At 39.4% G+C, this 144,179-nt stretch overlaps 2 protein-coding genes across 10 annotated transcripts; both read right to left on the bottom strand.

Moving 5' to 3' along the window:
- Nucleotides 1-14,578: 14,578 nt before the first annotated feature.
- On the bottom strand, nucleotides 14,579-30,802 carry LOC127661956 (uncharacterized). Of its 2 annotated transcripts, none has more exons than XM_052152948.1 (3): nucleotides 30,676-30,802; nucleotides 16,356-17,462; nucleotides 14,579-14,703 (listed from the first exon to the last, which is right to left on the bottom strand). In XM_052152948.1, exon 2 carries the CDS (start codon nucleotides 17,273-17,275, stop codon nucleotides 16,445-16,447), a length of 831 nt encoding a protein of 276 aa, XP_052008908.1. In that variant the 5' UTR covers nucleotides 17,276-17,462; nucleotides 30,676-30,802; the 3' UTR covers nucleotides 14,579-14,703; nucleotides 16,356-16,444. The 2 variants fall into 2 exon arrangements, with proteins under 2 accessions (XP_052008908.1, XP_052008907.1); XM_052152947.1 differs by lacking the exon at nucleotides 30,676-30,802 and adding an exon at nucleotides 20,538-20,626.
- A 20,414-nt stretch (nucleotides 30,803-51,216) lies between these two features.
- On the bottom strand, nucleotides 51,217-120,071 carry sema3e (sema domain, immunoglobulin domain (Ig), short basic domain, secreted, (semaphorin) 3E). 8 transcript variants are annotated; one of them, XM_052152929.1, is made up of 18 exons: nucleotides 119,969-120,071; nucleotides 119,654-119,840; nucleotides 92,152-92,312; nucleotides 90,528-90,587; nucleotides 90,282-90,410; nucleotides 78,297-78,393; nucleotides 74,223-74,339; nucleotides 70,937-71,079; nucleotides 70,372-70,486; nucleotides 68,669-68,738; nucleotides 68,390-68,534; nucleotides 64,022-64,244; nucleotides 63,828-63,919; nucleotides 63,683-63,724; nucleotides 61,702-61,868; nucleotides 57,671-57,738; nucleotides 57,395-57,522; nucleotides 51,218-54,674 (listed from the first exon to the last, which is right to left on the bottom strand). In XM_052152929.1, the coding sequence occupies exons 2-18, from the start codon at nucleotides 119,784-119,786 to the stop codon at nucleotides 54,243-54,245; spliced, it is 2,322 nt and encodes a 773-aa protein (XP_052008889.1). In that variant the 5' UTR covers nucleotides 119,787-119,840; nucleotides 119,969-120,071; the 3' UTR covers nucleotides 51,218-54,242. The 8 variants fall into 8 exon arrangements, with proteins under 8 accessions (XP_052008894.1, XP_052008892.1, XP_052008891.1 ...); XM_052152928.1 differs by having other exon boundaries at nucleotides 119,964-120,045; XM_052152934.1 differs by having other exon boundaries at nucleotides 51,217-54,674; nucleotides 78,297-78,390; nucleotides 90,291-90,410; nucleotides 119,654-120,033.
- Between the last annotated feature and the right edge of the window lie 24,108 nt (nucleotides 120,072-144,179).

Here is a 144,179-nt window from a genome sequence, read left to right on the forward strand (position 1 = left end):
AAAAATCATAGTACAAGGGAATCAAAAAAACTGTTTTGTGTGAACTGCATTTTTAAAATGTTTTTCAATAACTTAATTGATCCAGATTAAAAAAAGAAAATTATTAATTGCATCACATAATTGAACCATGCATACAAATACATTTTTAACATTGCAAACTGCATATCTTAACATTAGTGCATTATAAACTAACATAAACTAACAATGAACCAAAGTTTATTAACAAATTAACATTTACCAAGATTAATAAATTCTGTAAAGAAATATTGTTATTGTCGGTGAATGACACCTACTGCATTTATGAATGTTAACAACCTTGAATACAACTGTGAAGAGTTTATTTTTAATACACATAACATGTCTGTATTTACAAATGAAACTTTTTAAGATATGTCAATTACGGCATTTGTCTCACCTCATCTTGGTGTGGCATTGGATTGAAACCACACAAGTTACATACAGTATTTCTGCATTCAGTGCAGATGTTGCATTGATCTTTCTTCAGATCCACCTTGCAGAGTGGGCAGACTTTAAGAAGAGGCTCAGACGAGTGATTTGGTCTCTCTGATTTACCCTCTGTCACATTTGATGACTCCTTAGTCTGCTGAATGAATGGCTTCTCTTCTTGTTTCTGTCCAGCTGATGGTTTAGTATCTTTAACAGGTTGAGTTTTAAGAGAACCATGTGTGGCCTCAGAACCCTTTTGAGAAATAAGTGGTGTTGTGTTGCTTTTGAACGACGACTGTGACACTGCAGAGCCTTTACGGGAGCCAGGGGGAGGTGTGCTTTCTGAAACCGATGAACCCTTCCGGGAGGTTGGTGGAGTTTTAGAAGATTCATCCTGAACAGCTGAGGACATTAGATTAGAGGCTGTATTGAGGAAGGAGGAACCAAAGCCAAAGACTTTTCCAGACACAGCAGTTACCGCAGGCTGAGGTGAAGGGGACCTGGATCGAGCCCCACCAAAGCCAAAACCAAAGAACCCAGAGTCCTCATGATGAGGTTCAGCTTTTGGTGGTGGTTCAGATTGTTTTTCTTGAGGCTTGTCTGGTTTTATCTGTGGAGAGTATCTAGGTTGACTGGGCTTTTGTGTTGAAACATCAATGGGCTCCTTTCTCCCAACTACAGCAGTCTTCTGACCAGTGTTGGTGGTTTCCTCCGGTCGTTGCTTCTTCTGGAGAGACTCTGGAGCATCTGGCTTCGGATTGGGCACTGGTGCAACTTTCTTCGCTTGTTCTTGAGGATCTGCATGGGAAGGCATTGATGCTTGTTGCATCTGACAGGTCAAGCAAAGCCATTTCTTCACCTGAAAAAAACGAGAGAGTTGGAGAAACCCTACACCCAATGGTTTCTGTAATGGTTTCTATTAAAATGAGTAATAAAGATTAATAGGTTTTGCATTAAAAGAATGCCATGAAAAGAAAAATGCCAGTGTATGGAAACCCCCATCAGCACATCGCAGCAAATCGCATATTTGTAGGTGAATAGCCTAATAAAAAAAAGGCTTGTTTATAGGGAAAATTCCCACATCCTGCAATGAATCTTCATTTTGTTCTGGTTATTATTGGGATTTTTGTTGCAGAGTAAACTGCATCTATGCCTGTGCCCATCACAGTAAATTAAGAATAAGCCTTTTTCTTTTTATTAACACATTCAATTTCAGTTCAAATCAATTCAAAATAGATTTTAATAGGTTAGTTAATCAGTTTTCAGCCTTTTCTACCACCTTAGTTTTTGTTATCTGCAAAATTCAATATCGGTCGACCTCTAGTAGTCCTAACCAGATTCACTGCCATCTATCTAAGAGATACCTGATCTATTCCATGTTAATGAGAGTTTTGGTTCTAACTAGCCACGATCGCAACGTGTACCAGGACATTCTGTTGATTACTTTGTTTCTGTGATGTTGCACCATGTAGCCCCGCCCACTGTGAACTCACATTGGTCCAAAATCTAGCTTCTCATAACTGTAAATTATTTTTTTATCCACTTTTCTACCATTTTGGAATGCCCAATTCCCACTACTTAGGTAACGCAGTTACTCGCCTCAATCCAGGTGGTGGAGGACAAGTCTCAGTTGCCTCCACTTCAATCCGCGCATCTTATCACATGACTCCTTGTGCATGACACCACAGAGACTCACAGCATGTGGAGGCTCATGCTCCTCTCCGTGATCCACACACAACTCACCACACGCCCCATTAAGAGCGAGAACCCCTAATCAAGACCACAAGGATGTTACCCTATGTGACTCAACCCTCCCTAGCAACCAGGGCAATTTGGTTGCTTAGGAGACCTGGCTGGAGTCACTCAGCCCGCCCTGGATTCAAACTCGTGACTCCAGGGGTGATAGTCAGCGTCAAAACTCGCTGAGATACCCAGACCCCTCATAACTGTACATTAAACATCAAATATACAATCGCACACTGTATCAATGCAATCTATCTCGTTAGGGTTACCCTAACCATCTGGTTAGACAGGGTGATAGAGTAGATAATACAATGGTTAACGTGACTAGTATGTTGCTGAACTAACCAAGTATTTTCCTTTAAAAGTAACTACAGTAGTGTAAATGGCTCAAAATAGTGAAAATACTAAAGTGAATTCCCTTACCTCTGTTTGATGAGGCGTGGGATTGAATCCACAGCGGTTACACACAATACTCTTGCATTCAGTGCAGGTGTTGAAGTTTGGAGGATCTTTTTTGAGCTCGACTTTGCAAAGTGGGCATTCCTTGGGTAGAGATTGAGAGAACTTCTCAACTCCTCGAGCTTGTGATGGTGGTGAATCCATCTTTGCTTTGACAGGCTGAGGTTGTAGGGACTTCTTGTCTCCCATTTGTTTTTGAGCCTGCGGTATTGTCGTCGTGTTCGACAACACTGTAGACACCTTCGTGGCTGGCCCTGCTACAGCAGATGTGGTTTTGAGAGATGTCTGTGAAACCGATGAATCCTTACGAGAGGAGGGAGGAGTTGTAGACTTCACAGAGGTCTGGGAAACTGTTGAAGCTTTACGAGGGGTTGTTGGGGTTGTGGAGGATTCATCCTGAACCACTGATGATATGAGATTGGATGCTGAGCTGAGGAAGGAGGAACTAAAGCCTAGAACCTTCTCAGAGACAGCAGGTTGAGGAGAAGGAGATCGTGATCGAGCACCACCAAAACCGAAGCTAAAGAAACCTATCTGCTCTTTCGAGGGATCGGATTTTGATGCTTTTTCAGATTTGGCTGAATCTCCGGCATCTTTTGGCAATTGCTGTTGGGGCTGTACAGTTTCTCGCTGTGAAGGGGGTTTGTGTACTGTTGGAGTAGCAGTGAGCTTTCCCAGGTCCTCAGTTCTACCTAGAACATTTTTGTCTTGTCGTGAGCCAGTATTAGCCTGTATCTGGGAATTTACACTTGGATGTTCTGGTGCTCTCTTTACCTGGCAACTCAAACAGAGCCATTCCTTCACCTGCTTGAACAAAACCAAAAATGCAACAACACATTAGCATAAATGCCCTTAACAGAAAAGATCACCCCAAAATGAAAATTCTGTTTAATTTTTTTGCCCACTTGTTGCTCCAACCCAGTATAAGTTTGGCCACATTCACACTAATACGTTTTCATTTGAAAATGCATTGATTCTACTATGTTTACACCACCATACTGGAATGCCGTTTTCCTCCATCAATAAAGGAACATTTCATAAACACTCACCATTGCCATATGTGACAGGGCGGAGGGCGGGGCCGGGTCATGATTATACACACCCGGTCCCTTATCAGGCTAATTAAGCCTCCAAGAGGGATAAAGGCTGACTGCGGAAGGTGGTGCGATGAGAGAGAGATCGTTTATGGGCAGCTGACCATCATGTGTGTGTTTGTGTCTTTTAAGTTTTTCATTAAACTATTATTTATATTGTCAAGCCGGTTCTCGCCTCCTCCTTGCCTGACTAAATCCCTTTACACTGGTGCCAAAACCCAGGAAGGAGGAGGGATACGCTGTAGTAGAGTTCTCGCCACTACCATCCACCCCAACTGTGCAGCTGCGGCCGCCTGCTGGGGGATGGAGGAGCCCGGCCGCCTGGAAGCGGAGGAATGTCCACCAACCGTGAGGGGAGAAGTGGCTCCTAACCAACCGCCTGGAGCATTCATGTCCACTGCCAGGGGCGGAGGAGTCCTCTACCAGCTGCTGAAACGAGGAGCGGGGATGGGTTCGCTGCTGACCGCCTGGAGCGGGAGAACCCCTTCTGTTCCCTGAGAATGCAGCGGTGCAATCTGTCCACCAGGGGCTGGAGGACTGCCTCCGCCCAGGGAGGCGTGGCGGTCGTCCATTAGAGGGTGGAAGAGCTACGGCGTATTGGAGAAGTGTTTTTTTTTTTCATCTCTCTCTCCTCTTCTCTCTGTTTTAAATTTTACAGTGTTTTTTTTTTTTTGGGTACTACACTGTTACATGAAGTACCCCACCTCTATTTGAACCCCACCTCTATTTGGCCGGGTCGAGATTATATATTATATCCCTTGTCAGGCTAATTAAGCCTCCGAGAGGGATAAAGGCCAACTGCAGAAGGTGCTGCGACGAGAGAGAGATTGTTTGCGGTCAGCTGACCGCCATGTGTGTGTTTGTGTCTTTTCTTTAAGTTTTTCATTAAACTATTATTTATATTGTCAAGCCAGATCTTGCCTCCTCCTTGCCCGTCTAAATCCCTTTACACCATATTATTTGGAAAACAATGAAATTGGGAAACTGAAAACAGAGTTCTCACTTGAAAATGGATTAGTAATGATGTAGCTTTCTTATGAGGAACACACTGTCTTCAGTGCCTTGCTTAAAAGCTTAAAAAGGACCCAAACATCTTATAAATGTAGTCCATGATAATTGTGCATGATATTTCAAGACTTCTGAAGGCATTTGATAGATTTTGTAAAAACAATACAAAATGTAAGTCAGCTCAGTTAAAATCTTGACACCGTTGTGCATTCAAGAACGCTATAAGAGCATTCATGATACTTCTAGGTCCTTTATTAAGATTAATAATGAAGACATACCGGAATATTGTGCAACAGTCTGGTTCTATACGTAAAAAAACCTTAATTTTCTCATAACTTATAAACCTTTAAAGACAGACCTACAATAAGCTCATAGGTTGTTAATCAATAGTTATATGAGGCTGTTGAAGCAATTAATGCACGTAGTTTCAACTTAATTAAAAACAAATCATGTTTAATAGCAGAAATATTTGTGTATAACTACACTGCCTATGATCCTGAAGGGAAACGATCCACCGATTAGAGAATCGCAGTGAACAAAGCACGGCAAAAGTGCCCAGCAGCATCCAGTCACTCCCATGATGCACTGTGAATGACGCTCATCCTATCTCAATCTACTTATATATTTGCATATTTTGAATATATGGCAAAAAAAACTTTAAATACATTGTTTACATGGTTATAATAAATCACTTTAAATCAAAAGTCTTTTATTTTCCCATAATTTTTATTCCATTACATAATTTGCAATGTTTCATGGATACGTTTTGAATAAGTGTGCAGGCACATGTTGCACACTATATTTATTAAAACATCTCCTGTTTTGCTCTGCATAAGATAAAGAGTTTGGAATGAGAGAATGTTTCATTTTTGTGTCATTTATTCCTTTAACTAAAACAAATGTCCTGTAAATAGTAAAGGAATCAATGCATACATCTCTTGAATTCACATCTCTTACCTCTTTTTGATGAGGCAAGGGGTTGAATCCACAAAGGTTACACACTGTGTTTTTGCAATCGGTGCAGGTGCTAAAGTTGGGAGGATCGCTGGTAATATCCACCTTGCAAAGCGGACAGATTTTGGGGAGAGTCACGGGAGTTTTGTCCACTTTCGCAGACGGTAATGTTTGGTCTGTTTTTGCTTTAACAGACACGGCACTGGCTAGCGGAGGCAAATCAGATTTGTTTTTCTCTTGTGCAGTAGGTTGTTTTGGGTCTTCGGAGGTAGACGAAGCCTTGCGAGGACTGTCTGCTGCGTTTCCGGTCTGAGGAACAGAAGAGCCCTTCTGGGAGCTCTGGGAAACGGTTGAAGATTTGCGGGATGTTGGTGGTGTTGTAGATGTTTCATCCTGCAAGGCTGATGATATTAAATTAGATGTTGAACTCAGAAACGAGGATCCAAAACCTAGAACTTTCCCAGAAACGGCAGACACAGCAGGCTGAGGAGATGGAGACCTCGACCGAGCACCACCGAAACCGAAGAATCCAGACTCTTCCTTGGGTGTCTTGGCAGGGGCTTCAGATTTGGCTTCGGTTTCCTGCCGTTGAGATTTTTGCACTGGCAATAAACCATTTGGTGCCTTGGTTTGTTGGTCTTGTAATTTCTGAAGAGGGACAATGTTCTTGCCTGTCTTGTCTAATTGAGAAGGATCTTTCTTTTGGATTGAAGGTGAAGTCGGTGGTTGAGCGACATGGATTTTGTTGGGCTTCACTGAGGTCTCCAGTTTTGGAGGTCCTGGTGGCTCCATTCCTCTGAGAGCTCTTTGAGTCTGACAGTTCAGACAAAGCCACTCTTTTGACTTAACAAAAAGACAAAATGGTGATCAGAAGATGCAGCTTGTATTAAAACAATTGATCGCTCACTTATGTTCAAAACAAGGTCAGAGAACCTACGAATGCTAAACTTTTCTGGAATAGTAAATGGGTTATTCTATGTCAAATCAGCTGAAAACAATGATGCTTAAAAAAAAATTATAATAAAAAATTTCAGTCAGGGAAGTTTTTGAAACTTGCTTGATTTTACCTAGAATAACCCAAAATCAATCATTCCCTTGAACAGCGTTTATTTGATTAATTTAACATAATTTTTACCTCAGTTTGATGGGGTGTTGGGTTGAATCCACACATGTTGCACACAGTCTTCATGCACTCAGTACAGGTGTTGTAGTTGACAGGGTGCTTTTTGATTTCTACCTTGCAGAGAGGGCATGATGTTGGCAGCGGCCGATCACCTTTATCTGCTTTTGGCATCTGTGAGGAAGGTTCAACTTTTTTAACTTGAGATAATGTTGCTTTATTCTTCAGATCGGCAGGTGGCTCTGTCTTTTTCTCCTCTTTCTGACCAGTTGACTGATTAACCGTTCCTTCAGGTGCCATCGTGGAAGCACCTTGAGATGTTATGGACACTTTATGAAGTGCTGTTGGAGCGGTGGTGCTCTTGAGGCCAGTTTGAGAGACTGAAGGTCCTGGTTGAAAAGATGATGGTGTTGTAGATTCGTCTTGAACAGCTGAGGAGATCAGATTAGATGCTGAGCTAAGGAAGGACGAACCGAATCCTTGAACCTTTCCAGAGACAGCAGAAACGGCAGGCTGAGGAGAAGTCGATCGTGATCGAGCGCCACCAAAGCCGAAGCTGAAAAATCCTGACTGCTCTTGCTGAGGCTCGGCCTTTGGTGGTGGTTCGGACGCTGGACGAGAGGGGTTCGCTTTAGTCGTCTGTGATTGAGAAGGTTTAGGTGAGGGAGGTTGTTTTGCTCCTGCTGAACTTGTCTGCAGTTTGTGCGTGTCTTTATTCAGAGTAGCTGGCTGGTTGGCATGACTAGTCTTAGTTGGCAGAGCCGTGGGCTGTTTTTCTCCATCCACTTTTTGAGAATCGCTGGGTTGTGTTTGGGACTTCGTAATGGGCTGCCCAGGAGACTCGAGTCCTTTCAGTGCTCTCTGCGTCTGGCAGTTTAAGCATAGCCACTCGTTCGCCTGTAAAAACATCACAACTATTGAGTCATTAAAAATACATTTTCAAAGCAAACTGCATAACTTCAGACAGAATAACTTCTCGTTCTATTGTTTGAGGCCAAACAGCCATTATGGCAAAACGGAGAAATCCATTTCACATTCATGCCTCAACCCTCAGAGACCCAAGCATTGATATTGATATTTCATTGAGCCTCAATGTAACACCAGAAAATATGCACGTTTAGAAGCATACAGTATAAAGGTTCTGACCTTTATAAAGAGCCTTTCCATTAAGACAGATGTCTGAAATTTCAGTATGTTCCTCCCAGAGCAGCCCACATACCCCCTAATGATTCATTAGGCAACATCATTTGACATATGTATCTATGATTTACTAAATGGGCTTGTGCGAATTACATGTTGTGTGTTCACCACTGAGGACCAGTCTTGCATTAGTGCAATCAAAATTGTGTCGTTTTTAAGCACGTTTATATTTTCTGGGATGTTTCCATTATCTAAAAATGTTGAGAAGAAACAACATTCATTGATTAGAAACAAATGACAGGAACATTACTTGGAAGATTGCCAAATTTGACCCAAAACAGTCAGTAAAGTTGTCATTAAATGTGACCCTACTGTGTAACTTTATCTATTGGACATTTCAAATGGTTTATATTCCTGCCGAAATGGTTGTGATACATTTCAAAGTGTGAGCTGCTGTTGTATGTAGTTTTAACTCATTATTAATTGCTTTATACGGTTTCTGCAACAGTGGATCTCTATAGGTCAAATGTATTCCTCACAATCTCTGTGTTATTAATGTTTGTGAACATATTAAGTTCAGCCAAAGAGATATTTTTTTATTGGAGTGCACTAGGGGCCTGTCCGATAATTGGATCCGAAATTCATAATTTTCATAATTATCGGAATCGTTATTTTGTCTGATCTGATTGCTGATACATTTTCAAATGCGCTCTGTTGGGGACCTGGGTATCTCAGCGAGTATTGACACTGACTACCACCTCTGGTGTCACGAGTTCGAATCCAGAGTGTGCTGAGTGACTCCAGCCAGGTCTCCTAAGCAACCAAATTGACCCGGTTGCAAGGGAAGGTAGAGTCACATGGGGTAACCTCCTCGTGGTCGCTATAATGTGGTTCGCTCTCAATGGGGCACGTGGTGAGTTGTACGTGAATGCCTTGGAAAGTGGCGTGAGCCTCCACACACGCTATGTCTCCGCGGTAACGTGCTCAACAAGCCACGTGATAAGATGGGCAGAGTGACGGTCTCAAACGCGGAGGCAACTGAGACTTGTCCTCCACCACCCGTATTGAGGTGTGCCACCACAAGGACCTAGAGCTCGCTTGGAATTGGGCTTTAAAAATTGGAGTGAAAAAAGAGAACAAAAAAGATGCACTCCATTGGCTCTGATGAAACCGCACCTCTCTGAAAGGTTACTGCTTGTAGTCTGGCTCAATGTTCCACCCACAGTATTATCAGATTAGCTATATGTCACGAGTAAATGGCCAATCAACACTGTACTCTGTATTCGTGGGGGAGAGGCCCCATCTCACCATTTCTACACTTTAGGTTAGTGGCATGCTAAGACAACAGAGCAGTGTACACCAAAAGCGCTCCAAGGGCGTAGGTAGCACTCATTTACCCATTCACACACAGATTCATACACCAAAGGCATCAGAGCTGCATGCAAGGCACTAGCCTGCCATTGGGAGCAACTTGGGGTTCAGTGTCTTGCCCAAGGACACTTCGGCATATAGGAGTCATGTGGGCCGGGATTCGGACCACCAACCCTGCGAATAGTGGCCGACCTCTGAGCCACAATAATTGTACATATTTGGCCTCCTTGCTTACTAATAATTGTTTATTGTATTGGCCCTGAAAAAACACAGTTGTGGCCATGGAAGAAGGTGACCTTCATATCAGAGACATATTTTTCCACTATTATCCCATTTCAACATCCTGCGCTTGACGCTAACCACAAGCAAGTAGCAGATGTCACTGTAATCTACAGCACGTCTCTGTGCTTTTAAACTTTCTTGGAAGAGTCTTCGATGTTATCTCCGAGGGCTACCCACTGATCTTCCTCCTGCCAGGGTTTCGTCAAACAGCCGGCCCATGTGACCCTTGGCGTCTTCTTGCCAGGATCCATGTAAACCGTGAACGTTTAATTGCAGAGTCAAGTGTCATGACCTTTGTACTCAACACATCTTAAAAGATGAAATGAGCATGTAGGGATCAGATTGGTGCACTGAGGCTTTCCAGATGGTGACAGGAGAGAAGGTAAGGGCTCCCTAGAGGCTACTCATCATTACAGCAAATTCACTATGAAGATTAAGCACACGATATGACACCTCCCCGGCTCAGGCGGTCCCATTCCATTCATCTAGAAACTGAAGACCAATGTATAAAATTCACACAAAATAGCCAATGTTTTGAGAAATTTGAGCTTAACTTGTATTGAACCCAGAACATTCCTTTGAGGATATTAAAGAAGAAACACCTGAGACAAAATTGATATTTAAAAATGACACCAGTGTTATCATTTCAAAACGTTTTCCCACTCCCTCTCTCCATATGCCATTGTTCAGCAAAACAAACAGCCCAGCTTAAAAACCACACCATTGGTTGAGTCAATGTTGCTGTGTCGGGTTGGATGAGCCGCTCAAACTGAGCAATGTTTTGGTAGCACCACACTGTTACACTTTTCAGGGAAATCAGCCTACCAATGACTTAAATTATGTCTTCATAGTAAACTGGGATGCATTACAAGATAAATCAATAACATAAAAAATGTCTCTGGGTCGCCTATGATACCATAATAAAATGTATTGATATATGCAACATTTTTGAATATAATATATGAGTATTTTGTGTCTTGTATGATTTTTTTTTTTCCATTGTGAAAGGAAAGCCATATATCCTCTAAGGCCAGCGACAGACAACACTAAAGCCCACATGATGACATCACAAGCCTCCCTCCCAATTGAGTCTTGCTCTAGCTCTGCTGGGTCTGGAAAGTGGCTTAGAGCAACACACTGAGTGTAAAGTTGGCATGCACAATAGACAAGACTCTCACTGCAATATCTGACCCACATGGACCATTATATATCACACCACATGGCACCAAGCACTGGATAAACACAAAGGCTTAAAAGAGGTAGTACACCCAAAAATAAAAATGATGTCATGATTTATTCACCCTCGTGTCATTCCAAACCTGCATGACTTTCTAATACGGAACACAATTGGAATAAAACAATCATATATTGGTCTGTCTTTTCAATATTTGGCAGTAAAAAGCAGCCAAACAAACAAGTCCTTGTGGATCATATGTCATATTCCAAGTCTTCTGAAGGCATACAAGAGATCTTTGGGGAGAAACAATCCCAAAATGTAAGTCATTTTTCAGTGAAAGATCCCTTGCGCATTATTGAGTATGCGGAAATAGTAGTTTCTCCCCAAAACCAATAAAAAAAAAAATACATTTATATACAATATGACATTGTTTTTTATGTAAATAAATACAAATGACATGCTGTGTTTCAACATTATTTGTACTTCAGATCTTTGTTTTGTTCGACAAGAAAAACTAGCTTCATACCACTTAGGGCTGAAACGATTAGTCGACATTATCGACAACATCGACAATAAAAACATTGACAAAAATGTTCATTGTCGAATAGTCGTTTGATGTCATTTAACGTAACATGAGATCACATTAAACTGTAATGATGACGTACGAGAGCAGCACTGCAGATCACGACTGACAGAGGAGAGGAAGAATTACACAGATCACAGATGCACTCGAAACTTTCCAAACAGCTTCAGCTGATGTAGATCGCAAAGTACGAGGGAATTATAATGCAAAAATACAAAATAAGTAAATACAGAAGCACTCTCGTTGTGGAATAAGTGGAGCTGGAGCTCTTTAAAGGAAACACTCTGGCGTTACATCTTTAATGCAGTTATATTTAATGCGTTATAGCTTTATTAAAGTTCAAATAATATGGAAGCAGATCATGTAAATAACTACAAACACCGAAACTGGCATTTCTCCATTGTGTAAATGTCCCGATCTAAGGGGGAGAGATTAAAACTACACCTGGCGGATGCGCACTCTGTCACAGGACGCTCGTCCCTTGAGCGCACACGCTTAATGCAGCTGGATTATAACGTGATTGCTCGTGACTTATTGAATCATAATATATGTGTCACTGTGCGTTTTTTATCATGAAGAACATTAGCAATACTCAGCTTTATTTATAAGAGCGAGTTTGTTTTTTAGTGAGTTAAAGATGGACTGAAGTGGTGAGAGAGGAAGTCTTCACCCCCATTATACATGGCAACAAAATACGTTTTTGATTTGTTTTGGTTTTGGCTTGTTTTCCAATATAAATATCTAAAACTCCTTTAAAACAACTTACATTTACTTTATCAGCTACTGCAGAAGAAACAATTGTTATCTGAGAATGCTGAATATAATATAAAAATACAAATATTTAAAAATATCTAAAAAATCCTTTAAATAACAGATGCATTCCCCGGAGAAGCAGCATATGAGATTCCCCGGAGAAGCAGCATATTGCTTTTAGAGAATAGATCTTGAATATACGTATATTTTGCCGCACTCGCAGAAGTATAACCAAGTAAAAAATACACTTCTATACAAGATACACTTACTGTATATTTAAGATATATTCTCTTAAAGCAAGTCTAAATATCTCATATGTTGCTTCTCAATTAAATGTTTCTTGTTTTAAGGATTTTTAGACATTTTTAAATGGAAAACAAGACAAAAACACTTGATAACAAGAGGATTTTTGTGCAGTGAATTTCTTTACTGAATTAAACTTAATAAAAAGTATTTTTTCCTTTTAATTCAGTGAATCTCTTTTAAATTTATTTTTAAAAGAAGATTTTTCGCTCTTTATTGTTAGTAAGCAAGTTTAATACAACCTATAAGTTGGGACACAAGCTGAATAATCGGTTTAGCGCTAATGATTAATCGTTGCAATAATCGCCGAATAATCGTTCTAATAATCGTTAGATGAATTGATATCAAAATAATCGTTAGTTGCAGCCTTAATACCACGTGATCCACATGTGGTTGCTGACCATTGAAAATGGGTAATTTATACATTTTCAAATGGAGCCATATTGAGAGCCCCATATCTCTGGGATTTACCCATATAGGACCTTAAAAATGAAGATAATAAATGGAAAGTTTATTCTGAACTAGAATTTAAAAGTACATTAATATATCTTTAATACTTCTGGAGTTATAGACACTCCAACTTTGGAAAAACAGCAGAAAAACGTCTTTTTTTCTCATTTTGGGCTCTCACCATTGGCATATAATGCAACAAGATGTGCTGAAGTCAACTGATTTTAGTAATAGATCTACCAATCTCTGTGTAAACATAAAATAATGATGCTGACACCTTTATAAGGTAATTTTTTTGACCTGTAGTTTTGCTCCAAAATCATAGGTGAAATTATCATTTTAACTTAAATTCCCAGCAAAACCTACAGTATCATATGTCTTGAGAAGACATAAAATATGATGCACATGTCACAAGGACTACTTTTAAGATAGTTGTTGGTGCTTTTTAAATCGTTAATATGCCAAATATTGGGAAAAAAGGACTGAAATATTCATCAAAATGTTTCCTATTGTCATAAAGATTAGGAACAACATAAATGTGAATAAATGATGACAGCATTTTGGTTTGATTATTCCTTTTATAGGCCACCATCTCTGCTGAAAGAAGAAAGAGTTTAAATATGGACCTTGATCATTTTCTGCTGTGTGCCTAAAAGAGTCAAGCACTTCATTTTATAAGTTAAAAGAAGGGAGTAGTCTGAGGTAATTGAGAAGCAAGGCACATTTTGTCTTTCTTACAACCATTTTCGGTGTGCCTTCCAAAGCAATGCCTCCACGCAGTAAACTTTTAAAGCAGAATCACGAGAGCATGTCCTCTGAAATAACTCTCGACACTTTCTTCATTGCACAAACCATAATATGAAGCTACTGTGAGAAAACACATTCATTTGTTTCTTACCTCGGTTTGATGAGGCACAGGATTAAATCCACATTGATTACACACAGTGCTTTTGCATTCAGTGCAGGTCCTGTAGTTGGGAGGATCACTTTTCAGGTTCACCTTGCAGAGTGGACAGGCTTCAGGATGAAGTTTAGGGCTTTGATCAACTTGAGTAGCCTGAGCAGATTCCTTCTTTGTCGGGATCGTTGATGGTTTAGCTGACTGAGCGTCTCGGGGTTTGTTTTGTTGTTGCTTTTTATCTTCCTCTGTATGTGGTCTAGGAAGATTCGGTGAGTCCTTAGAGGCCTCCGAGTCTTTTCTGGAGGCAGGGGGTGTGGTGGTCCTGCCAGAGCTTTGGGAAACCGAAGAACCTTTTCGAGAAGTTGGAGGTGTTGTGTTGGGCTCATCCTGAACAGCTGAAATTAAATTGGATGCTGAGCTAAGGAACGAAGAACCAAAGCCTAGAACCTTACCAGAAACTGAAGAGGAGCCACCAGGTTGTGGAGAAGGAGACCGGGATCGAGCGCCACCAAAACCAAAACTGAAGAAACTTGACTCTTCTTTATGAGGCTCGTTGTTTGATGGTGGTTCACCTTTGGCTGAAGGAGCAGCAATAGCTTTTGCGGTCTGCTGCAGAGGTTTATTTTGTGGTGTTTGCTGTGACGGATGAGCGGCACTATTAGCTTTTGCTGCATTTGGGATAGGCTGGCCTGACACTATCTGCCCCTCTGTTGGTTTGGTTGGCTGGTTTGCAGACAGAGGCATCTGCTTACTTTGCGGGCCGTTGCTCTTTGCAGGGGAGGCATTGTGCATTCCAGGGTTATGGGATGGTGCGGAGCTCATGGGCTGTTGTTGGGCTTTTAGTGCAGGAGGTGCACTACTTTCTGTCCCTCCCAGAGCTCTCTGCATCTGGCAATTGAGGCAAAGCCACTCCTTATCCTGTATACAGGGAAGATCAAACATTTCAATTAAACAACTGTTAGTTTTTATCTCATTTTAATAAAAAAACATTAACACAGAATCAATTGTTTTCAAACATTAAAAACAGACAATGGATGTTTTCTTCAACTTCGGTCCCAATGGATGATTTTGATTAAAACTAACAGATTTCAACAATTAAGGTCATATTAAAACTGAACTGGAAACATTTTTAAAAGGCCATTATCATTTATGTTTGGTACTTTTCAAATGTAAAACATCAAACTGATCAAATAGTCATGTGTCATATGTTGTTGGAAAGCTCTCAAAGAGTAGAACACATTTGCCGCATTTTCGCTTATAACTTCACAAGAAATAAGTGCAACATAACATATCATTACTGAGAGGAGGTGATTATCTTTCAATCGAGTCCACACACAAGATAATCAGATGTATAGATCATTAGATAATCCACATGAAGCACAATGTTACATATGACCACCAGAAGATGGCGCCAAACACATGACACAGACTCAATGATGACTCAAATGACACAGAATGAAACTCATTCTGTGAAATCTCATGACTAAAATCATGTCTGCATGCTGTGCAAACCTTTAGTCATTGTTGTGTTTGCATGTGTAATTAGTTCTTATGTACAATTATTATCTTTTATTTGTTTGGAGATGTTTTTGGACACTATGATAAATTATTTTAGTAATGCTATAACTTTTGATCGCTTTTTTCATATCAACACAATTTTTCTCAGATACAGTTCTGCCTAAGAAAGAAAGTCATATGCATCTGGGATGGCTGATATAGTATGAGGGTAAATGATGAGAACATTTTCATTTTGGGGTGAACTACCCCTTTAAGCATTTACCCTTTTAATATCCCATAGGTGAAACACTCCCTTGACCATTAAATGGTGATTAATAGTGATGGTGATAAATTAGTTATTGTATTAAAAGGGGGGGGGGAGGACGAGAGTAAACAAGGGCTTAAAAGGAGTTATGCATAGTGAATGTCACTGCTTTATGCATCATGCTAAGTACTCAATTTGTACATCTCATCTCGCTCCCTAGATCCCCATGCTAATAATCAGTATATCGTGAACATTCATTCGGGTACTGGCGAGGGTGTTGATCCAACATCACTGTATTAATGGTAAATGGTCTGCACTTATATAGCACCTTGTTGGTACCTTAGAGGTTACCAAAGCGCTGTACACTGTGTCCTAATCACCCATCCACACTCACACTCATACACCAATGACAGCAGAGTTGCCATGCAAGGCGCTAGCCTGCCGTTGGGAGCAACTTGGGGTTCAATGTCTTGCCCAAGGACACTTTGGCATGTCATGTGGGCCGGGAATCGAACCGCCAACCCTGCGATTGGCAGCCGACCGCTCTACCACCTGAGTAATTTAATAGTTTAATAGTTCCCTTTCTTGCACATTATGAATAAAAATAAAGATAATTACAAACAAACTTTAAAAAAAGACAGAAAATAACGGTTTGACATCATAAATTTACATTTGTGCTCCAACGTCTCGAGGAGGGAACGTTTCAGTGCACTAGAAATCTCCCTGGCCAGTGCCCTTACTAGTCAACTAGGGAGCTGATTGAGATGCATCCAATGTAAACTGAAATGTGTTAAGAATTGTTACTCACAGTTGAGTTTGGAGGACTAAATCCACACTGACTACAGACGACTGATTTACACTGTGTGCAGGTGTTATGGTTGGGCGAGTTCTTGGACTTCAGATTGAGTTCTGTGCTTTTACAGACTGGACAGAGGGATTTTTGTTCTGTTGAAGAAGGCCCTGACCCAGCTGCCCCTGCTGGATGATCCCCAAGTCCTCTTGGGCCTTGTTGCTGAAGTCCACCTCTGACCACACCCTGCTTAGGAGATCCACTTCTGCCCGTTCCGCCCCTGCCAACTCCCTGCAGTGGAAGTCCTCCTCTATCAGCCCCCGGCTGTACAGGTCCACCCCGTCCAGCAACTTGTGGAGAAGATCCACCCCGTCCAGCACCTTGTGGAGAAGATGCACCCCGTCCAGCACCTTGTGGAGAAGATCCACCCCGTCCAGCACCTTGTGGAGAAGAACCACCCCGTCCAGCACCTTGTGGAAAAGATCCACCCCGTCCAGCCGCTTGTGGAGAAGATCCACCCCGTCCAGCACCTTGTGGAGAAGATGCACCCCGTCCAGCACCTTGTGGAGAAGATCCACCCCGTCCAGCACCTTGTGGAGAAGAACCACCCCGTCCAGCACCTTGTGGAAAAGATCCACCCCGTCCAGCTCCTTGTGGAGAAGATTCACCCCGTCCAGCACCTTGTGGAGAAGATCCACCCCGTCCAGCCGCTTGTGGAGAAGAACCACCCCGTCCAGCAACTTGTGGAGAAGATCCACCCCGTCCAGCACCTTGTGGAGAAGATCCACCCCGTCCAGCCGCTTGTGGAGAAGAACCACCCCGTCCAGCTCCTTGGCCGCCTCTACCCACACCCTGTGAGGCTGGTTGGCCATTCCTCTGCTGTTGAGAATCCTTCTGTTGTGAAGGTCCTGGAGGCTGCTGTTGTTGCTTTTCCTCATCCCCAAAATGACTGAACTTGTTAACAGCAGAGGACATCGCACTGAGAGGATTCCCCCCACTCAGAAAGTTAGAGGAGAACATGTTGGCTGTGAAGACTGATGTAGGAGAGGGTTGGGGTTGGGGAGAGCCCAATGGAGGGTTTCTCACACCAGCTGCAGTAATCGCTCACATCTACCTCCAGTGTTGCTGAAGAAACACAAAAACAAAATGGACAGAGAGGGGATCCAGATGTTAATGTTTGAGTGGATACTTTTTCAATCCAATAACAATTGAAATTCCACAGGATGTTCTCACACAACAGGTGAAAGCTAGTAATTCTGTATGCATGACTTTACAGAGGATTCTTTACATTTTATTGGGCAAAAAGGAAGGGAATGGAATTGGAACCATAAACAATTACTTTAAACCATGTTTCGTTTTTAGAAAGCACATCTGTGAAACACATTTACTTTTACATTTATAGCCTAAGGCAGAATTCACAAGGGTTAAATGGGAAGGACAACGTCAATATTTCCATTACTTTCAGGAAATTCTTAGCATCTACTTTATATCAAATCATGCAAAAACCTTTTTTTCAACAACAATTTGATTAAAATAAAAACACAAGTAATGGGTAGTTGACATGACATGTCAAACAGCAACAGCAGTGTGTTGCAGTGACATGCAATAAGGGAGACCGGGGCTAGTCGGCACACTTTGTACTCAATTTCTCAGGGTAGGTTTAGGACAAGAATTTGGGTATATATTTGTGTATAGCCACAAACAAATGTTCACTATTTTATAGTTATTGCTCAGGACAGAAGGATACAGTTCAGTGAACATGTGTTGAGCATTTGTGATAACTTGCCCCAATAGCAGGGCATGTCATCATACTATTTGGGGAAAGCTGGCACAAGATGAGGGTGACGGGGGAACGTACATGTATCCCCAACATCACAGCCTTTACACATGTATTAAACGTCTTATAATGAGGTACAAAACAATTCATGAAACAACTGTTTTGGCCAACAAGTATCATATAATTGATCAATTGTGTAAACGTATGACATTTAAAACACACGTGACAGCATGCCCCGACCTGGAAAAAAACTGAAACAACACTTGTCCAAAGAACACATTAAAAGGACAGTTCACCCAAAAATGAAAATTCTCTCATCATTTTTTTTAAGGAATATATCAGCTCTTTGGGTAGTTTCAATGCAAGTGATTTTTGAACAGACCATAAGATTCCCGTTGTTAAATCCAGAAGGGATATGATAGGCAGGGGGAGGCTGAGTGTACCACCTTGAGCCGCTGGCGTCCCCCTTTACATGGCGGCCCTATGCATCGCATACCTTGCATATATGGTATTTGCGCCTCTGATGATAAGTGTAGACGAGAAACAAATCAATATTGAAGTCCTTTTTACTTTAAATTCCCACTTCCACATTCTGAAAGTGAAAGTTAAAGTGGAGATTTACAGTAATAAATTATAACTGAAATGTGGATCCATTTCTTACCCAAAGCGATTCAATCGCTCAGAAAATATGGATTTAACCACTGGAGTCATATAGATTACTTTTATGCTGCCTTTTTTGGGCTTTTTGTTCAAGATTGACTTGCATTGAAAGGAAGAGCTGAGATATTCTTTTAAAAATCTTTGTTTGTGTTCAGCGGAAGAAAGTAAGTCATACACATCTTGGGTGAACTATCCCTTTGAACCATTTTGTAATAATCTGCATTCATAATAGTTGACCTTTGGCTTAATGTATGCCAGTGTGGTTGAATTATGTTCGCTTTGCAGTTGTGAAAATCTAATTTGAAGGTTGAAAACCTAATATAACAGGGATTTTGTACTAGGTGTTTGAAACCAACATACAAAACCTCTGCTGGATAAAACACACACGCCATTTTTTATGACCTTATATTAATTGCATATAATATTTGTACTTTTATAACATTCCCACTGCATGACTATTTCATGAAATGTCATCTATTTACATTGAAACATTTTAAACTAAAATATCTATAAAAATAAAAAGCGAATCTCAACTTCCCTAAGGCACTTTTGCAAATGCAACGACACTTCTAGAACACCTGTTGTCCATCTGCATGTGTAATAAAGCTGCGATTAGATGTAACAGATGCAACAAACTCCACACTATGTTTTCTCTAGAAGCTGTTTGTTCGTGTAAAGCATGACTGCGCTCCTTGTAATTGACAGTGTTTGGACGGTCCGTTTCAGCACCACGGACAGCTCACTCTCTCCATGTGCGCGCGCGGCTCGTGCATCGCGTTTCCTCATGTCTCTCTTTCAGCGTGAACGCCATTCACAGCCGCAACTCTATGCGGAGACATTTATGATGCGAAACTCCAAAGGCCAGCGAGTTTTCTGTGTGCATTGATTCGTTAATATACCTCCTTTTTGTTTTCTCAGATGAGCGCGCGCCCTCAAAATTACAAACGCACTCGAGCTCATGATCATATAATCACGCGGTGCACCTGATATGTGCTCTATGGTGTTAAATATCATCAATAAGGTTCTCCAACAGCATTACAAATAAAAAGTGTATTAAGATATTATTATTTTCGGCAGTATCCACTCAAGTCTGGAAAGCTGAATGCTGCAACGCTGATGAAAAATGATGAAAATATGACCATCAAATATCGCGAAATAATAACAAATAGTGCTAATAGTAATGCAAAATACAATTCAGCAAAATAAAACCTAAAATGAACGTTAGGACCATACACTAACGTTAATGCAACGTTCTGTGTTTGATAGGAGAAACCCGCTCGTCGGCATATGTGTAAAACCCAAATTGTCTGATCATCAACTTAATGCCTATAAAAGCAGGAAAGAATTGACAGTCACACCATTTAAACGCTGGCATGCATCTTAATGTTTATATTCAATGCATCGTAGTAATATATAGGTTGGTTATTCGATAGAAGTATGTCTAACCTCTCGGTTGTAGATGATCAATCTCAGACAGTCACGATCTGCAGTGATCATTGTAGACGGATCACTCCACTCAACATCCATTCAAACGAGAAATGAAAGGGCAAATGTGATAAATGAATGCACAAATCAATCGGAGAGGATGGAGGTTGCCTTACTGCCCTTGATTAAACACTGTCGGAGTATTTCTCCGTCCTGATCACAACAGCCGCATCCTAACATACAGACCAGAAGCATGTCGCTATACTATCACAGAGCCTCAAACATGCCACTATAATAACACTGAATGTCCAGAACATCTGATGGAAACCGCAGCCTACCTCACAGCACACGAGCATCCCCGTTTATTTGCCCATTTTCTCTCGGCGGATGGAGGTGACGAGGATCTGAGGACATCCCCGCGTTCACAATTCTCCCCACTGCGCATGCGTCGCATATGACACGCGATCAGCATACATCACCTCCAGAAAATTGAATTTAAAGCGACACAATCATTCGTACACGACAAACAGATTGCTGTAGCGTCCGTGTGCTCGGTCATCCGGATGAGCTTCAGTACTGGCAGGGCAAAACTACTGTCTCACGTGCACAGATGTTGACTAAATTGTATTTTTCTCATCTGTTTTGTTATTGGTTAATTTTATATGCTAGAAAATATGGCCTGAAAATATTTCAAGCAATAAACATTAAATGACCACAGTATGTACAGTACACCGATTAGCCACAACATTAAAACCACCTGCCTATTACTGTGTAGGTCCCCCTCGTGCCACCAAAACAGCGCCACCATCCACAGAACTGCCGCTCACTGGATGTTTTTAGTTTTTGGCACCATTCGGAGTAAATTCTAGAGACTGTTGTGAGTGAAAATCCCAGAAATACTCAAATCAGCCCGTCTAGCACCAACAATCATGCCATGCTCCAAATCACTGAGATCACATGTTTCCCCATTCTGATGGTTGATGTGGACATTAATATTATAATTATACACTGTATATATATATATATATATGCATGCATACACACACTGTATATGTACTGTAAGTAGATCAGTTCCACTCGTTGTAGTATTACGTGTTCATCTAACATACATGTATGAAATAGTTTTCACAACAACAAAAATATTTATTTTGATTTTAAAGCCTAAATTTGGCTACAGTAACATTTACATTTACATTTATGCATTTGGCAGATGCTTTTATCCAAATCGACTTACAGTGCACTTATTACAGGGACAATCCCCCCGGAGCAACCTGGAGTTAAGTGGCTTACTCAAGGACACAATGGTGGTGACTGTGGGGATCGAACCAGCAACCTTCTGATTACCAGTATGTGCTTTAGCCCACTACGCCACCACCACTCATTAGGTGCTAGTTAGTTTGGGACCAGATGTAGGTTTATAATTAATCCACCTTTCATGCTTTTTAATGGTAACCAATCGAAATACTTTAAAAATAGCCATCGGGCTATTAGTGAGCTTAGTGAGCCACATTCATGGAATGTGCCATACATGCATTTTCCTGGATGGACGCTGCTACAAGGTCACGTTAATACATTTAAGGTCAACTGCAGCCATTATAAAGAAACTCAGTGGCAATGCATCAGTTCTCCTTCAGATTCACCGAAAATATGGACAGTTCATGACAATTCTCGCTTGATCTCTCTCTCGCTCTCTGTGTCTGCTTGTCATGTTCTGTGTTTACTCGCCTAACTTACATGCTTCATTTGATTCTCAGGCAGAGAGAGAGAGAGAGAGAGAGAGAGAGAGAGAGAGACATATTTTCTCTGGCTGTATTATAGGTTCAGATATGGTCCTGGGAGGATCTAATGTGCTCCACTGCTAATGGTCAATCCATAAACGAGCATCAGTGCCGCCATGCCCACAATTACCTGAGTTTTGCTGGCCATCTGTAACTAGCACGTATCTCCTATTTCTTGCCTGCCCTCTAAAAACAAAAAGGTGTTTTGCTTTACCAAACAACACGCAACGATGACGTATGCAATTGTTTGGATGGTAAAATATGCTCATTGTTCTGTTTGTTTGAGCATCCTGACACAGCAAGACTGCCTGCGTGTGAAAGCCAAGGCAGCTGCCCAGTCGGTCAGCTGATCTTTAGTGACTACATAAGCTTTCCTACAGATGCACATTACTTTAAGCATTAAAGTCCACATTGTCAAGGACCCGACGTTCCTTATAAGTGCTAATCTTTTTTCTTCTTCAGGGTTCAACCTGAGGTAAACTTGTACCTGTTAAATAATGATCAAATCATTTTATGGACTCATTCTCTCTGTCTTTCAATTTTCCTTTAGATTGTCTAGTAGTTGCATGTGGCCGTCTACTCAGTCACAAGCTAGACTGATAGTTGGATCGAGTGCATATAAATCAGCAGTGCTTGGCCTGCAGCCCAGGTGAGTTTTCAACAAGAAAGGTTTGATTCAATACATTAGACCGGAGCCTGTCACCCTGCAATGCACTGAACAAGAGCCTTCCCAACAATCAGCAAACTAGCTCCAGCATAGATTGTACGAGCCGCACCTCTCAAAGGAGAAAGGCCAAAACCGTAAATGCCATTTACTCCTTTCCAATGCAACTTAAATCTCATCAGTTAAGAAGAAGTCTGCCATTATTCTGAGCTATGGTCCAGCAATGTTTTTTGGAAAATTCATATATCACCCCTCTGTGCAGAGTCAGATGTCATTGGGAGAAATGTCTCTTGCGGCAACGTCAGCAAGATTGTAGATACAACATTTAAGGACTAATTCACCCACACATGAACATTTTGTCAACATTTACTCATGTCCAAACCTGTGTGATTTTATCTCTCCCGTGCAACACAAAAGATGACATCAAATATTTTCATCAAAAATCAATCAGTGTCTGTCACTTACTTCACATTTACTCCTTTTGTTTTCCACAAAAGAATGTAAAACCCTTGGAGCAGCAATTTAATAGTAAAGATGACAGATATTTTTACTATTTTTCTAATTATTCCTTAAAACCAATGTATAGGCCTTACACTGGCTTTGAGGTTGTTGGTTTGTGTTCGGTTAATAATCCAGGTTCAATATAACTAAAAAAAAAAAAAAAAAGTCATTTTTTTAAGCCCATATTTATAATGTGTTATAAAGGCATTATTATGCATTAGTAACATATAAAACACCTTATAATACGTTATAACTGCTCATAATATTTATAACTACAGTTATAAGTAGATTATAAGACCCCTTTTCATAGTTATACTTTAGTGTATAATGTGTTATAACACAACATTATAACAGTTATTACACATCAGAAGTTAATAAAGTTAATGTTATAAATGCTTTATAGTGTAAACAGTTAAAAGACTTTATGATCATATTATAAGTGTTCTTTATCTGCTTTAAATTACAAAATCAATATCGTCTTATAAACAGTTATAACATAAACTTATAACATACAAAACATTACAAGTCAAACTTATATCATGTTATTTATAGATAAGATGCACAAACATTAAAGTTTATTGAATAGAGTTCAGTATAGAGTCAGTTTGATTATTATTGGCTACATGTGATCAACAGACATATTTAGAGTTTCTGATGTATTTTAACTTCGTAGCTTTACACGTGTTTTACATAATATCTCAAAATATACATTAAATGTGTGTTATTTTATATTTTGTGCATGTGTAATGTTTATAACATCCAGCATGACTTATAATGTCTTATAACCACTTAAACATATCTTATAGATGTTTATAAGAAGACATTACTTTTGTCACTTTACGTAAAGATTACCTTATATAGACATATTACACATATATATTTAACACATTATAACATGTGCAGATAAAACTGGATGTTGCTTGTGTTATGATGCATTATACTCTAAAGTATAACTATGAATAGATAAGTATTATAATGTATTATAATTGTGGTTACAATTATTAATGAGAAGTTATAACGGATTATGAGGTGTTTTATGAGACATTAATAATGCATAATAAATATGGGCTTCATTGAAAGTGTTACCGCAAAAAATACTCACTGTTCCAGAAGTATAGCCACAAGACGTAAACAATATGCATGTTCACATGATTTTAGTGCCATAAAATTAGGGATTTACCAGCATTGGGTCTTTACCAGATTACTATACGTTTGAAACAGTGAGTATTTTAACATTTACTGATTGACCCCCATTGAAAGTGTCTCACATTTGTGCTTTTTTTTTTTTTAAGAGAAGGAGGGACGAGTCGAAATACTTTTTTTGTGGTAATCAATAAATGTTCTTAATTGAGCGTTACTTGTATTGAACGTGGAACATTCCGTTAATGCATTTCATTTCTACACCAACACGCTTAAAAATGTGTTTTAATGTGGTGCATGTGAGAGCTAAGATACAGTAAAATAGTAACTAATCATCTGGAAATGGCAATAATGCGATAATGTCACCATTAAGATGGAATTCTATTCCGTAAATGTGGAATTCTGCCACTCAGCAGAGAGAATTCCACCCTTCAAACACACCGAGAGAGTCACATTACCTCAGAGCCCATGAGAGAGCAGTGTGTGTGTGTGTGTCATGAGTGAGCGAGTCGTGCAGGGCTTCAATCCCACACGCTTCACTCTCCCACTCGGCCGGTGCATCATGTGATGGGGGAGGGCTGCATGCGTGTGTGTGTGTGTGTGTGTGTGTGTGTGTGGTGCTGATTATGTGTTGCGTCATATGTGGGAAAGTGTAAACACTAGGAGGCTGGAATCATTCTACCTCTCCCACCATTTGTCTGTGTGTGTGTGTTTGTGTGTGTTTGTGTGAGTACACACAGCCAGATTGGATTGAATATTTCTCTTGTCATTGTTAGAGTACCATTCTCAGCAGCAACTGGAACATATTATGCTCTGATGTTGCTCTTTCATAGCTCAGGAGACGTACTGCTGAAGTGTGTATTTTTCTCTCCTATCTCAGTTTAATATTTAGAGACAACTATAAATAATCCATTCATTGTTTGATTTCAACACTGTGGCACTCAAAACAGTGCTCTGTTTGTTTGAGCATTCTTTGCATCGAAAGTGAATCGATTAATGATTTATAGATTTTCGATTCTATTCAAAACGTTTGTGTGTGCGTGTGTGTGTGTGTGTGTTTGTGTTTGTGTGTGTGTTAATTCAGAACGATTCGATACACATATATTTTTTATGCATTTATAGGATTCTTTAAATACTTCCCCTAATGTGTCTTCTACCAAAAAGTACCTTGAAAGAACAGTCTATATAGAAAACAACAAAAAAGCAATGTGCTTATATAATATTTTAGAGCTGAGCATAACTTTGACACAGGGCTGGACTGTAATCTGGCATCCGGGCATTTTCCCGGTGGGCCGACGCACTTTGGGGCCGAACAGGTGCGGACTGGCCATCAGGAGTACCGAGAGTGCCGGTGTGTTGGCCACGAAAGGGGCCGAATGGGTCGCGATAAGCTAAATTGAGCCGCCACGTTCTGCAGAAAGGACAGTGAACCGCCCCCGCTCAAGTTTGCTGATATTTCCAGGTTTTACATGAACGTGAGGACCCTAAACGAATCCAAATATTACAACATTAAAGTAACATCATCTGAATAAATAAAGTTTTGCACGCCTTTGCATTTGCAGATATAGAAAAGAGACAAGCAATATCAACGAGTTGACCTCAACTTAAATGTTTTGTGCACCCCAACTAAACAATGAAAGCGTTTTATTTCAGCTGTATCGATGGATCGAGCGTGTTTGACTCGAGACAAGAGTGCTGCAAGCTGACGTTTGCTCATGTGATTTGTGATTCTCAGTGGCCGTCCTGAGGAAAGATCACGTATGAGTTACGGACAGAACGAAGAGCGGGCGCGATCCCGTCAAGGGCGACGGAAGAGTGCAGCGGGCGACTGTGAAGGGAAAGTTGTGAGGAGTGTTCGAGAACCATACCGCACATGTAACTCATTTTATATTTGTACATTTTTAAATATTGCACACTGTTTTGGTGAGTCACGCTTTATCTTATACTATTTACGGTCCAAAAATAACAATTCTCAATTCAAAAATCATATGTTAAGATCGATGCATTTGAATCGGCAGAATTAGCAATCAATGCATCGAGAAAACAAGTAAACCGTTACATTCCTACGGCCTGCCCAACACAGCAACACTGGTTCAACCAATGGCGTCAGTTTTGGGCGGGACAATCCGTTTCTCTGACAACAGAGTGCAACAGTCCGGTTCCGGAAGTAAAAATCCCATTTATTTATCCCATAGACGAATTGATTTTCAATGATAACTTATAAACCTTTAAAGACAGACCTAGCGTGAGCTAAGAGGTTGTTCATCGATGGTACATGCTTCCATTGAAGACATCCGTCTGTTTTATCTCAACTTTATTGTTTATGTATCGTGTTTGATAGCAGGATTCATGGTAAACAACTACATTACCCATGGTACATCAGAGAAAGATCCACCAATCAGAGAACCGCAGCCAACTAAGCCTCCAAAATGTGCCTCGGAGCAACCGCCCATTACCATGATGCATTGCATTTACATTTACGCATTTGGCAGACGCTTTTATCCAAAGCGACTTACAGTGCAATTATTACAGGGACAATCCCCCCGGAACAACCTGGAGTTAAGTGCCTTGCTCAAGGGCACAATGGTGGTGGCCATGGGGTTCAAACCAACGACCTTATGATTAACAGCCCTGTGCTTTAGCCACTACGCCACCACCACTCCCATTGCGAATGACGTAATTGAGTTGGTCTCCCTGCACCCTTAAACTACTTATATATTTCTACATATCAGAATATTGCATTGCTTCTATATCATTGGCAATGCTTCATGGGATTGTAGTTTGTGCCCTCATGAAACACGGTAAGTACACTGTGTTGCACCTTTGTCTTTATGTTCAATTTTCAAATACTTTTTTTGCCTCAAAAGAAAATTTGCGATGTTGCCATTCTATTTGGTAATTCTAATGGTGCAAACTGCACACGTCACCTTTAATGGGTTTCTCAATTATGTTTCATTCAGGTATCAACTTTCAACCAAGAAATAAAAAGAGACTCAAATGACACAATCGTTGACAGTCTGAGACACGGATGAGATCTCTTCTAAAACTCTAGCAGAAATATTTGCAAGATTTATTGCAAGCTTAATTTAAACATGGAGTGGTCGTGGCGTAGTGGGCTAAAGCACATAACTGGTAATCAGAAGGTTGCTGGTTCAATCCCCACAGCCACAACCATTGTGTCCTTGAGCAAGGCACTTAGATACATGACACAAGAACGGATGTGTAGGAGTTTTACAACAGAATGCAGCGATTGAACAATCAGTATCAAGTCTAGTCAATGTATGTAGATTTATTGAGTTTATTTCAGGTGTAGCTTCTGTATTTGTTTGAGTGATGTGGAAAGGTTTCTTTTCTTCTCCTGTCAGCTCTACTGCTCCGCTGACCCTCACATGTTGTTTCATCAAGCATGCAGAAATCTTTTGACATTTGTCATGTCCTGAAAAAAGACTATTTGCACCCAGGTCTAAACTCAAAGATCAAACCGTATTGTACGTGTTGTTTTTGTTGCATGGGGCGTAACATCAGCGAGACTGTGCCTTTTCGACCAGGGTTCGTTTGTCACATTATTTTTCCCATTGTGTCTCTCTTAATATTTTCTTTAATACTTCTTATAATAATAATTACAAATATAAATGTAAGGTAGAAGGTATTACTGTTTCACTACAGCAATATTGTAGTAACCATAATTTTTTGTAGGAAAATTTAATGCAATTAACAATGGTGTTACTTAGTAATATGGTGTTTATATAGTAACTATGTATTGATGTCCAAAGGGGGGCGCTATATCGCAAAAAAGATTGCGATTAAGTATCCGTATACATAAGTCAGGCATATGAGGTGTCATTTGAAAGATTAGAATCTGAACTGTTCAGAGATATTCATCACTTCTGCATTTATGTTACTTAAAATATCAAAATAAGGCATCAAAACATTTGTGATGAAAAATAGCGCCCCCCAGAGGTAATAGGGTCAAAATATAAAATATAAGTCATTCACATATCACCTAAATGGACATGTCATATATCAAATAAAAGCTCTCACTCTCAGGAATATGACTTTATAGGTTATTTGGTTGCCTTAACACCACAGTTCAAAAGATTTTCAAAAGTGAAATGTGAATTCTGAAAGACATCAAATACAAACATCTCAATTATGCTCTGATAACTGCTATAGTAAGCCACAAATAGCCAAAAACTTTATATCTGCTTTTACCTTCAGCAGTTGTCTAAAACATGAGCCATTATTTTCCATGTCTGTGAGCATGCTTGGCTGTATGATTCAAAGTTATATCTTAGATGACAAAATATGTCATCCAGCAGGAATAGCATGCTAATCAAATCATCAGAAAATATGTTCATGACTAGTGTTTATAAAATATCTTAAAAAATGTAATGATTTCAGCTTTCTAATGACATCTAGATTGAGCTTGTAGTCCACTCAGAGGCTGAGATGTTCAATGAAATAATGAGGGTGTTGCTTCAACTGAACATTAGACTGAATGTCTATGGACGAGCACATCTGTGAGGGGTAAAATGCGTTAGAGCCTACAGTTCACATCTGTTTATTGTGAAGGAACGTGATTGAGGAAAACATTCTTTTCCAACAATCACTGCTTGAACAAAGTTGAGCGTGGGTCCTTTTCTGCATATCGCGCCACTGTTTTGTGGTCCGTTCTGCATAACGCGACGGCTCATTTTTGCTTGTCGCGGCCCATTCGTTTCCAGGCACACCCACTGGCCTGCTCGGTTCTCCCGATGGCCAGTCCGCGAAAATGTCCGGTATGCCAGATTACCAGTCCAGCCCTGGGTGCAAATAATATATGCCAGTATTTACACAAGGGCGCAAATAGCATCTGCCAACAAATATTCTCTCTATTTGGATGATTCGGTGTCTCAGCCTCACACATGCACAAACAAATGAAGTTATACTGTAGAAATGGGTGCAGGTGTACCAGAAATACACATATACCAAACAAGGTCATAATCAGATGGACAGAAACACAACTACATAACCTGCGCCAACAGACACAAGGCTTTCCATCAACAGAATTTATAACTTTGCTTAATATATTAAGGTAACGTATATAGTTTCAGCACCACCAAGCTTCACCAAATTAAACTGACCCTTCGCCAAGACCTGCCTTTAGTGTTGTCCAATCCTAGCAACTTTTGCCAATTTTATCTGGCATGCGTGTCAAGAATGTTTAAGTGGTTTCAAGCCGAATTCACAATAGCACAATAAAATCACAATGGTATGCCATTTTAACATGGTATCAAATAAAAAAAATATAACGTAAAATAAAAATGCTTTGCAATGTCACTCTTCATTCCCGCTCACGTAAAAATATCCATTCAGTTTATTAAAACAGCATTTCACGGCAGTCTCACATTCATTCCTATTGGAAGTTCTGCAAAGATTGTTTGAGCGAATAGCGGTAAAGGAAGGGGGCGGAGCTTAGCAAAGGATCAATGCAAAAACTATTGTTTTCAAACAGGTTTTCATCAGACCGTCCTCTTCTTCCATTGGTTGATCAAACAGATAACCCCGCCCCAAACTTACGCCATTGGTTGAGCTTAGATTGTCATGTCTGCTTGGATGGTTAAATAAACAGCCAAACACAGTGTTTACAGTTTTCATGAACATCAATCAATGCATGAGTCATGACTAACTCATAGTTGTCACTGCATATTAAACTGGATAGAATCAAGTATATGAGCTGATCTGAATAATTTATGTGCCACAAAATGCAGTATTTCATAACCAAATTCAGTTGCACTTAAATGCATTTTGTGGACAAATCCCTGTGCATTTTCTGACATGCAAAGGTCTTCAATTCGTGCACTAAATTAAAAGCTGACTTTGCAATATTGTTAACAAAATGCAACTGGTGTTTGTCTTTCTATGCATAAAATGTGTTAAAGTGTAATTTAATTATGTCTAATTCATTCAGTCCACAAAATTAGGCATTGTGCACTTCATGCCCCATACAAATGCTGATATTAGTTGTTGAATGCTTTAATCTGTCTTCTTTCTGTCCTGCTGTGTCACATGTGTGTACACACATACAAACAGGCAAACATGCACACAAACGACTCTGCATGTGGAGCACAGCATACGGTCAGGGTGTAATCCACACTGCAACTTGATCACACACTGTTTGCCAGTTTCATTAAATTTAAATATCTTCCCTGGAGAGGAAAAAGACGGACCGTTGTGTCCAGCCACCTGCCATCAATGCACAAAATACATTTGTGCAAACCAAGCTTGATGCAAATGTAATCTTGCATTTCTATAATGTTACATTCTTGAATGCATTATTTAAACTGAATATGTATTCTATCAAAATACACTCATTTAAGATTGAAAAAATGACACACAATTGCAATCACTTACCTAATCAAGGTTATTCCCAACAAATAAAGGTTGAACACATGCACTCAAGGCAAGTCCATGTGTTTATTGGTGTTCCTCTGTGTCTGTGAATTCCCTTATAAAACTGTTAAATCCCAAATACATCAACATTCCTCCTCGTCATCCATGTTCAAAGACTGGCACTGCACTGGCGCCACTAACTCTGATTTTCCCCACCACTGACCATCACCAACTCTCAGCCTAAAAATACTCTTAAAGAGACATCATCACTCACTCTCTCTCTCTCTCTCTCTCTCTCTCTCTCTCTCTCTCTCTCTCTCGACCAGGGACTGCCCCTAATCTCCTCCGGCTCACACGGACCAGTCAGAAGCAGGCAGGAAATCAGTAGTTGTGTGTAGTGAGAGAAGAGAGAGACAGCTGTGGATAGCAGATAGACAAGAATCAGTAGGAGATTATGTGGTTAAGGGATGGTGTCCTGTATTTGATGGCTTTTAGGAAAAATATCATGACCAGTCCTGCTTATGTTACACAATATACTGCAACAACGCTTTGGCAACATTGCATTAAATTTTGCGGTGTTTTAAGGTTGTGTCATTTTTTTTAAAGGTCTCTTTGATATTCTGGTTCTGTCTGAAATTGGATGCGATTTTTGCAGACACAAATCATGATCACTGAAATGCAACAGTAGTAGTCTGTTGCACAATCAAATGTGGCACGAGTTAAGCCGCTGTCGCGCTACACTTTCACTTCTAATTAAATGGAAAAAATAAAATGTAATGAAATGTGATGGTCTCGCAGGGACTTCTTGGAAAGCCGATTATAGTTTTTTTTTTACTGTAACTTTAATTATAGTTTATCATAAACGTACATATATTCTCTTGTTGAAGGATTAGTTCACCCAAAAATGTAAATTCAGTCATTGTTTATTCACCCTTGTGTTGTTATAACTGTATATGACTTTCTTTCTTTTTTGAACACAAAAGGAGAAATTGTGAATAAATGTTGTGCTCAGTGATGTCATACAATGGCAGTTTATGGTGACACCTCTTCAAGCTTCAAAAGAACACAAAAGTATCATTCAGAAGTCTAATTAATTATTCATGAGACTCATGATTGTTATGAAAGTATACGATAAGATTTGATGAGAAACAAACTGAAATCTAATGCAGTATTTAGTAACAGCAACAGTTCATGAATCCCCCTCATGTCATTGGGGCGTTCAAGTGAAAACTCGTTTTGTTTATGTAAAAACAGGTCCTCTACAGTGATTGTGACAACAGAACACAACACAGCTGCACACAAAACAGAGAACAGAACTCACTAAACATGTCTGAAGAGTTTGTAGTCCAAGAATCGATGCATTTCTATGCCCAGCCTTATTTTCTGGAAAGTTTTTGGACCGGTTAGGACAAAAACTCTGATTAATATACAAAATATTCCTTTTATCACGTGTCGTTTACCATCAGGTTAGGACACAGTGTGACTGTGGCTGCCGGGAGCCTCTATGTTTCTGATTGATTTCTGAATGCTCTGTTAAATAATAATAAGGCTGGGCATAGAAATGCATCAATTCTTCAACTACAAACTCTTCAGACATGTTTAATGAGTTCTGTTCTCCGTTTTGTGTGCCGTTGTGTTGTGTTCTGTTGTCACTAGTGCTGTGAAGGACCTGTTTTTAGATAAACAAACGAGTTTTCACTTGAACGCCCCAATGTCATGGGGTGGCTACATTAACTGTTGCTCTCATGCACTATCAGGAGATCAACGGACAGTGAACATTTTCACTAAATAACACATCAGATTTCAGTTTGTTTCTCATCAAATATTATCGTAAAATGGCGTACCATAAACTGCCATTGTATGACATCACTGAGCACAACATTTATTCACAATTTCTCCCTTTGTGTTCAGAACAAGAAAGAAATGTATATACAGTTATAACAACACAGGGGTGAGTAAACAATGACTGAATTTTCAATTTTGGGTGAAAAAATAATCCTTTAAACGTATTGTACATTTTTCTTGTTAATTATACAATAAAACCATACTTTTTACATCTAAAAAAACACTATATTTTACTACAATAAATGACATGTATTTTCTTGTTAAATATCATATAATTTTAATATATCTGTCTTGTTTATTCTGTTGGTTCCTGTTTTCCGTGTCCTTTTATTTCTGTAACATAGCTGTCTGGCAATGACTCAGGAGCAGATGACGAAGTGTAGAAACCCAGGTGCAGTTTATTTACATTTGTAAAATCCAATGTGAAGTGGAACAAAAACCAAAACATGGACTTGACTGTTCCTGACTTGACATAAACATGGACTTGACTTGACATAGCATGATAACGTTACACTAAACAATACTTGACAAAGGAAAATGTATTTAACCTATTGGCAAATATGCATAAACGTTACTACATTTTGTTCGATTTCTCTGAACACAAGACAAAAAACCTGATGTCATTTTGCTTCTAAATTAAACGTCTCTTTAGGTATTTGTATTGAAAAACAAGACACAAATACTTACTGTTACAGTTTCACCGCATCATGTGATTTCATATCTCTATCAAGAACATGACGCTCACATTCTTTCATTACTAACATCATTTGATTTCATGTTCATGTCTTATGTGGTGATTGAAGTAAATACTTTAAGGATACATCGACTATTACAGGGGTTTCAAATGTTTCGACAGATCCACGCACCAGGGACATCCTCTCTTTGAATAAATGGATGAGGTGGATTCCAGAGAGTGACAGACGGTAGATGTTTCATCCGTGAAGGCCAGAGTCGACCGACATGGTTTGTTGATGAGTTTTAAGGTGAGGCGTGTACCCAAGCGGCATCCTCCTGCCACGAGCTGTCCTTGAAGGAGTAACACAATCGTGAGGTCTAGACACAGAGCACTCTATAATTGACAAGTGTAAAACAAGATGGGCATAACTCGTACCTAAGAAGTCATGCCCTCGACTCTCAATGTTGTTTTAATGAGTCACACTCTCTCTAGACCTCAGGCATATCATTTTGTAAATATTTGCTTTGGGGGATCGTGCTGTGAACGGACCCAAACATGCTTTCAAATTGAACGCAAACATTCAGTGACCATCCGTTACCTTGAGCGTAGGGTTGCACGATTATGACCACAATCCAAACTGTCCATTATTTCCCTTGATATTGTAATGGCCATTCATTTAAATGTTTTGTGTGGGGCGTATGCATGCCATATTTATTTTGTGTCTGAGAAATGTGTTTCTCGATTACTTTACAATGCATAAACAGTGAACTGCCCCTCTTAGCAGCAGCAAACTCTTCTTATACAACTTTTGAATAAATTATTCCAGGGCGTAGCAACCTCTAGAAATTCAATCATAGTTGATCTTGTAAATCATCTGTGAATGGCTACAATGCTTAACTGCTTACTGCATTTATATATGAAGGAATGAATGAATGAATGCTACATTTATATAGCACATTTCTAACATTACTCTCAAAGCGCTTTACACAGTGAACAGGGGACTCTCCTCAACCTCCACTAGTGTGCAGCGTCCACCTGGATGATGTGACGGCAGCCATAGTGCACCAGTACACTCACCACACACCAGCTATTGGTGGAGGAGAGTAGAGTGATGTAGCCAATTCAGGGATGGAGATTATTAGGAGGCCATGATAGATAAGAGCCAATGGGTGGAATTTGGCCAGGACACCAGGGTACCCATCACTATACTGGGGCATTAGGACCCACACAGACTACAGGGTGAGCACCCCCTACTGGCCTGCCTAATACCTATTACCGATCTCTGCAAAACGCTTGCTAAACATGTTTTATTATCATTTAATGTAAGAACTTTGACTCGTCAATGGATATAATTTAATAAAAGTGAATTTCTGTCACCGACTGTAGATCTCCCTGCCCTGGGCACCGACATGTTTGTGTGGAGTAACACACACCCGCATCTCGACAAAATGGGAGTTGAAGATTGCCTCAAGTGTTTCCAAGTTAGAGGTCTGACATAATGTGTCATTCCGTTGCAGTTTCCCCATTTGAAAGGTGGACATGCAGACTCAACGAGTTGAATGGAACGCTTCATGAATCATCACAGCAACAACATTACGGATCATCGCAGCTTTCCCCACGGGAGCGAACACTTGGGACACACACACACCAGGCATCTGGTAGTGGACTTAACCAGGGCTGGATTAGTAATCTGGCAATCCGGGCATTTTCCCTTTGGGCCGACGCACTTTGGGGCCGATCAGGGGCGAACTGGCCATCAGGAGAAGCAGGTGAGCCGGGCGCGAAATGGGCCACGATAAGCCGAAATGAGCCGCCACATTATGCAGAATGGGCCACATAAAGGCGCCGCGATATGCCTTTCGGTTTGCAGAACACCCCTTCCCCCCAGCTCAACAACTTTTGTGCCAGTTTCTATGTAAAATCCCTGGACAGAGCGCAGCTAAATGTAACAGAATGCAGCGTCTTCAAAACTGAACTTCAACTTAACATCTACCGCACGTTAAAAAAGCAATGGTTATGGTGTCTCCTGTTAAGCCAAATGAAATTTGAAAATCGATGGTTCAGACAGTCACTAATAAACTGGTGCACACTCACTAATATTACAACGGTAACCTGAAGGAAGAACAGACAGACGCGCGATGTGCCCATTCTTTCATTGAGTTGGGCAGCGGATCTTCACATAATGACATACTATGACGCATTATATATTGATTATACAATCTTTTGTACATTTTGTAACAGATTAATTTATAACAGCCTATAATAGTGAATAGACAATCCACTGGAACAACAAGACACACTGCAGCAGCCAAAGACGTTTGTCAGACATGTTGTTATATATACAGTTATACTCGATGAATACTCACGCAATTAATCGCGCGAGTACTCGGCAGACAAAATGACCAAAATGCCCATCCCTAATATAAATGATATATATTATGTATAATGATTTAAATATACCCATTTATAATTATTTAATCATTACATATTGCATTATTCTTATATGAGGGGCTTTCTCAGCAAATATTTATGTAGGCGATTAATCGCGATTAATTGTAATCGATTGATAGCCCTAATATATATATAATTATTACAATTAATCACAATTAATCGCCTACATAAATAGTTGCTGAGAAAGCCCCTCATATAAGAATAATGCAATATTCATATATATAAGCATTTAAAGTTGCAAAATTTGGCAAGATTTGTCTGAAAACTGGACAAAATTGTCCTTAAATGATTTAAAATACTTGTTCTCTGACCTTAAGAATTAAACAGCCTGTTCTTTTGCTACCATGCTTTTAAGACATGGTAGTGGTGGAGTAGTGGTCTAAGCACATAACTGGTAATCTGGTGATCAGAAGGTTGCTGGTTTGATCCCCACAGCCACCACCATTGTGTCCTTGAGTAAGACACTTAACTCCAGGTTGCTCCGGGGGGATTGTCCCTGTAATAAGTGCACTGTAAGTCGCTTTGGATAAAAGTGTCTGCCAAATGCATAAATGTAAATGTAAGACATTTATGTAAATGCAGTTTAAACATTCTTTGCATGTGAAATTAGTAGAAATATACATTTGTTGTTTACTCACAGGTTGCAGGTTTGCCATTGGGTCCAATATATTGTTGATGCATCTCCATCCAGCAATAACAGCATCCTTGCAAAACCTGAATTAAATTGCAAAACATTCTGCAGTGAAATTTGACACAAAGTGTAAAAGGTATAGTCCAATCAAATATTAAAATCAAGAGTAAAACGGCATATTATCAGAATATAAACACTTTCATTTCACCCTGTTCTTGACATAATGTTATCTTATGACATCTAAACACTTTTACTATAGCGTGGGACTCATTTTAGCAGCTCAACTCATATAGCGTTGCACTTGTGATCTAAAGGAGAGGGGTACGAGTCCTGAAGAGCACATGAGTCCACCTGCAAGAAAGATGTCAGAGATCACAATTAGGCAATTTTGCTTTTAAGCTGGGAACATACAGCATGTGCTGCAAAACGCTTTTATGTAACATGACTGACAACTGCAGCCATCACAGTACTAAACCTGGATTCAGAGTTACCATTTCAACATCAGAGCGATCGGAAACAAATATATAGCATGTGTGGCACATGGCAAAACATGAGAACACCACATTTTGAAGATAGAAGTGGTTGTTTTGTACTGTAAAGGTCCAAAAATGACACACAAAGTCGAATATTAGTACTTTTAGAGAGAGTAAATGATGAAATAACTGTAATACTCGCTTAGCTACGCAGGCCCCCGCGAATAATGCATCTTAACAATGACATCTGTAACTGAGAACTGCTGTTTTTGCTTGATACTGCATTTACCTGCATACCTTTGTGTAATATCCATTCCACTAATGTTTTGGCACAGAGAGATCTTTCCGTTATACAGTAATGAGAGTCCTTGTCCTTCTCATCACATCTCAAAGCAACTTAACTTGATGACCTTGAGTTTCATGTGCCAGTTGTGTGTGAAAGGAAACACGGAATAAAATCGCATCACTTTCAGGTGTAACTTTCATGACCAGGGGAGAAGTTATACTAAAATTTCACCTTCTCTGCATCTGCATGCCCACAGGTGAGTAAAGTGAGGGAGGTTACTGTACTGACAGATCGAGTCTCTGCTCAAATATTTATGGGCCGTCATTGCCACACAGCTGTTGCCACTGCTACGGCCCAAACGCACGCTAGCTGGCCCAACAAGAGCTTGAAAACCTCTGTCAATCACCACACCGATGTTATCACCTCAGTGAGATCATAACATAAGGTACGGTCATCTTCAATGGGGCATGAACTTGAAATGAACTTATAGGGAGTTCACACAATTTAAATGGTCATCATTATTCACCCTCATGTTGGTGGAACACAAAAGAGGATACAATACTCTATACAATATGTTTAGGATACATTTTTAACAGGGCAGCCAATTGCTAAATAATTTGCGAATTAAATTGTGTTTGTATTTATCTCATATATTTAAATATTTGCTGAAAAGTCCCCTGTGACAGGGCGGAGGGCGGGCCGGGTCATCTCCGAGAGGGATAAAGGACCGCCGACTGCGAGCGGTGAGGGGCTCCCGGCCAACCGCCTGGAGTGGGAGAACTGCTGTCAGGGGCGAGGGAGACCCCTTCTGTTCCCCGAGAATGTGGCGGGGCGTTCCATCAGCCAGGGGCCGGAGGACTGCCTCGGATCTGCCTGGGGAGACATGGCTGTCATCCGTTAGAGGGTGGAGGAGTGGCCAGATTCTACGGTGTATCGGAGAACCGGTGAGTAAGTGTATTTTTTCTCTCTCTCTCTCTCTCTCTCTCTCTCTCTCTCTCTCTCCCCACTGCCACTCTGCATTGGCCTTTTCCCTCTCTTAAAAATTTTACAGTGTTTTTTTGTTGTTGTTGGGGGTACTACACTGTTACAGGAAGTACCCTCTATTTTAATCAGTATTGTTTCCCTTCCCCTGTCCCCTCCCAGATTCAGGAAGGCGGGGATGACCTGCCGGAAGATGGGGCGTAAGGCACGCCATTCCCCAGGGAAAGGGGGGGGGGGGTTGTAGGTCATGTCGGGGGCTCCCCAGCCTGAGAGAACGAGGGAGGAATGTGACATGGCGGAGGGCGGGGCCGGGTCGTGATCATACACACCCGGTCCCTAAACAAGCTCATCAAGCGTCCGAGAGGGATAAAGACTGACTGCGGATGGTGGTGCGTCAGAGAGATTTACGGACAGCTGTCCGACACCTTTGTGTGTTTGTCTTTTTGTTTTAGTTCTTAATTAAAATATTATTAATACTGTCGAGCTGGTTCTCGCCGCCTCCTTTACAGCCCCCTAATAAACTACATTTTATATATTGTTAAAAAAAATAGGGCTGTCAATTTAACATGTTAATTCAGTGTGATTAATCATCTAAAAACATAATTATAATTAAATAAAAAAATAATGTATTATTTTTAATATATATATAAAATTATAATAATTATTGGTCATCATTATTCACCCTCATATATAACTATTATATAGTTATATTTAAATAATTATATAAATATAATTATTAACTTATATTTCTATTTTACATATATATATATATATATAAGTAATCATAATATATTTAATTGTTATTTGAGGGGCTTTCTCAGCAATTATTTATGTATGCGATTAATTCGATTAAATTTAAGTGATTGACAGCCCTAAAGTTTAATATATATAATCAGATCATTCAAAGCCATTACATTGTGGCAGGACAGTAAAGCACTGATTACAAAACATGGCTTTAGAAGTCAATATATTGTTTGGTTTATTTCCATATCATTGAATTGGACAGGGTAAAGATATAGATTTTCTGATGTGATCTTCATTTGAACGATCTCAATATCAATTCTTAAATCCCAAGATCGATCTTTTACTCCGCGTGAAACTCTTTACAATGCAAGTTTCGCAGTATGCGACTATAAGTGCTTGTGATTGGCCACTGGATGGTAAATGTTGAGATTTCTCAGCAATGATAAAGTCGTACAGTGCTGAAGAATTACAGCAGACGGATTCTTTCACTGTGTGTTGAGAGTAAAAGTTTGGTTTGATCTGTATAATGTTTCCAAACAACTGATTTATCATTGAATATGAATGTCTCATATTGAATGTCTCTTTTAATGTCCTTTCTGTACTTTAAAATGTCAATTGATCGAAAACAAACATTTAATTATAATCCTGAATAGCAGGGATGAGTAAAGAAGCCATTTGAGTCCCATCTCATAAATATGCACTCATTTGCATAGACGCAGTACAGAACTGCCTGTTTTCTTAAAGAGACAGTACCGATTTTATTATTTATTAAATTATTCAAATGCAAGTTTCAATGTCATTCTTGATCTTTTGAATTACACTTAAAATCTTAATTTTATGGATTTTTAAGCCAAAATAAGTTCAAGGAATATAAATATTTAAGTTGATTTCGAAAACAGGGCATTTCAAGTAGTGTTCGGTGATGACAACATTAGATCAAAATGAGCTTTATGCTCACACACACACACACACACAGAATATGTCTTGGTGACAGAAGCTTCCAGTGCAAGTGCAACCGTACTGTATATACACTGTAAAAAAATGTCAGTAATTTTAACAGTAAAAATGTAAAAATGCTACAGAAATAAAATGTTAATTGATTAACAAATATTAACTGTAAAATACACAGTAAAATATTTTAACAATACAGTAGTTTTTACAATAAAACTATGTAAAATTACATTTAAATGTAAAAAGATTTTCCTGTATAATTAATGGTAAAAAGAACGAGAGTACATGTACTTTTTACAGTAAATTATTGTTAAAATTACAGTAAAAAACAGGGGCATTCCCACAATTCCCTGCGTGACACATTACATTTAATTATATTTTGTGGGAATAGTTTCATAATTTTTTTAATATCAGTTATGTACACTGGGGTGTTCAGAGTTATATTTGATGTAATTTTGTTCATGTTTATTGCATTATTTAAATCTCACATGTGTTACCATGACGATGTTTAGTGTTTGTGATACAGAGTGCTGTCTATATATGTTTATTGGTCATTTCTCCTGGAAATACTACATAATATATATATATATATATATATACACACAAGAGCAATAATGTTGTTTGAATACTTTACATACGCCGGTGATGTAATGTTTTGGTAATAGCACACCAAAACAGGAGCTGAGATGAACCCAGATGCAGGAGTTTATTGCACAGGACACAAAAGAAACAGTTGAGTGGTGGTGGTGTAAAAGCACATAGTGGTCTGATTAAAGCACAGAACTGTTAATCAGAAGGTCGCTGGTTCGATCCCCACAGCCAACACCATTGTGTCCTTGAGTAAGGCACTTAACTCCAGGTTGCTCCGGGGGGATTGTCCCTGTAATAAGTGCACTGTAAGTCACTTTGGATAAAAGCGTATGCAATTTAAATGTATGTAAGTAGCATGAGGCGAGTATTCAGGCAGGTGGGAAGTCTTTAGAACGCAGTCTTAGGTCAAAACAGGAAACACAAACTTCAAACAGGGCTTACGCTACGTCTAACGCCAGAACTTGAGTCTTGTGAACACACAGACGGCTGTTACTGGAAGCCAGTGATTATAGTTTATAAAGTTATAAATTTGGACTTTTTCCTTTCAAAAACACATCACTTCAGAAGGCCTTTATTAACCCCCTGGTGCCTTACATTTCTTTTTGATGGATTTTTTTTACGTCAATTTGACACGTGCCACCTACCTAAACATTGTTGCAGACCAGGTACACCCCTTAATGTCAACGGTATTCCCAGATGGCAGTGGCCTCTTTCAGCAGGATAATGGACCTGCCACACTGCACACATTGTTCGGGAATAGTTTGAGGAACGTGATAAAGACATCAAGGTGTTGCCCTGGCCTCCAAATTCCCCAGATCTCAATCCGATTGAGCATCTATGGGATGTGCTGTACCAACAAGTCCGATCCACAGCGACTCCACATCACAACTTACAGGACTTGAAGGATCTGCTGCTAATGCCTTGATGCCAGATACCACAGGACACCTTCATGGGTCTTTTAGAGTCCATGCCTTGGTGGGTCGGTGCTGTTTTGGCGGTACGTAGAGGACCAATAGCCTATTAGGCATGTGGTCATAATGTTTTGGCTCATCTGTGTATATTGGCTATAAAAATCTTCATTTGGTAAATATATAAAAACAAATAGAGCATTGTAACGGAGCCAAGTCTCCATCATTTCAAAATAAAAGTCCCCAGTGTGTATTTCAGGCTTGTTTAGTGTTAAAAGTCCCATGTTATGTACCCAATCTTCTTTTTTTCTGATTATTATTGGTTGAAAAATAAACTACATCTGGGATTTTATTCATTTTGTACTCTGGCCTCTATGTATGTGCCGACTAAGAAAATGTTATTGGCCTTTTCCACCACCTAAGTTATCATTATCGGCAAAATCCACTATCGGTCGACCTCTATTCGCAATGGTATGTTGATAAGTAATTTTTCTATTTTCATTTGAATAAAGTTTGGATTGATTAGACACAAATGATTTTTTTTTATAATGAAATTGAATTAAAACTTTAATACATGGAATTCAATAAAGCAGAACAACATACCCCTCATGTTAGATGACTCTGTCCCTGCACAAACTCGTTTTTTCTCGGCCAAATGCATTTCATCACTTTATATCTGACACCCACTGATTAAAGCTTTCATTTTGAGCTGACCAACCGGAGGGCTTCAAAGAAACATAATGTCTTTGTGACATTTTCAACTCTAATTGTAATATTTTAATATTGCTTGATTATGAAACGTTGTGTACAAACCACACAGGTCAGCGGTCACGTACAAGTCAATGACACCTATTAAAAATATATGATTTCCTGCCATGTGTGTGTGTGTGTGTGTAGTTTGCATGCGTGTTTGCTGCCTCTGGAACAGATGTTATGTACAGTGCAAAGGTCGCGGTTATGTAATGTGTGTACACGAGTCCGAGAGATTACAGAGCGGAACTGAAGACTGCCAGATTAGACATAATTTCACTCTGATAGGGGTTGGGTTAAGCTTTTTTAATGTACGATCTAGTGTAACATAACAGGGGTCGTGTATGCACGGCAGGCACAGGATTTGGGATATTCCAGAAAATGCCATGTAGATCAATGTCAAAAGTGTTTGACCTTTAATTGTTTATGACCCATCAGATTTTAAGATCTACATTTTAGGATCCACTTTTCATCAGTACTTCATAATTTCGTGACCCGGAGTGGAGTGAGGTTGGGGGGGTGACTATAATGGAAGCCTGGTAGGTAGCTGTGCAGTGTGTAAACCTCACTCCCTTGGCCTCAAGAGGCACACTAGCGACCTCAAGAGGATGTAGCCTTTAGCCTCCTTGTTAGCGCACCCACCTCCCAGACTGGAGATTCCAGTACGAATCCCGTTCTGAGCAGGTCGAGCTGGACTGATTTACAGTGGTGCCGTGACCCGGATTGGAGTGAGGTTTGAGGGGGTGACTGTAATGGTAGCCTGGTAGGTAGCTGTGCAGTGTGTAAACCTCTCTCCTCTGGCCTCAAGAGGCGCACTAGCGACTGACACTAGAGGATGTAGCCTTTAGCTACACTGCAACCATTAATTGCATTAGGTGTCCAGCATTTCACACATCGTTTTTTCAATTAAAGTACATCATTCGAGTACTTGTAGTACTGTAGTCTTGTGTAAATTTTTCAGTGTAAATGTGACGCTCCTGTTCTACCCGCTCCGTACGGGACTCGACCTGGCATCTCCGGCATGGGAGGCAGGTGCGCTAACAAGGAGGCTAAAGGATACAGCCTCTAGCATCAGTTGCTAGTGCACCTCTTGAGGTCAGGACAGTGAGGTTTACACACATTGCACGACTATCCATCAGATGGCCATCGTTACATAAACACATTTCTTATACAACATATGCATTATATATTCTAAGCATTACATATTACTTATACTATTAAATGCCGTAGAACAGTGCAGTAAGGTATGCTAATTGGTATGCGGGTCAAATATTTTCACTCTTCAATATGGCTGCCTTACTTCTTCCCCTACTCTGTAGGAAGGAGAGGAAAGTGCTCCCCCTTGAGGCTGCACAGTTATGACACAACCATAAAGTAACCTAAATTTGTGACAAGTAGCTTTCCCAACACAGCAGCAACCTAAGTTGTCTACAAAGTTAGTATGCTACTTGGTAAATAATATGCAATGGTAACTGGTGTAATGCAACTGAACTAGCATGTTTTTCGCAACTTTGGATTGCGTCTTACTTCTTGAACTATGTCCTTAGTAAATGTTCATGTTTATTTATATACCCTCCTTTCTCTACATTCTTTAAATATTCTCCCGGCTTTCTTTTCTCCTCCCATCACTGCTCTTTCTCTTTTCTGTCCCAGTATCTCTCCTGTCTATCTCTCTCATCTGTGCCTCGCTCTTTCTCTGAGTCAGTGTCTGTGCACTCACGCTGAGTTGTAAAGGGACCGAGTGGGTGATGTGTCACACCGGCTGATGAATTGTGGGTATTAACTCCACTCCCTCGCTGTCGTCCTCCATAACCATGCTGGAGGCAGTATGAGTAAAGCAAAGCCTTGAGTGTGTGATGTGTAATATTGTGATCTGCAGAGGAGGAATGATGCCTTTGTGTCCTTTGTGACCTCTGATTGCTTTCCTGTGAAACAGCAATCAGAAAATTATGGAGATGACCAATGACATCCAATAATAAAAAGAAATAAATAAATAAAATATATATATATATACACACACACACACACACACACACATATATATATATATATATATATATATATATATATATATATATATATATATATACACACACACACACACACACACACATATATATATATATATACACACACACACACACACACATATATATATATATATATATATATATATATATATATATATATATATATATATATATATATATATATACACACACACACACACACACACACACACACATACATATATATATATATATACACACACACACACACACACACACACACACACACACACACACACACACACATATATATATATACATACACACACACACACATATATATATATATATACACACACACATATATATATATATATATATATATATATATACACACACACACACACACATATATATATATATATATATATACACACACACACACACACATATATATATATATATATATATATATATATATATATATATATATATATACACACACACACACACACACACACACATATATATATATATACACACACACACACACATATATATATATATATATATATATATATATATATATATATATATATATATATATATATATATACACACACACACACACACACACACACACACATATATATATATACACACACACACACACACATATATATATATATATATATATATATATATATATATATATATATATATATATATATATATATATATACACACACACACACACACACACACACACATATATATATACACTCACCTAAAGGATTATTAGGAACACATACTAATACTGTGTTTGACCCCTTTCACCTTCAGAACTGCCTTAATTCTATGTGGCATTGATTCAACAAGGTGCTGAAAGCATTCTTTAGAAATGTTGGCCCATATTGATAGGATAGCATCTTGCAGTTGATGGAGATTTGTGGGATGCACATCCAGGGCACGAAGCTCCTGCTCCACCACATCCCAAAGATGCTCTATTGGGTTGAGATCTGGTGACTGTGGGGGCCATTTTAGTACAGTGAACTCATTGTCATGTTCAAGAAACCAATTTGAAATGATTCGAGCTTTGTGACATGGTGCATTATCCTGCTGGAAGTAGCCATCAGAGGATGGGTACATGGTGGCCATAAAGGGATGGACATGGTCAGAAACAATGCTCAGGTAGGCCGTGGCATTTAAACGATGCCCAATTGGCACTAAGGGGCCTAAAGTGTGCCAAGAAAACATCCCCCACACCATTACACCACCACCACCAGCCTGCACAGTGGTAACAAGGCATGATGGATCCATGTTCTCATTCTGTTTACGCTAAATTCTGACTCTACCATCTGAATGTCTCAACAGAAATCGAGACTCATCAGACCAGGCAACATTTTTCCAGTCTTCAACTGTCCAATTTTGGTGAGCTCTTGCAAATTGTAGCCTCTTTTTCCTATTTGTAGTGGAGATGAGTGGTACCCGGTGGGGTCTTCTGCTGTTGTAGCCCATCCGCCTCAAGGTTGTGTGTGTTGTGGCTTCACAAATGCTTTGCTGCATACCTCGGTTGTAACGAGTGGTTATTTCAGGCAAAGTTGCTCTTCTATCAGCTTGAATCAGTCGGCCCATTCTCCTCTGACCTCTAGCATCAACAAGGCATTTTCAGCCCACAGGACTGCCGCGATACTGGATGTTTTTCCCTTTTCACACCATTCTTTGTAAACCCTAGAAATGGTTGTGTGTGAAAATCCCAGTAACTGAGCAGATTGTGAAATACTCAGACCGGCCCGCCTGGCACCAACAACCATGCCACGCTCAAAATTGCTTAAATCACCTTTCTTTCCCATTCTGACATTCAGTTTGGAGTTCAGGAGATTGTCTTGACCAGGACCACACCCCTAAATGCATTGAAGCATCTGCCATGTGATTGGTTGATTAGATAATTGCATTAATGAAAAATTGAACAGGTGTTCCTAATAATCCTTTAGGTGAGTGTGTATATATATATATATATATATATATATATATATATATATATATATATATATATATACACACACACACACACACACACACACACACACACATATATATATGTACACACATACTTGTATTGGTTGTATCTGTTGTAAATTATGCAGAATTTATTTTAAATCATTGTATTATACTATTTTTCTATAATGAGAATCTAATGAAAATCACCATTAATATTAATCAGAATTACAAAAAAAAAACATCCAGTTGCATTATGGTAATATGAATTTGTGGTAAAAAATATTCTATACATTGTGTGTGTGTGTATATATATATATATATATATATATACACACAGTATAATGCATTATATCATATATATATACAGTATAATTATTTATGCATTCCAAATTAATAACACAATTCCATCAAATTGAACTGATTCATCTTTAAAAAACAATATATATATATATATATATACACTGTATATATATATATATATATATATATTTCTATTTTTTAAGTTTCATTAATTTAATTTAGTCAAAAATGACACAATTGAATTGACTTTTTTTTTTATATTTATTTGTTTGCTTGTTTATTGATATATTTATAAGCTTAATTTTTACTTTATATTTTACATTATTGTTACATTATTTTCAGGACAATTAGGAACATTTCCCCCTCAAATCTGTATATCATTTAAAGCGTTTGGATGTTTTACTTAATTGTCATTATTCTCAATGGTGATTCTCATTAGACATGATTTATTTTTGATTTGGGGGTGAAGTGTGACCTTGATCTTGCGTTCCTTATAGGGTAAAATGACATAGACATAAACCCTTCTGAATTACAATAGGGACACCCCTTGCCTAGTACACATTTTTATTATGCTTCACAAAAGCAATTAATGCAAACACATATGCTGACAATGTCCTCATTCACACCAAAATCAAGTCATTTCTGCTGTGAAATTCTCCTCAGGCTTACAGGAAGTTGATTTTGGGTTTATCCAGAACTGAACGGCAATATTTGGAAAATTGCCTCTTAATGGATGCTGCTGGAAAAATCAGCCCGAGGCTTTAGAGAACATGTTTGCTCAGCCTCCTCCGTGCTCTTCTGCCGTCATCCTGAAGTCAGAGACAAGTGTTTATTCGTGAGCTGATGAACTTTGATAAAGAACAGTAGGAGTAAGCCACGCTTACAGATTAGTCTGTACTGATGCATAACGTGAAACGATTTCAAAGGATCGGACATGTCTGAGAGCTCTGATAAAGCCAGCAGAGAATGTCAAATAATTATTGAAACTCAAAATAAATGATTATTATTATTGTAAGATAATTCCACTGATTACAACAGTTCAATGAACGGGGATTGCTGACTTTATGCTGAACCTGCATTAGCAGAATATCAGTGCATGTGTGCTTGAAAAGAGATGAGACACCTCCACAGAACGCTGTTGCATTGTCCACACCACGTTCACACACTTTTTCAGGAATCCTTTATAAAAAGAAGTCTGTGGGCGAGTACAGCTGAAGACAGGAAGTCTCACAGAGGGAGAGGAAGGAGTTGAAATGTGGAGCTCCATAAAACTTACTCTGAATGAAACCTTGAGCTTATATACGAGCAACTTCCTTTCAGTAGGCTAAAGTTAGCCCAGATCTTTAGACATCAATGATATGAAATGATACATTGTTTTAAAGTTTAATGGAAGTCAGTTTTAAAGAAGGACTGGCCCAAATTTGTTTTGGTATTTTATTTAATTTATTTATTCTTGACGCTGACTATCACCCCTGGAGTTCGGATCCAGGGCTTGTTGAGTGACTCCAGCCAGGTCTCCTTAGCAACCAAATTGGCCCGTTGCTAGGGAGGGTAGAGTCACATGGGGTAACCTCCTCCTGTTGGTACAGCATATCCCACAGATGCTCAATCGGATTGAGATCTGGGGAATTTGGAGGCCAGGGCAACACCTTGATGTCTTTATCACGTTCCTCAAACCATTCCCGAACAATGTGTGCAGTGTGGCAGGTCCATTATCCTGCTGAAAGAGGCCACTGCCATCTGGGAATCCCATTGCCATAAAGGGGTGTACCTGGTCTGCAACGATGTTTAGGTAGGTGGCACGTGTCAAATTGACGTCCACATGAATGGCTGGACACAGAGTTTCCCAGCAGAACATCTCCCAGGGCATCACATTCCCTCCACCAGCTTGTCGTCTTCCCACAGTGCATCCTGGTGCCATCCCTTCCCCAGGTCACTCATTGGACCAGGCAACCTTCTTTTGGATCAACTTTTGGGCCAGCTGCCATGTGAAATCCATGGCTGATTTCTCTTCCCAGGAAAAAGATCTGACAGTCGACTATTTCAGCCGCCTTGACTCTGGAAGTATTTTTCCCATTCATGTTTTCCACATGGATTTCCTAAAATCCTTCATAAAAGAGTTCTAAACCATGAACTGTACCAACAAGCTCCGATGTGAATCACAACAACGCAAACTTTGATTCGAAGCAAAAAAAAAAAAACGTTTTAAATCGTACACAAAGACTAACTTACAAGACTGAACGTCTTTCATTTAAAATAGGATGTGAAAATATAAAACTATTGATTTACAAAATTGTTGACTATATGTATAACATCAACATATGTAAAGTTAATTGCAAAATTGTCACATATATAACTATATAAGTCGTTTGAGAGTTGAGAGTAGGGAGCAGGGCTGGACTGGTAATCAGGCATACCGGGCATTTTTCTGGTGGGCCGACGCACTTCGATCAGGGGCGGACTGGCTATCGGGAGAACCGAGCGGGCCGATGGGTCGGCCGCGAAATGGGCCGCGATAAGCTAAAATGAGCTGTCGCGTTATGCAGAAAGAGATAGCGCTCAACAACCCGCTCAACAACTTTGGGCCAGTTGCTATGTAAAATCCCGGGCCGATTTCTCTTCCCAGTCCAGCCCTGGGGGAGAGCGACTCAATTACATCATTCACAATGTGTCATGAGAGTGGGCGGAGCTGCAGAGCTCTTTTGGTGCACTTTGTTGGCCGCGATTCTCTGATTGGTGCATAGAGCTCATGGTAAGTCTGTCTTTAAAATTTTATAAGCTATCATCATTAAAAATCAATCCTCCATTGGAAGAAATTGAACGACTGTTATGCTCTCTTCATCTGCTTATGCCATGACTTGAAAGATCACAGATGTGATAAATCAATGGGGGTATCCGCAAACCGATATATGCCAATCTCACTTCAAAAATGCAGAAAAATATTAAGTATGCAATCTGAACATGCACAAAGGGTTCTGATGATTCAGTGTTTTGTTGAAATGTCTTAAACCGTGAGTAAAATGAAGCAATCTCTATTTTAATGAATCATCAGAGCTGCTCTGCTCTGGCATTATCAGCGACAAGCTCGTGCGACTCTTTCACTCATAAATGAAACTCGCTATTTCCAGCGTACATATTGCTAATTAAGATGCCCATCTGCAATAAGCAGAGGGAAGAAGAGAGAGAGACGAGGATGAAGATAGACAGCAAGGTCTGAATATTAATAACGCACATTACAGATCTCCTTGAATACAAACTGCCTCCATCTATCATGTCAAAAACTATATGGTGCTTCCTTTCACACACATCCTCAGTTTTAAGGCCGAGTTTGACTTGTATGAAATCAGAAACATTAATGGGTGAAATGTCCTGGTCCTGTTTTACTCCAAATGCAAAAGACTATCATGCCAATAGATAATGAAGCCTGATTTTAGGGCCATTATGACTATTTACATTGTAACATATAGGGCTGGGTATTGATACAGATTGATACAGATTTATATACGAAACAATTTCTCTCCCAGCTAATCCTGTTACATATACACGGGACTTTCTAACTAGGTACATTACGAAAATATAAATTGTATTAATTATATTTGATTGGTCTTTCCTAATTTTTGTCACATTTTTAAATTAACCATGTAATCAGTCAATAAATATGATAATATATTAGATATATAATTTTTTTGTTACATATTTATTGTTTAATTTGTACTATTTACATATTTACATTGATTCGTTGAAAATGTGCTAAAACAGGTACTGTCTCTTTAAGAAAACCGGCATTTCTGCAAAGAGCGTCTTTAATGAGCGCATTTTAATGAGAAAGACTGGAACGGCTTTATCTCATCTGCGCCATGCATAATTAGAATTAAATTAGAGAACAGAAAGGGCATTAAACGAGACATTATACAGTGAGAATTGGGTTGTGTGGATCTCATCCTTGGACACAAGTTACACGGAGCAACTTTGACTCTCAACATGAACTTTGACTCTCAACATGAACTTTGACTCTCAACATGAACTTTGACTCTCAACACGCAGCGAAAGGATCTCGCTGCTGAAGACTTCGCTGAACTACACAATCACTGCTGAGAGAAATCTAAACATTTACCAGCCAATTGCCAAATATACTGTAAACATTTTAGTTCCATAGCGCGAAATTTGTTTGCAAATGCGAGTGATTTCTCGTTGTAGTGGAGGGCTGTGCACTGACTAAAATATCGATTTGGGGATTTAAGGATCGTTATCGAGAGTGTTCAAGAGAAGATTGCGATACATCGTGAAATCTATATTTTTAACCACCCCTATTGTAACTTTATTTTCATAACAGTTGCACACATATGGAAAATTTTTCATGCAAATTAAAATGTCTTATTTTAACATATTGATTATATGTTACAATGCAAAAAACAGTCACTCAATGTTCCTAAAAATTGGCAAATTTTTTCATGCAAATTAAAATGTCTTATTTTTACATATTGATTAAATGTTACAATGCAAAAAACAGTCACTCAATGTTCCTAAAAATTGGCAAATTTTTTCATGCAAACATTTTATTTAATATTTTTACATATAAATTAAATGTCACAATGCAAAAAACGGTCGCTCAATGTTCCTAAAAATAGGAAAAAAAATTCATGCAAATTAACATTTCTTATTTTTACATATTTATTAAATGTCACAATGCATAAAACGGTCACTCAATGTTCTTAAAAATCAGCAAATTTATTCATGCAAATTAACATTTCTTATTTTTTCATATGGATTAAATGTTACAATGCAAAAAATGGTCGCTCAATGTTCCTAAAAATAGGCTAATTGTTTTATGCAAATTAAAATTTCATATTTTTACATATTGATATGGAGTAAAATCACCAGGACCAGGAAATGTTCTTGACAGGTTTTTTGAGAATCACCTTAATATAAGCCTTTTATTTTCACTAAGTCTGAGACCACATGTAAAAACAACCAAAAAATGAGTTACAAATGATATCATATCAAAACTTTCATTTCCTGGTTAAAACATATTTTGAATCCCAGCTTTAAAATGCAATCTCAGACTTTTGGCCTATACGGTACTTTATACTAGCACAGAAAACATACGCGATAGACAAGAATTTATTATGTTTATTATACAACACATAATTTAAACATGATACATTTTCAACATCATGATACACAGCAAAAGTGTGACGTCACTGAAATGATACACCATGATTCGGCTCTAATTTAGTTGCTTGAATAATGTTGCAAATGTTTGCATTTTGCAATCTACTTTCCATGGAAATATTTATGATTATTTTATTTTTGCATTTTGCTGGTTTAATCACTAGAACTGATACATTACGATCAATACTCATAAAATCTATTCACACAATTAAAATGCATTAATATGTGTCCTGTTGAGATGAAGGCCACGTCCACACTGATACGCTGTTGTTTGTAAAAGCATTGATTTAGTTGCGTTTGTGCCTCTCATCAGTGTGTTTCAAAACACTCTCTATAACTGCATCCTTTGGAAAACGATGGCGTTAGAAAGTGTGGAAGAAAACAGCGAAAACCACTACGAAATCTTCAAAACACTGTTTAGAATAATTTATATAAAATAATGAAAATAATGATAAATATAATCGGCATGTGCGCAGGGTTGCTGCTCGATCTGAGAAGGGCTTTTGAAGCAGAAGTGAGTCACGCTTGCTCATTTTTTGGAAGTCTTGAATTCAGACTGTCAACAGAGGGGATAAAAGCCATTCTGCGAAATCTTCATAGGAAATCTCACATCGTTGACAAGAGAGGACAGCTGGTCTCCGCCATTGTTCATAGCAGTCCAAGAAGCAATTTCATTTGCATGATCCTGAGACGGTTTTCATTACGCAAGAGCCACTGTACACACTGTATATATGCAAATCAATGTGACACGTGTTCTTTCTTCAGCATATGCGCTGTGGTTACAGGCCAGAGCGATACTCTACACAAGTACGCATTGCAATCGAACAGTACTTGACATGCTTTTTCACATTACTGTGGCTGTAGCAAACTTAAGTACACTAAAGAGTATCACAAAGATCTTCTAAAACTTAAGATCAGAGTCAGGGGTGTAGATTCCAGGGGGATGGCTGGGAGGTAACCCCCCCAATAATCAAAACAAGCAAGTTGGCCGGGCTGTGAGGGTGTGCGGCCGGTGCCGAGTCAATTAATCAGCATGGAGAGAGAGAGATAAAGGGGAGCCGGAGACGCCAGTTTGAGAGAGAAAGAGAGAGACACCCGGCCAAGCTGTGTGTGTGTGTTTATGTTTGTTTTATGTTGTTTTAAGTTCAGTTACATCATTAAAGTTATGTTGACTGTCCTGGCATTTCCCGCCTCCTCCTTGCCCATCCTGAACATGTTACATTGGTGCCGAAACCCGGGAAGGAGGAGGGATGCACTGTCATGGAGTCCTTGCAGGCTGCCGTCCGCAAGGGGGGGGGCCACGGCCTTCCGCCGGGGGATGGAGGAGTCGCTGCCATCCGCCAGGAAGGGGAGGAGCTGTTCCGTCCGCCAGAGGTTGGAGGACTCGCTGCCGTCAGCCCGGGGAGGAGTGTCTGTCGTCCGCCAGAGGTCAGAGGAGCGGCTTAGGACCAGGCGACGGCGTGTCCGGGGACTGGCGAGCAAGTTTTTCTCTCTCCTCTCTCTCTCTCTCTCTCTCTGTTTTTCTCGCACTTTCCCTCTCTCCCTCCCCTCATCTCATCTCTCCCCAGATTCCCAGGAGGCAGGGTGGACCATCAGCAGGCAGAATGGCCATATTTAAGCTGGTCAGATGGCGTCATGGTGTCATCGTTCCAGATCATTAAATTCACATTAAGTAGGACGTTTTACCTACGGTGGGTAAGGGGTCATCTGAAAAGTCCACACACTGTGCAAAAACATGCTAATACTGTGGAAGGTGTAATTACTCTGACACGAATGTGGGGATCCAACCAGCGACCTTCTGATTAACAATTCTGTGCTTTAGCCCACTACGCCACTATGCCACCACCACTCCTGTGGTGTGTTACCGTGGAGACCTAGCATGTGTGGAGGCTTCATGCTATTCTCCGCGGCATCCACGCACAACACACCACTCGCCCCACTGAGAGCGAGAACCCATTATAGTGACCACAAGGAGGTTACCCCATGTGACTCTACCCTCACTAGCAACCGGGCCAATTTGGTTTAGTAGGAAGCCTCACTGGAGTCACTCAGCACACCCTGGATTCGAACATGTGTGTCCAGGCATTGTAGTCAGCGCATTTTCTCGCTTAGCTACCCAGGCCCCCTAATAGAGTATACTTTGAAATGCTGGACCGCTGACAGCATGCAGAAAACAAAGCATTACCCTAGCTTTAAGATTCACTTAAATCATTGTTGCGGCAGTAAATAAAACATAGCATAGAAGTGGGACGTTCATGCTAATGTCTGCTATAGTGGCTCTTGTGGCAAAACTGAGATTGCAACACGTACTTGTGCCGCATTTTGAATTGCATTCCGACTCATTTTGGGGCACAAATCAAGCTTGCATAGCTGGAAGTGCTTGCGTTCACATACTTGCGTAGAGATGTTTCTGGCCATAATGGTTTAGGTAGGAATGACGCTATGGTAAGATTTAATAAGGACGTTCAAAGGAATGTTCCGGGTTCTTATCAGGTTAAGTTCAGTTAAAAGCATTTGTGGCATAATGTTGATTTTCCAAAACAATAATAATAATACAATAAATAACTAAATAAAAGGAATCATCCCTTGTTTATTTAAGAATAACGCACAAATCTGTGTTACAGTGAGACACTTACAATGGAAGTGAATGGGGTCAATGCATAAACGTTCAAATACTCAACATTATGCCACCAATGCTATAGATTGAGCTTAATTTATTGAACCCGGCACATTCCTTGAAAAGTCCTAATATCAAAAGACATTTATGTATCATGTCATCATTTCCAGTTTCGAGTGTTCATTTTCTCTTCTAACAACCTTTAAAGTCCCCGTGCGTGTCGTGGCGCTCGTGCTCTTCCCCGCCATTTGGGTGCCATTCCCTTGAGTTTCTTTCTCTTCCTGTCAGACACACACCACACCTTCTCGCAGTACTGCTCCACCCGCTGGAAGTTGCTGTAGCCAATCAGCTGCATGAAATCCTTGTACCAGTGCTTTGAGGAAGAGGGGGTGGAGGACAGGCTGGGGAAGGGACAGGGTGGAGATCTGTGCTGGGAATCGCCTTCATCCTCCTCGCCTTTATGGAAAAGACCCTCCACTTTGTCCTCATCCAGGACCTCCAAAGTGACTCGTACCACTGTCTGTACAAAGCCGTGCTCCATGGACTGGCACACATACACTCCTGCATCTCCCTTTGCGATTCTAAGAAGCAACAGGCCATGAGGGGTCTGAATCAAGCGTTCATCACCTTTCACCTGAGAGAGAGACAGAGCAAAGGAGGATATTTGTGCACTTCATTTGCTTGCAGTATCAGGGTGTAGAATTTAACCTTAAAGGTTTTTTGTACATTGCTGTGTGGTTGATAGGGTGTTCTGGGTGGTTGCTATTAGGGTTGGAAACCAAGAACCGGTTCTTATTAATATGTTTTAATGATTTAACAGCATGAAACACACAGTGTGACCAGAGTAGTGACCTAACCCTAACCCAAACAAATGACTAATGAACCAGTTCTTTTGAATTTATAGCACAATCATACAATGCAAACAGTGTAGATGGATTTTCAAAAGAATGATTCTAATGAACTGATTCTTTTGAATCTACAATGTGAAAAATGAATCTGATTCCCAAATGAATGACTCTAATGAACCAATTCTTTTGGGTCTATAGAGCAAAACATACAAGACATCTAGTGTAGTTCCCGAACAAATGACTCTTATGAGCCGGTTCATTTGAATTTATAGCGCAAACATGATTTTTAAAAGAATGACTCGATGAACCGATTCTTTTGAATCAACAACATGAAACATAAAAGACAAACGGTGTATTCCGATTCCAAAACAAATGACTCTTTTGAACTGGTTCTTTTGAATTTATAGCACAAACATTCAGTGTGAACAGTGTAGTCCGATTCCCTAAGAATGACTCTAATGAACTGATTATTTTCAATCTACAATGTGAAACATAAAGGACGAACAGGCTAGTCCATTTCACAAACAAATGACTCTTTTGAACTGGTTCTTTTGAATTCATAGCACAAATATACAGTGCGAATGTGTAGTCCAATTTCCTTAAGAATGACTCTAATGAACCAATTCTTTTGAATCTAAAGCGCAAAACAGAAAGGTTGAACAGTGTAGTCCGATTCCCGAAAGAATAACTGTAATGAACCAATTCTTTTGAATCTACAGTGCAAAGCATACAAGCCGTCCAGTGCAGTCAGATTCTCAAATGAACGACTCTTACAGTATGAACTGGTTCTTTTGAATCTATAGCACAAACATTCAGTGTGAACAGTGTAGTCCGATTCCCTAAGAATGTCTCTAATGAACCGATTCTTTTGAATCTACAATTCAAAATATTCAGTGTGAACAGTGTAGTCCGATTCCCTAAGAATGACTCTAATGCACCAATTCTTTTGAATCTACAGCGCGAAACATAAAGGACAAACTGTGTATTCTGATTCCAAAACAAATGACTCTTTTGAACTGTTCTTTTGAATTTATAGCACAAACATTCAGTGTGAACAGTGTAGTCCAATTCCCTAAGAATGACTCTAATGAACCAATTTTTTAGAATCTACATCGCGAAACATAAAGGACGAACAGGGTAGTCCAATTCACGAATGAATGACTCTTTTGAACTGGTTCTTTTGAATTTATAGCACAAACAGACAGTGTGAAGGTGTAGTCCAATTTCCTTAAGAATGACTCTAATGAACCAATTCTTTTGAATCTACAGCACAAATCATAAAGGACAAACTGTGTATTCCAATTCCAAAACAAATGACTCTTTTGAACTGGAACTTTTGAATTTATAGCACAAAAATACAGTGCGAATGTGTAGTCTGATTTCCCTAAGAATGACTCTAATGAACCAATTCTTTTGAATCTACAGGGCAAAACATAAAGAGTGAACAGTGTAGTTCAATTTCCCAATGAATGACTCTAATGAACCAATTCTTTTGAATCTACAGCACGAAACATACAAGCCGTCCAGTATAGTCGATTCTCAAATGAACGACTCTTACAGTATGAACTGGTTCTTTTGAATCTATAGTACAAACATACAGTGCAAAGGTGTGGTCCGATTCCTTAACAAATGACTCTTATAAGCCATTTCTTTTAAATCCTCATCATGAAACACATAGAAGAATTAAAATAATTCAATATCTAGAATTGTTATTTCATCTATAGTTAGGATGAATTATTTGATTGCATTTTTGCCTTTTAAAAGTCAGTCTAAACATGCCTTTTACGATAACTAAATTAATCTCTGATTGGCTATACACGTCCTGTTGAATTGTTAAATTCCTTACGATTGCCATGCCTAGTTGCTAGATAGTTTTGGTTGGATTCTTAGTTGAAAGATCCCACCCACAGTCTAAATATGGCTCAGATCAATGGGATGTTCTTGCCCATTCTATCTTCGGCCAGGTGAAAACCACAAGTATGATTGCTTATAAAAGTAATAGCACACCTCCACAAGCCACATGGTTTGAAGTATGATTCATGTCTGTTGCACAAACGCAGTTAGATGAGTGATGTGGCGAAATGTCAAACTTAGCTTTGGGGGTTTGTTAAGATCTCTAACCCTATGAGTAATAGTGACGCTGGCCACTAATAAATGCACCATTATCTAAAGTATGAGTTACTGTGATCCTGCAGAGAGATGTTAGACAGTAAAGATGGAGTGACACAGCCGATGTCTTTATTATTTTCTATTTAAGATGTAGTAAATCACTGGAGGAAACATTAACCAGCATCCCCGTGGTCAGAACGATGGAGCTTTAATCTATATTTGACAGTCCTCTCTCATCAGCGGTTCAGGCCAGAGCTTGTGGTGGAATAACATCCCAGAACAGCTCCGAGTGAACTCTGTAGATGTTTGTAGACTTTATTCGAGCACCTTTCAATCTTTCAATAACTGTTCAGGTATTCCTTTTAAAGGAGTAGTTCAAGAAAGTGTGTGTTTATACCTCCTCCATGTCCACGCCACGTTGAATGTACCAGTTAACGGATGCCTGTAGTGATCGTGGTCGGCATTCTAGTAGAGTACTGTTGTTCTCCACACCGTATACCAGCTTTTCTGAGATGCTCTGATCATCTGGAACACACACACACACACACACACACACACACACACACACACACACACACACACATATATTGCATGTTCAGTCAAAGATCCCATCCGCCTCATTTTGCCCTTCAAAGCTTCTAAAACTGTATATCCGTCACTGATCTGAACATACCGCTAAGCTGAAGCCCGTTGCACTGCTGAACCGCGTTGCCATGCCGGACGTCTTGCCGTCTGAAGCGTCTGAAGGATGAGAGAGAACACGAGACATTGGCATAACCCAGACAGAGACCTGCATGGCAAGTTCTCTGTCTGCAAATGTCACGATATCTGTGTGCCGCCCGTGGTGTCAACGAGTACCATGAAGTGACAGAAATTCAATCAGACGAGCTCGTTTTGTTCTTGACAGGTGTCTAGTGCTGACTGTTGGTGACTGGTGTGGCTTTGCATTCAAAGTGAGAATGTGATGGGTATTATTATGGGCAGGAGGTGTTGGCATCAATCGCTAACAAGCTCAAATTGACGAGCACACTGAGTCGGCCGACAGGCCTTTTAAGTCGGGATTATAGAGACACTCACCATTCGCTGTGATGAACGACACACTGACACACACACGCGCACACATACACACACACACACACACACACACACGCCACACACACACACTCACGCGCACGCACGCACACGCACACACACACACACACACACACGTTGTGTTTCCATGTTTTATGGGGACTTTCCATAGACATAATGGTTTTTATACTGTACAAACTTTATATTCTATCCCCTAAACCTAACCCTACCCCTAAACCTAACCCTCACAGAAAACTTTCTGCATTTATACATTTTCAAAAAACATAATTTAGTATGATTTATAAGCTGTTTTCCTCATGGGGACCGACAAAATGTCCCCACAAGGTCAAAAATTTCGGGTTTTACTATCCTTATGGGGACATTTGGTCCCCACAAAGTGATAAATACACGCTCACACACACACACACACACACACACACACACACACACACACACACACACACACACACACACACACACACACACACTCACACACACTCACACACACACACACACACACACACACACACACACACACACACACACACACACACACACACACACACACACAAGTGAAACATCAAAAGAGTTCTCACAAAAATATATGCTCTCCAAGTACACTAATGGAAACATTGATTGGGTTAAAAGGACAGTTCGACCGAAAATTTTTAATTCTGTCATCATTCACTCACCTTCATGTTGTTCTAAACTGTATCATTTCAAATAAAAAGAAACATATTCAAAAATTATATTTTACATGCAGAAATCATTTTATATATATATAATAATTTTTTTTTACATTGTGACATTATTTTCATGACAGTTGTGCACATTTCACCCCCAACTTCTCACTACTGCAACGTGAAATAAATTATATTTTTACATTTTAAAGTATTTAGACATCATAGTATTACTCCATTTGTACTGCCTTTCTTTTCCAAAATTGGAATATATATATATATATATATATATGTTAGTGGTCCTTAATATAAGCTTCATTTTCTTTATGAAAAGTAGAATTTTATATGTTTTATTTCTTCATTTTGAGCTAAATGTGACCAGGACATTTTCTTAACAGGTTTTGTGAGAATAACCTGTTAGTCGCAGTTGCCATTTATTTTCAGCGCATCTTTTCTCTATTTTGTACAATGCAAGTGAATAGTCGGGCTGCACGATTATGACAAAAATCATAATTGTTGATGATTGCCCTTGATATTGTAATCAGGATTACTAATGTTGATTAAAAGATAAAATGACCATGATGTCACAAAGGAGGCAACCACGTTGTTCTTCAGAGAAGCAGATTTTAATTTTTATTTCTCCCAATTTGGAATGCCCAATTCCCACTACTTAGTAGGTCCTCGTGGTGGCGCGGTTACTCGCCTCAATCCGGGTGGCAGAGGACACGTCTCAGTCGCCTCCGCTTCTGAGACCGTCAATCCGCGCATCTTAACAAGTGACTCGTTGTGCATGACATCGTGGAGACTCACAGCATGTGGAGGCTCATACTACTCTCCACGATCCACACACAACTCACCACACGCCACATTGAGAGCTAGAACCACTAATCACCACCACGAGGAGGTTACCCCATGTGACTCTACCCTCCCTAGCAACCGGGACAATTTGGTTGCTTAGGAGACCTGACTGGAGTCACTCAGCACACCCTGGATTCAAACTCGCGACTCCAGTTGTGATGGTCAGCGTCAATACTCGCTGAGATACACAGACCCCAGAAAAGCAGATTTTAACAGTTTTTTTTAAGCATGAAATATTATAATAATATTTGTTAATGTTAGGCCTAATAAAAGCCCTTTAAAGGGCTATCTATGGTATAGAAAAAACTACACATAGGTTCTCTCTGAACTATTGACAAAACCAGTTTTTACTTGATTCAATGTGCCTGTGTGACGTGTTACAGTTCGATAAATACACATTCTCACATGTTTAACACACCTCTAAACCTGAGAAAGAGGCATGAAATCAGAAACTACCATCAGACATGCAATATGAGTCTTAACTACTGATAAAACTATTGGCCCACATACAGTAAATAATATGACATATTTAATATTCAAACTTATAAACAAGTTACTTACTGTCAGTGGCGTAGCCAAGAGTGGGGTCCACCCAAATTCCAAATTAGACCCCAGGAGGCCCACCCAGCATATTAGAGATTATTCTTTGACTTCAAATATAAAACAAAAACAACTGGGCGAAAACTTGACCCAACCATTTTTGTTGAGGCCCATCCAAAAGTTATTTCCTGGCTACAGAGGACTCATTTAAGCATCTCTGATTGGCCATTGCCATGTCCATGTCATTGCTCAACGGACATGTCTGTGATTGGTTACTAACGCTACAAAAACACGCTGTGAATGGAAACGATTGACGCATCAGGAGCAGACTTACTTTAAAGGCTGTAATCTTCAGTTTTCACGATTGTATAATCATGGCAGCTGTAATCATAATCGCGATTTGTTTTTCGATTAATTGTGCAGCCCTAGTTATTGGTGACTGAGGCGAACATTCTGTCTAAAATCACCTTTTGTGTCCCATGCACAGGGCTGGACTGGTAATCTGTGATACCGGGCATTTTGCCAGTGGGCCGACGCACTTTGGTGCCGATCGGGGCGGACTGGCCATCACGAGAATGGGCTGAATGGGCCCGCGATAAGCTAAAACGAGCCGCCGCGTTATGCAGAACGGACCACAAAACTGCGCCGCGATATGCAGAAAAGGACATGGGCCAGTTGCTATGTAAAATCCCAGTCCAATTTCTCTTCCCAGTCCAGCCCTGCCCATGCAAGACAGAAAGTTATACTGGTTTGGAACAACATGAGGGTGAGTAAATGATGACATCATTTTCATTTTTGTGCGAACTATCTCCATCTCTAAAAAAAACATTTGTTATGCAAAGTTCACGGAAATGAATAGCATGTCAAATAAATAAATGTCAAGACTTCTAATACTGTCTTTTTTATACCTGAAAGCAATCTGCAGTCTTCATACTGTGAGTAAATGCACAAGCAGCCAAAGGCTGATATTTACAGAGCTTAGATATGTATGTGTGCTCCAGATATTTTAATATATTCTGACTATCAAAAGCATGTGTGTGTGCATGCTTGGACAATTTTATAAGGTTAAAAGCCTAAGCTGGTTTGCTTGCTTAAGCAGATCTCCACAAAACCTTCTAAAACCAGTCAACTGACCAGCCTGGAAAACCAGCTGAGACCAGCTTAGGCTGGTTTTATCTGGTTTGTTGTTGTTGTTTTTCCAACAGGGGTGAGAGTTTGGTGTAAGAGTACTTTGGCAGACAGGGGAAGGTTATGTGAAATCTACATAAACGTAAACCTATGGATTTGTAAAGCTTTTGTTTATGAGATTGCACATGCATTTCACCATATATCCGTGGGTGTTTCTTCAACTTTGAGCACCTTTATGTCCCAGGGGTTGATCTTTATTAAAAACACATTTCAACTTATATTAAGGTCACATTAAATCTCACTGGGAATTTTATTACCAGGCCTTGATCGTTTACTTTTGGCACTTTTCAGATACGTTTTATATATAGATTTGACTGTTTTAGTCTTGTTCCAGATCCAGACTTTCTTTTTATGTAAGTTGTGGTACCTTTTGGCATACAGTCCCACAGGGTAATACTGTGAACATGTGAACCCGTCCCAGGCGCAGTAGGGGTCTCTGGCAAGGCAGCAGTCGGCGCAGGCTGAACCGTACAACCCACACTGATGCACACGGATCTGTGTTACACCCAGCTCGGAGCCCACGTACAGCTGCTGCTGTGGAGACACAAACATACTCCTGTCAACCACTTTGTTACCCTTGATTAATTCAGAGTCTAAATCATCACTTTAGGATAGTAAAATGAGAGAGAAAAAATGCATAAAGTAAAAAATAGTGAGTATAACAAATATTTTACTGTATAACAATAATCACACATAGCTTTGTACATAGTCTTTTGCATTATAACACTTTCTAATCAATATTAATGATTTTTATTACATATAAAAGCTGATTTTTCATAGGTAGCAAGACTGCAATGGTGAACACACACACATGACAGGTTTACTCTATACTACCATCTGCAGGTACAAAATAATAACACCAGTGAGGACGTCACAGTCATTTTCAGTCAGTTTTAACACTTTCATCTCAGGTGTTCCATTCTATTTTTTTATATTTCACAAACAAATGTAAATTCAGTCATTGTTTATTCACCCTTGTGTTGTTTTAACTGTACATTACTTTATTTCTTTCTCTGAACCATAAGGGAGAAATTGTGAGTAAATGTTGTGCTCAGTGATGTCATACAATGGCAGTTTATGGTGACACCTCTTCAAGCTTCAAAAGAACACAAAAGTATCATTCAGAATTCTAATTAATTATTCATGAGACTCATGATTGTTATGAAAGTATACGATAAGATTTGATGAGAAACTGAAATCTGATGTGTTATTTAGTGTAAATGTTCACTGGCCGTTGATCTCCTGTGTGTGTTCATGATGAGACACGAGAGCAACAGTAGCCCCCTCACGACATTGGGGCATTCAAGTGAAAACTCGTTTTGTTTATCTAAAAACTGTGATAGTGACAACAGAACACAACACAGCTGCACACAAAACAGCGAACAGAACTTACTAAACATGTCTGAAGAGTTTGTAGTCCAAGAATTGATGCATTTCTATGCCCAGCCTTATTATTTTGTTTATAAGTTTTTGGACCGGTACCGGTTCACAGTGGACGGAGTTACACGTGACAAATAGGAAACAAACGATTGATAGAATGTACCGTCACTCGTCACTGCTGATTAGGACAAAAACTCTGATTCAAATAGAAAATATACCTTTCATCACGTGTCGTTTGCCGTCAGTTTAGGACAACAGTGGCTCTAACATTGGCTCATGTAGCCTCCTCTATGTTTCTGATTGATTTCTGAATACTAATAATAATAAGGCTGGGCATAGAAATGCATAAATTCTTGGACTACAAACTCTTCAGACATGTTTAGTGAGTTCTGTTGTGTTGTGTTCTGTTGTCACTGTCGCTGTTTTTAGAAAAACAAAACGTGTTTCAGAACAAGAAAGAAAGTCATATACAGTTATAACAACACAGGGGTGAGTAAACAATGACTGAATTTTCATTTTTGGGTGAAATATTTCTTTAATGGCTGCAATGTTAAAATCCGTTCTTTTATACAAGCTTAAAGGAATGTTCCGGGTTAAACATTAACCTCAATTAACTACATGTGTAGCATAATGTTGATTTCCACAAAAAAACAAAAAAACAAATACATTTTGACCGCCCCTCTTGTATTAAAAAAGTGGTTAAAGTTAGGGACTTATATTGGAAGTGAATGGGGCCAATACATAAACACTAAAATACTCACCGTTTCAAAAGTAAAGACACATGACGTAAAAATGTTTCCATGATTTTAGTGTGACGTAATCACACTAAAGTAGGAGGGAATGTTCGGGAAATCTGTTTAAAAACATTATTTTTGTGATTCTAATGGTGATGCTAATGGCACAGAAATGACTTGACCTTTAAAAACAAAGAAGAATCAAAGAAATGCGACTGACTGAGAAAGTCTTACTCTTTTGGTAGAGATGATGATCTCTGTAATAGGAACAGGGACCTGGAGCGTGAGAAAAATAAGTGTTTAGTTTGAAGAATGTTTCTAATGTAATGAAATGGTTTTGAGCAAAAGGTAAAAAGTCAGCCGAAGAAATTGCGACAACCTTGAAAACCTGCAATTCCTCCAGAAGAACCTCTTCAACTGTGTCGGCTTCTTTGTTGTAGATTGTGATGACTTTTAACACAATAGAATTATCTGAGATAAACAAAGAGAGGTCCAAGAATTAGAATATTCATGTATTTAGTGATAGTGATTTAGTGAGTGTAGAAGGCAAAACAGGGGCTAAATATAGAGTACCAGTCCCTATGAAGAGAACATTGTAGTGTCCATCCTCAGCTTCCACCCTGTCCACCACCAGCTGTGTGAGTCGACGCCCTCCTTCTGTGTCTAGCAGAATGGGCCGTCCTTGAACGGGCTGCACCGCTTGGAACATGAGGGGATGAGAGCGTGCAAACCGAAGAGCCTCATCCGGATACTGCTTAGAACTGGAGAACTGGCCTCCATTTATCTTACTGGCACACTGAGAGAGAGAGAGAGAGAGAGAGAGAGAGAGAGAGAGAGAGAGTGAGAGAGTGAGTGAGTGAGTGAGTGAGTGAGTGAGTGAGTGAGTGAGAGAGAGAGAGAGAGAGAGAGAGAGAGAATACAGTAAATATGAAGTTTCTTCAACTTCGCAGTTTTAGCAGTGTGGAATTTTTAGAAAGTATTTTTTTTTTTAAATGTTTCACACTCTCACTAATTTATTATTTGTCTACTAACAAAGTCCAACAACGTTCTCCAGATTTTTTTTCATGGGAAAATTATTATTTATTTATTGAAAAAAAAAAATGGCCCACTCTGGCCATTTTTTTTCTCAGATTTTTCCTTTCTTTCTCCAAAAAAATGTCTTAATCTGTACATTATTTCAAACTTGTAGCCACCAGTGTATTTCCTAGCTTTAGTAGTGTAGTAGTAATCTGAGCACGTAGTGCTTATGAATGAAAACACTGAGTGATGCTGACTCACTTTAGTCTTTTGCCACCATCTGCTGGCTAAACTCTATAATATCCAAAAATGTTATGTAAAGAGACACAGATAGCTCTTAACACATCTGCACTTCTCTTACACTTTAGTTTAGAACAGCAGGAACACAAGCGGTGTGACACACACACAGTGAAGCGTCCGAGTGCTTATGTTCTGAGATATCATTACTCATGGAACATCTCTCGTCCAATCAGATTCAAGAACTGGAACTAACTATTGTATATTAATGTATATACCATATTCTATATGTATATTAAGTAAATAAAGACATATTTATTCATATTATCTTCAACATTCACCTTCATTTTCTATACCATGGTTTTAGTATAGTAATATTGTAGTAACTATGAGAAGTTAGTTATGTAACCATGCTTTTAATGCAGTATACCGTATCCATATAGTAACCATGGTTTTACTATATATTAACCATCTAGTGGTTACTATAGTTTTACTAAAAATACCATTTGTAGAAAAGTCTAAATAATCACAGAATTAGGATGTTTATTATCATAGTTTTTTTTTTCCTATATTAGTACTTAGGGAAGGAGGTATTGCCCCAAGTGAAGGAGTTCAAGTACCTCGGGGTCTTGTTCACGAGTGAGGGGACAATGGAGCGGGAGGTTGGCCGGAGAATCAGGGCAGCGGGGGCGGTATTGCACTCGCTCTATCACACCGTTGTCACGAAAAGAGAGTTGAGCCGAAAGGCAAAGCTCTCGATCTACCGGTCAATTTTTGTTCCTACCCTCACCTATGGTCATGAAGGCTGGGTCATGACCCGAAAGAACTAGGTCAGCGAGTACAAGCGGCCGAAATGGGCTTCCTCAGAAGGGTGGCGGGCTTCTCCCTTAGAGATAGGGTGAGGAGCTCAGTCATCCGTGAGGAGCTCGGAGTAGAGCCGCTGCTCCTTTGTGTCGAAAGGAGTCAGTTGAGGTGGTTTGGGCATCTGGTAAGGATGCCCCTGGCCAGCCTCCCTAGGGAGGTGTTTCAGGCACGTCCAGCTGGGAGGAGGCCTCGGGGAAGACCCAGGATTAGGTGGAGCGATTACATCTCCACACTGGCCAGGGAACGCCTCGGGGTCCCCCAGTCAGAGCTGGTTAATGTGGCTCGGGATAGGGAAGTTTGGGGTCCCCTGCTGGAGCAGCTGCCCCCGTGACCCGACTTCGGATAAGCGGTTGAAGATGGATGAAAGTACTTTGTTTTTACTATGAATGTCAATGTTAAAATATGGCTATTTTAGGAAAACTATGGGAATGCAAAACTATTTCAGAAAAAAATGTCCGCCCTGTCCTCTAAGGGTCTCCATAGTATTGTATAATATAGTATCTCGGCACTATACGTGCAAAACTCAGTAACACACACAGCACATTTTAATTAAATTAAATGTAGTTTAAATGAATTAAAATAAAGTTTCTTAGATGACCTGAGAAAATGCAATGTGAAAATTGCAGTAAATACAAAATCCATTGTAAAACCAAGTAACTTTTTCTGGTGTAGTCACTGAGTTTAGCCTTTTTAGGGCAGTGTATACACTGTATAACCATCATGCCAATAAAGCTCTGTTGGTGAAAATGGAATCATACTTGCTTTATATGCACAGAAACACACTTTGGCCAGTCATGCAAGCCTTTCAGGTCTTTGGTTTAGTTTCTCCTGATCTGAGATCAGCTTGCCTGCTTCTCACAAATATAACCTTTTAGAACAAGAGGCTAATGATAAACCCAGCAGTGCACGACTAAAGCCATCAAATTGCCTTATAAAGGTCAGCTGTCACAGAAATACTTTTTAAAATGCTTTTCGCCAGAAAACTGTACAGGAAAAGAACAAAATTAGACTCTCTGAGATGTGAACAATGGATAATCCCTGCTCCTTCAACATCAGACATGGCACAATACACCAAAGAAAATGACTGTGAATTACAGATAATTTCTCTTCAAACTATTAGAAACCAATCGAACTCTTTTATCGGCTGGAGATATATACTGTAGTTAGAGAAGAGCATTAGTAATCAGCACATATCAGATATAATTAGAACAATTCAGACCACAATGCCTCGATTTACAACATGATCTCATTAGAATTTGTAGGTATTCATACAGAAAGTTTTTACCTTTTTGAATGTTTGTGTAGATACTGAAACTTACAATATATACGATAGATAGAGAGATAGATAGATAGAGAGACAGATAGATAGAGAGATAGAGAGATAGATAGAACAAACTATAAAATAAACACCCTTTACATATGAACAAATGTAGAGATATACAAATGTTTATGAATAGTTTCAGGCATAGACTACTGAATATATGAAATTGTACAATGGTTAAACAGTTAACACATTAACCTAATTTGACAATTCTGTGTGATTTTTAAATATATTTTGTTACAATTGTGACAGCAGACACACACAAAACAGTACATGAGTGAAACATGTAAATGTTACACAGTTTATATTTAGGTAATTCTCACAAAATACACATGCAAGAAAATGTCCTGGCCCTATTTTTATTTCAATATCAAAAGAAATACATAAGACATTATATTTTGGATATAGAAAATGAAGTCTATTTCTCATTACTGCAATGTGAGCAAATTATATATTATTTACATTTTAAAGCATTTATGAATCATTGTAGTGCTCACTTGGTACTGCCTTTCATTTTTGCTGATTTTAATAAAAATAAAATGTTGTACAATAGACTGAAATATGGTAAAAAAAATGGCTTTATTACGGTGCTAAAAGTAAAACAACTCACGATAATGTACTGAACTGTCTTGAATTAATGTCATAATGTAAAAAAATCTTAATGGTCCTAAATGTAGGCTTCATTTTCTTTAGGCAAAATGTAGTTTCATATATTTTTATTTTGAATGGATTTGGGGTTTCAAGAGAATAACCAATTTATATATAATACATTTAAGCTTTGATGATAATTAAATTAAGCCATAAAAGAGTGCACATGAGTGCACTTAACTAGTATTAATTCCACTTGTATATTATTTATAAATACATTTGTTCGACCAGTCATCAGAGGATGCTTCTTTAAAGTTGTAAATATGTAAATAAAAGGTTTTACGTTTTAGTTGATGTAATTGTATTAAAATGGTACATTTATGTGTCTTTCTAAACATATAAATATACCTACGAATAATAATGAGATCAGTCTGCAATTTCACCATTCTGTACCACAGTTCTCAGAAAGTCCTCAGTTTCAAACATTACCATTACAGAACTGCAATGACACACTAGTACAGAAAAACTTTAATATTGTACATTTATGTGTCTTTCTAAACATAATAAATTACCTATGAATAAGAATGAGATCGGTCTGCAATTTCATCATTCTGTTCCACAGTTCTCAGAAAGTGCTCAGTTTCAGACATAAACGTTACAGAACTGCAATGACACACTAGCACAGAAAAGTAATGTGCACAGTCATGCTGAAAATAGACTGGTCTGCCATGAGAGATTCTGTGTGTCTGGAGAAATTAGATTCAACATTCACTCAGTGGGCTGCAAAATGACACCGGCAGTGTATACAAAACATGACATTTCGTACACTTGGAGTTCTGATCTAACCATAAGATTTTGACACAAAGTGACTGAGAGCCCTAAATATACAAATACACAGATGAAATAATACTCACAGATCCAGGTCGAGGGAAGGGAACTCTCCCTTCGTACATGCTCCAGTGGTGGTCGGTTCGTTCCCGATGTGCAAAGGGCCCGTTAAATGCTGCACGGATATCTTCCATGTTATACATGCACACGGCGTACCCTTTAAATACAGCACTGAGTGAAGAAAAGGACATAGATGAATGTCCAGACTGCTGCTGTCCTTTTGTATTGATTATAATCGTGGTACAGTGATCAAAATAAACAGAGGATATAAGAATATGCTTTTTGAGTGACACATGTGACCTCACCTCGTTGTGCTGAACAGACCAAAGATCTCTGGATTTTTCTCATCTTTCTTACGCAGTATGAACACATCCTCTATACCAAAATACAAAGACGTAATTATATTTTCAACGAATATAGCCTATAATAACATGTTCATATACCTTTTTATAAAACATTGCAAAAGCCATTAAAATACTTATTAATGATGCATACTTGTCTTGAGGTACAATGATTATTTAGCTGAACTGTCAGAGGCCACATCCTCACTAATCCATTTAGGTTTAAAACATTTGTTTATTGTTTTACATGACAGGAAGACTGACAGACAGACAGAAAGACAGACAGATAGATAGAACATTAGGAGGAATGACAAACAGACATATAGACAGACAGACAGACAGACAGACAGACAGATATTACATTAGGAGGAATGACAGACAGACAGACAGACAGACGGACGGATAGATGATATTACATTAGGAGGACAGACAGACAGACAGACAGACAGACAGACAGACAGACAGACAGATAGATAGATAGATAGATAGATAGATAGATAGATAGATAGATAGATAGATAGATAGATAGATAGATAGATAGATAGATAGAACATTAGGAGGAATGACAAACAGACAGACAGACAGACAGATATTACATTAGGAGGACAGACAGACAGACAGACAGACAGACAGACAGACAGACAGACAGACAGACAGACAGATAGATAGATAGATAGATAGATAGATAGATAGAACATTAGGAGGAATGACAAACAGACAGACAGACAGACAGATATTACATTAGGAGGAAGATGACAGACAGACAGACAGACAGACAGACAGACAGACAGACAGACAGACAGATAGATAGGATAGATAGATAGATAGATAGATAGATAGATAGATAGATAGATAGAACATTAGGAGGAATGACAGACAGACAGACAGACAGACAGACAGACAGATAGATAGATAGATAGATAGATAGATAGATAGATAGATAGATAGATAGATAGATAGATAGATAGAACATTAGGAGGAATGACAAACAGACATATAGACAGACAGACAGATATTACATTAGGAGGAATGACAGACAGACAGACAGACAGACAGACAGACAGACAGACAGATAGATAGATAGATAGATAGATAGATAGATAGATAGATAGATAGATAGATAGATAGATAGATAGATAGATAGATAGATAGATAGATAGATGATATTACATTAGGAGGACAGACAGACAGACAGATATTACATTAGGAGGAATGACAGACAGACAGACAGACGGATAGATGGATAGATGATATTACATTAGGAGGACAGACAGACAAGACAGACAGACAGACAGACAGACAGACAGATAGATAGATAGATAGATAGATAGATAGATGATATTACATTAGGAGGACAGACAGACAGACAGACAGATATTACATTAGGAGGAATGACTGACAGACAGACAGACAGACAGATAGATAGATAGATGATATTACATTAGGAGGACAGACAGACAGACAGACAGACAGACAGACAGATATTACATTATGAGGAATGACAGACAGACAGACAGACAGACAGACAGACAGACAGACAGACAGACAGACAGACAGATAGATAGATAGATAGATAGATAGATAGATAGATAGATAGATAGATAGATAGATAGATAGATAGATGATATTACATTAGGAGGACAGACAGAAAGTACAGTGTCTCTTACCGAGCTCGTCAAAGTGTGTGTCAATCCCGTTTGGTCCAGCCACTGAGCAGATCAGACGAGTCTTCATGAAAGAGCTCCATCTGTTTACCAGCATTCTCTGACCACCCTGGTCATTCTGAAATGGAAAGGTGCAGAAAAAAAAGACTCTTTAAAATCTCACAAAAGTAGTTTAAAAAAATGTATGTTGCCGATCCTCCTAGGGTTGCCTAATCAGTCCCTTATTGAAAGATGCTGCGTCCGATTGAATCAGTACGGGACACTATTCGGGATTTGTCCCTTTTTGAATCCCGATGGGAAGCTATTCCAGATCCACCCGTCACTTTCATACACAATTATATACTAGAAATTCTGAACTAGTGTGTGTGTGTGTGTGTGTGTACATTTTTTCCATATTGAAGGTGGCAATCCTGAGCAAAGCTGTCTTGTAAGAAGAACTTAAGAGCAAGAACACAGACACAAGGTAGTTGTCAAATTGCTCATGTTTTTGAATGCTGAATATGCTCAGATGTAGTCACAGAGCTAAACTAGCATGAAACAATATTTACATTGTATTTTTGTACTATACCGAGCAAACTCTGCCCACTCTGGTGTACACAGCTTTGTTTCCTCCTTCCATGTTGGCTACTCGCTCCGTGAAGAAGAAGTAGACCTTCTCATCAGCTGGATCATCATTGTCAGGGATCACTGCCGACTCTACAAACTTGGGCTCTAGGATCAACACACCAAGACAAAGAGGTGAGTTTTGATAACAAGATATACTTACTCAGCAGAGAGACTTCAACATGAAATGGGTGATGTAGGTCGGTCATTTCTGCTAAATGTTTAAATCTATCTGTCACTTTATAATATGATTGTGTTGCGAGTAGCATGTAAGGGGTCAAATATAGATTTGATGAGAGTGGAATTAGATATTCAAAGCTTTATTTCTTTGAGAACTCTTAATGTCATGGTTACTGTCATAACCTCCGTTCCCTGAGGGAAGGAACGAGACATTGTGTCAAATGAAGTGACACAAGTGGTCTTCCTGTGATGCCAAACGTACCTCTGAACTTGAGAAAAGGCCAATGTAAAGTTGGCAGACAGAATTTGCATGCCCCGTCCCAGACATACGGGTATAAAGGGAAGCGGGTCAGCGACTGTCAGTCAGGATTTTGCACTGAGGAGCCGAGAATAAAAACAGGTTTCACAGACATGTGACTAACCGAAATGGAATGATATGTCCCTGAACAAAGGGGGGGTCAAAATCAAAAGTAACAGTCAGTATCTGGTGTGGCACCAGCTGCATTAAGTACTGCAGTGCATCTCCTCCTCATGAACTGCACCAGATTTGCCAGTTCTTGCTGTGAGATGTTACCCAACTCTTCCACCAAGGCATTTGCAAGTTACCGGACATTTCTGGGGGGAATGGCTCTAGCCCTCACCCTCCAATCCAATAGGTCCCAAACATGCAAAATGGGATTGAGATCTTGGCCATGGCAGAACACTGACATTCCTGTCTGGCAGGATATCATGCACAGAACGAGCAGTATGGCTGGTGGCATTGTCATGCTGGAGGGTCATGTCAGGATGAGCCTGCAGGAAGGGTACCACATGAGGGAGGAGGATGTCTTCCTTGTTACGCACAGCGTTGAGATTGCCTGCAATGACAACAAGCTCAGTCCGATGATGCTGTGACACACCACCACAGACCATGATAGATCCTCCACCTCCAAATCGATCCCGCTCCAGACTACTGTTCTCTGTGTATCGCTCATTCCTTCGACCATCACCCCTGGTGAAACAAACATCACCCCGTGACTCGTCAGTGAAGAGCACTTTTGCCAGTCCTCTCTGGTCCACCGAAGGTGGGTTTGTGCTCATAGGTGACGTTGTTGCCGGTGATGTCTGGGAAGGACCTGCCTTACAACAGGCCTACAGGCCCTCAGTCCAGCCTCTCTCAGCCTATTGCAGAGCACTGATGGAGGGATTGTGCATTCCTGGTGTAACTGGGGCAGCTGTTGTTGCCATCCTGTACCTGTCCCACAGGTTTGGTATTCAGATGTACTGATCCTGTGCAGGTGTTGTAACACATGGTCTGCCACTGCGAGGACGATCAACTGTCCTTCCTGTCTCCCTGTAGGGCTGTCTCAGTCGTCTCACAGTACAGACATTGCAGTTTATTGCCCTGGTCACATCTGCAGTCCTCATGCCTCCATGCAGCATGCCTAAGGCACGTACACACAGATGAGAAAGAACCCTGGGCATCTTTCTTTTGGTGTTTTTCAGAGTACAAAGGTATCATTAGTGTCCTAAGTTTGTATAACTGTGATCTTAACTGCCCACCGTCTGTGAGCTGTTTGTGTCTTAACAACCGTTCCACAGGTACATGTTCATTAATTGTTTATGGTTCATTGATTAAGCACGGAAAACATTGTTTAAACCCTTTACAATACAGATCTGTAAAATAATTTTGATTTTTATGATGTTCAAATGGTTCAAATTATAGGGCCACATGATAACGACAAAAACTGTAATTGCAACAGATGAATAGTTGCTATGCTCAACTCAGATTATGTGCTTTGCATTGTGCACATTCTGGGGTATATGTGCGTGTCTTGTAATAGGTCATCTGGGTATTTCATGCATACTAAACATTTGTATTCTGTAAATAATATATGCACATACTGCCAAAATAGCACACATATTATAGTTTTATGCCTTTCTGAACATATCTTCACTCTAGGCATGGAGCAGATGTGCTAACTATGCCTACAGTGAGTATATAAGCTCACAGTACACATGGTAAAGGTATCACTGTCTCAGGGCTCAGTTGTAGCATTCTGGGATGAAGTCCAGAGCTCCTGTATGGCTTCAGGAGGAGGAATGCAGCTAAGGGAAGCATTAAACTGGCTCACCGCAGGACACCACAGGCCTGTACATCACTCTTGTGCTTAAAGTGATACGTGATTGACTACGATTCAAATCAGGGTTGCCTGATCACACTGTGTGTGTGTGTGTGTGTGTGTGTGTGTGTGTGTGTGTGTGTGTGTGTGTGTGTGTGTGTGTGTGTGTGTGTGTGTGTGTGTGTGTTTGCTTTCAGAGGTAGCTAGGTAGACTTTTGAGTAAATTGTTAGAATATTAATATGGGGTGGGAATGATTTTAAAAGTGGGATGGACAACTTTGGACAACAAAAATGGATTTGGAGCAAAAATACAGGTTAACAAAATAACCTTAGAAAGGTGTCAGTGTGATTATTTTATGTTTACACAGAGACTGGTAGATATATTACTAAAATCAATTGACTTCAGCACCTCTTGTTGTATTATATGCCAATGGTGTGAGTCCAAAAATGGGGGAAAACACTTTTTTTCTGCTGTTTTTCCAATGTTGGAGTGCCTATAACTCCAGAAGTATTAAATATATATCAACATACTTTTAGATTCTGGTTCAGAGCAAACTGAAATTTTTGTATGTTAATTTTTAAGGCCCTGTATGGCTAAATCACAGAGATATGGGGCTCTCGATGTGGCTCCATATGTAAAATGGAAAAACAAACAAACACAAACTGATTTTAGACATAGACTAATGTGTGTAAAAATAAAAATATTGATTCATGGCGTTTAATATTTTGGCATTTATCATCATTTTTGTTTATCTTTCTTTAGAAAGAATTGACTGGGGAAGTTTCTGAAATTGTCTTGATTTGACAGGAAATAACCCTCTCAAACTGAAGTATTACTATTGAGTACTTCATACAACACCATTTGCTTTTAATTTAGCAGCTGATGCCATGTTGTGCAGAACTTACAGAGTAGCTTTTATAAAAACAGCATTAGGGTTTTGTATAATTTGATGTTTATGTTTTTCGCACCGTTCAGCTGCTGTCTGTCACCCACTTCGGTCCTGATGAAGCTGTGGTTGCCAAGACGATACAGAGCTGCATCATTCTCCCAGTAATCAGTGTACAGGCCCACAAACAACTCCCCTCCTGTCCATCAAAATAAAAGAATCAGACCAAGAGAGAAGAAAAATGAATTAGTACCACAAAATGAAATCATGCAATGTTTAATGGCAGTTACATTTACAGACATTTAGCAGATAAGTGCTTCCCCAGACATAAATAATCAATAATTTAACATCATTAACCTCAATCAACTTTGATCTCTGTCAAACCTGTTGATACGCATACACTCTGCTTACATTTAATATATAATTTACAATCTATAAATGTAATTAATGTTAACACATGATACATATTTTCAAAGGTCAAATGGTTCAACATTGATATCCGATCTCTGTTTCACGATAGCAATCCTCCAGAAACAGTGATTGAGTTATTTGTGCAGGAGTACAAATGAAAACATGCGATATCAAAACGGGACTTTTATTATGAAAACACGATCGCCAGATGATTCCAGTCAATCGTCCATGACAAGCGTTCATTGACAAACATCCAATCAAACTTTTTGTCCATAAAAGTGATAAATGTGAGAAATATTGATATATTCTCCATTGTTTACAAGAGATCTCGCCTTCGTCATCGTTCTTCATCAAACTGCAATCTGAGCAGCATTCATGTTGTAAAACTGTATATGATCTGATATATTAGAGTCTCATAAACAAAACCAGCCCATCTCCAAAGTCTATTTTTTAAAATGTGGCGTAGTTTTATTCATAATAGTCGAGCAGTGCTGTCAGATTTAGTGTCGTCTTGAGAGGCGGAGCTTAATTTGACTCTGAACACTTCCAGAGATTTTACATTGATTAAAGCTGCAGGAACTCATTTATTATTAAATCATCTTCAGATTAGAAACGAAACTTCTTCAGACTCGTGACTTTGAGAACATTGTATTTCTGGGGTGTCTTTGCACTTTTATTATTGTTTTTTTTAGATTATAAAAATGTTGAGCACAAAATATTTCCATTACTATAAACTTCATCTTCTCTAACTTTTTAATAAATAACAACAAATATTAATTATGAAACTTGTGAAATATAGACCAAAGTGTCTCTTTCAAAAGATACCACAACTGTGTCCAAAATCCAAAGGGTCCCATAAATACAACCATTTCAGTTCAGGTCAATTTCATGGTTTGTGCTCAAAAAGGAGATGCGTATCAACAACATTGATTTTGCTTTTTATGCATTGAAATAATACTGAACCTGAAAACCATGAAATTCTTTTTCAATCATATTCTGAAAATAGTACAGAGCCCCTTAGAGGACAGGGAGGGAATTGATTTTCTGAAATAGTTTTGTGTTCCCTCGTAACAGCTTTATCCATCCCTTTACACAATTGAATTATGGTTTTACTATATTAATCATAGTTTAACTATAGTATTTTAGTAAAACTATAATAACCGCAAACAAACAAACAAACAAAAAACGTGGTTTTATTACAGTAATTATAATTTAAACATAATATTTGTCATAAAACACAGTATCAATGCATGAAAACTAAGTTTGGTAATAAAATGACAATCATTATATAAAAAACAAAACAAAAAAACAGTTTGTTTTACTATAGAAACACCATGTTTAGCCCACAAGAAAAACAAATGCTCATAAAACTGGTCTTGACCAACACAAAATAGGTTTCGTTTGAAAGTTTAGAAGCTGTACTTTACAATGCATGTGGACATTATGACCAAAACTGAACAAGTGCTTTGAAATCTGCAGACAAATCAGAAGCACTCCGATTTGGTCATTTAAATACCAACTGCACTGTATATATTATTGCAATCAGTAAAAGCATCAAACTAATCAAATATTCATGTGTCATATGTTGTTGGAAAGATCTCAAAGTGCATAACACAACGAGAATATTAGTTTTACTCACAGACAAAAATATAGTGAGTAACAGCCAAGTATATGTCTTTGACAATTCTGTTGGGGTTGCTTATATTCCGCATTATATAAGATATTATAACTTCAAGAAAAAGAAATGGAACATAAAATGTCACATATGATTATTTAGAGTCTGTGATTATCTTTCAAACGAGTCCACACACAAGATAATCAGATGTATAGATCATTAGATAATCCACATGAAGCACAATGTTACATATGACCACCAGGAGATGGCGCCAAATACATGATACAGACTCAATGATGACTCAAATGACACAGAATGAAACTCATTCTGTGAAATCTCATGACTAAAATCATGTCTGCATGCTATGCAAACCTTTAGTCATTGTTGTGTTTGCATGTGTAATTAGTTCTTATGAACAATTATTATCTTTTATTTGTTTGGACAGTATGATAAATTATATTTGTAATGTTATAACTTTTGATTGCTTTGTCGTATCAACACAACATTATCCTCAGATACAGTCGACATGATTGAGAACAAAACAAATGTTTTTCAGAGCCACCTTATTTACAACCAGACATATATAATGACAAATAAGAAAAAAAAGTGTTTATTTTTTTTTATTTATTTTTCAGCTGTTTTTTAGGTTGAGAGTCGATATATTCAAATCTATATAATTATTTATTTATTTTATTTAATTTTTATTTACAATGTTACCAAACACTTGACCCTCCTGGTTTCTTTTGACGAGTCATAAGCCTTTAATTTTGTGTATGACACTGAAACAGGGGATATATAAAAACACCTTCAGATCTTAAAGGGTTCATTTGTGGTACATATACACGTGTCGTTCTTGCCAAAATAAATAAATAAATGGTTACTACAGTCTGCACTTTTAATATAGTGAAACCATAGATCATTTTTTGGTGAAAACAATGATACTTGCAGACCTACCACAAATGAACAATTGTTTTACTATAGTAAAACTAACTATGGGTTTTGGCAGAATAGTTAGGATTTTTATTAACATAGTTTTCCTGTATTATTACACAAATATAACCATACATATAATGGTTAAAATATACTAAAATTAACCATGTTACTCTAGTGAAAACATGGTTAATTTACATAAGGAATAGATAAAGCTATTGCAAGGGAGAAGCAAAACTTATTGTAATGGGAGAAGAAATGCACGCTGTCCTCTAATTTACATTTATGCATTTGGCAGATGCTTTTATCCAAAGTGACTTACAGTGCACTTATTACAGGGACAATCCCCCCGGAGCAACCTGGAGTTAAGTGTCTTACTCAAGGACACAATGGTGGTGGCTGTTGGGATCGAACCAGCAACCTTCTGATTACCATATTACCAGTTACCACTACAGCACCACCACTCTAATGGGCTCCATAATATAGTCATGTTGATTTATGCTTTAATAATTAATAATTAACTCAAACATTTTAATGATGTTATTATTTACTCACCTTTATGTCGTTCTAAACCCATAATTTTTTACTGTATAATTCATCTTGTTTGAGTGCTGAACTGCATTAGTAATACTATATGATTTCATATCTCACATGACATTTTACCTACACAGTACCTCCACATAAAGAGCTGTCTTGCATCCCTAAACACTCATGACAACAAATGAGTGAACTTTGCTTTCTGCATTTCAGTTTTGGCATCTTGTTTGTGAGATACCACAAGGTGGCACTGCAGACACCGATAAAGAATAGCTTATCTATATTTTCTCCTTCCTGTGAATAAAAAGCCATAAGTCAAAATCGATTGCTCTCATGGGCAGTGTTCATTTAGCATCTGAACTGTCTTCATTATGAACGACATCCTAATCCTTATCTGCAGAGAGAGAGATGAAATTAGTAACCCATCTGAGGACAGGCTCCCTCACAGCTGCTGATTGTCATCAAATTCATATCTCAATTTCCATCCAATCAGATCCCTGCCTCCTTGTGAATGAGCTCTCTGATGGACTCTCTTGCTTTAAAACTCAAGAACACCCAGGAGAAAAAGAGGGAGCATTGGGTAGCTTTAGAAAGACAGAATAGGCTGTGAATGAGAGCATGGGACAGCTTGAGAGTTTTTAATAAGGATGGATGAATTCTTACGGTACATGGTGGATGCTAAAGGGCTGTTGGGATGGAACGGGCATCTTCCTCTGCCGCTCTCTATGTGATCCGACTCCATCCTGAACTCCCTCTCCTGCTAAACACACAGACATAGAGAAGACCGGGGCTAGTTGTCACTCTTTATTACTCTATTTAGTGTTTCTCAGAGTAGGTATTTCTGCATACAAACACACCTTGGCTTTTCTTTTTTTAAAGAAGAAGAAAAAGTATTTTTATTTTCATTCGCTATTGCTCAGCAAAAAGATACAGTTCTTTAAACACTCAGGTTGGCCCCCTTATAGCAGGGCATGTTGTCATGCTATATGGGGTAAGTTGTCACAGTGGAAGCCTGCTATTAAAGGAATGTTTCAGGTTCAATACTGTAACGGTTCAAGGATGGGCAAGGAGGAGTTTGTTTGTTTGTTTGTGTTTGTTTATGGTGAGTTTCACATGCAACATTGTTTACTCTCTCTCGAACTGGCACCTCTGGCTCTTATCAGCTGATTCAACACCGGCCACGCCCTCCTCCTTGTCACATGCCTTCCCCACCTGATTCAGGCCGGCATGTGACAACTTGCCCCGACCTGACATTTATAATCCCCACCAAGCTTCTTGAGGAGTCCAACCAGCAAGACTTCTTTGTTCAACCAGCTTCAACAGAAAGATCACGCTGGTCGAGCGCTGCTCCATGTACGTTTTGCTGGCCAACAGTATGACTTTTGATGGGATCCCCCAGATGGGCCAACATGGGGTCTCGAGACACGTTTTTCAAGATCTAACGTTTTTTAACTTGACTTGGAATCTCAATATGCATTGGTTACAAATCTTGTCACATAGAAAAACTATTACAAACGGAGCAAGAACACGTAAGACGTAAGAACGTATCCTGTGTGAACAGCCCCTTCTTCAGTTCTTCACATGACAGCAGGTTTAAAATAAAGCCTACACTGTATGTCCAGTTATCTGCTGGGAACTATAACATCCAGGTGAACTAATGGAGGGTAAAATGAGAATCAAGAGAGCTGTTGAAGACATGTTGAGGTCCTTCTCCACATCATTCAGTCCCATTCTCTCCTTCTGCAAATCTCAGTTTAACCAGAAGATGATGGTAGAAGCTTCAACGCAGCTATGCATTGCACACAACGGGTTTCACAAGCTTGATTTATGTCTTCTCAAGTGGTGTGATCGTGGAGAACCAAACAACAGACATGTAACACAAGTCCATCCATCATTTCCTCTCTCTGGATCATTCCTCGACTCTTTCAGCAGGTAAAGGGTTTTTTGTCCCTCTCACTTCATACAAAGTAGGAACGGAAATAAATCCTCCGCCAAATGCATGAAACTTCAGTTTCATTTTATGAAGCGTGCTGTTGCATGGGAGGATTATGGGAATAAATCATAATGGTAGACTGTACTGCAGGTTAGGGTCCAAATGTCTGAGATCATCTGGGATTTATGTAATTTACATTTATTTTACATTTATGCATTTGTCAGACGCTTTTATCCAAAGTGACTTACAGTGCACTTATTACAGGGACAATCCCCCCCGGAGCAACCTGGAGTTAAGTGCCTTACTCAAGGACAAAATGGTGGTGTCTGTGGGGATCAAACCAGCAACCTTCTGATTACCAGTTCTGTGCTTTAGCCGACTACGCCACCATTTAATTAACCCAGAAGTCGTGATGTGAAATGAATAAGAAATGCTTTCCTAAAAAGCATCGCAAGCATAAACTGATCGGCCATTGGCAAACTTTCTTTTTATTTGAAGTTTATAGTCACCGTGTTCAATAAAATATTGCAACGCTTATATGTGATGTGAACTATCGCAAGAACGTCTGAGCCAACAGCTCATTCCAATCTGTTGTGGGTTTTTGGCTTTTTGTTTTTATTCTTATCAGTTTGATGAACCGGTCATGTGAACGTCATTTTCTCACATATTCTTCACTTCTAATCCCGAAAATCATTTAATGTGGGAATGTTTCAAAAGTAGAGAAACCAGCTGCATTTTTTGTCTGGAGCTAGAACAATGATTTTGTTATTATTATTATTATTATTATTATTATTATTATTATTATTATTTACTTTTCAAATGTTTAAATTTAAATCTGAATATTTTTAATTTGAATACTAGACATGAGCCTGAAGATTTTTGTGGCCTATTTTATATTATGAAAATTCAGATTTTTAAACAGCAGATTTTATTTAATTTTTTTAAATGTGGAATTAGCTTTAAAAAAAAAAAATAATAATACGATTTTTAAATTACAGGTTAAAATGTTCAGATTAATAAGAAATTCTGAACTCCAAATAAATTCAAAACTTAAACAATCTAGGCCAAAGGTTAAGGTCAAAGGTCAAACAACCCAAAGCTGGGTAATTTACTTGATTTACTTAAAATAATGAATGCTATAAAAGTATGAATTTGTAATTCTATAATCTGAGTTTATAAAGTTTATTTCACCTCATAAAAAAAACAAACCTTTTGTTTAAAAATACTAATTAAAAAATATACTGCAAAAAAATAAAAAATAAATCTGTTTTGTTAAATGTCACATGTCTAGTATTCAAACACATTTCAGATTGAAATGCTTCAGTCATTGTTCTAGCTCCACAGCTATCAAAATGACATTTTGAATTATCCGTCAGTGTTTGTGAAACTAGATTGGACTGTCAAGTACATGTTCAGACTACCGAAAGCAGATGTGCAACAAATAAAGAATGATGATCAATGCAATGCTCTTGCATCAGTGCTTGCCATCTGTTTTATTGACTCTGTGTTTTAAAACCAATTTTGAAAGCACTTTTTAGCTACTTTTGTATGATTGTTATTTCTTTGTGTCAAGATAATTATTTACATTGTTTTCAGTTTGGTGGAAATTTTCTCATAAAAAAAAAAAAAGATATAAACAGATGTTTTATTTATATAGTGAGCACATTATTGTGACGAGGCAGGCGAGGAATGAGGATTGAAATGCAGTTTATTAACAAAGAATAAACAAACTAACTCAGAATATAATGAAAACCAAAACACAGGGATCCAAGCATGAAGCATCAAACCATACATGCAAAGACTGACAAAGGAAACAGGGAAAACCAGGGCTTAAATACACAGGGGCAAACAAGGGAAAGAGGAACACCTGAGGAAATAATCAGAAGAAAATCAATCAAGAAATGAAACTACAAAGGACTACAAAACTAACAGGAAACAGGAACTGAACAAGAATTTCAACATAAAAGACAAGACAGAAAACAGGGAATATTGGACAGAAACCCCCCCTTTAAGGAGAGTATTCCAGACGCTTCACACAAAAAACAAATTGTTCATGGATTATGGGGGAAAACAGGTGGTTAAGGGGACACAAGTGTCGAACAGGCAGTTCAAGGGCGCAAGGAGAGCAGAGGAACATAGCAAAGAAAGGGAGGTTTCAGACTGAGGCGGAGGAAGTGAGGACCAAGGTGACCAGAGCAGATCCGGCAGATGGCCAGGAGACCAAGGGGTCCAGAGCAGATCCAGCTGAAGGCCAGAAGAACAAGGGGACCAGAGCAGATCAGGCAGATGGCCAGAAGACCAAGGGGACCAGATCAGATCCAGTAGAAGTCCAGAAGACCAAGGGGACCAGAGCAGATCAGGCGGATGGCCAGGAGACCAAGGGGTCCAGAGCAGATCCAGCTGAAGGCCAGAAGAACAAGGGGACCAGAGCAGATCAGGCAGATGGCCAGAAGACCAAGGGGACCAGATCAGATCCAGTAGAAGTCCAGAAGACCAAGGGGACCAGAGCAGATCCAGCAGAAGTCCAGAAGACCAAGGGGACCAGAGCAGATCCAGCAGAAGTCCAGGAGACCAAGGGGACCAGAGCAGATCAGGCAGATAACCAGAAGAACAAGGGGACCAGAGCAGATCAGGTGGACGGCCAGGAGACCAACGGGACCAGAGCAGATCAGGCGAATGGCCAGAAGACCAAGGGGACCAGAGGAGATCCAAGGGATGGCCAGTAGACCAAGGGGACCTGAGCAGATCCGGCGGATGGCCAGAAAAACAAGGGGACCAGAGCAGATCCGTCAGATGGCCAGGAGACAAAGGAGACCAGAGCAGATTCAGGGGATGGCCAGAGGACCAAGGTGACTTGAGCAGATCCGGCGGACGGCCAGAAGACCAAGGGGACAAGAGCAGATCTGGCGGATGGCCAGAAGACCAAGGGGACAAGAGCATATCCAGCGGACGGCCAGAAGACCAAGGGGACCAGAGCAGATCTGGCGGATGGCCAGAAGACCAAGGGGACAAGAGCATATCCAGCGGACGGCCAGAAGACCAAGGGGACCAGAGCAGATCTGGCGGATGGCCAGAAGACCAAGGGGACAAGAGCAGATCAGGCGGACGGCCAGAAGACCAAGAGAACCAACGCAGATCTGGCGGACGGCCAGAAGACCAAGGGGCCAGAGCAGATTTGGGGGATGGCCAGAAGAACAAGGGGACCAGAGCAGATCCAGCAGATGGCCAGAAGACCAAGGGGCCAGAGCAGATCCGGCAGACAGCCAGAAGACCAAGGGGACCAGAGCAGATCCGACGGATGGCCAGAAGACCAAGGGGCCAGAGCAGATTTGGGGGATGACCTCAAGGTGGGGACTGGGAAGCTTGTTTCTTTTCACTGACACAATATTCTGGCTCTGCTCTTATGCCCCAAAGTGCAGTGTCATCGGACATTATGTAATGCTTACTGTGCTGATGATGAAATATACTTTGACCTTGAATCAAATTTGTGACATTGACCATGCAAACTCATTTGTACACACCGTCAGCTTTCTTTGCTTCCATCGATGCTCAATAAATACAAATCTTACACTGAAACACCTAATAGGTTGACTTTGCTCAAATGATTGAGAAAACTCGTTCCCTTAATTGAATTGATTAATGTGTCTCCAAAACGTATGTAACTAAGTTCACTTAACTTGGTGATCTTATAAAATGAACTTAACTATTTAAGTTAAGATAACTAGATGCAAATAAACTTAAAGATTTTCTATTTAAATGTAGTTTTTTTGTTGTTGTTATTTTTACTAATAACTTTAACTGAACAGATCACCCTTATGGTGACATCACACTAAACAACTATTTGCAACAAAACAACATATATAATACCAGCTCTAAGATCACAAATATCTATGGATTTTTAATAAATAAAAAATACATTTATAAAATAATAAAAAAACAAGTTAAGGGAACAGAGATACTTGGATTATAAGCCCAAAACGTCACATTTCAAGTAATGTTTAATTAAGACCACTTAATTTTCCAGTAATTATTAAATATTAGGGTCTACAGTGTTTTTAGCAGTCTTGTGATTGGTAAAATGGGACTCTTAGTAACGTCGGTAGCCTGAGCCCTTTTGGCAGCACACAGTTGTGCGAGTGCTTTACGAGATATGACCAAAGTAATGTCCGTGTTGTAGATAGGATGAAACAGTAACACATTCACATGATAATCAGCACATTAGGTGCAGTTATTGCTTGAGGGTGATGAATTAAGCCATAACTCTCACAAACACACACATGAAATCACATGCACATCTTTTGGGTAGAAACGTGGTTTACATTTGCTAGAAGTTTGGGACTTTGTGCGAACAGATTGTGTGAATTTAAGAGGGTTGAAATATTAGGTGAGAGAGCATCTTAAACTGACAGCCGCAGAATTATCAGGCTGAGGTTGTTTTTTGTAAAACGTGCATGTGGGGATATGGGCGTGGCCGAGCGATGTCTGTGGAGAGCAAGGCCGGGAGAGGAAGAACTGTAAGGATTGACACCTGTGGTAAATTATCCCTAACAGCTGTTCTGTGTTACAGTGAGAGCTGGAGAGGGGTAAAAAGGGAAGAGAGAGAGAGTGACACACAAGCGGACTGTGTGTGCGTTTATGGCTGAAAAGACAGTAGTGTGTGTTACATTGAAAAATGTAGAAAATAAAGACTCACATTAATTTGCTTATCTGGCTCCCGCTTCCTCCTTCAACGAGAGAACCTGTAAACCGTTTCAGTGCATTTGTGTTTTAAGTTATGTACACAACATTGTGAGCTGCCTTATGAGGGGTTATTCACACAGGATGTGCTCTTTCATTCCAAACAGCTAGACCGAATGCAGAGGTATGGACCAAAACACAGAGGTCTCAAGGGGTCTCTTTTTTGCATTGTTTTCCAGAGTTGGAATGCCTATTACAGCAGAATGATTAAAAATACAGCATCTTAATATCCTTTTATATTCTGATTTTGGACAAACTTTCCTTTTAATATATTAATTTTTAAGGCCCTATATAGCTAAATCCCAGAGATGGGCTCCCAATGTGGCTCCATGCGCAAATTGTTATATTTTATTCGAGGTCAAAGTCCGAAAACTAAATTTGGGTCATATGGTGTGAAGCTACTTTTTTCATGTCCAACAAAATAAAGGTCTGAAGTACAAATAATGTTGAAAACGGAAATGCACTTTTATATGCACTTATTTATTCACATAAAAACAATAATGTCAAAAAATTATTAGAGAAAATGTTATGTGCTAATTATAGCACCACTTAGCATGCGTGCCCCTTAATGTGTAAAATGTAAGAATTTGCGCATGGAGCCACATTAAGGGCCGTATCTCTGTACATTTACCATGTAGGGTCTTAAAAATTAAGATGGAAATAGGAAAGATTGATTTGAACCAGAATATAAAAGGAAATTAATACATATTTAATACTTTTGGAGTTATAGGCACTCAGACTTTGGAAAAACAGCAGAAAAAAAGTGTTTTTCCCATATTTGGACTCACACCATTGGCATATAATGCAACAAGAGGTGCTGAAGTCAACTGATTTTAGTAATAGATCTACCAATCTCTGTGTAAACATAAAATAATGATGCTGACACCTTTCTAAAGTAATTTTTTTTACCTGTAGTTTTGCTTCAAAATCATAGGTGAAAATTGTCATTTTGACCCTCCTCTACAAAATAATGGATTACTCAGTAAATATTGTTCCATGGAATTTAATAGTGTGGCTTTCATCACCATTTATGTTTATCTTTCTTCATAAAAAGTATTAATAAAATGTAAAAAATTCAGTCTGGGCAGTTTCTGAAATTTCGGTTGATTTGACATGGAAAACCCCATTTAGCACTGTTTATCTCCGCTGTCCGTGACCCTATCAGAATAGATCTGTGACCATTTTGGGTCATGACCTACCATTTAAGATCTGCAGTTTTCGAGTGTAAGGATATCCAGTGAGTGTATAAGTGTGTAAGCATGTGTAAAGCCGTGAATAAGAGGTGTGTGCTGTGATGTGTGTGTATAGGTGAAAAAGTGCTGCAATTGTGCTCGGATTTCTCATGCTAAGTGAGGTATGTGTGCAGGGGGCGTTCGCATGTGTGTACGTGTACTCTTTATGGTTTCTCTCTCTGGTTCTGGTCTGTGTCTCTGTAGCTTTATCAGTCTTTCCTGTCATTATTGCTACATCTGCAACATGTCATCCCAGCACTCCAGGCTGAGTGTGTATAGATGTGTGCAGGTATGTGTATCCATCTCCGTCTTTGTGTATATTCAAATATGGAGCCCATTTCTTATGGATACACATGCACATGTGTCTCATATGTGTCTCATTAACGTCTCGGAGCTGGTTTAGGGTGTAGCTGCTGTGTTCCATACTGAGGCGTGTGCTGGACTTATCAGGCACCCCGCTGAAGCCTGTCTCCTGTAATTACACTCTCTCTGATCTCCTGCCCCGGGCTCCTACAACGCCTGTGGCTCACCCGTTCACCTCTGCGTAAGAGTCAGGGAGCCTGAGAAGTGCTTCCTATTCTCAGCTCAGAGTTCCCAGAAGTGAAGGTGTGAACGGAATTCTACGTTCTGAAACTTCACATCTGGGTTATCATAGTTTTTATTAGTTTTTGGGTAGTTTTGGGGGAGTTGACACGTAACGTGCATGAAGTTTAATTTATTAATTTATGGGATAGTTCACCCATAAATGAAAATTATCTCATCATTTACACACCCTCATGTCATCCCACATGTGCATGACTTTATGTTTTTCTGCAGAACATGAACAAAGATTTTTTAGAAGAATATCTCAGCTCTGCAGTTCCATACAATGCAAGTGAATGGTGACCAGAAGCTCAAATAAGCAAATAAATGCAGCATAAAAGTAATCCATGTCTTCAGAAGTGATGTGATAGGTGTGGGTGAGAAACAGATCAATATTTAACTATTTGTTTACTATATATATCCACTTCACCGAGCCCTTTCTACAGTATGTGTGTTCACGAGAGGACGAGTTCTTCTTCTTCTGTTTATTTAGCAATTTGCATTCTTTGTGCATATCACCACCTACTGGGCAGGGAAGAGAACTAATAAAATGTGATTGATAAATTAAAGGAAAAGAATAAATAAATCATAGTTGCACAACCACCCAGTCATTTAAAAACATAAGACTAAGACTTAAAAAAAGGACTTAAATATTTTTCTCGCACATACCTATCATATCACTTCTGAAGACATGGATTAAACCAATGGAGTTGCATGGATTACTTTTATGCTGCATTTATTTGCTTAATTGAGCTTCAAAGTGTATGTATGTACATCCATACATGCATGCATACAGTAAATACATACATATATCTATACATCCATACATACTTACATACATACATGTATACACACACACACATCCATCCATACACACACACACACACACACACACATACATACACATACATACATACATACATACATACATACATACATACATACATACATACATACATACATACATACATACATACATACATACATACATACATACACACACACACACACACACACACACACACACACACACACACACATACATACACACACACACACACACACACACACACACACACACACACACATACATACATACATACATACATACATACATACACACACACACACACACATACATACATACATACATACATACATACACACACACATACATACACACACACACACTCAAAACACATACACACATATACACACACACACACACACATCACATCTGTGTCATAAGGAGCTGTTTTTTGAGGCTCTTTTTGTTAGCAATAAAGAATGGAATATATTTGTCTGCCTCTTTGTATTTTTATGTCTACATGACACAAGATTATCCTATTTAAAAGCAAGTGACATCAAATTAAAATAAGTAATCCAACAGTAATCGGATTAGATTACCACCATGGTCACTGCGAGATTACGTTACAAATTGCATGTTTTGTCAAGTAATTTGTAATCACTACCCCATTACACTTCAGAAGTAATCTGCCCAGCACTGCCCATCACTTATACGTTTTTAGTTGATAATGCATTCGTTTTCATTACATTTACGCCTCTCAACAGTATAACGTTGCTTTACTCTCAATTACTGCACACTTTGAAAAAGATGATGTTAGAAAACTGAAAACTGAGTTTTCAAATGAAAACAGATTCATGTGGACGTGGCTTTAATCGCCTTTTTTAATCGCATTTTAAATGGTCCTGCGATGTGACAAACGACTGTTTATGAGTACAAAGTTCTCAACAATGTCGGCCGCTAATCGCTGGATTGGTGGTTTGATTCCCGACCCACATGTCTCCACATTTCGAAGTGTCCTTGGTCAAGACACTGAACCCCATGTTGCTCCCAATGGCAGGCTAGCACCTTACATGCAGCTCGCCGTCAATGGAGTGTGAATGGTTGAATGAGACGCAGTGTAAAGCGCTTTGAATACCGCTAAGGTTAAAAAGGCGCCATATAAGTGCAGAACATTTACCATTTCACAAAAATACCTCATACCTCAAATACTAACTCAGGCAATCGGTAACAATAATCACTTTTCATTTAGTTATTGTTGTAGATACATTGTAACATTTCGATAATAACACATGCCTCACACGGACAAAGGTACGGCAAGCTTTAAGCCGCCGGCCACGATGCACCAGTTTCCTTCAAATAAACATCTCGTATTTTCTCTTTTCTTCTTGTCCGTTCTTTCAAATAAAGCTCTCCTCACTGTGATTAGCATCTCTCTAATTTCACTTGGGCTCTCCTGGGAGGATGGAGATGTTTGTTTTCAGTTGTCTGGATGTTTGCTTGGAGGTTTTAAAAGAGTTGGAATGATAAAACTTCCCATCAAACACACTTAAACAAACTCTCTGTGTCTCTAAGGCTTTCAGCACGGGCTGTTGTAGAGTGTTGTAGAGCCTCAGGAAGCCATTACTGTCATAACCACTTGCTGTCCGTCTTACATGATGACTTGGTATTGTTGTATCCCCTAAATTTGATTTAAAGTGCATGCATTGTTCTTTTATAGACAGAGATAGAGAATAGTATTAGGGAAAGAGGGAATGGGTGTTACAGATTTAACCTTATCATCTTCATGCTTTAGGCACAGATGTCTTACGTATTTCACTTTGCAGTTTAGCTTCATGTTCAGCATGAAAAACATTGAACTTCTACAGACAGCGTTGAAGCTAATGTAGGCCACAGACTTCAGTCTCCGTCTGGCTAAACCTCCATTCTTAACATTCTTCAAACGACAAGGCAATTCCAGAAATACGTTGTTTTTTTTGTAGTCTTCCACATTGAAACCGCACGGTGACGCACAGCATCTGGACCTTTTTACTACCAAAGATTTCATAACTCAAAACAGCTAATGTTGTATTGTCCTGAGATGTTTAAATGCTGTCAATTCTCACCACTTTGAATGGTTTCAGTTAAATCAAACGTCTCACATCCACACGGTCAACGAGAGTGATAAGGGTAGTTTCCAGTATGGTGTCTGAAGACAAACGGTAAATTATTACTGGATGTGGTTCATCTGTGAGTCACTACGGCACATTCCTCAGAAGACACAAACATGTTTTCTGGAATAAGGGACAGAGAGAGGACAGTAAGTCTCACTCTGCACAACCTCAGTCTGCTTCCGATACTTTCAAAAGCGCCGTGGTCACTGAGGCATTTTAAAACCTTGGTGTCAACCACTGTGACTCAAACTCTGGTGTTAAAATTAATTGCACCACGTAAAAGCGGCAAATTACTCGCATGCACGGTTGCAATCGGGCATTTAGCGCCCAAATCACTATGTAGATCAGGCAACATTGCAAAAACGCGGCAATACAATTTGTATCTTTTCGGGCGATTGTGAGCGCTATAGAACAGAGGATACATTAGACCGCTTTTATCTGACACACTTTGGCAGGACTGAACTGCATCTCTTTAACATGTCGCAAGGGCGTTTGACTACACCGTGCATCTGTGCAACGCTCTTCTCCTTCCTTTGATCATTATTTGATGAATTACTGCCGATATGATCGATAGAAAATGTACATACACCAACATCCCTTTCAAATAAAATGTATTTTACCACCTGCTTTCATCTAATTCATGTAAACTGCGGCAGGCAAAACTTATTACAACAAAGCATCCAAAGTTTACAACAATCTTTCCTAAATTTCCCAGGGGGCTACTTTTCTCGATTCTAGCCTCATACAGGTTTGCAACATTAATTCAATTTATTTAATGAACCATCCAGTCAATACTTCCAGTCAAAAGTGAGTAATGACGCTGGCCAACACCCCTGGAGTCATGAGTTCAAATCCAGGGCGAGCTGAGTGACTCCAGCCAGGTCTCCTAAGCAACCAAATTGGCCTGGTTGCTAGGGAGGGTGGAGTTACATGGGGTAACCTCCTCGTGGTCGCTATAATGTGGTTCCTGCTCTCGGTGGGGCGCGTGGTGAGTTGGATGCCACGGAGATTAGCGTGAAGCCTCCAAACGCACTACGTCTCCACGGTAACGCTCTCAACAAGCCATGTGATAAGATGCGTGGATTGACGGTCTCAGACGCAGAGGCAACTGAGATTCGTCACCACGCCACCATGAGGACTTCGAGCACATTGGGAATGTTGGCATTATATTGCTATTACCATATATATTATTACATACTTATTTACCTGATTTACCTCTGTTCCATGTCCAACTCGGATAAAGGCACACACAGGGTGGAAGGCTCCAGTCCCACATGCAAACAGGTGTGTACTGTTATACTGACGCACCAACTTAATGTAGTTAGCACACTCCGGCTGAGAGTGAAAGAAAGAAAAAGCTTTTTAGTGCATGCAATTCAACATTAACATTGCAGATACTGTATGTAACAGGATATCACTACATCATATATACAGGATTTATAACAGATTTACCTTCTCTCTGCCTTGCATTAAACAGGCCTCCACCTGCTCCTCAGAACCGGCCCAGTGAATCTAAAACAGAGAGGGTTCTCCTAATGTCATTCTGGAATACATCTGTGCTCTCTGTGCTTGGTTGAATGTCGTCATTGTTTTCATGTTTGATCTGCGTTTGCATGAACAGGGCAGGATGGCTGCATGTTAAAGTAATTTATTCTTTATTGTATGAGTGCATGGATTATAAGAATAGGCTGTTGTGGCAGGGCAGAAGGCGGGGCCGTGTCGTGATTCTGCACACCCGGCCCCTAATCAGGCTAATTAGCTCTTGATAGGGATAAGGGCCGACCGAAGACTGCAGTGCGATAGAGAGCCTCCCCCTTTCCATTAATCTCTTTACACTGGTGCCGAAACCCAGGAAGGAGGAGGGATGCACCATAGTGGAGATCTCTATGCTATCATTCACCACAAATGAGCAGCCGTGGCCACCGTCAGAGGACGGAGGAGCCCGGCCGCCTGGAAGCGGTGGAACGGCCGCCGACCGCGAGGGGAGGAGGGGCTCCTAACCAACCGCCTAGAGCAGTTACGACTGCCAGGGCCGGGGGAGACCACTACCATCCACCAAAAATGCGGCAGGGCGTTCTGTCCACCAGGGGCCGGAGGACTGCCTCCGATCCACCCAGGGAGATGCGGCAGTCGTCCATTAGAGGGTGGAGGAGTGGCCGAGGATCAACATTCAGCGTATCGGAGAACCATTGTTTTTTTCTCTCTCTCCTCTCTCCCACTGCAACTACTTGTTGGCCTTTTCCTCTCTTTTTTTTAATGTTTTGAACAAGGCCTGAAAGAACGAGGGAGGAACGTGGCAGGGCGGAGTGCGGGGCCGGGTCGTGATTTCGCACACCTGACCTCTAATCAGGATAAAGGCCAACCGAAGATGGCAGTGCGAAACAGAGAGGGATTTACGGACAGCTGTACGACACCTGTGTGTGTGTGTGTCTTTTTTGTTGAGTAACTTTAAACTACCCCTGTAAAGCAGTCAATGGAAAGGAGGAGAAGAGAACCGGCTTGACGATACAAATAATATTTTAATAATAAACTTAAACAGAAACAAACACACACACATGACGGACATGTCCGTAAACGATCTCTCTCTCCCGCACAATCCTCCGCAGTCAGCCTTTATCCCTCTCGGAGGCTTGATTAGCCTGATAAGGGACCGGGTGTGTATGATCACGACCCAGCCCCGCCCTCTGCCCTGCCACAAACCCCTATAAGTCCAATGCTTGACCAGCTAAAAATAAATAATTACTTAGTGCACCTTGAACTTTGTAATTCATGATACTTAATGTTTCAGTAAGACATTGACTCATGTGTTTGCAAACGTTCGTGAATTTCAGGGGAACAGATGGTTGCAATCCATTTCTGGGTTTAATTTTACATGCCTGCTGTGAAATAAAGTGTGTGTGGTGTGTTTTTCTGAGGTTTATTTAGTAACAAACCTAATTGTCTTGTGCAACATACTGTCATGAACGAAACATACAAACACCCAGTGACTTGATGCTTGACAGTAATGTTGCACAGATCTGTAAATCTTCTGCGGTCTGGACCTGTTCGACACACATGAACATGCAAACACATCTACCTCTTTGTGAGGGGCAGAGATGCGCTCCAGGTTGAGAGAGTACAGTATGTCTTTTCCTCCAATGATCAGTCTTTCCTGAGTCTCATCTAGTAACATACTGTAGTGCTGTAGTTGCCCCTCTTCACCCTGGAATACCCACGTCCTGTTCAGCTCCCATAACTCTGCAAATTAAAAACACAAGCTAGATTACATTTTATGAATAACATGCAAATATGAGAGAACATGCAAAAATCACTACCACGATGCTAGGGTGTTGTGGGTGGTTGCCAGAACATTAATATTCAGTATTCAGTTGCTAGGGTGTTGTGGGTGGTTGCCAGGCCACTGCTATGTGGTTGCTAATGTGTTCTGAATGACTTTGGCACATTGCTATGAGGTTGCTACGGTTTTCTGTTTGGTATTGGTACATTGCTATGAGGTTAGGGTATTGTGGGTGGTTGCCAGGATGTTGATACTCAGTTGCTAGGGTGTTGTGGGTGGTTGACAGGGCACTGCTATGTGGTTGCTATATTGCCCCCAATGATTTTGGCAAAGTTGCTATGAGGTTGCTAAGGTTTTCTGTTTGGTTTTGGTACATTGTTATGAGGTTAGGGTACTGTGGGTGGTTGCCAGGACGTTGATAGTCATTTGCTAGGGTGTTGTGGGTGGTTGCCAGGGCACTGCTATTTGGTTGCTATATTGTTCCGAATGATTTTGCAAAGTTGATATGAGGTTGCTAAGGTTTTCTGTTTGGTTTTGGTACATTGTTATGAGGTTAGGGTACTGTGGGTGGTTGCCAGGACGTTGATAGTCAGTTGCTAGGGTGTTGTGGGTGGTTGCCAGGGCACTGCTATGTGGTTGCTATATTGTTCCGAATGATTTTGCAAAGTTGCTATGAGGTTGCTGAGGTTTTCTGTTTGGTTTTGGTACATTGTTATGAGATTAGGGTATTGTGGGTGGTTGCCAGAATGTTGATATTCAGTTGCTAGGGTGTTGTGGACTCCACTGCTATATGTTGCTGAGTGATGTCAACTAAAGGCAGCCGGTGCCAGCCAGACATCACTTCAGTCTTTCACGACAGACTTCAGAGGATGAACTGATGCCAACTCCAACTGCAAGACATGGGATACTTCATATGCCACTGCCTGAACCTTGGAGTTATAATAGACCTCACCGAACCTCACCGAAATGACCTCCCGTTTGAACTGCGATGCACCTCATCGATCTCTGCCTGCATCAACCTTGTTTATTGATGGACTACACTCTTGAAATGGAATACATAGACTATCAATTACTTGCCAACAAAAGCCTTCATCAGCCAACATATAAAGGACAATTGCATCTATGTGAACTTCTGCAGTTAATCCAGGATGGACATCAAAGACATTATTAATCTTACAGTTCATGTAAAATCATTGTTTAAACACTGACCCTTAAAACTTACTTGGTTTACTGCACACAAATACAAATATTGGCATTATATTCATGATGTTAGCCAGAGGGGCACTTGCCCCACAGTAAGGTTTCTCCCATTAACCAACATCTTATGGAATTTTGTGTTCTTTGCCACAGTTGCCCTCAATTACACAATGATGATTCCAAGACTTTATAGATATGACAGTTTCATTTTCTGATAAAGCATGATTTTCTGTGAAGCTGCTTTGAAATGATGTGTGTTGAGAAAAGCGCAATTCAAATAAAAATGACCTGACATGACTTGTAGGTGGTTGCCAAGACATTGGTTTTAGTTGCTAAGTTGTTCTGAGTGGTTTGTAATGTGTTACGATGTGGTTGCTAAGGTATTCTGAGTGGTTTGAGCATGATGCTATGTGGTTGCTAAGGTGTTCTGAGTGGATTGAGCACGATGCTATGTGGTTGCTAAGGTGTTCTGTGTAGTTATGGCACATTGTTATGAGGTTGCTAGGGTGTTGTGGATGCTTGCCAGGATGTTGATATTCCGTTGCTAGGGTGTTGTAGGTGGTTGCCAGGATTTTGATATTCGGTTGCTAAGGTGTACGGAGTAGTTTTAACATGTTGCTATGAGGTTGCTAGGGTGTTTGGGGGGTTTACAGGATGTTGCTATACAGGTGCTTAGGTGTTGTGAGTGTTTTTGAGAAAGTTGCTCTGAGATTGTCAGGGTGCTGTGGGTCATTGCCAGTACATTGATATTCAGTTGCTACGGTGTTCTGAGGGGTTTTTAAATTGTTCTTTGAGGTTACTACGGTGATGTGGGTTGTTACCAGGAGGTTGATAGTTGGTTGCTAAGGTGTTTTAAGTGTTTTTTTATTATATTGTTATGTGGCTGCAAGGTATCTGGGCAGTTTCACGATGCTATGTGGTTGCTAAGGTGTTCTGTGTAGTTATGGCACATTGTTATGAGGTTGCTAGGGTGTTGTGGATGCTTGCCAGGATGTTGCTATTCTGTTGCTAGGGTGTTGTAGGTGGTTGCCAGGATTTTGATATCCGGTTGCTAAGGTGTACAGAGTAGTTTTAACAAGTTGCTATGAGGTTGGTAGGGTGTTTGGTTGGTTTCCAGGATGTTGCTCTACAGGTGCTTAGGTGTTGTGAGTGTTTTTGAGCATGTTGCTATGAGGTTGTCAGGGTGTTGTGGGTCATTGCCAGTACATTGATATTCAGTTGCTATGGTGTTCTGAGGGGTTTTTAAATTGTTCTATGAGGTTACTACGGTGATGTGGGTTGTTGCCAGGAGGTTGATAGTTGGTTGCTAAGGTGTTTTAAGTATTTTTTATTATATTGCTATGTGGCTGCAAGGTCTCTGGGTAGTTGCACAATGCTATGTGGTTGCTATGGTGTTGTATTTATTTGCCAGGACATTGGTCTTAGTTGCTAATTTGTTCTAAATGGTTTTTACCATGTTGCTAAGAGGATTGTAGATTTTCTAGGGGGTTGCTAGGGTTTTTTTTTAGCCAGGTGAAAATTACAAATGCTTAATTTGAGGTGTATTCATGTCCAGAACACAAACGGTGCAGGATGACTTTTTTGTTTTTGTTTGTGGTTCAAAGCTAGTGAAGATTTAATCTTTGATCTCTTGCATTTCTTTTCACCACACAGTACAGTCAGGGAGCTTGAATAGGATTAGACAGACCAGACATACGCCCTAAATTAGACACATTACACTGCAGCAGGAAATCGTGGTGTGAGAAATGGGATTATATGATTAATCAAAGTTGGAGTGTCAATGACTTATGACAGATTTCCACAGTGTGTTTCGGTGTGCGTCGGGTCGCTCCGAGGGGAGTTGCCCTCATGATTATATCGACCTTCTGATTTATTCTGCGTGTGTGTGTGAGTGTATGAGCCCTTGGATCATACACACCCAATGACAAAATGTGTTTTCGATTTTTAGATCATCTCTGGTTGCTTTAGAGAAATGGCAGCCTCCCAGCACACACAGATTGTAGATCCATCTATAAATGAATACACACTCAAACACACACACACATGATCCCTGCTGAATTGGAGATTTGTCGAGATCACTGGACACATAGTTTCATTTGATTGGAAACATTGAGTTCAAAGAGATATGGAAAGAAAGACAAAAAGAAAGTAATAATAAAAGAGGCACTTAGAGAGTGGAAGAGCAAGAGCCGGCTTGGAAAGGAGATAAGGGAAGCAGACAGACAGATAAGGGATGAAACTAGATAGCTAAAAAATGACAGCAGGAGGAATCAAATGTCATGAAGACCATGAAGACAGATATTTACAAGGTCAAAGACAGACTTGGAGAGAGATAGCCTTTGTTTGCTTTTAAGAAGTCTGTATTAGAGGTTTTACTAAAACATACGCAGTGTGTCTTTAATTATGTTTACGAGCGTTACGGTGAATGGAAGAGCCTCAGGACACACAAAGAACATGAAAACACTCACACAAACACTATTCAAGTTCATTTGGAAGTCAGAATATTTCACCTTGCTTTTTCATCTACAGTATATCGATGCAACGTGACATATTTGTATTTTGTCATGTTGAGATATCCACGGGGTGTCACAATAGCTGGATGTTCTGAATGGAAAACTAGCTTACGACTGCTCAGGATAGACTGCATTTACTAAAAATAAAATGAACTTTGCCTGTCGTCAGTTTTACTAAATTATCCCGTTAGAGGTAGACCGATATATCGGTTTTGACGATTAGTCGTACCGATAGTTGCCTTTTGGAACTATTGGTTATCGGCATCCCGATATGGTGATAGTTTTACATAATTTCAAAATAAGTGTATTTCTGGCTTTAGGATGTTTTAAAAACTATCGGTCGATTAATCGGTTATCGGACTGTACCACCACCTTAGTTACCATATCGGCAAAACCCACTATCGGTCGACCTCTAGTTCATATTTCTCCAAAAATGCATGTAAACAAGGGATCTTAAATGATTGTTGTATGTACTAGAGGTAGACCGATATATCGGTTTTAACGATTAATTGTACCGATAGTTGATTTTGGAACTATCGGTTATCGGAATCCCGATATGGTGATAGTTTTACATCATTTCAAAAGTGTATTTCTGGCTTTTTTTGTTGTTGCTTCAAAGTCCCTCTTTACGCACTAAATCTTCTGGTAAGTATTAGGATGTTTAAAAACTATCGGTCGATTAATCCGTTATCGGACTTTACCACCACCTTAGTTACCATATCGGCAAAACCCACTATCGGTCGACCTCTAGTTCATATTTCTCCAAAAATGCATGTAAACAAGGGATTTTAAATTATTGTTGTATGTACTAGAGTTAGACCGATATATCGGTTTTAACGATTAATCAGTGCCGATTGTTGCTTTTTGGAACTATCGCTTATCGGCAAAAATATATGCTTACCCCAAACCGTGCAATGTTGACATATTGACAGCATCTAAAATTTTTTAACTTTATAGACGTACATTTTTACCAATGCTTATTGAATCCATGAATGTTAAATTATTATTATTTTTTATTGTTTTTATAATCAGTGAGGTCAATCTAAATGTTCAATGTCATCACATGTATTTATTGCGGTTGATGCATTTATCTAATTTGACAGTTTTATTCTGTTCTATGTGATTTCTGGTGATGTATTCAACTCGTTTTAAATGATTTTATCACTTAAACTAGACTAAACTTTAAACCGTTAAAATGAATACAAATTCTGTAGTCGTTTAATCATTACTTAATCACTACATTTACATTTTGTTTGCTGTGGAACACATACTGTATATATATAATAGCGTATTGTAACTAAAATGATTGTCACTGTACATTTCTCTGTCTGATATGTTTTCATATTGTTAAGTGGTTATGTTTAGGGGGATCTAAAATATCTAGAACAATGAAAAAATGTAACTATACAAATTATAATTTTTGTGAATATGTAGGTTTTAGATGCTGTTTATATGTCCATATTGCATGTTTAAGTCTCTATCCAAACATATACAAAATGTATGTGTAAATATTCGAATACCTACGAATAATAATTGATGTTTATTGCAAACTGTGCACAGTATATATCCTACAGTATATACTGTACTGCAGGAATAGCAGTATTTTTGGATGATTTTAAAAATTACGATCACTTCACGGGTGTTATCGGGTTAATCTAACCACCCTCTGCAACGTCTGGTTCCCATGTGGCGAACTAGAAGAACCAGAATATAGAAGAATAGTGAAAGAATCTGGATGACAGCATTGTATGCCTTCAGGTACAATCTCGAATATCCTGTCAATAAATATACACTACAAAATAACAAACAGATTGGAAGTCTCTGAAGCATGCACGAGACATTTCGTCTTCATTCAGTCTGATTAAACCAAGGTCTCTGCCCTATTGATGTTTATTTGACATGTCATTTGCTTTGACATGTTTTATGTACAGTATGTTCAATATATGAAATACGGATCAATTCCCCCGGGCCTCTCCTCCCTTTACTTTCGTAATGAACGTCTTTCTCATCAAATCTATTCATTTGGCTTTTGCTTGTGGTTTCAAAGAAGTAATTTAAGACAGACAGATTACATAGGCTTGACTCATGATGGCACTGGCCTCTGTATTTGATGGTTTCATGGGTTCATCCTATCTTTTTTAATCATTTATTTAATCTACAAAACGTTTAGAAAGAGACCCTTTGTCTTGAACAAACAGCAAATTACAAATGTCCCAACACAAGCCAAGAAAATAATCCTGAACTCTCCCCGAGGCAAGAGCATTTGAACCCTTCACCAATAATGCCCTTCACCATTATTAACTCAGACCCAACCCTGACCTGTCAAGGGTCGTACCATTAGGCTTTGCAGGGAGGAAATTGAGATGAACATCCAACAGATTTCATTAAAAACATGAGCACTTGTAATTAACATTGCACTCTAAAGAAAGCATGTTACTTGTTATGCTACGATCACTATTAAGGGAAGCGTCACTATTACTATTGCTTATACTTAGAGTTAGGAATAGTTATTGATCAATATGTTTTTTTTATAGAGTACCGAATGGCCAATAATAATATATATATATATATATATATATATATATATATCTATGTATATATATATAGATATATCTCTCTTTTTGTGACATCACACAACATTGCTCATTTATATTTACACATCCCACAACATGCATAATTGCCTGAGTGAGAGAGCAGGACAGACAGGCTAGTGTGGATAACTATTCTTGAACACCAAAGGGGACCCATCTGGACTATTTTGAATTATTTTTGTATTTAAACATGCACTAGACAGACATCTTTGGTGGTTGTCATGTATTTTGCGTCACTTTTAAAAGATGCGGTGTCAAGTTACAACTCAGCTGCAACTCAACTTTTTGGGAAGGTATTTTTTCCCCTTTTTCAACCAATTTGGAATGCCCAATTTCCAATGCTTTTAAGTCCTTGTGGTCGCGTAGTGCCTCAATCTGGGTGGCGGAGGATGAATCACAACTACAAAACATCTGAATAATCCCTTGGAGACATAGTTCGCCTGGAGGCTTCACGCCATCCACCGCGGCATCCACACTCAACTCACCACGCACCTCACCGAGAACGAACCACATTATAGCGACCACAAGGAGGTTACCCCATGTGACTCTACCCTCCCTAGCAACCGGGCCAATTTGGTTGCTTTGGAGACCTGACTGGAGTCACTCAGCATGCCCTGGGATTCAAACTAGCGATCTAGTGAACTCCAGGGCATTTGTGCTATTTAAACATTTTTGTGTATGTAAACATGCACTAGATGGACATCATTGACCATCGATGTGCGCCTCAGTGTGCCTATGTGTGCATCATTTCACCTTGCTTTGGACTATGGCCCTGGCTTAAATGGCACCCTCCATCCTTGCGGTCTTAGGTGCTTAGAACACAGTAAAATGTATAGAAAGAACATACCACCATATATTCGCAAAAATAGTTATAAAATACACACATTCACACTTATAAAACAGTTATAAAAATCACTGTTAAACCGAATGTTGCTACATCAATGAATATAAGCAATCTTAAAAGCTTCAGCCATGTGCATTAAATTATTCTCTCCTTTCTTGATATTATTGAGAGACTCACAATAATTCAAAAATACTCTTAGAAACAACAATAGCAACATTTTGAACCAGTTCTACTCATCTTAAAAGTGATACTATATACACATGATAAGCAAGTAATCCGCTATTGACAATCAGTGAAAAGATTATAAAAATTTTAATCTATTTTTAATCCGCAATTGATCATCACCATATCCACCATGTTTTTTCCTAAGGCTCAGAAACTCCAGTCCGCTGTAATCGGTCGAGAGGATCAGAAGTGGTGACTGTTGGGTAATAGTCTGCCAGAGGGCGCATTGAGCGCATTGAGGGTGCAAAGGGGGCGCTCGTGCCACCCTACGGTCTCGGGAATATTTCAAATGTCATGACTGTTGATAGTTTATGGTGTTGAGTGATAACAGTTGTGCTTGAGACAGTTTAATATATTCAGATGCAATGTGTTGGATGTATGTTATGCGTAAACCCTGAAATATAGTTTTATAATGTTGCGAAGCTTTGTTCATTTTCTTCCACTTGGCTGATTTCGAGGGGCTGCACGATGTTAGTCAATCAGAACAGTGGGATAACATAAACATAAAGGGTCTTATAAAATCCCAATGGAATAAATGAATAGGATAAGCCTTTCCATATCCAAGACTGGCACTGTTGCGCTCTATTGGTGCACTTTTGCTTGGAGGGCAGGAAGTGACATATATTCACAGGAAACATTGTCAATCCCTTTTTCATATATTTTATCCAGAGTGAAAACCTGTTATTGAAAGGGAAATTACCCAAAACCCTCTCTAATCCAAATGTCCATGTGTCGAGCAGACCGTACTCACTGTATTTCCCCGTAAGACAAACTAAAGTCCTCTTTCCTCAGCTGAAGTCATCTGAAACTTAGACGGGGTGAGCAGGACTACATATGTGTCTGTTCTCCCTAAAGAGGGCTTGGGAGGGTGTAATTTCCCCGATTTAAAGAGGGAAGATAGGCTGATTGTGGAAATGGACATGCACTCCCTTCGCTGAGGGGCTATCGGCTATCAGAGAAAGGGAAGTGCTTGTATCCTTCTTTCATCCGTCACTATGAGTTTTCTACGTATTTTGTATAACAGGAAAGGTCATTTTGTAGACCTTCTGATGGTCGAACTTTGCATAAATCCTGTTATTATATCCTAGTAGTATAATGTGAACATGTCTATATGAACAAGTTCTATTTTAGACACGGAGGCACAAAGCCAGAGCTAATTACTATAAAAAAAATATGGGCTGATAGTTGGAGACTGTTCTCATTGTGAGCTGAGAAGACTGAAAGACTCTGTTTAAGACCGCATGTTGACTGTGTTAACCTCCTAACCCTAGTAATTATCATAAGGGTTATCCTGTATTTGGGAATATGATCTTTGCCTTTTTCCAGACAGACTGAATGTCTGTGTTATATACCCATTCACTGGCAACGTTTTAATGGTATTAGTGCATTCATTATTAATAGCTAAAATAAATGAAAACAAACACACATCAAAAATAAGCATCCAAGGTCAATGAGCAATGGAAATGCTGCCCTCTATTATAATAAATCAATACACATTGATTGGCACATTGATGTTTAGATTCCTCAACAGCTTAACTCTCTGCCAGATGAAACATGCATCCAATAAATACATGATTATATGCCTTGTCACTGTTTTTTATGCAGTTAGGGTATTTTTTTACAAGAAATGCTAACCTATGTAGCCTTTAGCATTCTATAAAATCCTACAAATAACATATTTTTGGACTCATTCTATGAACAGAATCCACACACGGTCAGAAAATGATGTTGTTGTGTTCACTCTGTGGGGTTTTGAAGTAAGTCTGGAGCAGCAGAAATAGTTCATCTTTATGCTAAGCTAAAATGCTATTTCTTGCATTTGCATGCATCTGTTACCAGGAGCGATTATATGAAGAAAATGCACGTTTTTATCTCTAGTAAGACCTTTGATATTAGTGCAAAGACGAACTGCAAAAATGTTATTCTTAATGAGAATTTAAAAATAGTTTTTTCTTTAAACATATCTAAAAATACTTAAAACAAGATCAATTTACGTTAAGTAGCAAAACAGCATAAGATATTTAGGCTTATTTTTTTTATTCAAATATAAGTGTATTTTTTTTATTTATTTACTTGTTTATAGTATATAAGCTAAATAATTTGCCAGTGCTGAAGAAGTAATCCAAAGTGTTTTATATACACACACATACATGGAGTGGTGGTGGTGGCGTAGTGGCTAAAGCACAGGGTTGTTAATCAGAAGGCCGCTGGTTCGATCCCCACAGCCACCACCATTGTGTCCTTGATCAAGGCACTTAACTCCAGGTTGTTCCGGGGGGATTGTCCCTGTAATAAGTGCACTGTAAGTCACTTTGGATAAAAGCGTCTGCCAAATGCATAAATGTAAATGTAAATATATATATATATACACACACACACACGTATATATATAGGGTTGGGGCGTAACGAAATGCATGTAACGGAATTATGTATTTAAAATACAAAATATTAGTAACTGTATTCCACTACAGTTACAATTTAAATCATTGGTAATTAGAATACAGTTACATTCAAAGAGTATTTTGATTACTGAAGAGATTACTTTGCATTTTATTGTCATTAGTTTCATTTAATATTTAGTGCTTTAGATGGAAAACATTTATACATATAAATGATGGAATCCGAGGAGCGTTTGAACAGCGGTGAAACACTTTCTTATGATGTGTTACATTCATACGAGCAAACAGAGAAGAATGATCGAAGTACGTTTGGAGCAGAATAAATAGAAATAAACCTTGTGTAAATTGTTAGCTTTATGCTAAGCTAAAATGCTATTTCTTGAGATTTTACATGGACGTTACCAGGCACGATCATATTTTTATGTCAAGAAAATTCACGTTTGATTATTATAATTTTTTTCCTAGTAAGACCTTTGATATTAGTGCAAAAGTCACATTTTTGATAATGTTTGTATTGTTTTCCTGTAAAAATATCTAAAAAATCATTCAAAGTTTCAGAGTATTTTTACTGTTTTATAAGTGAAAAAATCTACAAGTGCTGAAGAAGTAATCCAAAGTATTTAGATTACATTACTGACCTTGAGTAATCTAACGAAATAGATTACAAATTACATTTTACAGCATGTAATCTGTAGTGGACTACATTATAAAAGTAACCCTCCCAACCCTGTGTATATATATATATATATATATATATATATATATATATATATATATATATATATATATATATATATATATATACACACACACACACATACATACAGGCAGATGCACAGGTAGCTGTAATAACCTGCCAGCATTATTGCCAGTGCCTTCAGCCCAGCTGCGGGGTCATCAGTCGGGAGCCTGGACATCTCCTTGTGGTTGGGCAGCGGTCAGGGACGTGCTCCTACACCGCCTCTCCCATCCAAACATCCTTCTTTCCCAAAGTACTTGCAATCGGGGTTCTATATGTCATAATACCTCGACACGGCCATACGCGCCAGCCCGTTGGCCAACTGGCACCGATATGTGTACTCAGTGCCTTACTGGCACTGGCACCGTGTCTCTCAGTAACTCAGTGCCACCGGTTCCATATGGCACACTACCTCAGCACAAGCCATGAGGGTATCACCCAGGTTCCCTATTCCTCAGTTTCCTCCTTCTGAACCCCCCCCCCCCCACTTTTGGTCCTTCCTTCTTAACCGTAGCCAGAAACTCCCTTTCTCAGCTTTCTCTGCCAATGCTTTTTTAAAGCTGCTTCTACGATGCCAATGTCTCTAAATAGGTGCTGCATTGATGTTCTCATAAATGCAGCACCTATTTAGAGATGCTGGCATCATATGAGCAGCTTTATATATATATGTGCCATTAAACTGCATGTGTTATTATTCCGGTAATTTGCCATATAAATATGTTGACTTTAACTTACTTGCTCAGCAATATTGTCTTCAAACTGTTACTCTGCCATGACATATAGCGGCCCTTGGTATGAGTTATATCACATTCATAGTGAGACATAGGTGGATGCAATTGCAAAATGGTTTTAGTTTTAGATGTGGAGCCTAGGGGGTTTTACTCTAGTGGGCGGGCTGACAGTGAGATGTCTCTGATCTGGGGCCCATATGTCACTTTGGCCTTGTATAGATGCTGTCTGGGGCTTCCAATAACAACCACGACTCTAACTGCATTGTGTATTATGTATGTATGATTCACCCTGACTGCTGTTATTTGTACTTTCAACCTTTGCCAAATTACAGCTGTCATACTTCACTGGTCCAACACAGACGAAGTGAAACTGGTTAACGTCAACATGCCGTCCGCTCTATAAACACTACAGGAGAAATCTAATATGAGGAAATAAATAAAATGTGGTTTTAAAGCACACGGCATGAGTTTGTGTTTGTTGACGGAACGTAAATATGTAAGTTTATGCGAGACACACACACACACTCACATACACACACACACACACACAAACACACACACGCACAGACACACACACTCACTCAAACACACACACACACACTCACACACACATACACACTCACACACACATGCACACACGCACGCACACACGCACACACACTCACTCACTCACACACACTCACACTCACACACACACACTCTCTCACACACTCACACACACACACTCACACACGCACACACATACACTCACACACACACACACTCAGGGTTTCTTCAACTTCAACAAAAGGTTTTATATTCTCAAGATGTTATGATCGATGCATGTCATGTGCAGTATCCCAGATAATTCCACAGTCTCACTTCATCTCTGTGGTAAAACAAAGGCACGTTAGAGATATGGCACGTTGCAAAGAGGTGTTTTGTCTGTGCTTTACAGCGTGTAGGTGGAGAGAGCGAGATGAAAACGTTTAACAAAAAGCAACACTCAGTGAAGGGTGCAGATACGAGATGAGAGTGGAGAGATATGAAGAGATTAGAGAATATTTCCATAAACAAGCTTAGCGATGTTGAAATGAGGGTTTGTTGAATGACGTGCCCATGTGCTCAAACTTTCACTGACTGGGTAATCTGACCAACAAATAACAATAAAATAACATTTTAGGAACACTGTTATGCTTATAAACATTATATGATGTTTTACCCAGTGAATTTAATTGTTTTTTTAAATGTTCAGTCATTTCAAGATGATTGAGACACGCTCCAAAAACTTTGAGTCGGGCGATTTAATAACAAGAAATAACAAGGCGATGTGAAACGGGAGATGTTAAACAGGCAATCTTGTCATATAATAAAGGAGACTCCAAAAACTTCCGAGTCCTTCAAGAGCAACGATCATTCCAGACTCTTTCCAACAGATGCTTCTGGAAATAATCCTGTACATTGAGAACAATGTTCCCCAAAGACTAATGGGAAGGATTTTGGGCATTTCACCCTCTACGGTGCACAATATAGTTAAAAGATTCAAGAAATCTGGTCAAATCTCTTTGTGTAAAGGGCAAGAAGAAAACCACTTCTGAATGCACGTGAACTCTGACCCCTCAGACGTCACTATCTTAAAAAATAGTGAACCTTTGTTAGTGAACACCCCTCGCCGCTGCATCCACAGATGCAAGTTCAGACTTTACTATGTAAAGGAGAAGCCATACATCATCACTGTCCAGAAGCGCTGCCGACTTCTCTGGGCTCGCTCTCATCTCAGATGGGAAGTAGAACAGTTGAACTGTGTTTTTTGGTCCAATGATTCACATTTCAAATATTTTGAGAAAAAAAAAAGCCGTTGTGTTCTCCGGGCCAAAGAGAAAAAGGGCCATCCATGCTGTTTTCAGAATCAGGTCTAAAAGCCAGTGTCTGTATGGGCCAGGGGTGTGTCAGTGCCCATAGCATGGGTAACTCGCACATCTGTGAGGGCACCATTAATGCAGACAGATATGAGCAACATGTACTGTCTTTTCCAAGGATGTCCCATAATTTTCAGCAGGACAACTTCAAACCACTTTCTGCCTGGATTACAAGTGCATGACTGTGTGAGCGGAGAGTGTGGGTGCTAGGTTGGCATGCCCGTAGTCCTGACCATCTCCAATTGAGAATGTGTGGCGCATTATGAAGCGCACCATACAGCAATGAAGACCCCGTACAACCGTGCAGCTGAAGACCTACATGATGGATGAATGGGAGAAAATTCCACTTTTTAAACTTAAACTTGTGTCTTCAGTGCCCAAATGCTTAACAAGTGTAATTAGAAGAAATGGTGATGTTTCACTGGTAAACACTCGACTGTCCCAACGTTTTTGGAGCGTGTTGCAATCATCAGATTTGAATTTACACTAAACCTTCAAAAAACAATGAAATTCACGAGGTAAAACATCATATAATGTGTAGCTGTAGTGCTTTAAATATAGCACAGGGTGAATATCATTCACAAATCACTCATTTTTGTTTTTATTAGCATTTTTCATACTGTCCCAACTTTTTCAGAATTGGGGTTGTATACTGTATATGCTTATGTGTTATATTGGATCTATTTAGTTGAACATATTTGTCATTTCTAATTTTTAAATAAAATATATTTACACATGCACACTCATGCACACAACAAACAGAGCGTAGTGACCTGTAATAATTACCCCGTCTACCCCCTTTTTATGGGCTATAGGGTCTCTCTCAGAGCTGTCAATCATGTTAACAAAGACAGACAGGAATCTTGATTTTAAGCACCACTGCTGACTGAAACAACATGCTGTTAGCTGTTCCCCAGCGGCTGCAAGATAAACTTCCATTATCTGTTAAGACACATGATGTATTCATACAAAGAAAACTGCATCTAAGGGATGTGTGTCAATCATTCTGGAGGAGGTCGGATTGACACATGCTGTGGAGTGCAAGAGGCTACGGAAAGACACATGGAAGAAGGATTACTACATCAGACTTGTCATTTATTGATTTGTGGAACTGAACATTTCCAGCCAGGGAATTATGATCAAGGAAAATGTGCTGTTCCACACAGTTTACATACAGAGCTAATATCATTTAAGACCATAGAAGCACAATGATCATGATTGTGCTCGACACTGCCAACTATGATATACATCATATTACAAGCTATGCTTTAAGACATGAATGGATATGAATCATTATTGCTAATCAGAAATCTGGAAAGCCAAATTCCAATGTGGACATTTCTAAGCAGAAGGCCATATTCTTATTCTTACATTATATCGTCTTACATTCTTATTCTTTATTGCCAAAATCTACAAAATGTTTATGTTAGGGCATTACTAGGTGGTTGCTAAGGTGTTGTAAATGGGTTTTTAAATGCATTGCTATGATTTCTATGTTTTTGTTAGAGCATTACTAGGTGGTTGCTAAGGTGTTGTAAATATGTTTTTAAATGCGTTGCTAGGTTTTTCTATGTTTTTGTTAGAGCATTACTAGGTGGTTGCTAAGGTGTTGTAAATGTGAATTAAATGCGTTGCTAGGGTTTTCTAGGTTTATGTTAGGGCATTACTAGGTGGTTGCTAAGGTGTTGTAAATGTGTTTTTAAATGCGTTGCTAGGTTTTCTATGTTTTTGTTAGAGCATTACTAGGTGGTTGCTAAGGTGTTGTAAATGTGAATTAAATGCGTTGCTAGGGTTTTCTAGGTTTATGTTAGGGCATTGCTAGGTGGTTGCTAAGGTGTTGTAAATGTGTTTTTAAATGCATTGCTAGGGTTTTCTAGGTTTATGTTAGGGCATTACTAGGTGGTTGCTAAGTGTTGTAAATGTGTTTTAAATGTGTTGCTAGGGTTTTCTATGTTTTTGTTAGAGCATTACTAGGTGGTTGCTAAGGTGTTGTAAATGTGTTTTAAATGCGTTGCTAGGGTTTTCTAGGTTTATGTTAGGGCATTACTAGGTGTTTTAAATAAGTTTTTAGGTACATTGCTAATGTGTTCTCTGTCATTATTAGTGCATTTCTACGTAGTCGCTAAGGTGTTCTAAATACATTTTAGTGTGTTCATAGGGTGTTCAGAGTCGTTTTAAGGACATTTATAGGTGGTTTCAATTTTAGAGTTAACCCTTTAAGCTCTGAAGGTGATTTTAAAGATTTCCTGTTTCTGTGGCACCCCCAAAATTAAAGGCTTATAACTTGACAAAAAAAATAATAATTATATTTTTGTCAAGTATCAACTTTTTACTGATACAGATTATGACACATTCCAAAAACAGCTGAAAAATCACAATAAAATTTGAGCCAAAAATTGCTTATTTTTCTTATTTGAAATTATATATCTCTGGGTGTAAATAACGTGGCTCCAAAAAACTGCTTTGGTTTTGCTTCCAGTCATGTGAACTGTATCTGAGAACAATGTTGTGTTGATACGACAAAGCAATCACAATTTATAAAGCCTCTCCAAACAAATAAAAGATAATAATTGTACATAAGAACTAATTACACATGCAAACACAACAATGACTAAAGGTTTGCATAGCATGCAGACATGATTTTAGTCATGAGATTTCACAGAATGAGTTTCATTCTGTGTCATTTGAGTCATCATTGATTCTGTGTCGTGTATTTGGCGCCATCTCCTGGTGGTCATATGTAACATTGTGCTTCATGTGGATTATCTAATGATCTATACATCTGATTATCTTGTGTGTGGACTCGATTGAAAGATAATCACATCCTCTAATTAATAATATGTGATATGTTATGTTATGTTTATATTTCGTGAAGTTATAAGCAAAAACGTGGCATAAAAGCACGGGTGAGCCCATCTGAGCTTAAAGGGTTTAATGTAATTTTAGTGTGTTTTTTGGGGGGTTTAGTGGTCGATGTTAGTGGTTGCTAAGGTGTTCAGAATGTGTTTAGTGCATTGCAATGGATTTCTGGATCATTGTTAGGGATTTCTAGGTGGTTGCTAAGGTGGTCTGGGTGGTTTCTATCCACGGGTTCCTCCTTTAAAATAAGTTTCTGGAATTTTGTTTTAGCGTTTTACTGTCCACAAGACAAAAATCGTAGGGGTTTGTTGAAATCTCCAACCTGAAGCATGAGGAAAAAGTAATAGTAATGGTTACACGGCTAATTATTTATAAAATCTCATAGTTGAGTCTGACCTGACAATATTTGAATACACATTATTATAACCGATGCATTTCTCCAGGAAACATTCATCACATCTTATCATATTTATGAGATTTCTCCCTTTAAAACCTCAAACGTTTGAATGTTTTATTAAGATACTCATGCAATTCTTGGCATGTACAGAGATAAACACCCATTTGAAGTGGGATCCTTTGAAAACAAACAGAGGGGATTTCCACGGTTTTATTCCCTATAATTTCCTCCCACCTGGGATAACTGTTCACGTTTAAGAGATGAAAAAACCCCAAGTCTTAAAGCACATAAGTGTTGGATGCATTGAGGTGTGCTGCACGCTATTATCAAATAACAGATGTAAAAAGCAGACTCTTTCAACACTCACAGCTGATGTGTTGAGAGACGCCAAAGATTTCAGTTCATAAAGCACATTTTTCTCCTATTTAACCTTGGCAGAGAAAGCCGCTTTGAAAGAGAGAGAAGTATAAAAATGAAATGTACTACTCAACAATACCAGTAAACCTTGACATATTTATACATCATAATTCTTGAACTGTCAGAGAGCAGATTAAACCTCACTATACTATATCTCCTGAGTAATGTCACGTCGTTATTCACTTACATCCTTAAGACGATTAGCTTTACTCAAGAGTCCTCCTACGAGAACTGTCACTGAGACACTGAGACACCCTTCCAGAAGAATACTGGCATGAGGCATCAATCAAGATTTCCACCGAGTGTAGCTTCATGCAGCTCTCTGGATTGCGAGCTGTGAGTGATGTCACCTCTTAAATGAATGCCACATGGACACATAAAGCGAGAGAATGCATGCAAACAGCATTAGTTAATAATTAGAGGACACAACATCAATTAAGCACAACAGAATCATCACTGGAGTTCAGTACATCACAGATACTTTGACATCACATGGACCGCTAACCTTGAACTTTTGAATCTTTTGATGAAATTACAGGCCATTGTGTTGCATTTTAGGTGGTGTACCACACAACTAAACACACAAAGCAAATAAAACTGAAAACACAACAAGACAGCAAAACGAACAGTAAAGAAATACAGCGGGTAAGCAACCAAAATGAGCCTTAGCCTCGCTATGAGAACCGCCGCGTGAAAACGTTCAATTCTAAAACGTGAGACACGTTCCACGAGGTGCAAAGGTGTCAAAAACACTTTTGTCACCATCATATAGTAGTGTGAAGAAAGAGTTATTATGATTAAATTGTTAATACTATTATTTGTATTGTATTTTGTACATGTTGATGTGTGGGAGGTGATCTAACAATGCAAAATTGGCAGCCATATAGTTAAAGATTTGTTAGCTCATGAATTGATATACAGAAAAAAAAGCTCAAATGTCAGACTTTTTCAATAAATATTTAATTATCTTTGTGAAAATCTAAATGAAAATACATTGCAAACATTCATAATTTCATATGTTAGCCCAAATTAAAAACTACAACAATGAATTTAATAATGACGTTAATCCGTGCATGTGTGCGCGCATGTCTTTTTGTGTGTGTGTGTGCATGTGTGTGTGTGCATGTGTGTGCGCATGTCTTTTTGTGTGTGTGTGTGTGCATGTGTGTGTGTATGTGCATGTGTGCGTATGTGTGTGTGTATGTGCATGTATTTTTGTGTGTGTGTGCATGTGTGTGTATGTGCATGTGTGCATATGTGTGTGTGTGTGCATGTGTGTGTGTATGTGCATGTTTGTGTGTATGTGTGTGTGTGTGTGTGTGTGTGTGTGCATGTGTGTGTGTGTGTGTATGTGTGTGTTTGTGTTAGTTTTTTGTGTGTGTTTGTGTTTCTGTGTTTTTGTGAGTGTGTGTGTTTGTATGTGTGTTTGTGTGTGGGTGTGTGTAAAAAACAACAGTGGCATTATATATACAAACTGGCATATAAAGGGTTAAAATCCTGACAACGAATGATTATTTGGTAGTTATGATCAGGACTGATGTTTGTTAAAAAAAACACAGTGTATTTTTATAGAGTCTTCTTATTTTGTGTATACTGTATTTTATTGGTGTATATTGTGTTGTGTAACAGATGTGTAAATCAGATGTTTATTGTAAGTGTCATACGACTATGTTGCTTGGAACTGTACCCAAGACTTCTTCTGAATATTTAGGCTATAAAAAGCTTAATTTGGTAAATATCCTACCAAACTTTAGAGCATTGCAATAGAGACGAGTCTCTGTCACTTTAAAATAAAAGTCCCGAGTGTGTTTCAGGCATGTTTGTAGTTAAACATTCTGTGTTATGCACAAAACCTTTTTTTTTCTTCTGGTAATTATTATTGGAATTTTAGTTGAACAATAAACTGCATCTGGGATTTTGTTAATTTTGGCTTCTTGTAGCCTCTGTGTCTGAGTTTGTCATAGTAAGAAAATACTAAGAATTGTTTTAACATTCAACAAATCGACTTTTAAGACTTTTCCACAACCTTAGCTATCGGTACCGGCAAAATCCATCAGCCAACCTCCAAAATGCTGTACTTATTTGTCCTTGTGTGTTTTGGCCATTTCCTGGTTGGGTTTGAACCAGAACTCTTAATGCAAATAACTTATTCAACATTTGCTCAAATCTGTACCACAATGATACGAAAATGACATCACAGTGCCTGCAGCTATTCTGCTGTCACGGCAGCACTTAGAAGGTGTCCTGCTCCAGTGAAATTGGGCTGTGCGCAGGCTGTAGCCCCCACTCGGATGCAAAGGCACTCAAGGAAAATGCTCAGTTCCCTGGTCAATGCCCTCTTGGGACGCGTTGACCGGGGAATGTTTGTGGAGACATGCAGTGGGACGAGCAGATCTCTACATCTTCCGAGCAGCCTCATGATCTCAGACTGCCACACGACTTAAAATACAGTGCTTATACTGGCCGTGCTCACTGTACTCAGTGACGTTTATGAAAGTCCAGGGTTTTCTTCCCCTTCATTGAACTGTCTTTGAAAGATCTGTCTCCATGGTAACCCTTCAGCTGCCCCGTTTCAAAGGAAATGATGGGTGTATTGTTGGGTAAACAGATCTTTAACAACAACTGTCAGGAGAAATACAAAAAAGTCACAGTGGGGGGGAGGAAGAGGCAGAAACAAACTCTCCCAAGAACATCATTAATTACGCAATGACCTGCGGGCCGCAAATCACATGCAGCATAATCTCAATACATTGTCTGTGTGATGAAACAACAGGGGATTTACTTGTATAACTCCTTCCTCTTTCATGTGTTGTGGAATCAAGGGGAAGCTGGCTTTTGGAATGACAAATATTGAAATCACTGGTCTGATTGTGGCACTTTATAAAACACGGACAGCATATAGAAATGGGAGGATGGAAGAAATGTAAAACATTTGTATGTGGAACTATAAAATATTGCATTACATTTTTTTTAAATGATTTAATTTTACAGAAACACATTTTGTTAAGGGGCTACAATTCCCTTGTTTACCAAAAAGTAGAATTTCCACTCTAGTCCGATTGCCGAACAAATGACTCTTATGAGCCGGTTCTTTTGAATCTACAACACAAAAAACACATTGCAACCAGTGCAGTCTGATGCCCAAACAAATGACTCTTATGACTCGGTTCTTTTGAATCTACAACACGAAAAACACATTGCAACCAGTGCAGTCTGATTCCCAAACAAATGACTCTTATGACTCGGTTCTTTTGAATCTACAACACGAAAAACACATTGCAACCAGTGCAGTCCAATTCCCAAACATATGACTCTTATGAGCCCGTTCTTTTGAACCAACACACAAAACATACATTGCAACCAGTGCAGTCTGATTCCCAAACAAATGACTCTTATGACTCGGTTCTTTTGAATCAACAACACGAAAAACACATTACAACCAGTGTAGTCCGATTCCCAAACAAATGACTCTTATGAGCCGGTTCTTTTGAATCAACACAAAACATACATTGCAACCAGTGCAGTCTGATTCCCAAACAAATGACTCTTATGACTCGGTTCTTTTGAATCTACAACACGAAAAACACATTACAACCAGTGTAGTCCAATTCCCAAACAAATGACTCTTATGAGCCGGTTCTTTTGAATCAACACACAAAACCTACATTGCAACCAGTGCAGTCTGATTCCCAAACAAATGACTCTTATGAACCAGTTCTTTTGAATCAACAGCGTAAAACATACAGCATGACCAGTGTGGTCATTTCCTGAGAAAATGACTCTTTTGAGACAAAAGACTCTCCTTTTGAAAGAATTGCACGTCTTATTTCCAAATATATCTCCCTTAAATCTCTCATCAACTGTTTCTTAACTGGCACTGTTAAAAAACCAGCATCGTTAAGAAGAATCAAAATCCTTAAATTCCTCCTGATTTCCACAGATCACACAGAGATTGCCCATGTTGTCTGCTCAAAGGCAGGTTCAGAACTGTCAATACAATACGAGCTGACTAAAGGCTTTTTATACTGTCAGTACAAAAATGAAACACAGATCTTGGTGCAACTTTTTCTCACTAACAGAAAGCTCCATAAAATAAATCCCAAGGCTGAGTTCAAGACTTCAGATAATGTTCTCTGCTGAAGGGTGCTGAAAAGCCGATTTATAGAGCACAAATCGTGATTAGTCATTTAATGCCGAGTGATGATAGAAAAGCTACTATAGCTTGTTTTTATAGAGCATATAACATTGGTGGGATTGAAGTGTGTGGGGATGTATGACTGTACTGAAGTGGGACAGCGATCAAAATATCTCATATAGCTGTGAGGGGCAACTATGTTGCACATGTTTGGACTGTTTCAATAAACCGCGTGATGATTGCTGGGACCAACTGGAGGCATGCAAAGATTTGTGTGTTTGAACGGCTTTAGATTCAGGATAAGAAACGGACACTCTTTATAAGTAGCTCTGAACATGGACCGAAAGCTCTGGAGAGCTTTTTGGGGGCTCCGTGTTGAAGTTTTGCAAGGGGTAAGTGTTCTGTAATACTGCACCGAAGACAGCATGGTTTATTTATACAAGGTAATGCACGAAACTCAAACTCTGTCTTAACAGCGTGACATCACCTCGATCCAGGGTCGGACACCAAGAACCAGTTGGAAGTGTTTTGAAATAATGTTTAGAGTACATTTCAACTGAATTGACTCTTGAACAAATATACAACTTTTGGAGATCATGTGATTAACACACTGTTTTCTATGCCCCCATTGGAGACCGTACTGTTGCACCCTACAAATAATCCGGCCTCTTTTAAAAATACCTGCATCTAATTAAGCTGCCAATCAGGGAAGTTATCGCTGAAGAACTGCCAAATTGCGCAGATTTCAGTGGCATTCCCTTAACTCTCACTTTTGTTGTTTTCTTGCCCTTATTAGACCGACGGCATTTAAAAATAAATATCAAATGTGCACCCACATACGCAAACCAGTACAATGTGTTGTTGGTTCAGCTGTTAGACAACGGAGCCAAAACATTCAAGGCGTTGAATCGAAGTTTATTTTGAAATCAGCTTCCTTTACACGTAATTAGTCTTTGGCTAATTCTCGTTTCTTTGGGACGCAAAGCTGAGCTAAGTGATACCAGAGCTGCGGTTTAAAGCGTTTGCGCTTTAACAACTCTTTGAACTGGGAATCGACTTTTGTGCTGTTATTTTACACCCAATTCGTTTCAAGCAATATGGCATGCTCTGATAATATTAGGAAAAGAGCAAATCAAGTTAACACAAGTTAAGCTCATTCGACACCATGTTGATTTCCACAAAAAAATGTCCCTCTCAGAAGGTTGAAATGCTTATTTTCAATCTAAAGCCTCTGAAAGACACTTTTTCCAGTTTTTTAGATGCATCCATTGATTTTCAATGCACAGTGAATATCAGATATTATTAAAAGAGACCTATTATGTCCCTTTGTAGAAGATGTAATATAAGTCTCAGGTGTCCCCAGAATGTGTCTGTGAAGTTTCAGCTCAAAATACCCCACGGATCATTTATTACACCATGTTAAACTTTTGGGGTGGAATCAAAATCACGCTGATTTCGTGTGTGTCTCTTTAAATGCAAATGAGCTGCTGCTCCCCGCCCCCTTTCCATAAGAGGGCTGTGCGTTTACAGCTCGTGCTTCTGTTACTACAGCAAGAACAATTCAGAACCAAGACTGACAACGTAAATACCGGAGTTCAGGCAGGACTGGGAAGAGAAATCGGCCCGGGATTTTACATAGCAACTGTAATCGCTGTCCTTTTCTGCGTATCGCGGCGCCATTTTGTGGTCCGTTCTGCATGGTGGCTCGTTTTATCTTATTGCGGCCCATTCGGTCCGGTTTCGTGGCCAACCCACCGGCCCGCTCGGTTCTCCCAATGGTCAGTCCGCCCCTGATCGGAGTGGTGGTGGCGTAGTGGGCTAAAGCACATTGCTGGTAATCAGAAGGTTGCTGGTTCTATCCCCACAGTCACCACCATTGTGTCCTTGAGTAAGGCACTTAACTCCAGGTTGCTCCGGGGGGATTGTCCCTGTAATAAGTGCTCTGTAAGTCGCTTTGGATTAAAGCATCTGACAAATGCATAAATGTAAATATAAATGATCGGCTCCAAAGTGCGTCGGCCCACCGGAAAAATGCCCGGTATGCCATATTACCAGTCCAGCGGACTGTGTGTAGATCACTCAGGGGAGGATCTATAATAATAGGGTTGAGTCTGTCACCAGTCGTGGGCGTGGCCTGCTCTAATGTGCCGTTTCTACCGTTTAAGAAAGAGTGGGTGGACTTTTAACATTGTAGGATGGTTGTGTACACACACTGCCGACTCACATTTGAATTTTGCATAATAGGCCCCTATGTGGTCCAAAATGTGCAGAGCTGGGGGTCCCTATGACCGGAATTGAGCACCGCTGATCTGGTGGGGCGGCTGTGGCTCAGATGGTACAGCGGGTTGTCCTATCGCAGGGTTAAATTCCCGCCCCACATGACTCCACATGCTGAAGTGTCCTTGGGCAAGACACTGAACCCCAAGTTGCTCTCAATGGCAGGCTAGTGCCGTCATTGGTGTATGAGTGTGTGTGTGTGTGTGTGTGTGTGTGTGTGTGTGTGTGTGTGTGTGTGTGTGTGTGTGTGTGTGAATGGGTGAATGAGACGCAGTGTAAAGCGCTTTAAATACCGCTAAGGGTAAAAAGGGGCTATATAAGTGCAGACTGTTTACACCATGTAGTCTGGTCACATGATTCCATATGGCGAAAGTTTAACCCTTTTAACCCTCCTAAACTGAGATCAGTCGGTTTAAATAAAATTTTATTATGCGCTGCGTATAGTACAATGTCCACGCACTTATAATGGAAGTCAATGGGGCCAATTTTTAGAGGGTTTTAAGGCAGAAATGTGACGCTTATAATTTTATAAAAGCACTTACATTAATTCTTCAATTAAACTCAAGTATTATTTGAGCTGTAAAGTTGTTTAAATGATAATTTGATCATGAGTCGTCATGACAACAAAGTTGTCAAAATTGTCAATAACTTAACACAGATGCGGTTAGTAAGAGAGTTTATGACACTAAAATCATATTAACACACATATTGTTTATGTCTTGTGTCTATACTTTTGAAACAGTGAGTATTTTAACATTTACATATTAAACCCCATTGACTTCCATTGTAAGTGTCTCACTGGAACACACATTTGTGCTTAACTTGTATTGAACCAAAGATATTCCTTTAATGCTTTACACTTTGAATTAAAGAAATAGAAACATCTAGTATAATTGGCTATTTACTAGCCTCTGAGTTTAGATGGGTGACAAAAAAAAAAGTACATAACACATGTAATCGCTGATAAATTAGGGCAAGAACGAATTAAAACATCTGGGTTTTAATGCCAAATATATTTTAAGACATAGCCCAAGGGAATCCCAATGAGTTTCACCACATACGAGGCTCGTCTGATTGCATCCAAGTTCTTCAAATACCTCCATTACCTCTGAGTTATTTAAGATATCTGTGCTCCAGAAACCCATTTCGAAGCTTAAATGTTTTTCATTCCATAATGATAGGATTCATGCAAAAATGCTTCTTCGCTCTGCAGAGTGAGCTTTATCAGTCTAGACACGCAGAGCGAACGCACCAATAAACGAGGAAGAAAACGAAAGAATGGAATAAACTCTGAAAGGCAGATTCAGAGGAAAGATTTAAAAAACTGGGAGAAGAGTGGTAATGATTAGGATTGGGAAAGAGATGTTGCCATAACAAGACACTTGGAATAGATATTGGGACCAATTTAATGAGAAGAAAAGACCTTTTCAACACATCATTGCAGTAGCGGAGCTTCAACTGGTGCTTTTGGAATATTTACTGATATTTTCAGAACAGCTTTGGTTCGTTCCATGTCAACTCATCCAGAGGTCCCTGGTTCAAGTTTGTTTTTGATATATAAATATTTTTTACTAGTTAAATAAAAACATATATGATGATGAAATACCATGCGACCCAAAATTTTCGACCATTGAAAATGTTAGAATGAACAATTTACACCTAGAACCATATTGAGGGCCCCATAACTCTGGGGTTTAGCCATTTAGGGCCTTAAAAATGAAGATAGCAAAAGGAAAGTTTGTTCTGAACCAGAATAAAAACGTACATTTATATATATCTAATACTTCTGGAGATATCGACACGCCAACTTTGGAAAAACAGCAGAAAAAAGTGTTTTTTCCCATTTTTGGGCTCTCATCATTGGCGTATAATGCAACCATTTTTGTTGAAGTCAACATAATTTAGTAATATATCTACCAATCTCTGTGTAAACATAAAATAATCACACTGACAGCTTTCTAAAGTTATTTGTTTGACCTGTAGTTTTGCTCTAAAATCAAAGGCGGAAATTGTCATTTTGACCCTCCTCTACAAAATATTGGATAACTCAGTAAATACTCATCCATAGCATTTCATATTTTGGCCTTTATCATCATTTAGGTTTATCTTTCTATTGTACAAGCTTTCACAAAATCCAAAATTTCAGCTGGAGATGTTTCTAAAATGTGGTTGATTTGACAAGGAGTCACCAAAACAAGCTTTCTCACTTGCACCCACATACCAGGCTAACTCAGCCTCTGCTGAAGTGTAAAAACACTAAACATACTGCCAATGTTTCTCTCTATCAAAAGTGTTTTCCATGCGCAGGTTGTGCAGATATCTCGTAGGTGTGGAGAGTGAGTCTCAAGCATTACCAACACTGGGGCGGGGGTTTATATGACACTGTTTCCAAAGCATTTCTATCAAAGAGGAAGACAAACTGAAAGTGAATGTGTATGAGAGAGAAGTATACGGAGGCATGGGCTGTTTGCTCGGGGCTGAAGTGTTCATCTACAAAGGATGCCCCCATCTTTCCCTGCATTTTCCTGTAAACATGCGAATGAGACACCAGCATAGTAAATAAAACAGTTAGCATTCCTTTAGTGAACCGCCTAAACAGACAGAAAACCACACTGTAAAAGCTCAACCACCATAACACTGAGAGAAAACACAGATTAAAGAAAATCCAGATGTATTTATGGCAATGCAAATGGCTTCAGTCGAGCTATCCACACATCAAAAACTAACTTCACTGTCTTTAATTATCGTTCAAAATACCATTATTACTACATATATGTTATCTGCAAACACCTTCTCAAACTTGGAACACACTTTGAGCAAAACGTTCATAACTCTAATGATACATTATGATTATTGATTTAAATTACTGCACATGCATTTTTTTTTTTTAAACCTTATATTATATCATATTGATATAAATCAGTTTTCTTTTTGTTGGTCAAACAGAAAAAAAATATCCAACATCATATATATATATATATATATATATATATATATATATGTAATGCATTTATAGAAATATGTTTTATATATACAAAACATTTAATATTTATATATATATATATATATATATATATATATATATATATATATATATATATATATATATATATATATATATATATATATATTGTGTATGTATGTATATGTATCGTGTACACACACACACTCACACATATATATATATATATGAATGTATGTATATATATACACACACACTCACACACACACACACACACACACACACACACACTCACACATATATATATATATGAATGTATGTATATATACACACACACACTATAGTCTTTGTTGTGTAAATATTTATAGTCAGGTTTTTTTCAAATATAAATATGCATTTACACAAATCTGTTTTCTCTCTCTCTATATATATGTAATGCATTTATAGAAATCTGTTTTATATATACAAAACATTTAATATTTATATATATATATATATATATATATATATATATATATATATATATATATATATATATATATGTATGTATGTATATGTATGTGTACACACACACTCACACATATATATATATATATATGAATGTATGTATATATATACACACACACTCACACACACACACACACACACACACACACACTCACACATATATATATATATGAATGTATGTATATATACACACACACACTATAGTCTTTGTTGTGTAAATATTTATAGTCAGGTTTTTTCAAATATAAATATGCATTTACACAAATCTGTTTTCTCTCTCTCTCTCTATATATATGTATATGCATTTATAGAAATCTGTTTTATATATACAAAACATGTTAATATATATATATATAATATATCTAATATATATTCTAATTATGATATATTGACTATATAATGACTATTACTTATTATAATGCTTCGTAGTATGTATAGTATGAATGTAATAGCTATATGTATGGTGTCAGCTACATAGACATCTCACAATCTGACAGCGACTACACTTTCTAGTGATATATATATAGTATTTATATCAGTATATATCTAAATTATGAATATACTGTCATAGTATACACACACACACACTTACACACACCTGTTGCCTTACCTTTGTGAGACAGTCGTAGTCTTGGATACAGGCTCTTTGTTGACTGAGTTGCCGAGTTGATCCACGGTGCCATGCAGATCATGATAGAGACTGTCCACACACCCTGTGCCATCCTCACACACTCCAGTGGCATATACACTCCTCTTAAACGTCTCACACTCACTCCTTACAATCCACAGCAAGCAGCCTACATTCACAGGTTAAAGAAGAACATGAGTTTGCTGTCACCAGATCAGTGGGGTAAAAGTCATTTCATAGTTTATGTCCAGTGTGAAGAAAGGTGTCTATGAAACCAGTGCTGTGACTCAACCGTGCCTGACTGCTGATGTCACTCTCCACCACAGCAGATGAATTCCTCAAACTCACCACCGGCTTGTGTGTGTAAGTGCTCAAGCTAATGTGTTTCAGAAGAGACGTGCACTGATCTTGGAGAGCTCGCTCTCCTCTCTCTCTCTCTCTCTCTCTCTCTCTCTCTCTCTCTCTCTCTCTCTCTCTCTCTCTCTCTCTCTCTCTCTCTCCCAGCTCTTCCACGTGCCAGGCAGGAATCCTCCCTCTCTCCCCTGTTGACTGCTTGAACTCCCCTGCCGCATGCATGGACTGCAGCCAAATACTCCCATCATCTACCCCACCCCTCCTTCTGTCTATCTCTCACTCTGTCTGTTTGCTTTACTTCTGTTCTCATCTCAATGCCTTTCCATGCCTTCCATCTCACACAGTTGCTCTCAGTCATCCCAGGTGTTTGCTTCCTCTTTCTTGTCTCTCTTTCACGTGGTACACATATTCATAAGAATATAAAAGTATTTCTGAAAGACATCAAATACAGACATATCTTTTATGCTCTGATAACTGCTATAGTAAGCCTTTATATGTGCTTTTACCTTAGGCAGTTGTCTAAAACATGAGCCATTGTTTACTTGTCTGTGAGTTTGCATGTGTGAATAATCCAATGTTATATCTTAGATGTCCAGAACAAAATATGCCATCCTGATGGAAAAACATACAAAACAAATAATCAGAAAATATGTCCTAAGTCAAAGGGGAGGATGTCGGCTTTCTAATGACACCTAGATTGAGCTTCTAGTCCACTCAGAGGCCGAGATATTCAATGAAATAATGAGGGTGTTGCCTGAACTGAATATTAGACTGAATGTCTATGGACGAGCACATCTGTGAGGGATAAAATGTGTTTGAGCGCCACCTACAGTTCACATCTGTATATTGTGATGGAAAAAATGTGTCCAATGTTTGGCAATGAGTCAACAGTATGTGTAAATGGTTAGCGTTTACATTTGAGTGTGAAAAATTGCAGGCGGCAGCCCAAAAATGCCCCAGAGTTGAAGAGGTTAAGGATAGGTAACCTTTATTGATTGATCATACTATAATGAAACACCCCCACGTTTCAGGCGATACCTTTTTAAAATGTCAATGTCAGTATTCAAATATTATAATACATTGACTTGGACACGGAGAGACGACGGCAGCCATGCTTTGGATTGTTTGCGATTAACTCTTAGGGATTTAGTCCTCAGGAAAACGTGGGTTTAGGAGCTTGTAAGAACTCCAAGTTCTGAGATGGAAGGGAATACACAGAGAGCAATGGTGAAGTCAAGTAAAGCTCTTTATTTCTCTGCCTTCAACACTCTGCGTGCACTCTTCTCAGAGCTTTTCTCAGTTCAATCAGTTCAGTGTCACACAAACTTTGTCAACATAAACATATCTGAGACTTCAGCTTCACAGTATCATTTAATAAGACATACGGGCACTGGTCACTTGTGTCGTTCTGGTGGTGGCGTAGCCGTCTCCCCATGCTCACTGAAATGCCACAGAGCTACTTTTAGCATTAAAATACTCCTTGAGTTACTCTTAAATTACAAATTTATAAGTCCTAAAATTAGTAGTGACATCCTTAATTGTTAAGAATTACTCCTGAATTGTAAAGTTTCTGAGAGATGATGGTGGACTATTTATTTGGATAAGTAAGGAACCACCCAGAACTCCCATGTAACAACATAGTAAATCACTAAACACTACTCAAAACAACGAGTTTGATCCTCATGAGCAACAGATAATGGTTTAACAAGCAGTTGATGACTAGCATCTCTGGATGTAAACCACCAGTGACAAAATAAGAGAGGGTTGTGCTAATGCTTTGATCAACAAACAATCGTTTTTCTGTGTTGATGTTCTTGTGGTGGTCGTCTATGAGCAATCACTTTACATCTGTGTCTGAATCCCAAAGTAAAATAGCTCTGTTCCCTTTCGCAGGAACTGGAGCTGTGATGTATTGTCCACAGTGTGAATTGACGAATGTCAGGTAGCTCCGCAAATGGGTCGCCTCCTTTGGACATTCGGTCAAGCCGCGTGCTGGTGCAGGCCGTGCCGCGTGGTTGTTTGACTCGTGGTAGGCGTGGATGGCGAGGAGATGGGAGCGGAGCCGCAGGCCGACTTACGGTTCTCTCTGTCACTCTCCCCGGATTCGGTTAGACGTTCTCCCATGGAATGTTGCATGCGAGACATTTTCAATGCTGGATGAACTCCTCAAAGGGACTTTAACCACTGACACATGCGTTCCATCTCTTGTTACCATGGAAATGGACCTGCCTTCTGATGTCGGGCAGCTGGTTATAATGACAGACACCTCCTCCATGGGTTTGAATGCTGTATACGAAGGTTGCCAATAGGGTTTCGACGGGCCAGTGGCAATGTTGGCACATAAACTGTCTGAAGATGTTCACAGTGCTGCTGGCGTTGAAGATTGCCATGCCCTTATTGGGTCGGACAACTGGACGGTGGTGTCCTACATCAATCGCCAGGGAGGAGTGAGTACTTACGCCATACTGAGGCTGGCATGGCGAATTCTTTTGTGGGCATTGATTCATTGGTGCATCAGTGGCCGACAACAAGCACACAGTTCTGCAGAGATTTTGGGAGGATTGTGTTCGGATTCTAATAGTGGTGCCGTTTTGGCCATCTGAAGTTTTGTTTTCGACTCTGGTCTCTATCCTGGAGAAGGCGCCTTGGGAGATTCCTATCAGAACAGACATGTTGTCTCAGGCTCGGGGAAGCATTTGGAAGCGTGTGGAAGTTATGGGTATGGCCCCTCTACGGGGCACTCTTTTGAATGATGGGTTATCCCTCACTGTGGTTGATACCACTCTGAATGCTAGAGCTAGAGCTTCATCAACAAGGAATCTTTATACGTTCAAGTGGCATATTTTTTGCCTCTTGGTGTACAGCGCGAGGCCATGATCCAGTTCACTTTCCTGTCGGTACAGTGCTGGAATTTTTGCAAGAGCGTTTTGTGGCCGGGGTTACCCCGGCAACGCTTAAAGTCAATGTTACCACTATAGAAGCGGAGCATGCGCTTATCAATGGAGTCTCTGTCGGTAGACATTCTCTTGTCTATTTTATGCGCGGGGTACGCAGGTTTAGACATTTTTGTCCCATCCACGTTCCTTTATGGGATTAATCTGTTGTTTTAGAGTTGCTCTCATTAAGACCTCGCTTGGACAATTTGCCCAAGGTTCTTTCTACATCATTTCACTCGCATACTATTCATTTTCAGGCTTTCTAACAGAGGAGTGTGAAAGATTGCATATTCTTTACCCAGTGTGGGCACAGCGAGTTTATGTTGAGCTAGTGGCGTACTAGCTGGCATACTAGCCAGTGGGGTAAGCCAAAGCAGTTGTTTGTGTGCTTTGGTGGCTAGCCAATGCAATTTCAAATGTTTAAACAATACATTTATGTGATTGGCTTCAGACCATATGACACTCAGGGCGTGTTCCCAATGCGACTATACAGCATCTCGTTCCCACTCTGGAAACCAGGGTTACACTGTTATTTGTGGAAAGACTATACAATTCCTCTCAACTTTTCTTTTTATACCATACTTTCCTTTCATTTTCCTTTCCTTTTCCCTTTTTCTTCCCTTCCCTTATTTCTTTTCCTTTCCTTTCCCCTTTTCTTTTCCATGCCTTTCCTTTTTCCCTTTTCTTCCCTTCTTTTCCTTTTCCCTTTTTCTTCCCTTCCCTTATTTCTTTTCCTTTCCTTTCCCCTTTTCTTTTCCATGCCTTTCCTTTTTCCCTTTTCTTCCCTTCTTTTCCTTTTTCCTTTTTCTTTCCTTGTCTTGCCTTTACTTTTCACTTTTTCTACACTTTCTTCACTTCCCTTACCTTATTTCTTTTCCTTGCCTTTCCTTTTCCCTTTTTTCTTTCCCTTCCTTTCCTTTCTTTTCCCTCCTTTCAGTTTCCTTTACTTTCCTTTTCCCTTTTTTTCTTTCCCTTCCTTTCCTTTCTTTTCCCTCCTTTCAGTTTCCTTTACTTTCCTTTTCCCTTTTTCTTCCTTTCCCTTCCTTTCCTTTCTTTTCCCTCCTTTCAGTTTCCTTTACTTTCCTTTTCCCCTTTTCTTTTCCTTTCCCCTCCTTTCCTTTTCCTTTTTTCTTTCTTTCCCCTACTTTCCTTTTCCCTTTTTCTTTCCTTTCCTTCTGCCGACTATTGCTTTGTTATTTTCTTTTCCTTTCCTTTTATTTCATTTTTTAACTGTTCCCCCTTTTTCCTTTCCTTTCTAATTGCCTTTCATTTACCCCCTTTTCTTTCCTTTCCCTCCCTTTCCCCATTTTTTATCCCATTATATTCCTTTCCTTTCATTTTCTTTTTAACGTTCCCCTTTTTCCTTTTCTTTCCCCCTTTTTCCCATTCAGTTCCTTTTGTTTTTCCCTTTTCTCCTACACTCCCCCGACAAACCTTTTCCATGCCATTTCTTCCCCCCTTTCCTTTCTTTCCTCTTTTTTCCTTTCCCTTTTTTCCATTTCCCTCCTTTATCCTTCCTTTTATTTACTTTCCTTTTTTATTATTTTTTATTTTCCTATAATTTACTGTCATTTTCTTTCATTCATAGACCATACCTGTGATGTCATTAGTGATCACTGCAGTTACAGAATATCGCCATCCACGCTGAAGACAACCTACTATACCATGACCATAAAGATTACATATGAAAAGTTATCACTTCATCATCCATCTGTCATCGGAGACAGTTTTCAAATCATCAGAGAGAGAGAGAGAGAGAGAGAGAGAGAGAGAGAGAGAGAGAGAGAGAGAGAGAGAGCTCCATTCCTTCTGATAGCAGCTCTGCACCGTATAATTTCATGAACAATAGCAGCTGATCCTTGTTAGATTTTGCGATGATCTCATACTGTCTTCTACTGTAAGAGGCTGGTTATGCTTTTCAAATCAGCTGACATCATATTGATTTGTTAATACTATGACCTTTTTTCAACAAATAGTCATCAAAAAGCTTTCCATATAAACAATACCACATTGTTAGTGCTCATTAAAAATCAATTCTTCTTCATCTAAGGGCAAGAAGTATTTGACCACATGGTTCAGATTTTACAGTTAGAAAAACATATTAATCATGCTATATAGTTAAAGCTTAAACAATAGAAACACTTCTATTTGTATTTAGTATGCGTATATCTTGATTGGAAACCAGGAAATCAGGTGCATATCTGATTGGAAACAGAAAGTGTCTCATGCTTTACACATGTGGTTTTATTGCTTTTAGGATCAACGTACAAATTCAGTCGAAACTAGTGAAATACTCCAAAATGCATTTAGATAAAATTGAGTTTTTAGACAATTTGTCCCTTAGAATAAACAAGCTACTTTTCTTACCCTATACCTTTAAGACTTCTACATGCTAAATCCTTTTTGTTATTATTAGCCAATCTTTTTGCATTCAAACTGTGAATAGGCATTGACAGGGCTGGACTGGTAATCTGGCATACGCCGGGCATTTTCCCGGTCGGTCGACACACTTTTGGGGCTGATCAGGGGCTGGACTGGCCTTCAGGAGAACCGATACATTTTTATAAACGGTCTGAATGAACAGAGGAGTGAAGTTTGAGTTCAGAAAGTGGTGCATGCATACATAGAATTACTTCATAGAAGTTTTTCCATAGCATGCTTTCAAAAAGAACGAAAATGGCAAGGCCAGTGGAACGATCACTAATTGGTTCCTTTTAAATGAAATCTGCATGAAGTCACAGTGTGAGCGAGTGTGTCGTATGTCTACAGTCGCATTCTGCGGTTTGAACTGCTTTGGCTTTGTTTCAGTCTTGTGAATGAGTTGATGCATGCCATTTCTCCATCTGCCTGCTGTCCATTCTCATAACCCTTCATTAGCCCCTCCATTCTCCCTTTCATCTATAATAACAGCTATCCTACACACTGACAGTCACCCTACAATCTCCAACTGAATGAGAGACATAGAGTGAAAGCTTTTGGCAGCTGTGCCAGCGCAAAGGAAGTCATCGGAAATCACTCTTCCAGTGTCAGTATGATCCTCTTGAATCTGTCAGGAATGTTTAATGGAAAAGAAAGTATTACTTTTTATTTCCGCTGTCATACATTTTCTTGGACTGGCTGAAATCCAAAGTCACTCTAGTTGAGCAAATGTAATCAGAGCCAGCTGATAGATAGCTGTGCAGTGTGTAGCATTTAGCCTCCTTGTTAGCGCACCATCCTCCCACGACGTAGACACCGGTCCGAGTCCCGTATGTAGCAGGTAGAACAGGAGCATCACAGTGGTGCCGTGACCCGGATGGGAGTGAGGTTTAGGGGGGTGAGTGTAACGGATGCCAACTGATAGATAGCTGTGCAATGTGTATAAACCTCACTGTCCTGACCTCAAGAGGTGCACTAGCAACTAACACTAGTGGCTGTATCCTTTAGCCTCCTTGTTAGCGCACTCGCCTCCCATGCCGGAGATGCCGGTTCGAGTCCCGTATGTAGCAGGTAGAACAGGAGCATCACAGTGGTGCCATGACCCGGATGGGAGTGAGGTTTAGGGGGGTGAGTGTAACGGATGCCAACTGATAGATAGCTGTGCAATGTGTATAAACCTCACTGTCCTGACCTCTAGAGGTGCACTAGCAACTGACGCTAGAGGCTGTAGCCTTTAGCCTCCTTGTTAGCGTACCCGCCTCCCACGCCAGAGGCCATTTCAGATGACAATTTGAAACAGAGATATAAAATTGGAGCATTTGATTCAGAACCTGGTGCATTTCCTCCTATAATATGGCTCATTTAAGCATATATGAATACGGCAATCACACTCTAATTCACACTAAAACAATCGATCGGTTCGGTTTCAAGCAAACTCTATAATGGTTTGCTTGAGGTGAGAATGCAATTTGAAGGTCTGCACGTTATTCAGTATGTTATTCATAATCTTCCATTAAATATTAGAATGTCTTTGGCAACTGCATTGTATATCATTGCACATTGACTAAAAGTTAATTGATGGTTCTCTCTGTGGGCATATATAGGAAAACTTGATGACGTAATCAACATTTTCACAGATAAAAAAATAAACAAAGAATACATGGATTGAGTAGGCATGAAACTGAACTATTACATAGAGTACGTTTAAAATGTTAACCATCTTACAAGCTCTTAGCCAAGAACAGACACTTTTAAATGCAAAAGTTTCAAAGAGTTTTACTGGTACACTGAAAACCCAATAAGCTGACTCTGAATTTATCCCATAAATGAATTGATTTTCAAAGGTAACTTATAAAACATTTAAGACAGACCTACCATGAGCTACGAGGTTGTTCATCGATGGTACATGCTTCCATTGAAGACATCCGTCTGCATTATCTCAACGTCATGGTTTAAATGTTGTGTTTGATAGCAGGATTCATGGTAAACAACTACATTACCCATGGTACAGCAGAGAAAGATCGACCAATCAGAGAACCGCAGCCAACTAAACCCGCGAATGGTGCCTCGGACCAACCGCCCACTCCCAAGTCATATAGAATTAGGTAACTAGATGCAAGTAGACATATCTCAGATTAGCTATTTAAATGTAGTTGTTTCTAGGTCGCGAGTACAATCAGCCAAAATGGGTTTCCTCAGAAGGGTGGCAGGCTTCTCCCTTAGAGATAGGGTGAGGAGCTCAGTCATCCGTGAGGAGCTCGGAGTAGAGCCGCTGCTCCTTTGCGTCAAAAGGAGTCAGTTGAGGTGGTTTGGGCATCTGGTAAGGATGCCCCCTGGGCGCCTCCCTAGGGAGGTGTTTCAGGCACGCCCAGCTAGGAGGAGGCCTCAGGGAAGACCCAGGATTAGGTGGAGACATTACATCTCCACACTGTCCTGGGAATGCCTCGGGGTCCCCCAGTCAGAGCTGGTTAATGTGGCTTGGGATAGGGAAGTTTGAAGCCCCCTGCTGGAGCTGCTGCCCCCGCGACCCGACTTCGGATATGCGGTTGAAGATGGATGGATGTTTCAAGATACGGGACATAACTCATAGAAGAGGTGCTGACCGCACATTTACATGATCTGCTTCCATATAATTTGAACTTTAATAAAGCTTTAACGCATTAAATATAACTGCATTAGAGATGTAACGCCGGGTTGTTGCCTAAAAATAGCATCATTAACACTTAAAATCTTAAAAAGTCTATGGACTATTATATTATTTGAGTTATGAGCCCAAAAGTGTTTAATTAAGACAACTTGATTTTCCCAGTAATGACAACATTAGGGTTTACAGTGGATATTGTTTTAAAGAAACATTTCAGGTTTAATTCAAGTTAAATCGACAGCATTTGTGGTATATTGTTAAAATAAAATAATGTCCCTCCTTTTCTTTAAAATAAAGCAAATAATCAGTGTTACAGTGAGACACTCACAATGGAAGTGAATGAGGTCAATCAGAGCTGGACTGGGAAGAGAAATCCAGCCGGGATTTTACACTGAAACTGGCCCAAAAGTCGTTGAGCCCCCTTCGGCATATCGCACCGCCGTTTTGTGGGCATAACGCGGTGGATCATTTCAGTTTATCACGGCCCATTCGGCCCCTTTCGCTGCCGGCCATCGGTTCTCCCGATGGCCAGTCCACCCCTGATCGGCCCCAAAGTGCGTCGGCCCACCGGGAAAATGCCTGGTATTACCAATCCAGCCCTGTAAAATCCATAAACGTTAAAATACTCACTGTTTCAAAAGACGTAAACAATATTGGTGTTAACATAATAAAATCACTTACTAACCTTTTTTGTGTGAAGTTATATCCAATTTTACAACTTTGTTGCCATGTCGTTGTAGCGCCGTAAACCCTGTAATCCCAGTAATTTAGAAGTACGTTGCAAAAACGACATTTTAACCAACTTTGCATCTCAAATGCTATCAAGCATCTCAATGCTATCAAGTATTCTAACTTATGTCTGTTATATAAAATAATTTATGGTCTGTCTTCTCCCCCACTTAGTAAATTTGTAAACATCAGAAACTCCTCACAGCGAGTAACACGGGGGTCGGCCCGAGGAGACTGTGTTGTTCCTTTGCGGAAAACTGCATTCAGCCAGCATGCTTTTTCAGTCTCAGCAGCACAAAATTGGAATTCTGTTCCACAGAATATTAGAGAACTCACTACATACACTTTGTTTAAAAAGCAACTAAAAAACTGGTTCATATTACACCAGTCATGTCAACACTAATAAGTATATAGGCTACAATTTCCCTCTACCTGATCGTACTGTCATCTGTGTCCCTGTTGGGTAACTGTGTTCAACATTATTATATTTAATTTTAACCTAATGTTGAAAATATAGTGAATTTGTACACTGTATTAATTTAAAGGATTTAACGAGTTATATTGTTTTATAGTTTTTATATTTTGTATTTTCCTTGTAATGTTTTAAAGCTGTTTTCTTTTTAAGGTAGACAATATTACGATCTGTCCAGGGACAACGGATGAAAAATAGCCTTTTGGCTAATTCTGGTGCATTTGCAGTAATGCTAATTAATGTACATTGTCCCTGTCAAATAAACTAATAAACAAACAAACAAACAAACAAATAATACTTAAAATTTAAAGCTGCACTATTTAAGATTTTTGGTTTCAAAATGAACAAATTGACATTATTGATTGAGTACATATACAATCAGTGTTCAAAACAATGTCCTTACATTACCCCAAGTCAATACGGTAAGCTTTTAAACATAATTTGTGTTTTCAGCTGTCGGGTTCAATTTGGCGCGAAATCGCTGGCTGAAGACGTTCATCCTTGCGTCATTACGCCATATGCTCGCACACACACATTTAAATATCAAAATCACGTGATTAGAGGTCTTCAACCTGATCGGAGTCCGACGATAAACGACAAACCTACAGGTTTTGGGTCAGTTTTTCAAGTAGGGCGAGTTACGGGCTGTTCACACGTGTGTCGAGGCCATGTAATTGTTGGCTTCATCATTGTGCCACAACTCACTGTTAAGTTGTAAAGAACTTTAATATTGATTAATGCATCTCGAGACACCTGTGTTCTGTTTCATCATTTGTTTTATCAACGCTGGCGTCACAAATCGACACTCTGATGATGTTCAGGTTGCAAAGAGGATTTAATGTGACACGATTCCTGATTGTTTTTCTCCTGGCAAAGTTTCAGCGCTTGTTAAACAGTGAGCCAGTGTTTTTCCCCTGTTTGCTCTGGTATACAGACAATAATAACACAAGTTTGGGTAAATCATTTCAAATCAAAGCATCCCGATGAGGTTTATAAACTGTAGCGTTCGCTGCCTCATGGAAAGTGAACCTGCCCGGGCAGAATGAGGCATTTTCCATTGATTAAGAACAGGCCTACTATGATGCAGTCCGTGACAGAGATGATTTATGCTCGACTTTAATGTGATTTTATCATTTGAAGATGAATGTATTGTGCTATTTAAGCTCATAGCTCACTGTGCGCTTTGTTCCCTGCTATCTGACACTGTGTTTGATGCATCCGTGACAATAAACGTTCTTTATTCCAGATTCCGACAAATAACACAATAACCGTTCATGAACTCTCACAGTTAACCAAATATTAGAAACGGTTACTGTGCACATATTTAGGGTATAAAGGCATCTTTCGCATAATCATTAAACATTAAATGCATGCTGGACTAAATTTAAACCATCAGATTTGTACATAGTCAGGGTAAACTTCACCTTATCTCTGTGTTTGGAAGCATTTTGTAAATCAGATGCTGTTCTCGTTGTCCTTCAAATAAACGTGCAGATTCCTCGAGTGTCTGTGCTCACGCTGCTGCCGTCCAGCACACAGTTGGTCAAAGAAATGGTATTTCACATAAGGCGGACATTTACATGGATTTATAAGAGATATCTCAAAATAAACAAATCATCGATTTAGGGCCCTTGGGTTACTAGAGGACTGGGTAGAGTCACATCGCCCGAGGTTAATCCTCCTTCGTGGTCACTATTATGTTGATATTTGCAGCCAAATTGGCTCGGTACTAGGAGGTAGAGTCATGGAGTAACCTCCGTGGTCACTATATGTTGTCTCGCATCGGTGGAGCGACGACATGAGAAGTAGCACGTGAGGAGGCTTCACGCTATGTCTCCGTGGTAACACGCTCAACAAGTCATATGTCAAGATGCGCGGATTGACAGTCTCAGAAGCTGAGGCAACTGAGATTCGCCTCCGCCACCCGGATTGAGGCGAGTCACTACACCACCACGAGGACTTAGAACGCATTGGGAATTGGGCATTACAAATTGGGGAGAAATATCCCAAAATCTTTAAAAAAGTTGATAAAACACTTGAATAATCATATTAAGATCTACTGACGGTGGCTGAGGAGAGTCCCCTGTTCTCTATTTAAAAGTGCATTGAGTGTAGTGTCAGAAAAGTGATTTAAGTGTAAAATTAATTCAAATATACAAATAAGAGTGTTGCTTATCTTCATCAAAGCAAGTCATATTTCCATTTCAAATGATTAATCGTATAACATAATATCAACATGAAAATAGCACGTTATGACTGCGGCTCCAGTCATCGTCACACACAGGCAATGTCCAAGTAAGCTCAAGAACATGACTAACGTAATGTATTCTTGAGCTAATGTATTTGCAAACTGCTTGCAATTTTACGTTTCAACCAAAGATGTCGCTTGAGAGCACAACTATATGTAGTGCATCCCTCCAAAAATTAGCCCCATTAATTTGTAAGGGCCTCACTGTAACTGTAAATTTGACCTTCTCTTCACTTTTCATTCACAAAGAATCTCTCTTTTCAAAGTAACGCTGGATAGTTTGCTTCTCAGACCCCCTTTAACCCCCCACACACGTCTCCTGCCAGCCCAGACTTATTGCTGTGTGTCAGCGACTGTTTAATTCACTGTTAATATCGGAGATTAGCTTCCCTATGGCCTCGTCTGGTCCACTGCTTTCATCATTCCACACAGCAGTGTAAATATTTTCTCTCATGTAAATGCTATGAAAACATCCTCACAGGGTTGGGAGGAGTGCGCCTTCGGGTTGGACACGCACCTCATGTCGAGAACTCGTGGAGGAGAGATTGCCGTCACAGTGGGATGAAAGCCTGTGAAGTCTGCAGCTCGCAACAAAAGCTCTGTTCATCTTCAGAAGCAGTTTGGCTCTGTCCGGCTGCACAGGGAGAGATATGAGCCCAGTTTACACAGGTGCTCATCACATGTGATTTAGACAAAATAGTCACACATAGTAAATGTGTTCATTAATCGCACAGGATTGTTGAAGTGTTGACTCTAATTGGTTGACACATGATCCAAAGATCATTTTCTTTCTAGAAGTTCTCGGTTTGTTGACCGATGCAATTACATTCTTATAGACACTATGTTGTTGGAAAGCTCTCAAAGAGTAGAATACAACCAGTCAAGTTGTTTTACTCACAGACTAAAATATAGCAAGTAATAGCTAATTAAATGTCTTTGACAGACATATTACATATAAACAGGTGTTGCTTATAAGACATTTTTTCGCTTATAACTTAATAAATAGATAAATAGAACATAAAATATCCCATATCATTACTTTGAGGAGGCAATTATCTTTAAAACAAGCCCACACAAAGTAATCGGATGCGTAGATCTTTAGGTAATCCTGAAGCACAATGAAGCACAATGTGCACAGCAGAACATGTGCTATCTGGCTAAAACCCCGTTAGCCTTCCTCAGCCAGATGACTTCATCGGAAATTATGTTGTACGTTGTCCAGCGTCAACCAATCGTATTAGGATTTAGATCGCTGAAACCGGAGGTGAAAGTCCTCCAAATCTGGGCAGAGAGGATCGTTCACTGTAGTTGCATATGGCCACCAGGAGATGGCGCCAAGTACATGACACAGCCTCAATGATGACTCAAATGGCACAGAATGGAATTAAATGAGATCACATTACTCATGCCTGCATGCTTTTGAGAGAGAGCATACCTTTAGACATTGTTGTATTTGCTTGTGTAATTAGTTCGTATGTACAAATATTATATTTTATTTGTTTGGAGAGGCTTTTGGACACTTGGACACATTTTTGGACACTATGATCAATTATTTTTGTCATACTGTAACTTTTAATTGCATTGCCGCATCAACACAAATGTTACGCAATTACATGATTGGGAACAAAACAAACAGTTTATCCAGAGCTACTGTACCTTATTTACACCCTGAGATATGTAATATTAAATCTACTAAGTATTCTTTAAAATGTTACCAAACTTTTGACCCACTATATTTTTTCAGTTTGAAAAATATCGCCCAGCCCTACTGTGAAGCATCCATTGTCATTGTCATTATTCCTCAGCAAAATCACTGTTTAAATAAACAAAATATTGAATGAAGGCAATCCCCAATGTCAAGCTTTGGCTCAAGCCATTTCAAAGGTCTTGAATGGGGAGTCAGTCACTGAGAAATGTGGAAATTCACACATGGAGAACCTTAAAAGAACTGACTCTGCCCTTCTGAGGTTTGAACGTGTGGTCCGATCCATCACACTGCCATGTTCAGGCAGGCAGAGCGATTTAAGAGCCTCAAGAGAAAGGCCTTCCGCTACACTTCACATAGAATGAAGTGCAACTTTCCACCAGTACCAAAACAAAGCCTTGCTTTACAGGACTGTGGCGGAGCTGAGGATTACCGGCAAAAACATTCTCCCTCAAACCCAGTTCAACTGAGGGGATCTCTCAAATGTCAGCTTGAATAGAAAGCTTGTTTGTTGCTCAGATTCTTAGAGGATCCAAACAGTTGATCAGGTATCACTGTTTTGAATAGAAACCATCAGCACCTTTTCATTAAGTAGACATTGTTGTTGTTGATTTTAATAACAGCAAGGACGGATTAAGAACTGAGAGGCCCATGGGCCGGTACACCATGGAGGCCCCCCCATGACGTGACTACATTTACTTTTATATGGTACAGGACGCTTGGCATATTTGGTCAAAAATCATGCATTATAAACAGAGATGTGCAATGTATTCAGATACCAACAACACTGTTCGGTTATTCTGCACATGTAAGTTCTTCAGCCCGATCTGAGTCTAACGGTACCTGACAAACTTACAGGTTTTGGGCCAGGTTTGTGTCAGTTTTTCAAAAAGGCTATCCATCTTATTTTTCCACAAAACTAGGGTGCCGCCATTATCAACCTTGATTTTGGACCTATAAAAAATCCTAAATGATTCTGTTATATTTCAGACTGGCAATAAATGTCAACATATTATTATCATTAATTACAATTTTCACAAACTCTTTAGTTTGGAGCGCATATAGTTTTACTAAGCACACACTGTTGCACTGGCAGAATGAATGAAATCAGGTGCTGACACGGCAGTGGTGGCTCAGTGGTTGAGGCTCAAGGTTACTGACCAGAAGGTCGGGAGTTCAAGCCCCAGCACCAACAAGATGTCACTGTTGGGCCCTTGAGCAAGGCACTTAACTCCAGGTTGCTCTGGGGGGATTGTCCCTGTAATAAGTGCACTGTAAGTCGCTTTGGATAAAAGCATCTGATAAATGTAAATGCTTCAACTTTTTATTTTTTTAATTATTATTTATATTGTTAAGCTTCTTTCATTAAACCTTATTACACTGGTGCCGCCACCCGGGAAGGAGGAGGGATCCGCTGTATTAGAGTCATCCACCACAAGAGAGCAGCCGCGGCCAACCACCGGGGGATGGAGGAGCCCGGCCTCCTGAGAGCGGAGAAACATCTGCCGACCGCGAGTGGAGGAGGGGCTCCTAGCCGACCGCCTGGAGCGGTCAGGGCTGCTGCCAGGGGTGGAGGAGACTCTTACCAGCCGCTAATACACGGCAGGTTAGAGGTCTGCAAGCGGGGCTCCTGTTCGACCACCTGGAGTGGGAGAACTGTTGCCGGGGTCGGGGAGACCCCTTCCATGCACTGAAAACGTGGCAGGGCCTAACATCCTCTAAGAGCCAGAGGACTGCCTCCGATCCACCTGGGGAGGCACGGCTGTCATCCACTAGAGGGTGGAGGAGTGGCCGAGGACAAGGCTACTGCGTATCGGAAAATCGGAGTACATTTTTTTTTCTCTCTCTCCCACTGCCACCACATTGTCCTTTCCCTCTCTTTTTAAATGTTAGTATTGTGTTTTAGTTTGGTATCATCACCGTTACGGTGTACCAGTGCCACTTTTTTTGTTATTGTTGTTGTTTCCCTCCCCTTGTCCCCTCCCAGATCCTGGAAGTTGGAGATGACCTGCTTGCAGACTGGGCCGGAAGATCACGGTAAGTTGCGGGCTGTTCACATGTGCATCTTCGCTGTTTGTCAATTTCTTTTCGAGGCCGTGTAAACACGCACTGGACGGACGTCTTTGATCGTAATGCCACAACTCACTTTTTTCAGTGTACCGTGCAGGACCATCGCATTTTTTAGACACTTCTAACTTAAAAAGAACTCCAATAACTATAAACGCATCTCGAGACACCCGTGTTCTGTTTCATCATTTGTTACGCTGCATCAAGCTTTTTCGGTTCTGGTGACACAAATTGACATTCTGATGAAGTTCAGGTTGAAAAGAGGACTTAATGTGACTGTTTGACACGATTCCAGATTGTTTTTCACCTGGCAAAAATTCAGCGCTTGATAAATGGTGAACCAATGACTTAAACATTTTAAACTCGGGGCCCTTTGAGTTTAGAGGCCCCTGGGCAATGGCCCAATCAGCCCGGTGGATAATCCGTCCTTGACCATCAGATGACATGGACCACACCAAAAAGCCCTAAGCTCTTGCCAACCAGGGCTTCGATGATGGATCTCTAAGCGAGAATGCAATAAGAGAGGATTTGTTTGCTGCTTTTTTATGATGTTAGTTGTTGTGTTGTTTTTGTTGTCACTTTCAGTTATTTGTCATGTAGAAATAATTCAAAGCTCTGTGTTTGATGATTGTCATGATCATTGAGATTTGCGTGTAAAGTGTTGAGGCCCATGCGTGTCTCTTTGACAAGCTTATGTACGAATATGATGGATCAGACGTTGGTCTCTGATCTTCAACTGACCAATCACCATGAAATGCCAGTTTATTTGACCTCTGACAATGGGGTAACCCTAACTACTTCTAGCTTAGTAATGTTAACAGACCCTTTAATTATAAACCTCATTTATCGATTAACTAATAATTGTGAGCAAGAACTGTCAAAACAAAACACTAATAAAACAGATACACGGTTTATAGCTGTATTGAGTTTCAGCAGTGATACGTCTTAAACGTATAGCAGTTTTGGCAGAGCTTAGCGAGGTGAGGTCTGCCTCTTTTCCTGCCCGTGCTTTAATACACAGTGATAACGATCTAATCCAAATGATCTGATATCAATAGTACTTTGCCGCTACTGCCTCAAATTGAAAATAATGTTATCTTTGAAGTATGGAAGCTGTTTCTGCTGATAGCCTGAGTGAAACCACATGCCTACATACATTTGACATAAACATTTAGCACTATGGATGGGGTAAGGGTCAAGTCATTCCTAAATTAAGTTAAAAGATACTTTGAGATTTATTTGTCTGCATTCCTCCAGTGATGAGTTATTGTTAGTGACTCCAAACAGAGAATGGCCCGAATGTCAGTATTTTGAGAGCTGAACTTGTGTGATGAACCTTTTCTCTTTCTCTGACGGTGAATCCAGGTGTGTTTTTGCTGCCTCACGCATCACTTCACACACAAACATCAGGGTCCATGTCCAGGGGGGAGTTTCTGTGGACCCACAGGGGCTACAAGAATGTCTAACACACAAAAACGTACACAGAGAGGGATGCTTGTATAAGAGAACCACCTGACCTGTCCCAGCGCATGTCAGAAAGCATCTGGAGAAAAGACATGCATTTATTTACAATCGGTTGAGACAGTACGGTTCAGCTTACAAGAGCTAACATTTATTGATGTATTACTACTGTAGAGCAGCTACTGTTCACAGAGAGGTTTTACCTCTTTCTAGTATGTCTGTACTGACTCGTTCAAGGGAGATCTGGGTAGTTGTCAGAAGGCCTATATTTCACTATTCGGTTTAGAGTCCTAAATTTAGTTACACAAATGCTTGTTTTCTCTTACTGTGATTTTGTAGTTTTGAACACCCAGTTCAAAACTGCCATTCAAGATGTTTTTTTTTTTTAATTATTATTTGTATTTTTTATTTATTTTATTTTTTCTGTGAGTTTTTCCTCCAAACAAAAAATAAACAATAACATACATTTTTATAATAGCTGTTGGGTAAAAAGATATAACACAATAAAAACACTCTGATACATAATGAAGGTATTTCAACAAAAAGATTAAAATATGTTTTCAGAATATTTAATAAAATGTCAGGGTTATATATATATATAGTTCTCTGTTTTATACAGAATGTTATACAATTGAAACAATATTTTCCACAATATTATTTTAATAAAAATACAATATTAATTTAATCTTTATAATTAGTATTTTATGTTTATTCTAATTTTATTTACAGATATTATAATGTTTACAATAGCTGTAAAAATACAATGTTTTACTTATTTTTTTTTTCAAAACTCAAATGGTTTTATTTTTTATATTTTACATTAAACATTTTATGCAATATTTTTGCAATATCTCTAAAAATATAGAGATATTGTATATTCATATTTTTGCAATATCTTTAAAAAAATGCAGATATTATGTATTTTTATGTAATTAAATTGTTTTACCATTATTTTTTACAGATTTAATTGTTTTACAACATCTTTAAAAATACACAGATACTGTATATTTATTACAATATATATTGTAATAAATATACAATATTTATTATGGTATAATTTTCATTCTATGTTTTATTTAAAATAATAATAATTATATATATATATATATATATATATATATATATATATATATATATATATATATATATATATATATATATATATATATATCAAATTAATATCACACTCACAAGAGTGCTATATGGCCCTATATCAGCACTGCTGTGATTTGGCCATGGTATTTACAGCAGTGTTGATACAAGGCCATATAGCATGATTGCGAGTGTGATATTGCTTATATACAACAGTTCAATGAACAAGTACATTTAAAAAAAAATAGGAAAAACTGAGTACAGTCATAAAAACGCATTTGTGCATGGAAATACTTTCTTACACGAACGATCAGAATCTGCCGTTGCTGTTCAAAAGAAATGATGCATCCAAACCTCCGTTAGTAATTCAAAAATGTCACTTCAGAAATAGTATCACGGATTGTGCTGTTTCTAACAAGTTATTGGATAAACAAGGATAGATGTGTGTGTGTGTGTGTGTGTGTGTGTGTGTGTGTGTGTGTGTGTGTGTGTGTGTGTGTGTGTGTGTAGAGAGAGAGAGAGAGATGGAGCATGTGCGATCACCTGTTATCACTCCCAAGCAGAGATGCTGTCAGCTTTCTGAAGACCAGCTTTCTCAGTGGTAAAATAGTATCCAAGTGGGAGTATTCTTCACTATTTCATGGTAGCCACAAGAGTCATTCACTATAGAAACAGCGATGTCTTCCACCATTTTTAAACAGTGTGTATCCAATGTGGAAATTCGGTAAGTGCCTTGAGTTCTGTAATCAAACAGTCTAGTGTGTCTCTCAGCAGTGATGAGCCTTAATGCTGAAATTGTTCATTTAAAGCCATTTAAACAATGCCCAGGCTTAAGTAATGTAGTGGTAATACGAGCGATCACAGAGCGCAGTACTATTTAAACAATGACTAACGGATTCACTTTACGTCACCAACTGGCTCATATTACACACAAAAATGATCTTTTGCAACCACCTGCTGGCTAACATATGTCATTTCACAAATAAAGACAGTAACTCCTAACAGATCAGCACTTCTCTTACACTTTAGTTTAGAACAGCACAAACACAAGCGGAGTGACACACACAGTGAAGCGACTGAGTGCTGATGGTGTGTGACATAATTACTCATGGAACATCTCTCGTCCAATCAGATTCGAGGACCGGAACTAACTGTTGTATGTGTGTATATATATATATATACTGCAATTTGTTTTTGCTATCTTTTAAGTGTTTGCTGTTTTTTTTTGTTTTTTTTCATAATGTTAAAAGTTTGCGGAAAAGCTCATAACAGGCTATTGTGTAGTGTGACAACATGCCCCACATGTGTCCCTGTGAACACATGCACTAACCACTGTGCCACAGCTCTGATCCAAATAAAGGAAACTATTCTTGTGAGAGTTCAACTCAGGCTAAAATAAATTTACAGTTACCCCTACAGTCTAAAACCACATGGAATGAAACTGTGTCGACCACTTCCAGTGATGGTACCCACAAAAACATAAACTGAAAAGTTGGGCAGATTACCAGAGCTTGATGCATTTATATGGATTTACAAAGAAGGATGACTCACAAGTAAGTGGATGTGGGCAAAGATGCTTGTGTTTGTGGCAATGTAATTAGATGGGCATTTTAATCCGGGCATTACTGTTCAGTGCCAAACCACACAAAGAGTCAAATCTGCATTCTAATGTGAGAGGATGTATTTATCAAAGTTTTGTGCTGGTAAAGGCAGCGTTACGTTTAAAACTCATAGATAGTTTGACAACTATAGTTTGTCAATTTTGGGGTTCATGAAATTTCAGAAGCATTATGTTAATTTCCCATGTGATCATGATGACAGCTTGAACCGTGAATGAAAGCAAAGAAGACACTTTCAAAATAAATGCTACGTCCAGCTACGTCCTTCACAACCAGTTGAGTTTTGGGAAAGGAAAACTAGTCAAACATTTTATTTGCATAGCACTTTTTGTTACACAAATATGTTTCAAAGCAGCTTTAGAGAAAATACTGCCTTTGTACACCCCGTGAGAAAGTCAAGGGCGGTAGTGGTAAAAAGAAAAATACTCCTGGAGATGAAACTTTTGCAATGTTAGACAAAGACAGGTGGTGTTTATTACTTAGAGGGAAGGCAAGACCGCATTCTTGAAAGAATTTAATTGAACTAAAATTATCCAAAAATGAGTGAATATTTTAATATTGTAAGATTTGTTTTTTTCCCGGAAGAGAAAGACTGTAAATGTCAAATGCATATTTCTGTTAAAAGTTCATTTAAGATGGCATCAAAGCAGACAGACCAGGACTAAAGGCCACAAAACTCTTTAACAAGTGCATTAATCTGCCATGGATCCAATGCTGAAATAACAAATGTGTGATGCTGGAGTGGTGGTGGTGTAGTGGTCTAAAGCACATAACTGGTAATCAGAAGGTTGCTGGTTCGATCCCCATAGCCTTCACCATTGTGTCCTTGAGTAAGGCACTTAACTCCAGGTTGCTCCGGGGGGATTGTCCCTGTAATAAGGGCAATGTAAGTCTCTTTGGATAAAAGCATCTGCCAAATGCATAAATGTAAAATGATGGTTTGTACGTTTTTGAAATGCAAAGGGTAGTCTTAACCCGTGCTTATCTTCAACAAGAGTTCCCAGTGGAGCAGGAACTGATTCTGAGCTGGCTTTGATATGACTTTATCCGGAGAGGAAATATTCAGTGCTTTGGCATGGATTTAATGTATTTGTGTGTACATGTGTGTGTAAAATGTATATGAGATACATGATTATGAGGACAGATGGTCTGGCGATGTCTCCTGCGATGTTTGATCCAACAGTAGTATATCAAATGTCTACGGTTTGTTATCTTCATGGAAGTCATGTAGCCCGTTAAAAAAACCACCCATTCCCTATCTGACCGTTCTGACTGAAATGCATATCTAAAAATAAAGTTTTTATAAAACCACATAGTGTGGATGGAGTATGTAAAATGTTTATTTCATGTGGGTTTTTTCCTATTCATACTTAGTGTTGGGGATGTTACATTGAAACTGTAGTTTCTCAAGCTACACATAACTTAAAGTACAGTCAAGCTACTCTACAAGTTATTAACATAAAGTAGCTAACTTCATTAAAACTGTTGAATAAATCTATTTTTAGTTAAATTTATATAACAATCAGTTGATATTATTCAAGTTCTGATTGGAGAATTATATATATATATATATATATATATATATATATATATATATATATATATATATATATATACACACTCACCTAAAGGATTATTAGGAACACTTGTTCAATTTCTCATTAATGCAATTATCTAATCAACCAATCACATGGCAGTTGCTTCAATGCATTTAGGGGTGTGGTCCTGGTCAAGACAATCTCCTGAACTCCAAACTGAATGTCAGAATGGGAAAGAAAGGTGATTTAAGCAATTTTGAGCGTGGCATGGTTGTTGGTGCCAGACGGGCCGGTCTGAGTATTTCATAATCTGCTCAGTTACTGGGATTTTCACGCACAACCATTTCTAGGGTTTACAAAGAATGGTGTGAAAAGGGAAAAACATCCAGTATGCGGCAGTCCTGTGGGCGAAAATGCCTTGTTGATGCTAGAGGTCAGAGGAGAATGGGCCGACTGATTCAAGCTGATAGAAGAGCAACTTTGCCTGAAATAACCACTCGTTACAACCGAGGTATGCAGCAAAGCATTTGTGAAGCCAAAACACGCACAACCTTGAGGCGGATGGGCTACAACAGCAGAAGACCCCACCGGGTACCACTCATCTCCACTACAAATAGGAAAAAGAGGCTACAATTTGCAAGAGCTCACCAAAATTGGACAGTTGAAGACTGGAAAAATGTTGCCTGGTCTGATGAGTCTCGATTTCTGTTGAGACATTCAGATGGTAGAGTCAGAATTTGGCGTAAACAGAATGAGAACATGGATCCATCATGCCTTGTTACCACTGTGCAGGCTGCTGGTGGTGGTGTAATGGTGTGGGGGATGTTTTCTTGGCACACTTTAGGCCCCTTAGTGCCAATTGGGCATCGTTTAAATGCCACGGCCTACCTGAGCATTGTTTCTGACCATGTCCATCCCTTTATGGCCACCATGTACCCATTCTCTGATGGCTACTTCCAGCAGGATAATGCACCATGTCACAAAGCTCAAATAATTTCAAATTGGTTTCTTGAACATGACAATGAGTTCACTGTACTAAAATGGCCCCCACAGTCACCAGATCTCAACCCAATAGAGCATCTTTGGGATGTGGTGGAACGGGAGCTTCGTGCCCTGGATGTGCATCCCACAAATCTCCATCAACTGCAAGATGCTATCCTATCAATATGGGCCAACATTTCTAAAGAATGCTTTCAGCACCTTGTTGAATCAATGCCACGTAGAATTAAGGCAGTTCTGAAGGCGAAATGGGGTCAAACACAGTATTAGTATGGTGTTCCTAATAATCCTTTAGGTGAGTGTATATATATGTGTGTGTGTGTGTGTGTGTGTGTGTGTGTGTGTGTGTGTGTGTGTGTGTGTGTGTGTGTGTGTAACGGGAGCCAGCTGGAAAACCTCACTCCCACGGCCTCAATAGGCGCACTAGCGCCCACCTCCCACACAAGAAATGCTAGTTCAAATCACTCTTGGAGCGGGTCGAGCTGGACCGGTTACAGTGGTGCCGTGACCTGGATGAGAGTGAGGTTACGGGGGGGGGTGAGTTTAATGGTGGCCAGCTGGTAGGTAGATGTGCAGTGTGTAAACCTCACTCCCCCTGCGCACTAGTGACTGACGCAAGAGGCTGTAGCCTTTAGCCTCCTCGTTAACACTCCTGTCTCCCATGCCAGAGACCCTGGTTCAAATCTCGCTCGGAACAGTTCAAATAGGACCAGTTACATACACACGCATATATACAGTATATATGTAACTGATACAAAATACTGTGATAAACAACAGTAATACACTTAATATTTCAATAGCAAATAATAATAATAAATATAGCCACAAGCAGCAATCATCGGGGTCCAAACACGTATGATTAAATTATTACATTGGACATAATACAGCCATGGCCAAAAGTTTTGTCAGTGACATACATTGTGTTTCGCAAAGTTTTCTGCTTCAGTTGTTGTGGTGTTGATTCACATTGTTTCTAGATTATTGTGCAGAGTGATCGGTTGCATATTAAATAATTAACACCTGTGAAAGTGTGAACGAGCACTAGTCAGGTGAAATCACTCTATCATTCTGATTGGATGATAAGAGCAGACTGATTTCTATAAAAGGAGGGAAGAAGGGCTTCCAATCATTGTGTTCTTGTTAGCAATGGTTACCTTTAAAGAAAGACGTAGAGCCATCAACGCTTTGCATCAAAATGGCCTCACATGCAAGGAGATTGCTGCAAAGAATATTGCACCTGAAAGAACCATTTACCGGATCATCAAGAACTTCAAGGAGAGAGATTAAATTGCAGTGAAGAAGGCTTAAGGATGTCCCAGAGTGTCCAGCAAGTGCCAGGACCGTCTCCTCCTGAGGAGTCAGCTACGGAATCATGTCACCACCAGTGCAGAGCTCAATATTGGCCGCAGGTTGGTGTGAGGCGAAGACTTTTGGACAATGGCCTGGTGTCAAGAAGGGCAGCAAAGAAGCCACTTCTCTCCAAGAAAAACATCAAGGACAGACTGAAGTTCTGCAGAAAGTACAAGGATTGGACTTGGATCCCCCTTCCAACTGTATGGGGCATCTGGAAAATCGATAGTCCGGAGAAGAAAAGGTGAACGCTACCATGAGTCCTGTGTCGTGCCAACAGTGAAGCATCCTGAGACCATCCATGTGTGGGGTTGCTCTTCATCACAGGGAGTGGGCTCTCTCACAATCCTGCACAAAACACTACCATGAATAAAGAATGGTATCAAAACGTCCTGCAAGAGCAACTTCTCCCAACGATCCAGGAGCAATTTGGTGATGATCCGTGCATTTTTCAGCATGATGGAGCACCATGTCACAAGGCAAGAGTGATAATGAAGTGGCTCAGAGATCATTACATTGACATATTGGATCCGTGGCCAGGCAACTCTCCGGAGCTTAATCCTATTGAGAACCTGTGGTCAATCCTCAAAAGGCGAGTACAGCAATAATAAGGCAAGAATGGATTGCAATCAGTCAGGATTTGGCCCAGAAGCTGATATCCAGCATGCCAGAGTGAATTGCAGAGGTTATGAAGAACAAGGGTCAACACTGTAAATATTGACTCTTTGCATAAATTGAGTGTTTTTGCCAATAAAAGCCTTTAAAACTTATGAAATGCTTATCATTGGTTTCCATAGAAACATGTGAAACTTTAGTAATACTTTTGGCCACTGCTGTAGTTAAGTTATAAGTAAAGCTAATTTTAGTTATTGACTC

This window comes from Xyrauchen texanus, chromosome 21, assembly GCF_025860055.1.
Source record: "Xyrauchen texanus isolate HMW12.3.18 chromosome 21, RBS_HiC_50CHRs, whole genome shotgun sequence".
Taxonomy (NCBI): Eukaryota; Metazoa; Chordata; class Actinopteri; order Cypriniformes; family Catostomidae; genus Xyrauchen; species Xyrauchen texanus.

What these genes read in the sequence shown, in the direction of transcription:
- LOC127661956 (XM_052152948.1), bottom strand. Translation starts at nt 17,275, where the DNA reads ATGAGGAAAAGCAACAACAGCAGCCTCCAGGACCTTCACAACAGAAGG.
- sema3e (XM_052152929.1), bottom strand. Translation starts at nt 119,786, where the DNA reads ATGCCACTGGAGTGTGTGAGGATGGCACAGGGTGTGTGGACAGTCTCT. An exon ending in AGGAATTGCAGGTTTTCAAG is followed by an intron (nt 63,725 to 63,827) that starts GTTGTCGCAATT and finishes CTCACGCTCCAG; the next exon opens with GTCCCTGTTCCTATTACAGA. An exon ending in GTGGCGTGGACATGGAGGAG is followed by an intron (nt 54,675 to 57,394) that starts GTATAAACACAC and finishes TCTCTCTCTCAG; the next exon opens with GTGAAAGGTGATGAACGCTT.